Below are 144,179 nucleotides of genomic sequence, written 5' to 3'. Positions count from 1 at the left end.
ACAGATGAACGTGGTACCTTCAGGCGTTTGGAAATTGCTCCCAAGGATGAACCAGACTTGTGGAGGTCTACAATTTTTTTCTGTAGTCTTGGCTGATTTCTTTTGATTTTCCCATGATATCAAGCAAAGAGGCACTGAGTTTGAAGGTAGGCCTTGAAATACATCCAAAGGTACACCTCCAATTGACTCAAATTATGTCAATTAGCCTATCAGAAGCTTCTAAAGCCATGACATCATTTTCTGGAATTTTCCAAGCTGTTTAAAGGCACAGTCAACTTAGTGTATGCAAACTTCTGACCCACTGGAATTGTGATACAGTGAATTATAAGTGAAATAATCTGTCTGTAAACAATTGTTAGAAAAATGATTGTGCCATGCACAAAGTAGATGTCCTAACCGACTTGCCAAAACTATAGTTTGTTAACAAGAAATGTGTGAAGTGGTTGAAAAACGAGTTTTAATGACTCCAACCTAAGTGTATGTAAACTTCCGACTTCAACTGTATATCAATCTCCAAACATCTGTAGTATAACTACTCTCCAATAGAGGGCACTAAATGCTAAGGTTAGAAGAAGCTACAGGAGGGGCCTTTTTGAACCTGCCACTGCAAAGTTTCTGGAGGTGCCTGAAAGAGATCCTGGAGGGAAATCGGAGGAGCCTAAAGCATTGGGGAATCGGAGGAGCCTAAAGCATTGGGGAATTGGAGGAGCCTAAAGCATTGGGGAATTGGAGGAGCTTAAAGCATTGCCAAAACAAACAGTTAATAATAACCACAGTTAACCTCTCCACCCTGACCGTCTGCGAGTCAGCATGTAGTGAGGGCTTTCCCTGACAGTTGGTTGCCTAGCATACGTATAGACAACGTGTGTGAGTGTTTTAGGAAAGGTGGGACCACGGCTGTCCTCAGCAAGGGCTTCCCCTGGGCTGGCAGGAAGTATTTATGGACTACCGTGAGTGTGCGCGTGCTCTTTAGGAAACAGGCAGGGGATCACCGCAGTAGATACGTGTGTATGTAGACGTGAACGCAATGGAAAATATTTCAAAATAATTATCTTAAGTGTATGATTATTGCCTTTTAACCATGTCCTATGCCTGCCATAAATTATTGCCCATCAGAGATTAATTACGTTTATTGCATTAAATTGATGCTTGTTTGTAATTTGTTTCAAAATTACAGGATTTTTTATAATGCCAGGATGTCATACCCATTTAGGCTTTTCATCTAGAAGATTCCTTTGCACACTATTGAGGAAGAGAATCGTCTTTTCACTCGTTTGCTGTGTTCACTGTATTGTAGATTCCTCTCCATTATGTTGTTGTTGTATTAGCACAGTAAACGTTATATCAATTCAAGCTCCAAGATGCCAGCAAATTGAAAAACGGAAAAAGTAGATTAAGCAAATGTCCCGGGGCGCATTAAACCATGTCGCACGCCGTAGCCTTCATTAGGTCATGTCTTCTCTGTATGGAAGAGCCAAGTATGTTGATATTTGCTACTTAATGCATATATTTTAACTAAACAGTATGTTGTAAATAGAATATACTGGTAGTATGGTAAGTACATTGTATATACACTGATTGTTCAAAAGATTAGGAACACCTGCTCTTTCCATTACATAGACTGACCAGGTGAAAGCTATGATCCCTTATTGATGTCACTTGTTAAATCAACTTCAATCACTGTAGATGAAGGGGAGGAAACAGGTTAAATAAGTGTTTTTAAGGCTTGAGACAATTGAGACATGGATTGTGTATGTGTGCCATTCAGAGGGTGAATGGGCAAGACTAAATACAGTGAGGGAAAAAAGTATTTGATCCCCTGCTGATTTTGTATGTTTGCCCACTGACAAAGAAATGATCAGTCTATAATTTTAATGGTAGGTTTATTTGAACAGTGAGAGACAGAATAACAACAACAAAAAATCCAGAAAAATGCATGTCAAAAATGTTATAAATTGATTTGCATTTTAATGAGGGAAATAAGTATTTGACCCCTCTGCAAAACATGACTCAGTACTTCGTGGCAAAACCCTTGTTGGCAATCAGAGAGGTCAGACGTTTCTTGTAGTTGGCCACCAGGTTTGCACACATCTCAGGAGGGATTTTGTCCCACTCTTCTTTGCAGATCTTCTCCAAGTCATTAAGGTTTCAAGCCTGACGTTTGGCAACTCGAACCTTCAGCTCCCTCCACAGATTTTCTATGGGATTAAGGTCTGGAGACTGGCTAGGCCACTCCAGGACCTTAATGTGCTTATTCTTGAGCCACTCCTTTGTTGCCTTGGCCGTGTGTTTTGGGTCATTGTCATGCTGGAATACCCATCCACGACCCATTTTCAATGCCCTGGCTGAGGGAAGGAGGTTCTCACCCAAGATTAGACGGTACATGGCCCCGTCCATCGTCCCTTTGATGCGGTGAAGTTGTCCTGTCCCCTTAGCAGAAAAACACCCCCAAAGCATAATGTTTCCACCTCCATGTTTGACGGTGGGGATGGTGTTCTTGGGGTCATAGGCAGCATTCCTCCTCCTCCAAACACGGCGAGTTGAGTTGATGCCAAAGAGCTCGATTTTGGTCTCATCTGACCACAACACTTTCACCCAGTTCTCCTCTGAATCATTCAGATGTTCATTGGCAAACTTCAGACGGCCCTGTATATGTGCTTTCTTGAGCACGGGGACCTTGCGGGCGCTGCAGGATTTCAGTCCTTCACGGCGTAGTGTGTTACCAATTGTTTTCTTGGTGACTATGGTCCCAGCTGCCTTGAGATCACTGACAAGATCCTCCCGTGTAGTTCTGGGCTGATTCCTCACCGTTCTCATGATCATTACAACTCCACGAGGTGAGATCTTGCATGGAGCCCCAGGCCGAGGGAGATTGACAGTTATTTTGTGTTTCTTCCATTTGCGAATAATCGCACCAACTGTTGTCACCTTCTCACCAAGCTGCTTGGCGATGGTCTTGTAGCCCATTCCAGCCTTGTTTAGGTCTACAATTCTGTCCCTGACATCCTTGGAGAGCTCTTTGGTCTTGGCCATGGTGGAGAGTTTGGAATCTGATTGATTGATTGCTTCTGTGGACAGGTGTCTTTTATACAGGTAACAAGCTCAGCTCGTTACCTGTATAAAGACACCTGGGAGACAGAAATCTTTCTGATTGAGAGGGGGTCAAATACTTATTTCCCTCATTAAAATGGAAAATCTATTTATAACATTTTTGACATGCGTTTTTCTGGATTTTTTTGTTGTTGTTATTCTGTCTCTCACTGTTCAAATAAACCTACCATTAAAATTATAGACTGATCATTTCTTTGTCAGTGGGCAAACGTACAAAATCAGCAGGGGATCAAATACTTTTTTCCCTCACTGTATTTAAGTGCCTTTGAACGGGGTATGGTAGTAGGTGCCAGGCGCACCGGTTTGTGTAAAGAACTGCAACGCTGCTGGGGTTTTCATGCTCAAAAGTTTTCCATGTGTATCAAGAATTGTCCACCACCCAAAGGACATCCAGCCAACTTGACATAACTGTGGGAAGCATTGGAGTCAACATGGACCAGCATCCCTGTGGAATGCTTTCAGTGTACAGTCAACTTAAAAATGATTGGCACCCTTTATAAAGATTTGTCAAAGAAATACTACAAATATTGAGCAAAGTTATATTATTTATTGTAATTGTTAAGGAACCATTTAAACAACCTTACTGTTTCACTATACTCACATTGTCTAGGGCAGGTTTTCCCAACCCTGTTCCTGGAGAGCCTACCCTCCTGTAGGTTTTCACTCCAACCCCAGGTGTTACTAACCTGATTCATCTTATCAACCTGCTAATTATTAGAATTAGGTGCAAAAACCTACAGGACAGTACCTCTCCAGGAACAGGGTTGGGCAGTCCTGGTCTAGGGGACCTAGGCTTGCCTAATTGTTCTGTATCCTGAATTACAGGCTCTGGTGTGACTCCATGGTCGGGCCAGCTCAAGCGGGTCGTTCATGTTCAGTTGGTGACAAACAATAAAAGATAATATGAAAACTCGAAAAGGGCATGTCAAAAGAAAGATACAAAATAAAAGGCCCGCTGGTGGGAGATCGTTCAGCTGAGTAGTTCAGTAATCCCTCCCAGCTGTGCATACCACATCCTTCTAATGCAGACCAGAGCTTCCTGGCCCCGCCTCTACTGGCCCCTAGGGATGGGATGTGGATCATAGTAGTTTGCTGAATAACTGGCCCTGCCTCCACTGGCCCCTAGGGATGGGATGTGTATCATAGTAGTATGCTGAATGACTGTGGCCTACCACTCTTACCTACCCACCTCATGGGCCTTGCTATTTATATCAAATCTCTACCGTGATGTGTGTGTGTGTGTGTGTGTGTGTGTGTGTGTGTGTGTGTGTGTGTGTGTGTGTGTCTACATAACATAGTACAATTGTTCAGAGAAAGAGATTTTGTTTAACAAGTAATCTTTTTTTTTTACAAAAACATATATGGGGGATTGGAAATTATGCAGACAATTACATTGATGGAAGCTACAATCTATCTGCAATATTAAAGCTGATCTACCCCCTAATAAATAAATAAAATCAATACTCCGGCACTTAAAATGTACTTGGCAAGAGCCCCAGGACCAGTGGAAGCAAAACAACCCCATGACATCAAATATCCACCACCATATTTTACAGTAGGGATGAGGTTATTTTTTTGCATACACATCCTTTTTTCGACGCCAAACAGCATTTACATTTGTTGTTTGCTCTCTATAAAGGATTTGTTCTGGCAACCATTCCAAAGAACCTATTGGTATGGAAGTGGCATCTAATTGTAGATTTGCAGACTTGGTGACCCAAAGATGCGATCAAGTCATGTTACTCTCCAACTTTGGCGCTTGGATATTTATTTGCTTCCCGAACCATCTTCCTCACTGTGGATGGGGATACGATAAACTTGCCTGGTATTGGACACAAGTGCATCACCGTACCAGTGGTTTTAAACTTCTTAATTGTTAGCCTAATAGTGGTAACTTGTGTTTTCCTAGTTTCTCATTGCCTGATTTATGAAGGTCAACAACCATGTGTCTTTTCGTTTGTGAGTTCTTTGTCTTTTCTTACAGTGAAGGACAACAAATGGATTTTACGTTTGTGTTACCTCATTTTTAAACCCCAGTGAAACAGGAAGCCGTGGAAGCACACAACACAGTTCCTGAGTTTAACTTTAAAAAGGCAGAATGTTAATGCAGATTTTATTTTGTTTGATTGTATTTCTAAGAATCTTTAGGGGTGCCAATAATTTTGACACCCATCTTTTAGAGAAAAAAAGTATTACTTGTTAAACAAAATCTCTTTCTCTGAACAATTGTATTAGTATAACACACGACAGCCCACCTGAAGCTTCTTCTTTATTAATTATGAAATTATGAAAAATATTAATAACATTCCACCCCAGGAACTCCTCTACCTCACATATGACCACCCTCCTGAAGTGTCTTACCCAGTCGCACCACAGATCCCCATCTGCTACACAAGCAATAACAAGTCTCTACCCGTTTAGGAAAAAAGCATTTTAATGTATTCGGTTATGTTACACTTATCCAGATTTACTAGAGGGTTCAAATTGCAATGAGTTAGATGCTAGATAGCTTTGTCAGCATAGCGGAGGCTTCACACATAGCGGAGGCTTCACACTTTCATGAGAAGGCTATAAATATAATCTACAGTGGTGGGAGAGGTTGGAATGAAGGCCAAACACTCAGTCAAAACAGACTAGATACATGGTGTCAGAAGGCCGTTTTTGGAGCAGTGAGCAGTTACCCGCTCTATAAGCTTACTTTAAGGTGCAGGTTTTGTGACATATGTGGTTCTGAAACACAATGGCCACCCTCCATGCTGACTACATTGAAGACGCATGCCAGATCTCAGAACGCCTGGATTGATGTTTATTAACATATCAACTAACTACATCATATGATATAGTAATCTGATGTGGCACCCAAACATTGGTTGATTCAATGCAACCAATAAGAGACTCTGGAATCATGATCTGTATGACCTAAAGAGAAAGGTCCTGCCCCTGGGCCTTGCAGTGTGAGGGCAAGATGATCAGACTCATTGGTGCCACACTGATGTCATTTCAATGTTGTGATTTTGAACAGATTTAGTGTTCAACATGTAAATAGGAAGAAGGAAGTGGATTATGAATAGGTTCTGAAAGAGGAAGCATTAACTACTTGAGATTATTCTAACTATTATAAAGTGGTTGGTGTGATTCCTCAACTAGAACAAAAAAATACCATCGTTTTGGGAATTTTCACATCATTTAATCCGTAGAAAGTTCCGTTGGTGGAAGGATTGTTGACATATATTTGACAAAAAAAATAAAAATCACTAACACAAAAACAAAACGCCCACTATACAGAATATTATGTAAAATGGTCAACATACGATTGCCAAATTCATATCTTAAAGCAGAATTGATAAAATAATTAATTAAAGTCGGAACATTTCTGACATTTAACGGCCCTGTTAAAAATCAGGTATGTGGTTCTCTGAGATGATTGCGATATTAAAGTTGACAGTTATTATGACTATTTGACATAATATGACTTTTTGGTATATGACCAAATATCTGGGATAAATTGCAGGAGTATAAAGCAGAGGCTCCTATCATCAGGTCTTCAGTCATCCCAGATATAACAGCTGCCATAGAGGTCAAGGCTATTACCAAAGCAGCAGTTAAAGGTCGACTGCCCTTGAAAACCAACTTCTCCTTTTGAAAACGTCCTATGTGGCATGATATGAGTCAGAGACATTTACTTTAGTGGCAAAATGGACTACGAAGTGTAAATAGGATCATTTTGTTCATAAAGTCAGTCTCGTCCAAAACAGAGTTTGGTAAGTGACTGCGTAACAACGGGTTAATGAAGGTTGGGTTAGGATTACAATTACTGTATGTCAACAATTCATCCCACTTTTACATATTAACTAGGGGTGTGCTGATCTCGTATTAGTTATCGTATCATTTTTATCACGCTTGATAACCCGGAAGTGCGTTTAAAATGCCTGCGTGATGAGATAACTCGATCCGGTGGAATACGACGATACCAGCGCTTATTTCAGAGAGCGCTCGTAAGCCAAGCCCCAGCGGGCAGAGCTAGGTCTGTTGGACAGGAACACGTTTTAATACCATAAAAAGCCTCTCATTTTACAGTGGGTCCGCAATGGTTTTGTGTAGCCTAGATATGCTAATACATTTGAGACCAGTGTATTGCAGTTAATTTAGTCTTTGACATAATCAGTAAAATATATTTGAGTAGTTAACAGGGAAACAGCAACGAGTCAAAGATAGTTCACAATAGAACATACCAGAGGAGGGCATCGGTTACTAGGCTACCTACATTATTGGGATCATCTGCTTACCGCAAGTGTTTGGAATACATTGAGCTCGTTGACAAAACAGACCATGGAACGCCTTATCACACGAAGGTCCGCGGTGGGTCTGTGTGAATTATGCGATTATATTGGAGACAGGTTTACAGCAGTGAATGTCATCTATTAAAATACTCATATTATTTCTAAGTAGCAGCCATATCAGCCAGGGAAACTAATTGTTCTCACTTTATGAAAGAACATTCAGATGTGTCTGCCTGACTGTTGGGCTCTTTACCTGAATTATTCAGATTTTCTTGTGATCACAACAAAACCATTTATTTTTCTCAAATAGAGATGGAATTAAATTGTGTTTTCTTTGAAAAGATGGGCCTGGCTGAGAATAGAACATTCAGTTTTCTGCTTGTGTGGCGCTGTTTACCGCATCTTTCTGGATTATCTTGTGACTAGAACAAAACTACTTATTTTACTCAACTAGAGATTGAAATAAATGGTGTTTCAAAAAAAACCTGGACGTGCCTGGCCCAATCCTACCTGGCCCCACTCTACCTGCTGCTGCCTCCACTGTTTTGTTCTCCCACTCAAGCCGTCCCCCTCAAGTTTCCACCTCATATTCTCTCCAATCCCACCCTGACCTGGAAGGTTTGGTCAAACAAGAAATCAATAATTCGGTTGTACATTCTCCCACTGATATCCATTCTGTTCAATTTAATCAGTAAACCTTCCTGCCACATTGTATCATATGCTTTTTCAATGTCCAAATATACTACTGACATCACTTCCTTCATTGCCAAAGCTTTGGTCACCTCAGTACTAACTTTAACCAATGCATCATATACTGTCAACCATAACATCTTCCTCAGACTAACACAGGTATCAGGTATCTATCTATACTGTCAACCATAACATCTTCCTCAGACTAACACAGGTATCAGGTATCTATCTATACTGTCAGCCATAACATCTTCATCAGACTAACACAGGTATCAGGTATCTATCTATACTGTCAGCCATAACATCTTCATCAGACTAACACAGGTATCAGGTATCTATCTATACTGTCAGCCATAACATCTTCATCAGACTAACACAGGTATCAGGTATCTATCTATACTGTCAGCCATAACATCTTCCTCAGACTAACACAGGTATCAGGTATCTATCTATACTGTCAGCCATAACATCTTCCTCAGACTAACACAGGTATCAGGTATATATCTATACTGTCAGCCATAACATCTTCATCAGACTAACACAGGTATCAGGTATCTATCTATACTGTCAGCCATAACATCTTCATCAGACTAACACAGGTATCAGGTGTCTATCTATACTGTCAGCCATAACATCTTCCTCAGACTAACACAGGTATCAGGTATCTATCTATACTGTCAGCCATAACATCTTCCTCAGACTAACACAGGTATCAGGTATCTATCTATACTGTCAGCCATAACATCTTCATCAGACTAACACAGGTATCAGGTATCTATCTATACTGTCAGCCATAACATCTTCCTCAGACTAACACAGGTATCAGGTATCTATCTATACTGTCAGCCATAACATCTTCATCAGACTAACACAGGTATCAGGTATCTATCTATACTGTCAGCCATAACATCTTCCTCAGACTAACACAGGTATCAGGTATCTATCTATACTGTCAGCCATAACATCTTCATCAGACTAACACAGGTATCAGGTATCTATCTATACTGTCAGCCATAACATCTTCCTCAGACTAACACAGGTATCAGGTATCTATCTATACTGTCAGCCATAACATCTTCCTCAGACTAACACAGGTATCAGGTATCTATCTATACTGTCAGCCATAACATCTTCCTCAGACTAACACAGGTATCAGGTATCTATCTATACTGTCAGCCATAACATCTTCATCAGACTAACACAGGTATCAGGTATCTATCTATACTGTCAGCCGTAACATCTTCATCAGACTAACACAGGTATCAGGTATCTATCTATACTGTCAGCCGTAACATCTTCCTCAGACTAACACAGGTATCAGGTATCTATCTATACTGTCAGCCGTAACATCTTCATCAGACTAACACAGGTATCAGGTATCTATCTATACTGTCAGCCGTAACATCTTCATCAGACTAACACAGGTATCAGGTATCTATCTATACTGTCAGCCATAACATCTTCATCAGACTAACACAGGTATCAGGTATCTATCTATACTGTCAGCCATAACATCTTCCTCAGACTAACACAGGTATCAGGTATCTATCTATACTGTCAGCCATAACATCTTCCTCAGACTAACACAGGTATCAGGTATCTATCTATACTGTCAGCCATAACATCTTCCTCAGACTAACACAGGTATCAGGTCCCTGTACTGTCAGCCGTAACATCTTCCTCAGACTAACACAGGTATCAGGTATCTATCTATACTGTCAGCCGTAACATCTTCATCAGACTAACACAGGTATCAGGTATCTATCTATACTGTCAGCCGTAACATCTTCCTCAGACTAACACAGGTATCAGGTATCTATCTATACTGTCAGCCGTAACATCTTCCTCAGATTAACACAGGTATCAGGTATCTATCTATACTGTCAGCCGTAACATCTTCCTCAGATTAACACAGGTATCAGGTATCTATCTATACTGTCAGCCGTAACATCTTCATCAGACTAACACAGGTATCAGGTCCCTGTACTGTCTTTCCGTTCCCCGTCATCCTCTTTAACAGTTTCCACACATCCCCCAGTTGTGTTCCCCTTCTTAAAGAAGAACAGAATTCCCACCATGCACCTTTCTTTGCATTCTTAATCACTTTCCCAGCCAACACTCTCTTTCTCTGAAAGACTGTCATGCTATCAAATGTCAAATTATTCTTCAAAGTTTTAAAAGCATTATCACGATCGTTGATGGCCTTATTACATGCTACAGTCCACCAAGGAACTACCCCCCCCCCCCCCCTCTTATTGGAATAGCTAATAAGGCAGCATCCAATATGGCTCTTGCTGTCTTGCCATAACTGATTTGACAGAGTAATATCAGATAGATAGGATAGCATAGCCAGCTTCAGCTATCACCAAGCTATGCTAGCTAGCTGCTGTCAGCTTGGCCAAACACAAGGTCAGTGCAGGCTTTAGCCTACACATAGAACTGAATTAGCTGACCATGTTGAGATACCGTGTCAGTCAGGAGGGGACAAGTCCTCCACTTCAAAACTTAGTTCTCTCCATAGCAAAGCTGGCGTAGCTGTACTCTCGCTGTACTCGCCACTGCACTTGTTTGTTGTGATTGAATGGCAAAGACACACCCGAGAAACACCCACATCAAACCACATCCACAAAACAACTCCTTTGCCTTCAGTTATGGCGGCTAGCATTTCTTAATGAGCATTGATGAAAAACGAGGCCAAATCAGGAAGTGCAGTCGCCCTTTAAAACACTAGAACCGCTAAAGCAGTCATTTTGACTGCTCATTAATGAATGAATTTGTACGCCATTTTTAAAAGTCATGCCCCCCTCCGTCCTTGACGTTTCCTATATAAATCTATAGAACACTCTGCCGTTGTTAGAATCTTAACATCACAAACAGAACTGGAGTTACATCCAGTTTTAGAAGGGCAAAAAAGCCAAATAAGCCAGAACGGTAGGAAGGGACGGCAACGTTTGAATAGAACAAGCCAAAGGCAATGCTACTGGCCGATTATCAGCACAACATGTCATCACTGAGAGAGCTTTCACACTGAGAGAACTTTCACACTGAGAGAGCTTTCACACTGAGAGAGCTTTCACACTGAGAGAGCTTTCACACTGAGAGAGCTTTCACACTGAGAGAACTTTCACACTGAGAGAGCTTTCACACTGAGAGAGCTTTCACACTGAGAGAGCTTTCACACTGAGAGAACTTTCACCAACTTACATTGAAAGAGCGTGTATAAGGACAATTTCTGGTCAGTCATGTATGGGATACCTTTCTTAGGAGAAACCATGGCATGGGATTGCTTCAGAGAAATCATGCGTTACCTCCGTTTTGATGACAAAGAAACGACAACGCGATGCCTGGAAACAGACACATTCGCTATGGTATCCGACATATAAATAATTGACAATGTTTGACTGCTGTCATATCGACACTTATATTCATTACAATGCCATTATTGCTTTTGTGCTGATTTTCACTATTTATCAAGCTCACTTGGCGCTTATAATCATGTTTAGGCTACTGAAGCGTGTCTTGCTGACGGTGCGTCTTGGTGGTTGGGGTATTTATGTCATTTTGTAAATCGAAAAAGAAGCTTTTACCGTGTTCCAACACACATGCTGTCTGTTTCATAGTTGTAACATTCCACCATTAAAATAGATTGAACACAAGCATTTTTTTGTTTTGCTTGTTTTTACATAGAGCCTACAGTAGCCTAACATAAACTAATGAAAATCCTATTGTGTTTATTTTCGTATTCTAATGTTACCTTCATAGACACAACCAAATGATTATTTTTGTGATAGTATATCTGAAATTAATTATTTACACTGTTAGAACTGCTAATTAGCTTGCAGGGGGGCAACCTTCTATTCAACGCCTTCTATTCTACGCCTTCTATTCAACGCCTTCTATTCAACGCCTTCTATTCTACGTCTTCTATTCAACGCCTTCTATTCAACGCCTTCTATTCAACGCCTTCTATTCAACGTCTTCTATTCAACAGCTTCTATTCTACGCCTTCTATTCTACGCCTTCTATTCTACGCCTTCTATTCTAAGCCTTCTATTCTACGCCTTCTATTCAACGCCTTCTATTCAACGCCTTCTATTCTACGTCTTCTATTCTACGCCTTCTATTCTAAGCCTTCTATTCAACGCCTTCTATTCTAAGCCTTCTATTCTACGCCTTCTATTCTACGTCTTCTATTCTACGCCTTCTATTCTAAGCCTTCTATTCAACGCCTTCTATTCTAAGCCTTCTATTCTACGCCTTCTATTCTAAGCCTTCTATTCTACGCCTTCTATTCTACACCTTCTATTCTACGCCTTCTATTCAACGCCTTCTATTCTACGCCTTCTATTCTACGCCTTCTATTCAACGCCTTCTATTCAACACATTCACAGGCAGACAGGAACACTTCCCATTTTTCCCATGGTTTAAATCAGTCTTCCAATAGAGTGACTGGATGTGAAGTGTTTCACTTCTAAACATTGATAATTGGTGGGGCCATCTAGTGGATTGGGCAGTCACTTGTCCTTTCTCTTCCAAAAGGCTTGGCTAGGACGAGTATCCTGCTCCCCCAGAGACGCTTGTGTTCCAACAGCTGCAGCTGAAGGGAGGGTGTGAGATTCCCAGTTTTATTGATGTTCTCTGTTATGGACTTTACTTTTCTTGTCCTTGACTGTGTCTTCCTGCAATTTGTGTTGTGTTTACATTTGAAAGTCTAAAAATAAAGCTGTCCAAAAAGAAGCATGTATTTGACTGGTCCGTTTAATAATGGCCATATCAGGTATAAGTCTGTTTCATATATGGTCATATCCTCTGGTGCACGGCACAAATTGCAGCAAATCTGCCAATAACGCAATGCCAAATTACCTTAGATACATTGCTGTGGAAGCTGCATGTATTTCTGACACACAGTTTCTGAACATGGCCATATTGGGCTTGTAAATGATCTGTTGCTTTGGTTCGCTTCTTGTAACTCTGTCATCGACTGTATGGGATCAAATTTGAGTTTCACGAACAGCTGAGCAGATGTGGTCAGCTACCATCTTTTTGACGGAGGGTCATAAAGCAATCCCAAACGACTTCAGTCTGCACGTACAGTACCAGTCCGGATTTTTCTTTATTTGTACTATTTTCTACATTGTAGAATAATAGTGAAGACATCAAAACTATGAAATAACACATATGGAATCATGTAGTAACCAAAACAGTGTTAAACAAATCAACATATATTTTATATTTGAGATTCTTCAAAGTAGCCACCCTTTGCCTTGATGACAGCTTTGCACACGTTTGGCATTCTCTCAACCAGCTTCATGAGGAATACCTTTCCAACAGTCTTGAAGGAGTTCCCACATATGCTGAGCACTTGTTGGCTGCTTTTCCTTCACTCTGCGGTCCAACTCATCCCAAACCATCTCAATTGGGTTGAGGTCGGATGATTGTGGAGGCCAGGTCATCTGATGCAGCACTCCATCACTCTACTTGGTCAAATAGCCCTTACATAGCCTGGCTATGTAGACGCTCGCGAGCAGTTTGGATGAAATGATTGAATAACATGTATGTGTACATTTGGTTAAAAAACATTCCTACTACATTTTCATTAAAGTGAGATGAGAAAATGATGGTTAATATTGTTACGGTCCGGCACTGTTGGTCCTGTTCCTGCTGGTTTTCCTTTCCCTTTTTCCCTGTGTGTGTTGTTTGTGTCTGTCTCCCCCTGCTGTGCAGTCCAGTCAGAGGATCTAGGTCAGGGGCGTGGCCAGTCTCTCACAAGATCAGTACATCCAGCTGCAGCTCATTGTCAACAATCAACCAGCAGTTATCTACCCGGGCTGGACACCTCTCCAGCGCCAGTTCGTTCCTACACTACCTGTGGTAACTTGGCCCCGTACAGAAATCTCAGTTTAGTTGTACTCTCTCAGTATTATAGTTGTTTCTGCCACGTTTGTAACCTGTCTCTCCTTCGATTAGATCTCGTCTGTTCCTGCTGCCTGCCTGCCTGCCATTCCCACGCCGCAACCTGCTCTGTTGTCTGATATCCTCGTCATCCAGCTCTCAGGACTACTGGCTCTCCACCCTACTCAGCTCCTACCCCGGCCTGACGCTACTCCACCCTGTACTGCTTCTCTCTACCATAACACGCTGAATAAACTACATCATAATTCACCCTCTTTGTCCGTGTGTCCGTCTCTGCACCTGAGTCCCCCACCCAAGCCTAATAGAACGAACTGGCCAAACATGGACTCAGCAGAGATGCCACATGAAACAACGGGTGATGGCGTACAACGCGCCCTCCATTCACAGGGAATGCTATTGGGACAACACGACCAACTCATCCGGACTCTATTGGATAACAACCAGCAGTTGTTGGATCAAGTATCTCATCTCTCCTCTCAGGTAGCTAACCTGGTAACACTCACTACCCTTCCTCCCTCTGCTTCTCCTCCGCCTGTTCCTCCTACAGTGGCTCCAGGTTCGGCTTCCGCTCCTGCCCTTCGGGAACCCCCCTACAACCTCACCCGAACCTTTCACCGGGGACCTGAACAAATGCCGTGGTTTCCTGCTTCAGTGCCGCTTGGTGTTCCAACAGAAGCCCCTGTCTTTCTCCACGGAATCCTCAAAGGTACATTACGCACTGGGGTTAATGAGGGGCAAAGCTTTGATTTGGGCAGAAGCGGCTTGTTCTACTCAGCAGATTGCCAGCCTGTCGTTTGACGATTTTTCCTCTCAATTGAAAGTTGTGTTTGATCACCCGGACCATGCCGGGACCGCCACAAAGAGACTATTGAAGCTACGACAGGGCACGGGTAGCGTGGCTGAATACGCCATTGATTTTTGGACCTTGGCAGCCGATTCCAAGTGGAATGACGAAGCTCTTCAGGGAGCGTTTGTTAACGGTCTAAGTGACACGATTAAGAATGAACTAGCTGTTCGTGATGAGCCTGCTAACCTTCATGTTCTCGTTTCCCTTGCTACACGAATAGACAACAGGCTACGGGAGAGGAGACAGGAGAGGGGCGGTCGGGTCCACACCACAGGTGGGGCCCCCTCGCTTTCTGCAGCCCGAGCTACACCACCACTCGGACACCGCCCACACACCTCAGCGGATCCCTCCACGGAACTAGACGAGCCCATGCAGCTGGGCCGTGCTCGTCTGTCCCCTGCCGAAAAGGAACGGCGCATGCGGGCTGGTGAGTGCATGTACTGTGGGGACCGCACTCATTTCCTGGTTAACTGTCCGGTTCGCCCAAAAGACCAAGCTCGCAGGTAAAAGTGGGCGTACTTGCGAGTGCTACACCTGACTCAATGCCCACAGCACCCCGTCTAGTTATCCCAGCTACAGTCCAGTTCAGGAATCTATCTCTCCCACTAGCTGCTCTCATCGACTCTGGTGCTGAGGATAGTTTCCTTGACGTCAACCTGGTCACTCAGGCTGAGATCCCTGTTAAGCCCCTGCCTAAGCCTATAACAGTAACCGCTATTGACGGCCATCAGTTTGCCAACATCACCCACCAAACTGTCCCCGTTTCTCTCATGCTGTCCGGCAATCACAAAGAAACCATCCAGTTTAAAGTAGTCTCCTCCTCGGCCTCCCCCCTTATCCTCGGTTTCCCTTGGCTTAGCCTTCACAACCCCCCCATATTGACTGGCAAAACCACAAGATACACAGTTGGAGCACCCACTGCCATTCTGTTTGCCTTGGGTCGGCTATTCCGCCCTCGGTCGGCTCCCCTGCTTCCCCTGTCAAAACCCCAGACCTCTCTTCAGTCCCTGAGGAGTACCTGGACCTGGCCGAGGTATTCAGTAAGTCCAAGGCACTTTCATTACCACCTCATAGGCCATACGATTGCGCTATTGAGTTACTGCCTGGAGCCCCTTTGCCGTCCAGTCGGCTTTTCAATCTGTCCCGTCCTGAGAGAGAAGCTATGGAAACCTACATAGGCGACTCCCTAACCTCTGGCATCATTCGTCCCTCATCTTCCGCTGTTGGAGCTGGGTTCTTTTTGTAGAGAAGAAGGACAAAACATTACGCCCCTGCATTGACTACAGAGGACTAAATAACATCACAGTCAGAAATACATACCCCCTGCCTCTCATCAACTCAGCATTTGAACCCCTTCATGGTGCCACTGTGTTTACCAAACTCGACCTACGTAACGCTTACCACCTCGTTAGGATCAGGCGGGGAGATGAATGGAAAACTGGGTTCAATACCCCTCTCGGACACTTTGAATACCTAGTCATGCCATTCGGTCTCACTAACGCCCCAGCAGTGTTTCAGGCCATGGTTAACGATGTGTTGAGGGATTTTCTACACCGTTTTGTGTTTGTCTATTTGGATGACATTCTAATATTCTCTAAGTCACAGGATGAACACGTCTCCCACGTCCGTCTGGTTCTCCAACGCCTCATGGAAAACAAACTGTATGTGAAAGCAGAAAAATGTGAGTTCCACCGGCAGTCCGTCCCCTTTTTGGGCTTTATTATCGAGCGGGGACAAGTGTCACCAGACCCTGACAAGATCAGAGCGGTTGTGGAGTGGCCCACACCCACGTCTCGGAAGCAGCTACAACGCTTCCTGGGCTTCGCCAACTTCTACCGCCGCTTCATCAGGGGTTTCAGCCGAGTGGTTGCCCCCTGACCAAGCTCACCTCCCCTAAGGTGCCATTCCTGTGGACGCCTGAGGCCGAGTCAGCCGTGAGTACATTGAAGGAACTGTTCACCACCTCACCTGTTCTTATTCATCCAGACACTAGTTTGCAGTTTATTGTGGAAGTGGACGCCTCTGATTCGGGGGTGGGGGCTGTCCTGTCACAACGTTCCCCCACGGACCAGAAGCTCCATCCTGTGGCCTTTTTCTCCAGGAGATTGACCCCTGCTGAGAAGAACTACGACGTGGGTAACCGGGAGTTGCTTGCTGTCAAGTTGGCGTTGGAGGAGTGGAGGCACTGGCTAGACGGAGCAGAGCAACCCTTCATAGTCTGGACAGACCACAAGAACCTGGCTTACATCCAGTCGTCCAAGAGGCTGAACTCCCGTCAGGCCAGATGGGCTCTGTTCTTCAGCAGGTTCAAGTTTATTTTAACATATCGTCCTGGCACACGTAATGTTAAGCCTGATGCTCTCTCTCGCCAGTTTACAGACAATGAAGACTCCAGCAATCCTGAATCTGTTCTGCCCGCTTCCTGTTTGGTGGCGGCGGTTCACTGGGAAATCGAGTCCCTCGTCCGATTCGGCACAAGAGTTGGAACCTGGACCGGCCCGATGGCCCCCCCGACCTTCTCTATGTTCCCGCAGCCGTGCGGCCGCAAGTGCTCAACTGGATCCACACCTCACGCTTCTCCTGCCACCCTGGTATGAACCGTACACTGTCGCTACTGAAGAGGCACTTTTGGTGGCCATCCGCCGAGGCTGACGTCCGGGAGTACGTGGCGGCCTGTTCCATCTGTGCCCAAAATAAGGCTTCCCACAGGGCTCCTTCGGGCCTGCTGCGGCCTCTCCCAGTCCCGAGTCGTCCCTTGGTCTCACGTGGGCTTGGACTTCGTCACTGGACTTCCTATGTCTGAGGGTAATGACACCATACTCACCATCGTGGACAGATTCTCTAAATCTGCCCATTTTGTTGCATTACCAAAATTACCATCTGCCAGTGAGACAGCCGACCTCTTTGTCCTACATGTATTCCGTCCCCATGGAATACCTGTGGACATAGTGTCCGATAGAGGTCCACAGTTCATTTCTCGGGTATGGAAGGAGTTTTGTTCGGCTCTGGGTGCCACTGTCAGTCTCTCATCAGGTTTCCATCCCCAGTCCAATGGCCAGACTGAGAGGACCAATCAGGACCTGGAGGCTGCTCTACGCTGTGTGACATCCCAGAACCCCGTCCACCTGGGCCAAACATCTCCCGTGGGTCGAATATGCCCACAATTCCCTCACCTCATCTGCCACCGGCCTCTCACCATTTGAGGCGGCTTTGGGGTACCAACCGCCATTGTTCCCGTCTCAGGAAAGGGAGTTAGCCGTCCCGTCAGTTCAGGATAACCTTCGTCGCTGCCGCAAGGTGTGGGTGGACGCCCGTGAGGCTCTTCTACGGACAGCAGAGCGTAACAAGAGGGTGGCGGACAGGCACAGGGTAGTCGCTCCCCAGTTCCAGCCTGGTCAGCGAGTCTGGCTCTCCTCCAGCAACATCCCCCTGCGCACTGACTCCCGTAAGCTGTCGCCCCGGTATTTGGGTCCTTTCGAGATCGACTCCATCATCAACCCTTCGGCTGTTCGGTTGAAGCTTCCCCAGGCCATGAGAGTCCATCCTACATTTCACGTGTCCCAGCTGAAGCTGGTCTCCTCCAGCCCTTTGTGTCCGCCTGTGGATCCCCCTCCGCCACCGCGTATTGGCCGACCATCCAGCCTACACGGTGCGGAGACTGCTGGACGTCCGGAGGCGTGGTAGAGGGTTTCAGTACCTGGTGGACTGGGAGGGATACGGTCCCGAGGAGAGGTCCTGGATTCCCCGACGATTTATACTGGATCCGCAGCTGGTGGCTGACTTCCATAGGGACCACCCTGACAAGCCGGGTGGGTCGCCGGGTGGCGCCCGTTGAGGGGGGGGTACTGTTACGGTCCGGCACTGTTGGTCCTGTTCCTGCTGGTTTTCCTTTCCCTTTTTCCCTGTGTGTGTTGTTTGTGTCTGTCTCCCCCTGCTGTGCAGTCCAGTCAGAGGATCTAGGTCAGGGGGCGTGGCCAGTCTCTCACAAGATCAGTACATCCAGCTGCAGCTCATTGTCAACAATCAACCAGCAGTTATCTACCCGGGCTGGACACCTCTCCAGCGCCAGTTCGTTCCTACACTACCTGTGGTAACTTGGCCCCGTACAGAAATCTCAGTTTAGTTGTACTCTCTCAGTATTATAGTTGTTTCTGCCACGTTTGTAACCTGTCTCTCCTTCGATTAGATCTCGTCTGTTCCTGCTGCCTGCCTGCCTGCCATTCCCACGCCGCAACCTGCTCTGTTGTCTGATATCCTCGTCATCCAGCTCTCAGGACTACTGGCTCTCCACCCTACTCAGCTCCTACCCCGGCCTGACGCTACTCCACCCTGTACTGCTTCTCTCTACCATAACACGCTGAATAAACTACATCATAATTCACCCTCTTTGTCCGTGTGTCCGTCTCTGCACCTGAGTCCCCCACCCAAGCCTAATAAATATAGCTATTATGTGATCCATTCTTGTCCGATTTAATATTGTGAGGCAACATTTTGTGGTTGTGCAACATTGCGACGTTGACATATGCTCTGGCACCCCAATGGTGGAACAAGCTCCCTCACGACGCCAGGACAGCGGAGTCACTCACCACCTTCCGGAGACACTTGAAACCCCACCTCTTTAAGGAATACCTGGGATAGGATAAAGTAATCCTTTTAAAAAAACATATTCCAAACAACATGTAGTAACTACTCTTCAATAGAGGCCACTAAACACCCTGGGCCTTTTTATTCCTGCCACTGCAAAGGTTATTGGAGGTGCCTGAAAGAGATCCTTGAGGGGAATCGGAGGAGCCTAAAGCATTCCCAAAACCACAGTTAACCTCTCCACCCTGACCGTTGTTAAGTCGGCATGTAGTGAGGGCTTTTCCTGACAGTTGGTTGGCTAGCATATTTATAGACAACGTGTGCGAGAGTTTTAGGGAACAGGGGATCACGGCAGTACTCAGCAAGGGCTTCCCCTGGGCTGGCTGGCAGGAAGTATTTATGGACCACCGTGGTGTGTGTGCCCTTTAGGAAACAGGCAGGGGATCACCGCAGTAGAAACACAATGAAACATCTTTTTAAATGTTTACATCTTAATTAGCATGATAATTCATTAAATTATTTAGCGCTTTTCATAACATGAATACATCTCCAGGCGCTTTATAAGCAAGAAGGAGAGGAGACCAGAAAGCTCTCCACACACAAAGTTCATTGTGCTAGCCAGTCATCCTCACTGAACCCTCTGCCTCAGCACTGCATTCCTACTGTATCTCCTATTCCTCTCAAGCTTCAGGTGACTCCTCAAATGATCAGGAACCAGCTGCCAGGTGAAACAAGAAGCTGGTACTGTGTCCAGATGCATCATTCAAACAAAAACATAAGCCAGCTAGATAGCCAAGAGTTAACCTGCCAGACAATCTGCAAATCTGTAAGTCTGTGGTTTCAAAGCACCAGATATATGCAATAAAAACTCAATGTTATCAAAACAGATGATAAAAAACAACAATTAAAAATACTTAAAATAACTAAATGTGTACATATTTACAGAGCTCATACCAGCATGAAATTAAAATAGAAAATATATATTTTAAAGATATGCATTACTCAGTGTTTAAATTAATTAACCAATGTTAAATGTATTTGCATGATATTGATTCTTGACAACACCATTCACCCCAGATGAACAGGGGAAACCTTATCAGTATCTTTGCTAACACCCTGCAGTCACCAGTAGACTAGCTAGCTATCTAAACAACGCCTTCTAAGAACATGTATTGATGGTTACAAGGCGTGTGACGCAGGAGGAATATTTCACAGAGGGGTGGCTTGGTCGTTGCGTAGGGGGTGCTTGCGATAATTCAATAGGCCTACTATATTATGACACAAGTAATAACAAATACCCGTTTAGGAAAAAAGCATTTCATGTATTCGGTAATGTTACACTTGCGTGTAAATACAAAGAGGAAAGTGGCTTATGAATAGGTTCTGAAAGTGGCGCAGTGGTCTGTGCCACTAGAGATCCTGGTTCGAATCCAGGCTCTATCGTAGCCGGCCGCGACCGGGAGACCCATGGGGCGGCGCACGATTGGCCCATTGTCGTCCAGGGTAGGGGAGGGAATGGCCGGCAGGGATGTAGCTCAATTGATAGAGCATGGCGTTTGCAACGCCAGGGTTGTGGGTTCGATTCCCACGGGGGGCCAGTATGAAAAAATTATAATAATGTATGCACTCACTAACTGTAAGTCGCTCTGGATAAGAGCGTCTGCTAAATGACTAAAATGTAATGAAAGAGGAAGCATTAACTACTTGAGAAAGGAAGGTTAGCTAGAAAGTCACAGTCCATATGCCACATTATTGTAGCTATTAGAAAGCTGTTGGTGTGATTCCTCATCAAACTAGAACAAAAATATACCATTGTTTTGGTGATTATTAGAGGAGGGGAGTGTATCTACATCCAAGTTGATTTGCAAAGTTTCATCGAAATTGTTGTCATATAGGCTTAGATGTGATGGTATAAATATGTTTTATTTAATATAGTATTTACATTTAGCAGACGCTCTTATCCAGAGCGACTTACATGAGCAATTAGGGTTAAGTGCCTTGCTTAAGGGCACATCTACAGATTTTTCACCTAGTCGGCTCGGGAATTAGAACCAGCGACCTTTCGGTTATTGGCACAACGCTCTTACCCACTAAGCTACCTACCGCCCTGAGTATGAATTGAACATTGAGCATTGATCAGTGCCTATTTAAGAAGCCGGTGGCCACCAGCTTCTTAATGTTTTGCTACACTGTTCCTAATGAACACAACCCTGATTCCAATCCAACAGGTTGCGTACAACATTATTTAGATGATTGCGACATTAAAGTTGACTGTTATTATGACTGTTTGACAAATGACTTTTTTGGTACACGGCCCTGTCCATGGGATAAATTGCAGGACTATGAAGCAGAGGCTCCTATCATCAGGTCTTCAGTCATCCCAGATATAACAGCTGCCATAGAGGTCAAGGCTATTATCAAAGCAGCAGTTAAACTGGACAACCTTCTATTCAACTCATTCACTGGCTGACAGGAACACTCCATTTTTCCCATGATTTAAATCAGTCTTCCAATTTTGCTACTGAATGTGAAGTGTTTCACTTCCAAACATTGATCATTATGAAAAAAATTTATGCACTCACTAACTATAAGTCGCTCTGGATAAGAGCGTCTGCTAAATGACTAAAATTAAAAAAAATAAAAAAAATAATCATTGGTGGGGGCCATCTAGTGGAGTCTCTATGGTCATATCCTCTGGTGCAAATGGCATCAGATCTGCCAATAAAGCAAAGCCAAATTACCTTGCTGATATACAGTGCTTTCGGAAAGTATTCAGACCCCTTCCTTTTTTCCACATTTTGTTACGTTACAGCCTTATTCTAAAACGTATTAAATACAGTGCCTTGCAAAAGTATTGGACTTTTTCCTATTTTGTTGCATTACAACCTGTAATTTAAATTTATTTTTATTTGGATTTAATTTAATGGGCATACACAAAATAGTCCAAATTGGTGAAGTGAAAAATAATAACTGCATATGTACATTTTAGTCATTTAGCAGACGCTCTTATCCAGAGCGATTTACAGTTAGTGAGTGCATAAAAAAATTTCATACTGGCCCCCCGTGGGAATCGAACCCACAACCCTGCCGTTGCAAGCGCCATGCTCTACCAACTGAGCTACACGGGACCATATATTCACCCCCTTTGCTATGAAGCCCCTAAATAAGATCTGGTGCAACCAATTACCTTCAGAAGTCACATAATTAGTTAAATAAAGTCCACCTGTGTGCAATCTAAGTGTCACATGATCTGTCACATGATCTCAGTATATATACACGTGTTCTGAAAGGCCCCAGAGTCTGCAACACCACTAAGCAAGGGGCACCACCAAGCAAGCAGCACCATGAAGACCAATGAGCTCTCCAAACAGGTCAGGGACAAAGTTGTGGAGAAGTACAGATCAGGGTTGGGTTATAAAAAAATATCAGAAACTTTGAACATCCCACGGAGCACCATTAAATCCATTATTAAAAAATTGAAAGAATATGGCACCACAACAAACCTGCCAAGAGAGAGCCGCCCACCAAAACTCATGGACCAGGCAAGGATGGCATTAATCAGAGAGGCAACAAAGAGACCAAAGATAACCCTGAAGGAGCTGCAAAGCACCACAGCGGAGATTGGAGTATCTGTCCATAGGACCACTTTAAGCCATACACTCCACAGAGCGGGGCTTTACGGAAGAGTGGCTAGAAAAAAGCCATTGCTTTAAGAAAAAAATAAGCAAACACGTTTGGTGTTTGCCAAAAGGCATGTGGGAGACTCCCCAAACATATTGAAGAAGGTACTCTGGTTAGATGAGACTAAAATTGAGCTTTTTGGCCATCAAGGAAAAAGCTATGTCTGGCGCAAACCCAACACCTCTCATCACCCCGAAAACACCATCCCCAAAGTGAAGCATGGTGGTGGCAGCATCATGCTGTGGGGATGTTTTTCATCAGCAGGGACTGGGAAACTGGTCAGAATTGAAGGAATGATGGATGGCGCTAAATACAGGGAAATTCTTGAGGGAAACCTGTTTCAGTCTTCCAGAGATTTGAGACTGGGACGGAGGTTCACCTTCCAGCAGGACAATGACCCTAAGCATACTGCTAAAGCCACAGTCGAGTGGTTTAAAGTGAAACATTTAAATGTCTTGGAATGGCCTAGTCAGAGCCCAGACCTCAATCCAATTGAGATTCTGTGGTATGACATCAAGATTGCTGTACACCAGCGGAACCCATCCAATTTGAAGGAGCTGAAGCAGTTTTGCCTTGAAGAATGGGCAAAAATCCCAGTGGCATGATGTGCCAAGCTGATAGAGACATACCCCAAGAGACTTTCAGCTGTAATTGCTGCAAAAGGTGTGTCAGTGATGCTGTAGGTGGGTGTAGTGGTGGAATCAAGCGCAGGACACCGAAGTACAGTCCAAAAGACTTTAGTGAAATTCCACAAGGGAAAATGAACAAACTGGCCCGAAGGCGAAACTCCGCACGTAGGCGGACAAAACAAACGGGCGCACTACACAGGTGCGTAAAACGCTCCAACACAGTGGAGAGATAGCTCAACCGAGCGAATAATGTAAACACGTCCAGTAACGCACGACAGACAATAAAGCAATCACACACAACACTGGACAAACACAACGAGTAACTTATAGGACGCTAATTAACCTAAACGATAACAGGTGTCACAACAAACAGACAAAAGCAAACGAACATAGAAACATGCAACGATGGCAGCTAGAATTCCGGAGACAACGAACGCCGAAGCCTGCCCGAACAAGGAAGAGAGGCAGCCTCGGCCGAAACCGTGACAGTACCCCCCCCTTGACGCGCGGCTCCAGACGTGCGCCGACTCCGGCCTCGGGGACGACCAGGAGGACGCGGAGCAGGGTGCGTCGGGTGCCCACGATGGAATTCCGTCAGGAGAGACGGGTCCAAAATGTCTCTCCTCGGCACCCAGCACCGTTCCTCCGGACCGTACCCCTCCCACTCCACTAGATATTGGAGACCCCCCATCCGACGTCTCGAATCCAAGATGGACCTCACGGAGTACGCCGGTGCCCCCTCGAAGTCCAATGGGGGCGGAGGAGTCTCCCTGATCTCACTTTCTTGGAGTGGGCCAGCTACCACCGGCCTGAGAAGAGACACATGGAACGAGGGGTTAATACTTTTATATTCAACAGGTAGTTGTAACTTGTAACACACCTCGTTCAACCTTCTCAGGACTTTAAATGGCCCTACAAACCGCCGACCCAGTTTCCGACAGGGCAGGCGGAGGGGCAGGTTTCTGGTAGAGAGCCAGACTCGATCACCAGGTGCGTACACCGGTCCCTCACTGCGGTGGAGATCGGCGCTCGCCTTATGACGACGGAGGGCCCGCTGCAGGTGGACGTGTGCAGCGTTCCATGTCTCCTCCGAGCGCCGCGCCCACTCATCCACCGCAGGAGCCTCGATCTGGCTCTGCTGCCAAGGTGCCAGAACCGGCTGGTAACCTAACACACATTGAAAAGGGGTTAGGTTAGTGGAGGAGTGGCGTAGGGAATTCTGGGCCATCTCGGCCCAGGGAACGTACCTTGCCCACTCCTCCGGCCGGTCCTGGCAGTATGTTCTAAGAAACCTACCCACATCCTGGTTCACGCGTTCCACCTGCCCATTACTCTCCGGGTGGTAACCCGAGGTGAGGCTCACCGAGACCCCCAACCACTCCATAAATGCTCTCCAAACCCTGGAGGTAAATTGGGGACCTCGATCAGACACAATATCCTCGGGTACCCCGTAGTGCCGGAACACATGGGTGAATAGTGCTTCGGCAGTTTGCAGGGCAGTAGGAAGGCCCGGCATGGGGAGCAGACGACAGGCCTTAGAAAACCGGTCCACAACGACCAGTATAGTGGTATTTCCCTGTGAAGGACGAAGGTCAGTAAGGAAATCCACCGAGAGGTGAGACCATGGTCATTGTGGAACGGGCAGGGGTAGTAACTTACCCCTAGGCAGATGTCTAGGCGCCTTACACTGGGCGCACACCGAGCAGGAGGAAACATAAACCCTCACATCCCTTGCCAACGTGGGCCACCAGTACTTGGCACTAAGACAGTGCACTGTCCGGCCGATACCAAGGTGTCCAGAGGAGGGTGACGTGTGAGCCCAATAGATCAATCGATCCCGAACCTCGAGCGGAACGTACTTCCGACCCTCCGGGCATTGCGGTGGACTAGGGTCGGTGCGTAACGCCCGCTCGAGCTCAGCATCGACCTCCCACACTACCGGTGCCACCAGACACGACTCCGGCAGTATGGGAGTGGGCTCCACGGACCTCTCCTCCGTGTCATACCGCCGAGACAGCGCATCTGCCTTACCATTCTGTGACCCAGGGATGTACGTGATCTTAAATGTAAACCGGGTCAAAAACATATTCCATCTTGCCTGGCGAGGGTTCAGCCTCCTCGCTGCCCGGATGTACTCCAGGTTACGGTGGTCCGTCAAAATGAGGAAAGGGTGTTGAGCCCCCCTCAAGCCAGTGCCTCCACACCTTTAGGGCCTGTACCACGGCTAACAGCTCCCTGTCCCCTACGTCATAGTTTCGCTCCGCCGGACTGAGCTTCTTAGAATAAAAAGCACAGGGGCGGAGTTTAGGTGGCGCGCCTGACCGTTGTGAAAGCACGGCTCCTATACCGGCCTCAGACGCGTCCACCTCTACCTGAAATGGCAAAGAGGGATCCGGATGCGCCAGCACCGGGGCCGAGGTAAACAGGTCCTTCAGCCTCCCAAACGCCCTGTCCGCCTCGGCAGACCACTGCAGACGCACCGGACCCCCCTTCAAAAGAGACGTGATGGGAGCTGCCACCTGTCCAAAACCCCCGGATAAACCTCCGGTAGTAATTCGCAAACCCCAAAAACTGCTGCACCTCCTTCACAGTGGTTGGTGTTTGCCAATTACGCACGGCTGACACCCGGTCTACCTCCATCTTCACCCCTGACGCAGACAACTGATACCCCAAAAAGGAGACCGACTCCTGGAAAAACAGACACTTCTCTGCCTTAACATACAGGTCGTGCTCCACCAGCCTCCGCAACACTCTGCGCACCAGGGCCACATGCTCGACTCGGGTAGGCGAGTACACGAGAATGTCATCTATGTACACAACCACCCCCTGCCCCTGCATGTCCCTGAAGATCTCATCCACGAATGATTGGAAAACTGACGGAGCGTTCATCAACCCGTATGGCATGACAAGATACTCGTAATGGCCCGAGGTGGTACTAAAGGCTGTCTTCCATTCATCGCCCTCCCTGATGCGCACCAAGTTGTACGCGCTCCTGAGATCTAATTTAGTGAAGAAACGCGCCCCATGCAATGACTCCGTCATGGTCGCAATCAGCGGGAGTGGATAACTGTACTTCACCGTGATCTGATTGAGACCACGGTAATCGATGCACGGGCGTAACCCACCATCCTTTTTCTTCACAAAAAAGAAACTCGAGGACGCAGGGGAAGTGGAAGGCCGTATGTATCCTTGTCTCAGAGATTCGTCTATGTAAGTCTCCATAGCTTTCTTCTCCTCCTGAGACAGAGGATACACATGGCTCCGTGGGAGCGCAGCTCCTGCCTGGAGGTCTATCGCACAATCTCCCTGCCTATGGGGCGGCAACTGCGTCGCCCTCGACTTACTAAACGCAATAGCCAAATCCCCATACTCAGGGGGAACGTGCAATGCGGGCACCTGGTTTGGACTCTCCACCGAGGTAGCCCCCTACGGAAACGCCCAAACATCGACCCACACACTGGGCAGACCACTCCATCAGAGCCCTCTCCTGCCATGAAATAGATGGGTTATGGGTACTCAACCAGGGCATGCCCAGCACCACCGGATACGCAGGTGAGTCGATCAGAAATAGCTGAATCATCTCCTGATGACCCCCCTGCGCACACATCCTAAGTGGCGCACACATCCTAAGTGGCGCAGTGATCAAGCCCGCACCCAACGGACGGCTATCTAGGGCATGAACGGGGAAAGGGACATCAACAGGGACACGGGGGATCCCTAAGGCTAAACAAAACTTCTTATCAACAAAATTCCCAGCCGCGCCTGAATCTACCAGCGCCTTATGCTGGGAATGAGGTGCTACCTGTGGGAAACGCACAGGTATACAGAAATGTGCAACAGAGAGCTCTGGGTGAGTGGGGCGCCTACTCACCTGGAAGGACTCCCCAGTGCGGGACCTGTCGTCCTCTCCCCTAGGAGGCCATCCCCAGCACCTAGCCGCGGTGTGTCCTCCCCGACCACAGTTGGTGCAGGAGATGGACCCCCTCGTAAGCCGACCCCTCCTCTCTCTAGCGCCAACGCCCCCGAGCTCCATGGGGCACGGCTCGGAGGCGCTGGAGGATGAAATGGACGGACCCCCTCGGGAACGTCCGCGGGTAGCTAGCAGGTTATCCAGCCTGATGGACATGTCGACCAACTGGTCGAACGAGAGGCTGGTGTCCCTACAGGCCAGCTCCCTACGGACGTCCTCGCGTAGACTACATCTGTAGTGATCGCTGAGAGCCCGCTCATTCCACCCTGCATCCGCCGCTAGAGTACGGAATTCTAAGGCGAACTCCTGGGCACTCCTCCTCCCCTGCCGGAGGAAGACCAGACGCTCCCCCGCCGCTTTTCCCTCCGGGGGATGGTCGAACACCGCCCTGAAGCGGCGGGAGAACTCGTCGTAGGTGATGGTGTCCGCGTCGATCCTCCTCCACTCTGCGTTGGCCCATTCCAACGCCTTCCCGGAAAGGCAGGAGATCAGGGCGGACACGCTCTCATGTCCCGAAGGCGCCGGGTGCACGGTGGCCAGGTAAAGCTCCACCTGGAGAAGGAATCCCTGACACCCGGCCGCGGTCCCATCGTAGGCCCTCGGGAGCGAGAGTCGAACTCCTCTGGCTTCCGGAGCGGGAATGGGCTGACTTGCCGATGGTGCTGGCAGAGAGGATGGCGGTGGAGGAGTCCCCCAGCCTCAGATGGTGGTGATCACCTCCTGCAGTGCGGACCCCATCTGCAGGATCTGGTCACTCTGTTCTCGGACCCTGTCCTCCAGCGTCGCCTGGGCTGCTGCGGCTCCTGCTGATTCCATTCTTGAAGGTGTGTGATTTTGTCAGTGATGCTGTAGGTGGGTGTAGTGGTGGAATCAAGCGCAGGACACCGAAGTACAGTCCAAAAGACTTTAGTGAAATTCCACAAGGGAAAATGAACAAACTGGCCCGAAGGCGAAACTCCGCACGTAGGCGGACAAAACAAACGGGCGCACTACACAGGTGCGTAAAACGCTCCAACCCAGTGGAGAGATAGCTCAACCGAGCGAATAATGTAAACACGTCCAGTAACGCACGACAGACAATAAAGCAATCACACACAACACTGGACAAACACAACGAGTAACTTATAGGACGCTAATTAACCTAAACGATAACAGGTGTCACAACAAACAGACAAAAGCAAACGAACATAGAAACATGCAACGATGGCAGCTAGAATTCCGGAGACAACGAACGCCGAAGCCTGCCCGAACAAGGAAGAGAGGCAGCCTCGGCCGAAACCCGTGACAAGGTGGCTCTACAAAGTATTGACTTTGGGGGGGTGAATAGTTATGCACGCTCAAGTTTTCTGTTTTTTTGTCTTATTTCTTGTTTGTTTCACAATAACAAATATTTTGCATCTTCAAAGTGGTAGGCATGTTGTTTAAATCAAATTATACCAACCCCCCCAAAATCCATTTTAATTCCAGGTTGTAAGGCAACAAAATAGGAAAAATGCCAAGGGGGGGTGAATACTTTCGCAAGCCACTGTATGTATTTTTTCTCATCAATCTACACACAATACCCCATAATGACAAAGCGAAAACAGGTTTTTAGAATTTTTTGCACATTTATTAAAAATAAAAAACAGAAATACCTTATTTACATAAGTATTCAGACCGTTTGCTATGAGACTCAAAATTGAACTCAGGTGCATCCTGTTTGCATTGATCATGCTTGAGATGTTTCTACAACTTGATTGGCGTCCACCTGTGGTAAATTCAATTGATTAGACATGATTTGGAAAGGCACACACCTGTCAATATAAGGTCCCACAGTTGACAGTCAAAGCAAAAACCAAACCATGAGGTCGAAGGAATTGTCCGTAGAGCTCCGAGACAGGATTGAAGGGTACCAAAACGTTTCTGCAGCATTGAAGGTCCCCAAGAACACAGTGGCCTCCATCATTCTTAAATGGAAGAAGTTTGGAACCACCAAGACTCTTCCTAGAGCTGGCTGCCCAGCCAAACTGAGCAATCGGTGGAGAAGGGCCTTGGTCAGGGAGATGGGAGAACCTTCCAGAAGAACAACCATCTCTGCAACGCTCTACCAATAAGGCCTTTATGGTAGAGTGGCCAGGCTGAAGCCACTCCTCAGTAAAAGGGACTTGACAGCCCGCTTGGAGTTTGCCAAAAGGCACCTAAAGGACTCAGACCATGATAAACAAGATTCTCTGGTCTGATGAATACAAGATTGAACTCTTTGGCCTGAATGCCAAGCATGACATCTGGAGGAAACCTGGCACCATCCCTACGGTGAAGCATGGTGGTGGCAGCATCATGCTGTGGGGATGTTTTTCAGCGGCAGGGATTGGGAGACTAGTCAGGATCGAGGGAAAGATGAACGGAGCAAAGTACAGAGAGATCCTTGATGAAAACCTGCTGCAGAGCGCTCAGGACCTCAGACTGGGGCGAAGGTTCATCTTCCAACAGGACAACGACCCTAAGCACACAGCCAAGACAATGCAGGAGTGGCTTCGGGACAAGTCTGAATGTCTTTGAGTGGCCCAGCCAGAGCCCTGACTTGAACCCGATCGAACATCTCTGGAGAGACCTGAAAATAGCTGTGCAGCGACGCTCCCCATCCAACCTGACAGAGCTTGACAGGATCTGCAGAGAAGAACGGGAGAAACTCCCCAAATACAGGTGTGCCAAGCTTGTAGCATCATACCCAAGAAGACTGGAGGCTGTAATCGCTGCCAAAGGTATTTCAACAAAGTACTGAGTAAAGGGTCTGAATACTTACGTAAATGTGATATTTCTGTTTATTTTTATTTTTTATAAATTTTCAAAAATTACTAAAAACCTGTTTTTGCTTTGTCATTATGGGATATTGTGTGTAGATTCATGAGGAAAAAAACAATTTAATCAATTTTAGAATAAGTCTGTAACGTAAAAACTATTTTAATGTGGAAAAAGTCAAGGTGTCTGAATACTTTCCGAATGCACTATATTGCTGTGGAAGCTGCATGTATTTTTGACACACCCGTTTCTGAACATGGCCATATTGGGCTTGGAAATTATCTGCTTTAGTTTGCTTCCTGAAACTCTGCCATGGACTGTATGGGATCCAATTGGAGTTTCAAGAACAGCTCAGCAGATGTGGTTTGATACCACCATTATGACGCAGGGTCATGAAGACATCCCAAATGACTTTAGGCTGCATGTATTTCTGACAGCCAGTTCTGGATCCTGGCCATGTTTGGAGAAGGTCACTGGCAGGGGGTAATACTTTTAGACTTGTTTGTCTTAAGATCTGTAAAGCTGAAAAACACAATATCTCCCCATTTGATCCAAGTGTTTATCCTTGTATATGTATTAGATTAATATTACATATAGCTAGCCCTCAAAATGACACACTACATGCTGAAAAGTGAAGACCTCATACCTATACTGTAGAACACAGAGAGATCCGATACAGGCCAGCACATTATTTTGACCTTATTAGTCGCCATTAGGTCCTCACATTGCTGATACCATAATAGATTTACAGCGAGACATATGACCTGGAAAATAAGATCTGAATTAACCGAGCCAAGCTTGTTGGTTTTGTGGATCCTTGCCACAGCATGTGACATTTCACACCCAGATTTAGATTTTTGCTGTGTGTGACATTTTAATGGATTGAATCATGTAAAAAAAAATGCTGACGTGAGCCAAGGCACTGGGGTGTCTCAGGCCAACCCCTTTGCGGGTCGTTTTACAGAGCAAAATGTATTGGATCAACAGTTACTATCCAATCCCACCAAGGCCCTGCTAAAATACAAATGTACAATAACAGTTTTATAATGACAGTTTACTCAACTGCTTAATAACATTGGACAGTTAATAACAGTATATCAGGGGCCTGCAACCCCTGTTCTGGACAGCCCATCCACATGGTGTGCAGGCTTTTATTCCACCCCAGCTCTAACACAGCGGGTTCAGCTAAATCAAATTATCATAACCTTCATTTACTTGAAATCAGGTTGGGATTCCTATGAGTTGGGAGCCATCAGCCAATTAAGAAGAATAGAATTGACTACTCTAAAATGGAGATAGCTTCAATGGCACTGCCCATGGTGTCAAAGACACTATAATGGCACAGATACAAATATGAGTCTATCTGTTGTACACACGATTATCTGCCCTCTCATTGGCTAAAATGGTCCCACCTAATCTCGCCTCCTCCCGCCTGCCTTCCATCTTTGAGGACATGTATTTCCATTGTTAGAGCGGTCACTCGAATATCTTGTCAATATAATATACAATCTTTGGCAAAACAACTTGTTGTGAAGGGTCATGCCACTCCTACAGGATTCCCAATTGCTCCTAATTACCCTAGGCCACGCCCCTTCCCTCCACACCTGTTTCCTCTCCCTAATTACCTCTCCTCTGCCTTTTACACCCCTTTCATTTCCCATATAAGAAGCATGCTTTTAAAAAAGGATATGTATATATATGTATGTATATGTATTATATGTATGTATATATATATATATATATATATATATATATATATATATATATATATATATATATATTTTGCGAGAGAGAAAAACATATGGGGGATTGGAAGTGATGCAGACAATTACATTGATGGAAGTTACAATCTATCTGCAATATTAAAGCTGATCTACCCCCCAAAATGAAATTAAAAGAAAAAAAAAAGAAGAAATAAATAAGCATGCTTCTACCTGAGTAATAGTTCATGCTTGGTGATGCCCGATTCTGTCCGTCCGTTGTGTGACATGAGAAAGTAAGGCTGCATTTTCACAGATAGCCCAATTCAGATGTTTTTTTCACTAATTGGTTTTTTGACCAATCAGATCAAGTATTTTGCCAATAATTCGGCAAAAGATCAGAAGTGGGCTTCCTGTGTAAATGCAGCATAAGTTCCTTTATATTATTCTACATTGTAGCAGTAAATCCGATATATAATGCTGCCTCTAACTTGCCCTATGTTAATCCTTACATTCATGCCCTCAGTTTATGCTAAATGCTATTTCTCCTTTGTTATGTTTATGACATGATAGACAGTAGCCATACTACATCACCCCCTTGGTTTACACAGGAGCAAAGCAGAGCTCCAAAATGCTAAGACATGAGGTTCCCAACACTGGCCTTCCAAATGAATGATAGAAGTACACCCACATACAAAAAATAGCTTTTATTTGTTAATATCACGCTTTTGATGAGCAATGGTTAAGCGCTGATCTTTGATAGGGAAATATTTCATGTACAAAACCACAAATAGCTTGATTCCAATGAGTTGCTACAGGCAAATAGAGAGGTAGGCCAAGTCTTACTGATATGTAGAAGTGGTTCACTGCACTCAGTTAGGATAAATGTCCCACTTGATTTCGCAGCACATCTAATAATGTCCCAACACCAGTTGTACACACGTGATACGTTTCCTTGATAAGTCACACTGCAAAAGGGGAAACTATTGGCCTCACCCACTAAATGACAAGCTAATGTCTCATGGGAAGTGGTTTGTCTAACGTTTTAAAATACAACTTTATGTTTCTGCATTTCCACAACCTAACCTTCCTATCAACCTTTACGAGCCCCAACTCCAACTCCTAAACCTTCATCAACCTCCATTCCAAACCCTCCCCTCATGTGCTCTGTGTTCCTGTTCCACTGTGTGTAATAAATACTCCACCTGGATTCCGAATCTCAATCTCCTCATTGCATTCTGACCAATGAAAACATCCTACCGCAATCAATCCTTTGTTCTATATTGAATTCCTTTATTTTGGGGGATTTGCCTGTATTGAATTATTAGGTATTACTGCACTGTTGGAGCTAGGAACAGAAGCATTTTGCTGCACCTGTGATAACATCTGCAGAATATGTGTTACACGACCAATACAATTTAATTTACAACTAATCATAATCTTCAATTTATCCCTTAATTACCTGAAATCAGGTTCAGTATGTTAGTGCTGGAGTGGAAGAAATACAATTCAGTTCATTCAGGAAGTAAACTGAAATTCCAATTTTTCACAACACTTTTAATTTTATTTAAATTTCAGTTCACTTCCTGAATTGACTTGCAATTACCCCTGATCTGCATTGTGAGGAGACCCATGGATGTAAAGTCAGTTGAGGTCTTTGTGGCCAAATGCACAGTTGTATAGTTGGGTATGAAAGCTTTTACATATTCCTCTGCCACTGATCTAAGGTCAGTTTTATCCCGGAGGGTCACTTCTGCCAAGAGCAAGATTGGAGCTTAGAAAAACATGTCCCTCAAATACTAAAACACAGGTCATAGATCACACAAGATCTTTGCACATTAAAATAACTTTTATGTCATAAACATTTAGTCTGCATGGTGCGAATGTTCTCTCCACCCACAAACACGTCAAGTAAATATATTGTCTAATAACAGTGGCATCGGTGCCAGAATAAGGCTGTGTTGGCAGATATACCAAACAATAAACCTTGGCTGCAGTGAAGACGAGAGCACAGTCCAAGAAATGAAAAGGCCTTGATGGGGTCCTTCCAGATGGTCAGCCCCCTGCTCAACTACTGCATCCGTCAGCTCCCCCCTATGGGGCTTCTTGTACTGATGTGCTGGGTGGACACCGGGCATAAAGAATGAATCAATATCAATACATAATAGTAGATAAGGTTATCCAATCAATAACAATAACCCTCGAGAGGTAACAAATAAATAAATACAAATAAATGAAACGGAAGGCGTTTAAACAAAGAGAAGAGTCAGGTGTGAGAGATATAGGCCTACACAATCTATACATACATGCACTTTGCTGTATGTCTGGAGCTAAATATTTTACATCATCATAGGCTTTACCTAATAAAAAAAACGAAAATACACAATGGAGAAAAAAACATTTCAATTTCTCATGGCACAGCCACATAATGCCAGGGTATATCTGGTGGGCTTTCTCCTCACAGCTCAGCCACATAATGCCAGGGTATATCTGGTGGGCTTTCTCCTGACAGCTCAGCCACATAATTCCAGGGTGTATCTGGTGGGCATTCTCCTCACGGCTCAGCCACATAATTCCAGGGTGTATCTGGTGGGCATTCTCCTCACGGCTCAGCCACATAATTCCAGGGTTTATCTGGTGGGCATTCTCCTCACGGCTCAGCCACATAATTCCAGGGTGTATCTGGTGGGCTTTCTCCTCACGGCTCAGCCACATAATTCCAGGTTGTATCTGGTGGGCTTTCTCCTCACGGCTCAGCCACATAATTCCAGAGTGCTTTTAGGTAGGTTGTACATAATATACACTACATGACCAAAAGTATGTGGACACCTGCTTGTCGAACATCTCAGTCCAAAATCATGGGCATTAATATGAAGTTGGTCCCCCCTTTTTCTGCTATAACAGCCTCCACTCTTCTGGGAAGGCTTTCCACTAGATGTTGGAACATTGCTGTGGGGACTTGCTTCCATTCAGCCACAAGAGCATTAGTGAGGTCAGGCACTGATGTTGGGCGATTAGGCCTGGCTCGCAGTCGGCGTTCCAATTCATCTCAAAGGTGTTCGATGTGGTTGAGGTCAGGGCTCTGTGCAGGCCAGTCAAGTTCTTCCACACCGATCTCGACAAACCATTTCTGTATGGACCTCACTTTATGCATGGGGCATTGTCATGCTGAAACAGGAAAGGGCCTTCCCCAAAGTGTTCCCACAAAGTTGGAAGCACAGAATAGTCTAGAATGTCATTGTATGCTGTAGCATTAAGATTTCCCTTCACTGGAACTAAGGGGCCTAGCCCAAACTTCGAAAAACAGCCCTAGACCATTATTCCTCCACCACCAAACTTTACAGTTGGCACTATGCATTCGGGCAGGTAGCGTTCTCTTGGCATCCACCAAACCCAGATTTGTTAGTCGGACTGCCAGATGGTGAAGCGTGATTCATCACTCCAGAGAACATGTTTCCACTGCTCCAGAGTCCAATGGCTGCGAGCTTTAAAACAGTTTAAAGTGCATCAGAGAGCTTAAAGGAGCAGGTTTAAAAACGTGCAATATTTGGTCAACAGCCCTCCAATCTGGGATTTAAAATCATCAATCAGAATAAAATGATCCAGCTTTAAATCCTTTTGTAAAATGTTCCACAATGATGGGGCAGCAAAGCTAAATGCACTCCTACCAAACTCTGTTCTTGTGTTGGGAACATTATATAAAATCACTTCCTACCAAACTCTGTTCTTGTTTTGGGAACATTATATATTATCACTTCCCACCAAACTCTGTTCTTATGTTGGGAACATTATATAAAATCACTTCCTACCAAACTCTGTTCTTGTGTTGGGAACATTATCTAAAATCACTTCCCACCAAACTCTGTTCTTATGTTGGGAACATTATATAAAATCACTTCCTACCAAACTCTGTTCTTATGTTGGGAACATTATATAAAATCACTTCCTACCAAACTCTGTTTTTGTGTTGGGAACATTAAATTCTTCCTCAAAATACACCACATTTCTGTTACCTGAAAACAAACTTGCAAACCCCTTCTTCCACTCATTAAGTACCTGTGTGATGTCACAGTTCAACCCCCCTGCCCTTCATTAAGTACCTGTGTGATATCAGAGTTCAACTCCCCCTCCCCTTCATTAAGTACCTGTGTGATATCACAGTTCAACCCCCCTGCTCTTCATTAAGTACCTGTGTGATATCAGAGTTCAACCCCCCCTGCTCTTCATTAAGTACCTGTGTGATATCACAGTTCAACCCCCCTGCTCTTCATTAAGTACCTGTGTGATATCAGAGTTCAACCCCCCTGCCCTTCATTAAGTACCTGTGTGATATCAGAGTTCAACCCCCCCTGTCCTTCATTAAGTACCTGTGTGATATCAGAGTTCAACCCCTCCTGCTCTTCCCGGACGTCCAATGGAATTTTGTTCCTAACTTATTAGGTTCTAGAACTGTAGAGTATGTCTTATCTGTATCTGCTCAAGGTGTAATAACTACCCTGTCTGATATCTGTGTTAGAATAGGCAGTCTTTTATAAAACACATGCTGTTTCTTCTTAAATTCCTTTCTAAGATGGCCTCTTGTATTCCTATCTTTACACTGTATAAATAAGTGCTCCGCTCTGTGCATTACAGACCATAGATCCCTTAACTCATCATTCCAATAAGGCCTGTTCGGCTTGTAAACTTTCCTGACTTGGGGGTGTATTCTTTATTCCGATTTTTTTTCTCCCATTTCAAAATAAATGATATCACAAAATGTTTCATACCACACGTCTAAATCAAATTGTGTCTCTCGACATCCAAGCAGAGTTTCGATGAGTTCTAACAGTGTTCTGTGTGCCATTTCAGAGCATTGAAAATAATTTGGCACATTTATTTTCGTACATTTAGCCCTTTGCAGGGTATGTATATTTTGCCCTGAGTGATGCTCAGTAATGGTAAAGGTCATCGTTGAAGCTAGCTCAGCTGCTAAGCGGTTAACGTTAGAGTGTAATAAAAGTTTGAGGCAGTTATATCACTGTCAGCAATATGAGTGGATAAGATTATTGAAATACTGGTATGTTGCTATGTAAGTCATAAGAATCCTACTGGACCGTTTTAGCCAACTGAAATGTGAGACAAATAAAAGCACCTCCAGCATCTTCAATAGATCATGGGTCATTCCACGAAATGAGTCCCTTTTGGGTAGTGAAACTTGGTGAAAGAAAACATTTTATTTCACATAAGTTTAACATTCCGTCATAGAGAACAGATGTTCAACTTAATAAAACACATGTTTAACCATCTCAAGAGGTTAAATAAAAAAAAATACTATAGTAAGTGCATATTAAGTGCCAAATAACATAACAGGGTGGAATGTAACAGGGTTGATGTTTTAATAATAATAATAATAATAATAATAATAATAATATAATAATAATAATAATAATAATAATAATAATAATAATAATAATAATAATAATAATAATATGCCATTTAGCAGACGCTTTTATCCAAAGCGACTTACAGTCATGCGTGCATACATTTTTTGTGTATGGGTGGTCCCGGGGATCGAACCCACTACCTTGGCGTTACAAGCGCCGTGCTCTACCAGCTGAGCTACAGAGGACTTCATCTGAAGTCAGCCATCAATCCCCTCGTGACAGGGGGTATGGAAGCTTGTTGTGTGCAACAGGGAAGGGCAATTGAATGCAAGCATCACAAAAAAATTTAAATTGTTATAACATTTCTAGCCTGTCTATCTATGGGTAAAAGGGTTGACATGTTATTCTCGACATGCTCAGTTTTCCATCACAAAATACCAGAAAATGGCCAAAAAGAGTAGAACCAGCTCACCTGCTTTTACATCAAGATTTGACTATTAGATATTAAAGTCCAGGTGTGCATAATAATGGGGCGCAGGTGTTGCGTAATGAAGGGTTGCCAGCACTGGTGGACGGCGCACTGGAGGCTCACGTGGGCATCGGTCCAAACCTGTTCTGCGCGCCTGAACCACTCGTCCACCGCAGGAGCTTCGGCCTGGACATATGAGACTAGGGACGCTGAGGCATGGGAAGGGGAAGGAGTTTCCCTGCTGGAGCGTGCCGGGGAGATGAAGTTTGGGCACATACGGAACCGGAGTTGACGTAGTGACCGACGTCCTGCGCCAAGGTGGGCCAACAGTACTTTACAGAGATGGATTGAATAGTGCGGGTGATACCTGGATGTCCAGCGATAACAGTTGTGTGCGCCCAGGTCAACAGCCGATCCCTTATCCCAGTGGAAACCCATATGGGAAGGCTTTCCACTAGATGTTGGAACATTGCTGAGGGGACTTGCTTCCATTCAGCCACAAGAGCATTACTGAGGTCGGGCACTGATGTTGGGCGATTAGCCCTGGCTTGCAGTCGGAGTTCCAATTCATCAGGTGTTTGATGGGGTTGAGGTCAGGGTTCTGTGAAGGCCAGTCAAGTTCTTCCACACCAATCTCAATAAACCATTTCTGTATGAACCTTGCTTTGTGCACGGGGGCATTGTCATGCTGAAACAGGAAAGGGCCTTCCCCAAACTGTTACCAGAAAGTTGGAAGCACAGAATCATATAAAATGTCATTGTATGCTGTAGCGTTAAGATGTCCCTACACTGGAACTAAGGGGCCTAGCCGAACCATGAAAAAGAGCCCCAGACCATCATTCCTCCTACACCAAACTTTACAGTTGCCACTATGTATTCGGGCAGGTAGCGTTCCGCCAAACCCAGATTTGTCCGTCGGACTACCAGATGGTGAAGCGTGATTCATCACTCCAAAGAACGCGTTTCCAATGCTCCAGAGTCCAATCGTGGTGAGCTTTAGACCATTCCAGCCGACGCTTGGCATTAGGCATGGTGATCTTAGGCTTGTGTGTGACTGCTCTGCCATGGAAACCCATTTCATGAAGCTCCCGACAAACAGTTATTGTGCTGACGTTGCTTCCAGAGACAGTTTGGAACTCGGTAGTGAGTGTTGCAACCGAGGACAGACGATTTTTACGCGCTACGCGCTTCAGCACTCGGCGGTCACGTTCTGTGAGCTTGTGTGGCCTACCACTTTGCGGCTGAGCCGTTGTTGCTTCTAGACGTTTCCATTTCACAATAACAGCCCTTACAGTTGACCGGGGCAACTCTAGCAGGGCAGAAATTTGACGAACTGACTTGTTGGAAAGGTAGATTCCTATGAGGGTGCCACGGTGAAAGTCACTGAGCTCTTCAGTAAGGCCATTCTACTGCCAATGTGTGTCTATGGAGATTGCAATGCTGTGTGCTCGATTTTATACCCCTGTCAGCAACGGGTGTGGCTTAAATAGCTGAATCCACTAATTTGAAGGGGTGTCCACATACTTCTGTATATACAGTGCATTCGGAAGGTATTCAGACCCCTTCCCCTTTTCCACATTTTGTTACGTTTAAGCCTTATTCTAAAATTGATAACATTTTTTAAAATCCTCATCAATATACACGCAATACCCCATAATGACAAAAAGAAAACAGTTTTTTAGAAATGTTTGCAAATGTATTACAAATAGAAAACAGAAATGCCTTTTTACATAAGTATTCAGACCCTTTGCTATGAGACTCGAAATTGAGCTCCGGTGCACCCTGTTTCCATTGATCATCCTTCAGATGTTTCTACAACTTGAATGGAGTCCACCTGTGGTAAATTCAATTGATTAGACATGATTTGGAAATGCACACACCCGTCAATATAAGGTCCCTCAGTTGACAGTGCATGTCAGAGCAAAAACCAAGCCATCAGGTCAATGGAATTGTCCGTAGAGCTCCGAGACAAGATTGTGTCGAGATCTGGGGAAGGGTACCAAAAAATGTCTGCAGCATTGAAGGTCCCCAAAAACACAGCGGCCTCCATCATTCTTAAATGGAACAAGTTTGGAACCACCCAGCCAAACTGAGCAATCAGGGAGGTGACTAAGAACCCGATCGTCACTCTGACAGAGCTCCAGAGTTCCTCTGTGGAGATGGGAGAACCTTCCAGAAGGACAACCATCTCTGCAGCACTCCACCAATCAGGCCTTTATGGTAGAGTGGCCAGACGGAAGCCACTCCTCAGTAAAAAGGCACATGACAGCCCGCTTTCTTTGCCAAAAGGCAACTAAAGGACTCTCAGACCATGAGGAATAAGATTCTCTGGTCTTATGAAACCAAAATTGAACTCTTTAGCCTGAATGCCAAGCATGACGTCTGGAGGAAACCTGGCACCATCCCTACGGTGAAGCATGGTGGTGGCAGCATCATGCTGTGGGGATGTTTTTTAGCGGCAGGGACTGGGAGACTGATCCGGATTGAGGGAAAGATGAACAGAGCAAAGTACAGAGAGATCCTTGATGAAAACCTGCTCCAGAGCACTCAGGACCTCAGACTGGGGCCAAGGTTAACCTTCAAACAGGACAACGACCCTAAGCACACAGCCAAGACAACGCAGGAGAGGCTTCGGGACAGTGGCCCAGCCAGAGCCCGGACTTGAACCCGATCGAACATCTCTGGAGAGACCTGAAAATAGCTGTGCAGCGACGCTCCCCATCCAACATGACAGAGCTTGAGGGGAATGGGAGAAACTCCCCAAATACAGGTGTGCCAACCATGTAGTGTCATACCCAAGAAGTTTCAAGGCTGTAATCGCTGCCAAAGGTGCTTCAACAAAGTACTGATTCAAGGTTCTGATTACTTACAGTACCAGTCAAAAGTTTGGACACACCTACTCATTCAAGGGTTTTTCTTTATGTTTTACATTGTAGAATAATAGTGGAGACATCAAAACTATGAAATAACACATTTGGAATCATGTAGTTACTAAAAAACAGTTAAACAAATCAATACATATTTTATATTTGAGATTCTTCAAAGTAGCCACCCTTTGCCTTAATGACAGCTTTGCACACTCTTGGCATTCTCTCAACCAGCTTCACCTGGAATGCCTTTCCAACAGTCTTGAAGGAGTTCCCACATATGCTGAGCACTTGTTGGCTGCATTTCCTTCACTCTGCGGTCCAACTCATCCCAAACCATCTAAATTGGGTTGAAGTCGGGTGATTGTGGAGGCCAGGTCCTGATGCAGCACTCCATCACTCTGCTTCTTGGTCAAATAGCCCTTACACTTCCTGGAGGTGTGTTGGGTCATTGTCCTGTTGAAAAACAAATGATAGTCCCACTAAGTGCAAACCAGATGGGATGGCGTATCGCTGCAGAATGCTGTGGTAGCCATGCTGGTTAAGTGTGCCTTGAATTCTAAATAAATCACTGACAGTGTCACCAGCAAAGCACCCCCACACCATCACACCTCCTCCTCCATGCTTCACGGTGGGAACCACACATACGAAGGTCATCCGTTCACCTACTCTGCGTCTCACAAATGCACGATGGCTGGATCTAAAACTCTCAAATTTGGACTCATCAGACCAAAGGACAGATTTCAACTGGTCTAATGTCCATTGCTCGTGTTTCTTGGCCCAAGCAAGTCTCTTCTTCTTATTGGTGTCCTTTAGTAGTGGTGTCTTTGCAGCAATTCGACCATGAAGGCCTGATTCACGCAGTCTCCTCTGAAAAGTTGATGTTGAGATGTGTCTGTTACTTGAACTCCGTGAAACATTTATTGAGGCTGGTAACTCTAATAAACTTATCCTCTGCAGCATTGTTAACTCTGGGTCTTCCTTTCCTGTGGCGGTCCTCATGAGAGCCAGTTTCATCATAACGCTTGAGGGTTTTGCGACTGCACTTGAAGAAAATTTAAAAGTTCTTGAAATTTTCCAGATTGAACTACCTTCATGTCTTAAAGTAATGATGGACTGTCGTTTCTCTTTGCTTATTTGAGCTGTTCTTGCCTTAAAATGAACTTGGTATTTTACCAAATAGGGCTATCTTCTGTATACCTCCCCTACCTTGTCACAACACAACTGATTGGCTCAAACGCATTAAGAAGGAAATAAATTCCACAAATGAACTTGTAGCAAGGCACACCTGTTAATTGAAATGCATTCCAGGTGACTACCTCATGAAGCTGGTTGAGAGAATGCCAAGAATGTGCAAAGCTGTCATGAAGGCAAAGGGTGGCTACTTTGAAGAATCTAAAATCTAAAATATATTTTGATTTGTTTAACACTTTTTTTTTGTTAATAGATGATTCCATATGTGTTATTTCATAGTTTTGATGTCTTCACTATTATTCTACAATGTAGAAAATAGGAAAAATATAGAAAAACCCTTGAATGAGTAGGTGTGTCCAAACTTTTGACTGGTACTGTATATATGAAGATGTTGTTAAAGATGAATGCTACTAAAGTTGAACTAAATAAGGCTAGATTAAATTTCATGAAAACTATTTTAGTGGTAGTGGGGCAACATGGACTCACCCCATTACAGTATTTGAGGGTCAGTGGTAGTAACATTGGAATACATTTGATAAATCAAGCATTTTTGATATTGTCATAAATATTAGTAATGACATCTCTAATTTACGTAAATTCAGTGAAAATCAAGTCGGAGACAAATATGACATTAAAAAGTAATGTAATGGGAGTGTGTAGCTCCTGGAAGTGGGAGGTTCTAGTGAGAGACAGACACACAAGTCTGGGGGAGGTCTCTCATCCAATTCATGTCCTTCCCCAGAGTGGTCCATAATTAACTTCTGCTTGGTTAGCACTTCCAACCAGATATAAGGAGGCTGGGGCCCCAGCATCCATAAGTCAGATACCTTCTTCCTCTGTGGTAAGACCTCTCCACCTCCTTAGATTTTTACATTTGTCTCATCTTTGCACTCAGCATCTGAGGCAGTAGCTAACTGCACTGTTTGAATTGACTTCTGCATGTCTCTTGTAAGATTTTATTAAAAAAGATATAGTTGTTGTATTATGTGTTTTACTTTAAATGTGTTTTATTTCAAATCTGTAACTTTCATTTACAGTCAAAAGTGGTGCTCCTGCACTTGAAAGGGTGGTCTAGAACGTAACTGGGTTTTTAGGGGTATTTATTTGAATTCCTGACAGAATGTGTATTAAAGTGAGTTGCCACTAGGGAAATGAAAGTTATCAGTTGCACCTGTAGTTAAATTTGACATGGCTGTAATGATTTAGTTGAATGTTTTCTAGCCCTTCGGGGGCTAAATGATAAGGCTTTAGACTTGTGTGTTTTCACAACACCCTAATGTTTCACAGGGTCCTCCAAGAAGTACACATTCATCTGTAGAAGGTGAAAAAGAAGGTGAGACATGGTTTGAGTCTTCACATAAAAAGTGATGAGAATATTCTGAGAGATACCGCTCATCTAACTCTGTTGACTGGAGAGGAAGTACCACAGAGTCAATCATGTTTCTTGTTTCATCTCTTTCCTAGTGATCCGTCACCATGAGTACGGATGCTGAGATGCAAATCTACGGCAAGGCTGCCATATACCTCCGCAAGTCTGAGAAGGAGCGGATGGAGGCACAAGCCACGCCCTTTGATTCAAAGAACTCCTGCTATGTGGCAGACAAGGCGGAGCTGTACCTTAAGGGTCTGATCACTGCCAGGGCAGACGGGAAGTGTACTGTAACAGTCACCAAACCTGACGGCACTAAGGAGGTAAGCCTGATCTGAAAAGTATTCAAATTCAAGTTTGTGCAATTACTCTATTTCATTACACTAATTCTTGAAAAATGTACTAAATGCAACAATGAAAAAATACAAATGTTTGTTGTAAGTAGAACACAACCTTCAAGCACATCATTTTTATCTCTGTTATTTAAAAATGGCATTGATTTTTTGTTATTGACTAGTCAAAAATCACCAGTTATTTGTCAGTGGGTGATAAAGTAGTTGGATTAAATGTGGATATGCATTTTTTAAATGATTCAACTTGTATTTAATGAGCAAAAAGCATTCAGTCATGTCCACTTTGATCTGTGTGTAATCTAGATTTCTGACTGTTTCAGGAAGGAAAAGAGTTCAAAGATGCAGACATCTACGAGATGAACCCCCCTAAGTATGACAAGATTGAGGACATGGCCATGATGACCTACCTGAATGAAGCCTCTGTGTTGTATAACCTCAAAGAGCGTTATGCAGCATGGATGATCTATGTAAGAAACCTGCACATACATACACACACATACATGAACATAATAAATTCACACATACAGTACTACACATAAATTAATGATAGAACCCAAAACATATCGATACTGTAGACCCACATCAGTTCCCGATTGGTGCAGTGGTCTAAGGCACTGCATCGCAGTGCTAGCTGTGTCACTAGAGATCCTGGTTCGAATCCAGGCTCTGTCGCGACCGGGAGACCCATGGGGCGGTGCACAATTCGTCCAGGGTAGGGGAGGGAATGGCCGGCAGGGATGTAGAGCATGGCGTTTGCAACGCCAGGGTTGTGGGTTCCATTCCCACGGGGGGCCAGTATGAAAAAAATTAAAAAGATAATGTATGCACTCACTAACTGTAAGTCACTCTGGATAAGAGCGTCTGCTAAATGATTAAAATGTAAATATACCAAAGTACACTCACATTAATCCAGATAAAAGTCCATCTGACTTTATTAATCCCCTAATTTAATTTAATCACTTTCATCCAGACCTACTCTGGGCTCTTCTGTGCCACGGTGAACCCCTACAAGTGGCTCCCTGTGTACGATGAAGATGTTGTCAACGCCTACAGAGGGAAGAAGAGAATGGAGGCTCCACCCCATATCTTCTCCGTCTCTGACAACGCCTTTCAGTTCATGATGATTGGTACGAGCTCACATAGATGGATGGTTGGATCAGTCAATCTCATTTATTTATAAAGCCCTTTTTAAATCAGCAGATGTCACAAAATGCTTATACAAAAACCCAGCCTAAAACCCCAAACAGCAAGCAATGCAGATGTAGAAGCACGGTTGCTAGGAAAAACTCCCTAGAAAGGCAGGAACCAAGGAAGAATCCTAGAGAAAAACCAGGCTCTGACGGGTGGCCAGTCCTCTTCTGGCTGTGCAGGGTGGAGATTATAAGGCCAGATCGTTCTTCAAGATGTTCAAATGTTTGTAGATGACCAGCAGGGTCAAATAATAATCACAGTGGTTGTAGAGGAGGGTGCAACAGGTCGGCACCTCAGGAGTAAATGTCAGTTGGCTTTTCATAGCCGAGCATTCAGAGGTCGAGACAGCAGGTGCGGTAGACAGAGAGAGAGAGAGAGAGAGAGAGAGAGAGAGAGAGAGAGCGAGAGAGAGAGAGAGAGAGAGAGAGAGAGAGAGAGAGAGAGAATACTTCAGTCCACACAAGACACCAGATAAGACAGACTGGCCCTAGTTTTCAGTAAAGATTTAACGGTCAAGACCGAGTCAGTGTCTCTCACATGGCTAGACAGACCAATCCATAAAAGTTTACATAAGTGCTGATGGATGGATGAATGGATGGATGGATGGATGGATGGATGGATGGATGGATGGATGGATGGATGGATGGATGGAGGGATAGATAGATAGATAGATAATGTTCTAAAATGAAATTCATGATGATGCTATTAATTAAATAATGTCCCCATAATGTTGCTTGAGTATGATAACCAATATGTTTTTTGGTTCCAGATAAGGAGAACCAGTCTGTCCTGATTACGTAAGTTGTTTACTAAAATGTCACTTGAGAAAGTGTTTGTATTGTAATATGTTGGGTCTCTTCGTGTGATGAAATATATGACATTATGAATGGATTAGAGCATTAGGCTATGTGTAATAATGAGTTGATGAGTGGGAATATTTGTTAATTATTTTCTTATGTTAGAAAACAGGTCAACAGTGTATTTTCAATGGTATTTCTTAATGAAACCAATTTGTCACTCAAACATGTAACTAAAACCCCTGTCATATAAACCAGTGGAGAATCCGGTGCAGGAAAGACTGTCAACACCAAGCGTGTCATCCAGTACTTTGCCACCATTGCAGTGTCTGGTGCCAAGAAGGAAGTAGACCCCAACAAAATGCAGGTAGGTTGTGCTCATGATTGGCTTTTTAACACATTTTAGTTTGGTTTTATGTGGAACAATAAATTCCAGTGGTGAATCATGTTTCAAGAAAAGTGTTCAAGCAATCGAGAAAAACTAATTTTATCACCTTACCAGCTTCTGAGCAATTTGTGTTTGTCTCAATCAGGGGTCTCTTGAGGATCAGATCATTGCAGCTAACCCTCTGCTGGAGGCTTACGGTAATGCCAAGACAGTGAGGAACGACAACTCGTCTCGCTTTGTAAGTATGAAGGGCATACTGTGGAAGTGACCTTATATTGGACAAATGTAATTCAGTAGTTCCCTACTGTTATGCAGATGTAGGATCTTATTTTGATCACTCTGTTAGATGTTAGATGTATTTGTTGACCTATTTCTAACCCCCATGCACTTCTATAGGGTAAATTCATCAGGATTCACTTCCAAGGTGGTAAACTGGCTAAAGCTGACATTGAGACCTGTGAGTTGGTTTTGATTGTTTCTCAATGCTTTCCTAAATTCACACAGATTCTTTGTTGGAGATCATATCATAAAATGGTATCTAATATTTCAATCTCTCTCTCTTTCTCTCTCTCTCTCTCTCTCTCTCTCTCTCTCTCTCTCTCTCTCTCTCTCTCTCTCTCTCTCTCTCTCTCTCTCTCTCTCTCTCTCACTATGTCTCTCACTTTGTCTCTCACTCTTTCTCTCATTCACTCACTCACTCACTCACTCACTCACTCACTCACTCACTCACTCACTCACTCACTCACTCACTCACTCACTCACTCTTTCTCCCTCAGACCTGCTGGAGAAGTCCAGAGTGTCCTTCCAGCTGCCCGATGAGAGAGGCTACCACATCTTCTTCCAGATGATGACAGGCCACAAACCTGAGATAGTTGGTACGAAAAGAAGAGGTTCATGGGAAATTCTTCCCACCCCCATCCATGGAACTTATTAAAACTATTCATAGTCTACACTAATAATACTATTACAATGAGTACATCCAAGGTAACAAGGCATCTAGACATGGGTCAGGTCTTTGAGAAATATATATCAAGTAATGCACTATGATGCACTAGTCCACAAGTCTCAGTCCCCACTTTTGATGCTATTTATTAAATACTACATGTATCCTTGAGTCCATCTATTGAGTAAAGGAGGGAGAGATACTGTAAAGGTAGGATGGCAGAATTCTAAGAGATTTAACTGACAAGCTGTTCTCTGTTGTCCACAGAAATGGCGCTCATCACCACCAACCCCTACGACTTCCCCATGTGCAGCCAGGGTCAGATCGCTGTGGCCAGCATCAACGACAAGGAAGAGCTGGATGCCACAGATGTGAGTCCAACAAAGGGTTAACCAAACTCTAGATATGGAATTTATAGGACCACCATACACGCTGACTGCACTTGGAAAATCCAACATGTATTTGTTGGTTTGATTCTAAATGCCTTGTGTTAGTTAGGCATGTGGCTCAAGGCAATCTTCATGACTTCACACTTAGCCTTGAGGCACAAACATGTACGACATCCACAAGAGAGAGCGCCACTAAGTACCCTGTGGAACTTTGTAAAACTCCTTTTGTGCTGCCATCTACTAGTGTGATGGTCAAGAGTCAAATCTATCCATCCCATTCATTCTGGAAGGAGCAGCACAGAACTGCAGTGTAACTGAGCAAACTACAGTTCAGTTCATTACTGTTGTACTTCCTCTTTAATGCCAGGATGCCATTACAATCCTGGGCTTCACTAATGATGAGAAGCTTGGCATCTATAAGCTGACAGGAGCTGTAGTGCACCATGGCAACATGAAATTCAAGCAGAAGCAGCGTGAGGAGCAGGCCGAGCCAGACGGCACAGAGGGTGAGTCCCACTCATAGATATACAATATGTAAAGCATTAGTCCCATTCCCAGTCCCAAACATAGAAATAGAACATGTAAGACAGACAGTGACACATGAAAGTCAGGCAGGAGATCATTTCTAGAGAACAAATTCCAAGCTCCAGAAATTATGGATGTGGGTGAATCAAAACCTAACTCACAAAGAAGTTAGCCAAACTATTTTGTCAGTGTGACATCAGAAACAAGTGATCTTGTGTGCCTGAGTCTGTTGTTGTTGGTTCTCTCTCCAGTGGCTGATAAAATTGCCTACCTGCTGGGCCTGAACTCAGCTGAGATGTTGAAGGCGCTGTGCTACCCCAGAGTGAAGGTCGGCAACGAGTATGTGACCAAGGGACAGACTGTGGCTCAGGTAAGGCGGCCAAACACAGCATCTACCATTTTCTGAGCACTGGAATGTTCGTGGGGGACGAGTGCTTTGCTTTTTTTGAATAGTGATGTTGTTCTTCCCAAGCTCTTATCACCTTATCACTAGACATGGTCAATATCTCATGTATTAATTTGAGGTATTATTATTACAGGTTAATAACTCAGTCAGTGCTCTGGCCAAGTCTATCTATGAGAGGATGTTCTTGTGGATGGTCATCCGTATCAACGAGATGCTGGACACCAAGAATCCAAGGCAGTTCTATATCGGTGTGCTCGATATTGCCGGGTTTGAGATCTTTGATGTGAGTATGAGACCAGAACAAAACAATTAGTTGTGATTGAGATGGATTACAGAATTGTATGATGAAATTATCCCTTTGAAAACTCCATCAACAGTACAACAGCATGGAGCAGCTGTGCATCAACTTCACCAATGAGAAACTGCAACAGTTTTTCAACCACACCATGTTCGTCCTGGAGCAAGAGGAGTACAAGAAGGAGGGAATCGTCTGGGCCTTCATAGACTTCGGCATGGATTTGGCTGCCTGCATTGAGCTTATTGAGAAGGTAAACTGTCTGTGAGGATTATATTGGACCACAACAGCAAAGCTCATAGGGATCGATGTATGACATATTATCTCAGTGGTACAACGTATCTGACTGTTGAGAACTCAATATGTTTCCTATTATGTGCCTCTAAATGAATATAATCCTATAATAGCATTTTTTACTAAACTAATAAATGTGATCCTAAATGTAAATATCACTAACTTGATATACATCTCTTTTCATAAAGCCATTGGGCATCTTCTCCATCCTTGAAGAGGAGTGCATGTTCCCCAAGTCTTCAGACACTACCTTCAAGGACAAGCTGTACTCCCAGCATCTTGGGAAAACACAGGCGTTTGAGAAGCCCAAGCCTGCCAAAGGCAAGGCAGAGGCCCACTTCTCCCTGGTGCACTACGCCGGTACTGTGGACTACAACATCACTGGCTGGCTGGAGAAGAACAAGGACCCCCTGAACGACTCAGTTTGTCAGTTATATGGGAAGTCTGGAGTCAAAATTCTGGCTGCCCTGTATCCCGCTGCCCCACCAGAGGGTAAGGCAACACGTCAAAATATTTAATTAAGCACTAGCTACAACTCAGACCCACATTTTCTTTAAAGTCTTTGAATGTATCACAATTTCTCAGGGTGTTTTCACCGGGTTAATTTATTCATACACTCGGTTAATTCAATCATACAATAAGTGCTATTTTACATAATCTCATTGGCAGCATTTGCCTCTAGATAAGTGTGAAGTTAACCAGAGATTCTCTGGTTTATAATTGGTATGCTTGCTGAAGACAAGACCACTCTAGATTTTCTTACATACTCTTATTATTATTCTATTTATTCCACCTGCTCTAGGAAATGTACTTTTCTAGTTATCTTTCACTTTTCCCCATTTTAACAGATAAAGCCAAGAAAGGAGGCAAGAAGAAGGGTGGTTCCATGCAGACTGTGTCCTCCCAGTTCAGGGTGAGCTTTTGAAACGTGTATATTCAGTCCTTCAAAAGGTGCCTTGATTATCATAAATGATGTCTGAGAAAATGGTTTGTAACCCTCTTACAGGAGAACTTACATAAGCTGATGACCAACTTGAGGAGCACTCATCCTCACTTTGTGCGCTGCCTGATCCCCAACGAGTCAAAGACTCCAGGTACCATAAATATTGAGTTAAATATGTCATCTTATCAGTAAAGTATCAGTCACTTTAACAAGCCCATTCTTTAATCTGTTTATGTGTATTAAAAGAGACTTGGTTTGTTTTACCAGGTCTGATGGAGAACTTCCTGGTTATCCACCAGCTTAGGTGTAATGGTGTACTGGAGGGTATCAGGATCTGCAGAAAGGGCTTCCCCAGCAGAATCATCTATGCTGACTTCAAGCAGAGGTACACACACACACACACACACACACACACACACACACACACACACACACACACACACACACACACAGAGAGAAAGATCTGCTCCAAGGGATTCCCCAGCATCAGAATAGGCTTACCTTTTACGTAATATAACCAACCTGTTACAACTTGACATACTTTAAAATGACTCCTCATTCAGGTACAAAGTACTGAATGCCAGTGTCATCCCCGAGGGCCAGTTCATGGACAACAAGAAGGCTTCTGAGAAGCTGCTTGGTTCCATTGATGTGAATCACGAGGATTACAAGTTTGGACACACCAAGGTCAGTCAAATACCCCCAGCAAAAGCTGACAACAAAATACATTTACATTTACATTTTAGTAATTTAGCAGACGCTCTTATCCAGAGCGACTTACAGTTAGTGAGTGCATACATTTTCATACTGGCCCCCCGTGGGAAACAAACCCCACAACCCTGGCGTTGTAAGCGCCATGCTTGTTATTTCTTCTTCATTTAACTAATGGAAAAGGTGGAAAAACATTGTAGTGTTTTTGTCTTCAAAGTCATACAAGTATAGAAGAGAAACTAAACTCATTATCATGTGTATTGTGTTAGAGTGGTATGGCTGCAGGTATCTGTATCCATTATTATTTATCTACAGTGCCATCAGAAAGTATTCACACCCCTTGACTTTTTCCACATTTTGTTGTGTGAAAAGTTGAGATTTATATGGATGTAATTGTGATTTATTGTCAATGATCTACACAAACTATTATAATGTCAAATTGGAAGAAAAATTCTAACATTTATAAAAACAATTATGAAAAATAAAACACTAATATATCTTGATTACATAAATATTCAGCCCCCTGAGCCAATACATGTTAGAATGACTTTTGGCAGCGATTACAGCTGTGAGCCTTTCTGGGTAAGTCTCTAAGAGCTTTCCACACCTGGATTGTACAATATTTGAAAAATGTTCTTAAAAAAATTCTTCAAGCTCTGTCAAGCTGGTTGTTCATTATTGTTAGACAGCCATTTTCAAGTCAAAACTGTAACTTGGCCACTCAGGAACATTCAATGTCGTCTTGGTAACAACTCCAGTGTAGATTTGGCCTTGTGCTTTGGGTCATTGTCCTGCTGAAAGGTGCATTTGTCTCCCAGTGTCTGTTGGAAAGCAGACTGAACCAGGTTTTCCTCTAGGATATTTGCCTGCGCTTAGCTCTACTCCGTTTCTTTTTATCGTAAAAAAACTCCCCAGTTTTTGCCAATGAAAAGCATACCCATAACATGATGCAGCCACCAACATCCAACATCCTTGTGTTGGATTAGCCCCAAACATAACGCGTTCTATTCAGAACATAAAGTTAATTTCTTTGCCACATTTTTTTGCAGTTTTACTTTATTGCCTTATTGCAAACAGGATGCATGTTGTGGAATATACATCTATATAGGCTTTCATTTTTTTCACTCTGTCATTTACGTTAGTGTTGTGGAATAACTACAATTTTGTTGATCCATCCTCAGTTTTCTGCTATCACAGCCATTAAATTCTGTAACTGTTTTAAAGTCACCATTGACCTCATGGTGAAATCCCTGAGCGGTTTCCTTCCTCTCCGGCAACTGAGTTAGGAAGGACGCCTGTATCTTTGTAGTGACTGGGTGTATTGATACACCATCCAAAGTGTAATCAAGAACTTTACCCTACTCAAAGGGATAGTCAATGTCTGATTTATTTATTTTACCCATCTACCTATAGGTGCCTTTCTTAGCGAGGCATTGAAAAACCTCCCTGTGGTTGAATCTGTTTGAAATTCACTGCTCGAATAAGGGACCTTACAGATAATTGTATGTGTGGGGTACAGAGATGAGCTAGGCATTCAAAAATCATGTTAAACACTATTATTGCACACAGAGTGAGTCCATGCAACTTATTATATGACTTGTTAAGCACATTTTTACTCCTGAACTTATTTAGGCTTGCCATAACAAAGGGGTTGAATACTTATTGACTGAAGACATTTCAGCTTTTCATTTCACATTCATTAATTAGTAAAAATGTGTCTAAAAACATAATTCCACTTTGACATTATGGGGTATTGTGTGTAGGCCAGTGACACAAAATCTCAATGTAATTTTAAATTCAGGTTGGAAAAAGTTGAGGGCTGTGAATACTTTCTGAAGGCACTGTACAACTGTACAATAACATACAACTTATAAAACAACCTATCACATGGTTTGTTTGTAAGCATTGCAAAGTGTATGTTGTTCAAATCAATATAATGGTGTTGTTCCCCTCTTTTGATTCAACTCTGTGTATCTGTCACCATCTGTGGTTCCATCGATCATGTTAAAAATTTGTTTCAGGTGTTCTTCAAAGCCGGTCTTCTGGGTGTCCTGGAGGAGATGAGAGATGAGAAGCTGGCCTCTCTGGTCGGCATGGTCCAGGCTCTCAGCCGTGGATTCCTCATGAGGAGAGAGTTTAGCAAGATGATGGAGAGGAGGTGAGGAATAATGGACATCTTGGCAAAGCTTTCTGTCAACCACCTGTATCTAATGCATTATGATAACATGCTGTATATGCTGTGAGTTGTTCAGAATGAGAAAGTACATCTTATAATGCTCTATTAAAGCTTTTGGGTTAATTCATTTATAAAGTCAAAAGATTGATGTAGCAACTAAAGATTTTTATAGCTTCAGTTTGGGGTTTGGCTGTTCAATTGTCATTTACATTTGTGGTATTTAACCATTCATTCTTGAAGAATATAAAATGAATCATGAGCTTAGCATGACCGTCAGTCGTTGCATCTAGACCGCTGTCTGTGAATTTAAGAGGGGTTACACTTCCCTAGCCCCATTCCTCAGCTGTAAACAAACAGTGGCGGGGGTGTTCTGTTTTGTTGTTCTTTGAATCCCAGAATGTAGCTTTAAGCATGTCACTCACCATGCCACCCTATCCTTTCTGTCGACCAGAGAATCCATTTACGCCATCCAGTACAACGTCCGTTCATTCATGAATGTGAAAACCTGGCCATGGATGAAGTTGTACTTCAAGATCAAGCCCCTGCTGCAGAGCGCTGAGACTGAGAAGGAGCTGGCCAACATGAAGGAGAACTATGAGAAGATGAAGACAGACCTGGCCAAGGCTCTGGCGACGAAGAAGCAAATGGAGGAGAAGTTGGTGTCCCTGACGCAGGAGAAGAATGACCTGGCACTCCAAGCCGCATCTGTGAGTGAAAAACAACCCTCATATGGGCACATTTACACACACATGAATACATATGTATGAACACACTGTGAAGTATGTGGCTAACTCACACATTTTTATTGCCCATGTTATATATTTAATGAATTTCTACTGATTTGCTCTGATCTCCTTGACTAAAGTGTATATTTTGATACACAAAGTCAGGCCTATGATTTTTTTATCCTGCTCTGAAACTAGGAAGGAGAGAGTCTGAACGATGCTGAGGAAAGGTGCGAGGGGCTCATCAAGAGCAAGATCCAGCTGGAGGCCAAACTCAAAGAGACGACCGAGAGGCTGGAGGATGAGGAGGAGATCAATGCTGAGTTGACTGCCAAGAAGAGGAAGCTGGAGGATGAGTGCTCTGAGCTGAAGAAGGACATTGATGACCTGGAGCTCACCCTGGCCAAAGTGGAGAAGGAGAAGCATGCCACTGAAAACAAGGTCTAGTGTCTTACCATAGACAGTCTAACCAAACAATAATCCAAACAATAATCAACTCAAAACATAGCTTAACAGAAAGGGAATTCAAGTTGTATTTTTGGTGCTGGAAAAAATAAGACACAAAATAGTTAAATTTCAGTTGCGGGGTACTCCCCACATTCATTGCATGTTCTGTTCCCCCTCATTTATGACTTCCATTCAGTACACTGGCATGGTGTACACTGCCATCTAGTGTTGAATCTATAGTACAGTACTTGTTGACACATGTCTAATTGAAATGAATGCAATATATAACAAACTAAATCTCCCCTTTATGGTGAAGTATAATTATGTTAATAATTATGACAATTTTCAGGTTAAAAACCTGACAGAGGAGATGGCATCTATGGATGAGAGTGTTGCCAAGCTGACCAAGGAGAAGAAAGCCCTCCAAGAGGCCCACCAGCAGACACTGGACGACCTGCAGGCAGAGGAGGACAAAGTCAACACTCTGACCAAGGCCAAGACCAAGCTGGAACAGCAAGTGGATGACGTGAGTGGAGTTCGACATTTTAACCATGATAGAATGTAAGATGATATTATCTTCTGTTGTTTAGATTTGAACAATATATGTGTTTTTATCTTATAGCTTGAGGGTTCTCTGGAGCAAGAGAAGAAGCTCCGTATGGACCTAGAGAGATCCAAGAGAAAGCTGGAGGGAGATCTGAAACTGGCCCAGGAGTCCATAATGGACCTGGAGAATGACAAGCAGCAGGCTGATGAGAAAATCAAGAAGTAAACACAAACAAATGACTACAGTATCAGCTGCTATAATGGTTGTTCTTGATTAATTATGAATTAGCATTTGCATGTCATTCTTAAAAGCAATGTGAATGGTATTATACTCCCTTTACACTAACAAACCTAAACCAACTCTGCAATCAACGTGTTTGTGTTTTTTAGGAAGGAGTTTGAGACCACTCAGCTCCTCAGCAAGGTTGAGGATGAGCAGTCTCTGGGAGCTCAGCTGCAGAAGAAGATCAAGGAACTCCAGGTACAGTACAGGATATACGCGCCAGTACAGAAAAGCACACATCTGAATCATTTCCGGTAAAAATTGTTCTGTTAGCATACATGTTTCCCGGTGGCTTCTGATGGCTGAGTAGGCTGGAAGATGGTGTTTCTTGCTGGTGCTTCTTACCATTGTGGGTTTGCTTCCTGCATGGGACACTGTCAACTCAATATATTAGTGTAACTGTCCTTGTATTAAGACATTTATGCAAAATATACATACTATTATTATTTTGTGAGATTCAACTGTTTCAACTGTATTGTAGTGTTCATCCTCCCTGCTCCTGCCCCCTGTTCTAGGCCCGTATTGAGGAGCTGGAGGAGGAAATTGAGGCTGAGCGTGCTGCCAGGGCTAAGGTTGAGAAGCAGAGGGCCGATCTCTCCAGGGAACTTGAGGAGATCAGCGAGAGGCTGGAGGAGGCCGGAGGCGCCACTGCTGCTCAGATTGAGATGAACAAGAAGCGTGAGGCTGAGTTCCAGAAGCTGCGTCGTGATCTTGAAGAGTCCACCCTGCAGCATGAGGCCACAGCTGCCGCTCTGCGCAAGAAGCAGGCTGACAGTGTGGCTGAGCTCGGGGAGCAGATCGACAACCTGCAGCGCGTCAAGCAGAAGCTGGAGAAGGAGAAGAGCGAATACAAGATGGAGATTGATGACCTCTCTAGCAACATGGAGGCCGTCGCCAAGGCTAAGGTGAGTAGTGATGTTTTGGTCAAGCAGTGTTGAGGAGGGTCAACTACATTACCATTCAACTGAACTGAAGTTGACAGGAGTCCCAAATATAAATAAATTATGGTAAATGTTTCACTAACAGGGCAATCTGGAGAAGATGTGCCGTACTCTTGAGGACCAGCTGAGCGAGCTGAAGACTAAGAATGATGAGAATGTTCGCCAGGTCAACGACATCAGCGGACAGAGGGCCAGACTCCTGACAGAAAATGGTACCATCAACAATGAACAACAATTCAATGCTTTCCTTCAGTAGAACACAATAACATATGTTGGGGGCTGTATCCACATAATTTCTACTGTACTATTCTCCACCTAACAATGCCCTATGATAGCTCCAAATACATTTTCAATCTTAGAGAACAGAGACCCTATTAACTAGATATCCCTCTATCCCTGCAGGTGAGTTTGGCCGCCAGCTGGAGGAGAAGGAAGCCCTGGTGTCTCAGCTGACCAGAGGAAAACAGGCCTTCACCCAGCAGGTGGAGGAGCTGAAGAGGGCTATTGAGGAGGAGGTCAAGGTAAGGGACCCAAAATGGAGAGTTTAGAGCCATATCTTCACATAGACGGTGACTACGCCACCCTCAGAGACTTACCGTATTTTGTTTAACTATCTCTCTAATCTCTCTTTGTCTCTTTCTCTCTCACAGGCTAAAAACGCACTGGCCCACGGTGTCCAGTCTGCCCGCCATGACTGTGACCTCCTGAGGGAGCAGTTTGAGGAGGAGCAGGAGGCCAAGGCAGAGCTGCAACGCGGTATGTCCAAGGCCAACAGTGAGGTGGCTCAGTGGAGGACTAAGTATGAAACTGATGCCATCCAGCGCACAGAGGAACTGGAGGAGGCCAAGTGAGTCGCACGCAACAGCAACTCAGATATAGGGTGTGGATGGTGCGGAGGGTAGGGGGCTCTGAGAAAATGTTATGTCAATATATATTGTAACATATGTTTCAAACTGAAAAACCACCCTCTGTTGTCCAACAGGAAGAAGCTGGCCCAACGTCTGCAGGAGGCTGAGGAGACCATCGAGGCGACCAACTCCAAGTGCGCCTCCCTGGAGAAGACCAAGCAGAGGCTGCAGGGAGAGGTGGAGGACCTCATGATTGATGTTGAGAGAGCCAACGCATTGGCCGCCAACCTCGATAAGAAGCAGAGGAACTTTGACAAGGTGAAAAAGAATAAACCTATATTTTTGATCATTTGTACAATTGTAGCATATTTCTAATTTAAAAACTCTTCATCAATGACTTCTAATGAAAATCCCATGTATTTCCCTAGGTTCTGGCAGAGTGGAAGCAGAAGTATGAGGAGGGTCAGGCTGAGCTGGAAGGAGCTCAGAAGGAGGCTCGCTCTATGAGCACTGAACTCTTCAAGATGAAGAACTCCTACGAGGAGGCTCTGGATCATCTGGAGACTCTAAAGAGAGAGAACAAGAACCTGCAACGTGAGCGTTTGACAGCAATTCTATGTGGCTAATGTTTGACTAGTGTTTTGAAAATGGAGGGAACTGTAATCATCAACATTAATATTACATCATTTCAGAATTTTCATGTACAGTATATACAGTCGTATGAAAAAGTTTTGGCACCCCTGACAATTTCCATGATTTCCATTTATAAATAATTGGGTGTTTGGATCAGCAATTTCAATTTGATCTATCAAATAACTGATGGACACAGTAATATTTCAGTAGTGAAATTAGGTTTATTGGATTAACAGAAAATGTGCAATATGCATCAAAACGAAATTAGACAGGTGTATACATTTGGGCACTCCAACAGAAAAATCACATCAATATTTAGTAGAGCCTCCTTTTACTAAAATAACAGCCTCTAGACACTTCCTATAGCCTCTAATGAGTGTCTGGATTCTGGATGAAGGTATGTTGGACCATTCCTCCTTACAAAACATCTCCACTTCAGTTAGGTTTGATGGTAGCCGAGCATGGACAGCCCGCTTCAAATCATCCCACAGATTCTCACTGATAGAGAATCTGTGGGATGATTTGAAGCGGGCTGTCCATGCTCGGCTACCATCAAACCTAACTGAAGTGGAGATGTTTTGTAAGGAGGAATGGTCCAACATACCTTCATCCAGAATCCAGACACTCATTAGAGGCTATAGGAAGTGTCTAGAGGCTGTTATTTTAGTAAAAGGAGGCTCTACTAAATAGGTCTGGGGACTGGGATGGCCATTCCAGAACATTGTACTTGTTCCTCTGCATAAATGCCCGGGTAGATTTTGAGCAGTGTTTTGGGTCATTGTCTTGTTGAAATATCCAGCCCCGGCGTAACTTCAACTTTGTGACTGATTCTTCAATATTATTCCCAAGAATCTTCTGATATTGAGTGGAATCCATGCAACCCTCAACTTTAACAATATTCCCAGTACCGGCACTGGCCACACAGCCCCACAGCATGGTGGAACCCCCACCAAATTGTACTGTGGGTAGCAAGTGTTTTTCTTGGAACGCTGTGTTCTTTTGCCGCCATGCATAACGCCCCTTGTTATGATCAAATAACTCAATCTTTGTTTCATCAGTCCACAACATCTTATTCCAAAATTAAGCTGGCTTGTCCAAATGTGCGTTTGCATACCTCAAGCGACTCTGTTTGTGGCGTGTGTGCAGAAAAGGCTTCTTCCACATCACTCTCCCGTACAGCTTCTCCTTATGCAAAGTGCGCTATTTTGTTGAACGATGCACAGTGACACCATTTGCAGCAAGATGATGTTGTACGTCTTTGGAGGTGGTCTGTGGGCTGTTTTTGACCATTCTCACCATCCTTCGCCTTTGCCTCTCCGATAGTTTACTTGGCCTGCCACTTCTGGCGTTAACAAGAACTGTGCCTGTGGTCTTCCATTTCCTTACTATGTTCCTCACAGTGGACACAGACAGCTTACATCTCTGCGATAGCTTTTTGTAGCCTTCCCCTAAACCATAATGTTGAACAAACTTTGTTTTTAGGTCATTTGAGAGTTGTTTTGAGGCCCCCATGTTGTCACTCTTCAGATGAGAGTCAAATAGAACAACAACTTGCAATTGGCCACCTTAAATACCTTTTCTCATGATTGGATGCACTTGTCTATGAAGTTCAAGGCTTAAATGAGCTCAACAAACCAATTGTGTGTTCCAATTAATCAGTGCTAAATAGTTACAGGTATATTTATTATGTATTTTTTTTACTTACATTTACATTTACATTTTTAGTCATTTAGCAGCCGCTCTTATCCAGAGCGACTTCCAGTTAGTGAGTGCATACTTTTTAAAATTATTTTTCATACTTGTAGTCGGTATTCCTTTGAATATCCCAAAGAAGTGGAAGGCGATTAGATTTGAAAGACCGTGTGAAGTGCTGTTAATTAATTAACTGTTAATATGATTTAATGTCAAATTCAGTGCATTGGCGATACTCATTGAAAATCTCCCAAGTCTAAACTGCTCCTGTTTGTGTGTGTGTGTGTGTGCAGAGGAGATCTCTGACCTGACTGAGCAGATCGGAGAGACTGGCAAGAGCATCCATGAGCTGGAGAAGGCCAAGAAGACCGTGGAGACAGAGAAGTCTGAGATCCAGACCGCTCTGGAGGAGGCTGAGGTACAAACTACAGCTGTTTGATGGGAAAAGCAGTGTTACACTAGCAATGCCAGCTACAGTGAAATGCTCCCTGTATTGGTGTTTATTGTAGTCATATATATTTAATTCCTACATCCAAATGTACTGAACACAATTGGCCTGACTGCTTCTGTTTGTCCAGGGCACACTGGAGCACGAGGAATCCAAGATTCTGCGTGTGCAGCTGGAGCTCAACCAGATCAAGGGTGAGGTGGACAGGAAGATTGCTGAGAAGGATGAGGAGATGGAGCAGATCAAGAGGAACAGCCAGAGGGTGGTTGACTCCATGCAGAGCACCCTGGACTCTGAGGTCAGGAGCAGGAATGACGCCCTGAGGGTGAAGAAGAAGATGGAGGGAGACCTGAACGAGATGGAGATCCAGCTGAGCCACTCCAACAGGCAGGCTGCTGAGGCCCAGAAACAGCTGAGGAACGTCCAGGGACAGCTCAAGGTAAAGGGATTGGGACATCAAGCTTAAAAATCTGAACATGGAGAGGGATTTGTTTGTAAATCTGTAGAAAATAATAGAACAGAGGAATTGAATAGAGTGGACTATGTACTGTAGAAAGGTAGGGATATTGGGGAAATTCTTACCAATGAACAATTCCATCACCCATCTTATCACCCCTACTTCCACAAGTCCTAACGAACATATGTCATTGTGGACCCCAGGATGCCCAATTACACCTTGATGATGCCGTCCGCGCCGCAGAGGACATGAAGGAGCAGGCAGCCATGGTGGAGCGCAGAAACGGTCTGATGGTGGCTGAAATCGAGGAGCTGAGAGTTGCTCTGGAGCAGACAGAGAGAGGCCGCAAAGTGGCTGAGACTGAGCTGGTAGACGCCAGCGAGCGTGTTGGCCTGCTGCACTCCCAGGTATGGGTCAAAAGCCATTTCTAATGAAACTCAACAAAACATACCGTTTAAACACACCTGGAATTCGACAATGCTTGCTTTTAGATTTTCAGAATTTCATCCTTGTAAGTTCTCTTGAGAGCCAAACAAATCATATTTTTATCTCCTTCAGAACACCAGCCTTCTGAACACCAAGAAGAAGCTAGAGACTGATCTGGTGCAGGTGCAGGGAGAGGTGGACGACATCGTCCAGGAGGCCAGGAATGCAGAGGAGAAGGCCAAGAAGGCCATCACTGATGTGAGTCCTTGAATTACATCAACTTGATTTGTCCCTAAGGGCCAATGGTAGCTGGGCTGGTTAAGAACAACAAAGATCTCACAGGGATGTTATGATTGGTGCAAATTGAACCATAAATTAAACAAACTACTTGCCAGGCGGCCATGATGGCTGAGGAGCTGAAGAAGGAGCAGGACACCAGCTCTCACCTGGAGAGGATGAAGAAGAACCTGGAGGTCACAGTCAAGGACCTGCAGCACCGCCTGGATGAGGCTGAGAATCTGGCCATGAAGGGAGGCAAGAAGCAGCTCCAGAAACTGGAGTCCAGGGTGAGTTAACAGCAGGGTGGATTAGGGTGGATTGAAAGACAGATTGACAGAAAGGTATTTGATCATAAAAATACACAGGAGCATTGTTTAATTACTTTTTCTCTCAATAACCCACATAGATCAGGGGTTCCCAAACTTCTTTGCATCGGGGACCCCTTTTGTGATAGCGAATTCATCAGGGACCCCCTCATAATATCAGAACACAACTCTTACTTTAGAGTGCGATAAAAATACATCCATGCAGTTTTACTAATCAAGTCTTGGCCCCTGGGAAATAACATTTGAAAGTCCCCTCTCTTGGCATCAGAGGGAATATTTTGCAGTTTTAAAGCTAATTTCCTGCAATTCTACACATTTTGCCATTTTAAAGCTTAAATTACAGTGCAATTATGTTGAAAACAAAAACATTGGGAATATGTTACACTTATGTAGTGGAGTTAAGGAGAATTGGAGCTTTCAAATAAAGTCAAGATATAAGAATGGGTTTATCTAGTTGTTTGTTTAGGCTTGTACAGTTCTTCTAAACTGCCATTTCAGTCATAGATTCAGTAATATTAATAATGATAATAATAATAATAATAATAATAATACTAATAATAATAATAATACAAATTCATGATACATAAACACACATTCATCCAATTCATCTCATAGTAATTTTTATTTACATCTAGTTACATTTATTTAATTTCTTTCTCTCTCTAGATCACTAGCTACATGTCTCATTCACTCTGCTGCAAAAGGGCCGTTACTAGGGAAGCTAGAGTTGCTTTGCGGGGCTACCAGCTAGCAGGCTAACGGCTAAATTAGCTTGTAGGCTAGAGGATTTTCATAACTTCATAAAAACATGAAAACACAACATAACATCTTAACAAACATATGTACATACTCCGGAAACGTTACCGTCTCGAATATGATGCTTCTCCTCTCGCTTACCTTCAAAATTAATATATAAAAATGTAATTAATGTTGGTGCTTTTGTCTTGCTGTTGACTCACTTGGCAAACTTCTCTCAACCTAGCGAGCCCATAATTGAAGTAATCTCACAGCCAGGGTTGCCAGGTCTCGCCAGATCATTTTCCATCAATGGATGTTATGCTTGTTTGACTGCTATGATTGTCAATAAATCCCTTATGTGCATAACTATAGATAAATCCAACAGTAGAGTTTTAGGGATGAAAGTTGGACAGAGGATCTAGAAATCTCTGTGCAAGAAACACTTGGACGAACTTAAAAAAAACTAATGTTAGGCTATTATCTGGCAATTGTCCAGTTATTATGTGCCAGATGTTGTGACTACAATGCGTTATAAATGGCCTATTTGGGAGATTGACTTGTCATTTCAATAGGTATAGGCTAGGTCTACTGATTAAACTCTGGGTTTATGATTGTAATTCAACTTTGCCATGGTTTGGTTAGCTAGATGCAGGTAGCCTATAGCCCCTGATAGGCTACTGTAGCCTAGGCAACGATTTAGCAGCTTGCTTAGTTCAAATTAACAGACTAATTTATTTAACATGAATAGCGAGGCGATTTCGAGGTAAGAAGTGCTTCTGTTGCCCAAAAGCCTGCTGGAACGGGCTACTGAGGATGGGGTCGTAATTTAAATCACTGAATCATATATTAATAATATGGATATGAACTGAATAGGCCTATGCTTGTCAACAACAGCCAGTGATTTTTTTGTTTTGTTTTTACCTGTAGCCTAATCTGACTGATTGTTACCTTCAATCTAATGCATTCTAACACCAGCTATAGAACTGTGACCATGATCACAATTTATAACTTACCATTTCAGTAACTAAACATTGTCATTAATAATTTCATTCGAACACAAGGCTACAACAACAATAAGCAGAAATTAAAGGCTATTTATTACATCTGTTTGCAAGCAGCAGGTAGGCTACACAAGTGGCACAAATTGATTTGCAATGACTCCAGTGTTATCGTAATTTCAACATATTTATTGTATCAAATGGTAGGCTACAGTAGCCTACATAGGCATATAAATTAATAGGCTACTTAATGGCCACCTTTAATGTCAATTTCATTGTGGATTTTTCCCCATAACAGAAGCACGCGAGGGACTTTCATAACTTCTATTTAAAATGTCCACTCGCGCAACCCTCGAGACCCAAGAACTGCACATGCGTAAAAGCTTTTGCTTGATATAAGCAAAGTCGACATTAGAATGATGTTTAAACCACCTCCGAGCTCATTTATCTAATGCGCTCTAGAGCGTCTAAAGTCGTTTTACTGTGCTTTGAAATTAGGTGATGACATCATTTAGTGACTTCTAGTGACTTTTAGGACAGCCAATAGCTAATTTCCTTACTGAGGAGTTAGCAACACTGCTCACGTGACTCGTCAGTCAACACACACACACACACACACACACACACACACGCACACACACACACTCCTCTGGCCCTCCACCTCCCCACCACTCAATTAAATTAAATTCAAAGGGCTTTATTGGCATGGGAAACATATGTTTACATCTATATTTTTTTTCAAAAAAAATCCCATGGCGGCCGTGGTGTAATTTAGAAGTAACCCAAAAAAAAAACGACATCGTTTTCAAAGTAGCCCAATTTTGTGGGAGAACTGCAAAATGGCAAACCCTGCTCACAACATGAATACAGGCGAGTGGTGGCCTCTAGTGGTCATACTGGCACAGTATCATACGCCGCTAAATACATGCCACAATTGATTAAAAAAAGTCATATATATTATAAAATACAAGAAGAATTTAGTTGAAACAATTGATCGTTGTCGGAATACTGCGCATACCAATATCCCTGTGAGGCGCCCGCACCCATGGATAGAGTACTGTGCATACCAATATCCCTGTGAGGCGCCCACACCCATGGATAGAGTACTGTGCATACCAATATCCCTGTGAGGCGCCCCACCCATGGATAGAGTACTGTGCATACCAATATCCCTGTGAGGCGCCCCACCCATGGATAGAGTACTGTGCATACCAATATCCCTGTGAGGCGCCCACACCCATGGATAGAGTACTGTGCATACCAATATCCCTGTGAGGCGCCCGCACCCATGGATAGAGTACTGTGCATACCAATATCCCTGTGAGGCGCCCACACCCATGGATAGAGTACTGTGCATACCAATATCCCTGTGAGGCGCCCACACCCATGGATAGAGTACTGTGCATACCAATATCCCTGTGAGGCGCCCGCACCCATGGATAGAGTACTGTGCATACCAATATCCCTGTGAGGCGCCCACACCCATGGATAGGGTACTGTGCATACCAATATCCCTGTGAGGCGCCCGCACCCATGTTGTGCATCTAAGGGTTAAGAACATAAATAGTGGATGAATACTATTCCACTGTATTGTTTTGGACCCTTTAAACTTGTTCCACAGATCCCTGGTAGTTTAATCTGTTGTTGCTAGCAATATTCATGAACAAATTGAAATTGGAAATTGCACTTTGGGAACCACTTGTAAAAGTACATAGGGACAGACAACAATTGTGCCTCCTTGACTGGGTAGAAGACTATACCTCTGTTTTATAAAGATGTGTTATGTCTGATTTCACCACCTCAAACAAATGCCTACATTTATTTATTTCACAAAGGTGCGTGAGCTCGAGACTGAGGTGGAGGCCGAGCAGAGAAGAGGTGTAGACGCAGTCAAGGGAGTCCGCAAGTATGAGCGCAGAGTCAAGGAGCTCACTTACCAGGTAAGAGAAAGTGCCTTCTTCACTCACTTGACACTAACACAGACAGGTTTGTGTATAGAACTATACTGACATTGATTCTTTGATCTTCTCCCACAGACTGAGGAGGATAAGAAGAACGTTAGCAGACTTCAGGACCTGGTAGATAAGCTGCAGTTGAAAGTGAAGGCCTACAAGAGGCAGGCTGAGGAAGCGGTGAGTCACAGACTTAGTCAAATACTCTGAAAGCATAAATTCGAAAAAAATAAATCCCCCTAAAAAACTTAATGTCCATACAGTTTAATTGAAGTAAGTGTTGCTACTTCACATTGCTGTACTGGGGGCTGGTCTAGTGATAGTGCTGGAGGCAGCGGTTTGATCCCCTGTTCCGCCACTCACTTTCTCTGCTGTATCATCCATCTCCCTATATACATTGCTATCCTGTATCTGTCAATATGTTTGTTATGTTGAAAATACCTTTAAAAACATTTATTTGCTACCTGAAGCATTAAACTTTAAATGCTGATGTTCCGCTCTCCATCTCTTTTCTTCACCCAGGAGGAAGCAGCCAATAGCCATATGTCTAAGTTCAGGAAGGTTCAGCATGAGCTGGAGGAGGCTGAGGAGCGTGCTGACATCGCTGAGACTCAGGTCAACAAGCTCAGAGCCAAGACCCGTGACACTGGAAAGGTACAGAACTGCTGCAAAACCTTCACCTGGTCAATACTGACCTTTTACACTCATTCAACTGTATTTAAGACCTCTAAGAAGCACATTTCAGGTAGGGCAAAATAATCTAATAACATTAATTCAGTTGGTACTTCAACATTGAAAATCCAAGCTGAGCAATAAATGCTTGATCCATTATATTCTATCCAAGTCTATCCATCTATTTATCATGTTCATTATTATTACTGATCCATTATATTCTGTCCAAGTCTTTCCATATATTTATCATGTTCATTATTATTACTGATCCATTATATTCTATCCAAGTCTATCCATATATTTATCATGTTCATTATTATTACTGATCCATTATATTCTTTCTTTCTTCTTACAGGGCAAAGAAGTTGCTGAATAAACAAGACCAAGTCTTATCATTTTCCTGTGTTGCATAAAATATGATTTTCATGGTGAAATGTTGAGCATTGATTAAAAACATGTAGACCTACATACACTTCCTTTGTGACTGTGGACTTATTACTCAGCAAACAGCTTTTTCATACCATAAAAATATTGTACTTTAAATAATGGAGCAATCTGGGATTCCAACAACTTCAAAGTGGTCACCCCGACAAAGCGTTCACATCAGCTGAGGGATGAGGCTGGAGAAATATAACCACTCAAATTCATACTGAGCTATGGATGTAAGGACTGACCAGCTAAACGTCTAAATTATAGTTTTAACCCTATACACTCAGGGGAATTGGCTTATATGGACAGGCCCAAATGTAAATATTTCTGAATGAAAAATATACGAGAAGCATACGCATAAGCATGGTAGCAATTGAAAGGGAACGCTTTGGAGATGGACCGGATTTCTGTATTTGAATTTTGTCACAGATTATGCACACATGAATCTATTGTGGACACACTACGTAAATATAACTGGTGATCGAGCATCTGACCAAATTACGTGAGATTTTAGTTCTGGGTTTAACCAATATGATGTAAACCAGAGGAGGCTAGTGGGAGGAGCCATAGGAGGACGGGCTCATTGTAATGTCTGGAATGGGATAAATGGAACCGCATCAAACATGTTGTTTCCATAGGTTTGATACCGTTCCATTTATTCCATTCTAGCCATTACAATGAGCCTGTCCTCCTATAGCTCCTCATTCCTGGAAAATGTCTCTTTCATAGGCTATAGAATAGTCTGATTATGCTGCGTTCAAAACAACTGGGAACTCGGAAATCTCCAACTTCAGTGCATTCAAGACCACTGGGAACTATGGGGGAAAAAACGAGCTCCGATTTGAACGGTCATCCAACTCGAATTCCAAGTCGGAAACTCTGGCATCTTTCTACAGCTCCCACTTTCCGACCTGAAGATCACTGACGTCATGATTTGACCAAGTTTTTTTCTCAAGTTCCCAGTTGAAAGCACCATAAATCCTCACGAAATCATGAAAATAAAATAATTAGATATCTCATCAATCTTAATTTATTTGATTTAAGAACACTGTAGTCTTAAAGTCACTTGATGATAACTGAACTATACATGGACAACATTTTCACAAAATAAACTTCAGAACCTCTCTTCTCTGTACATTATAATTCATCTGTAACTGTCAAGTAAAACAAAGCTTTAAACAACGTTTAAGTGATCCTGAATCCAGAAAATGAATGGTGAAGTCACTTCCAGACACAGTAGACTCCTCCTCCTCACCACTCTATAATCATGGACAACATTTTCACAAAATAAACTTCATAATCTCTCTTCTCTGTATATTATTATTTTTATACATTATCTTTGCGTTCTGTAATTCAGGGATGACTGATATTAAAGCAAAGTCATCATCTGTGTATATTCCACACATAATACTTTTTTTGGAATCCTTCGCCACCCTTTTCTCACGAAACGACAGATAGCTTGAACTAGTCATGACTATTCAACAAAACAATAAATACTTTTCTAGTTTATTTCCAGCAAATGTCTTAAGTTACATGATTGTATAGCTAGCAAAGGAGTTTTGATGTTGGGGGTCCAGTATTTATGAAGTTTGGCTTTGAGGACAAAAACTAGCATAGTTCAGCTAGGCAGCTAGTTTAGCGTGGGAAAACCGTGGAAAACAAGCTCGGGACAGGATATAGCTGGGCGCACATGCGCACTAGGCTAATTCAGGACACAGATTGTAGTTTCTATGCCCTGTTATCAGAAGCTGGTGGCGAAACGAATACATCAGATGCCAAATATTAAAGGAGATCGAATCGACATACAATCCCGAAATCATCTCTAACTGTCAAGTGAAACAAAGCTTAAAATGATGCTTAAGTGAATCTGAATCCAGAGAATTAAAGGTGAAGTCGCTTCCAGACACGGTAGACTCCTCCTCCTCACCACTCTATAATCTCTGCATTCTGTCATTCAGGGATGACTGATACTACAGCAGTCATGTGTGTGCTCCACACATTTACCTGTTGCTTTTGTGGAACACTTCCTGTAGTGATGAAATGTGTCTCAGCATTAGATCCAATATATGGATTGAACACCGGCTGTATATATTGGACCTCAGCAGCTCTGAGGAGAAAAGTAAACAGTGTTTAAAATGGATGACACGACGAGACCACTCTTTAGCTGTGTAGCGAAGTCGGACTGTATCCGGGGAGGGGTAGTTTCTGCAGCAGTTGAACCCTTAAGACAAAGTGGACATTTTTTATTTTATTTTTTTGTCATTTAGCAGACACTCGTATCCAGAGCGACTTACAGTTAGTGAGTGCATACATTATTATAATTATTTTTCATACTGGCCCCCCGTGGGAATCAAACCCACAACCCTGGCGTTGCAAGCGCCATGCTCTACCAACTGAGCTACGAGGGGCCCAAAAGATGTTGATTTCAATACATTTACATTTTAGTCATTTAGCAGACGCTCTTATCCAGAGCGACTTACAGTTAGTGAGTGCATACATTTTCATACTGGCCCCCCGTGGGAAACGAACCTACAACCCTGGCGTTGCAAGCGCCCTGCTCTACCAACTGAGCTACAAATGCCCGTGTTCTTCTACATCGACCCCATAACCCCACCAGAAACTACCCCTCCCCAGATACAGTCTTACTTCACTAGACAGCTAAAGATTGGCCTCATCGTGTCAATGAAAATGATACAGGAAGTGTTCCACAAAAGCAAAAGGTTTATGTGTGGAATACACACAGGAGCTAGATAATTGTTTTATTTTTTTGTGATTTCGTGAGGACTTCTGTGGCCTTCAACTGGGGAAAAATAAACTAAGTCAAATCATGACGTCAGTGATCTTCAGGTCGGAAAGTCAGCGCTGTAGAAATATGCCAGAGTTTCCTACTTGGATTTCCGAGTTAATTGTTTTGTAATTGTTTTGTATTCATGAGGACTAATCAGACAATTCTATACCCTTTGAAAGTGACACATCATTTTTCAGGAAGTAGCCTTGTAGTTTATGAACTTTTTTCAGGAAGTAGCCTTGTAGTTTATTAACATTTTCCAGGAAGTAGCCTTGTAGTTTATGAACATTTTCCAGGAAGTAGCCTTGTAGTTTATGAACATTTTCCAGGAAGTAGCCTGGTAGTTTATGAACTTTTTTCAGGAAGTAGCCTTGTAGTTTATGAACATTTTTCAGGAAGTATGGTAATATTGTATGTATCATTAAGGCAAATGTTGGGAAGTGCTAAAAGGTAAAATATAGTAAACATGATTGACATTTTGTAATCCAGATGCAGCTCAAATAAGGAATATAGCCAATGTGGTGAGTAGCCATGCCTTAATGTATGTACGTGTATGTATGTAAAGGGTCTGCCACCAATATAATGAGATAAGGGAGAGAGGCATCATATGGAAAAGTACCCATGGCCTTTTGGAGTAAACCACATGTGACATCTGGACGTTGAAAGATAAGGGTAGAGTGGTACTAAAATAAGTTAATCATTTGCCCTAAGGGGAGGGACTGTATATGCTATGTAACATGATTATGCATTTGTGTGTATAAAAGGGAGCTCTAAGCCAAAGAGAGAGAGTCATTCCATGGAGTGGCTCGGCTTTGTTATGCAAATAATAAAGTCTAATTTCTGGATTCACAAGCTCCAGTCTCTTGAGAGATATTTTTGAGTTGACTACTTTTGAGTCAAATATTTCTACGACAGAAGTAGCCTTGTAGTTTATTAACTTTTTTCAGGAAGTAGCCTTGTAGTTTATGAACTTTTTTCAGGAAGTAGCCTTGTAGTTTATGAACGTTTTTCAGGAAGTAGCCTTGTAGTTTATGAACATTTTTCAGGAAGTAGCCTTGTAGTTTATGAAAATTTTCCAGGAAGTAGCATTGTAGTTTATGAACATTTTCCAGGAAGTAGCCTTGTAGTTTATGAACTTTTTCAGGAAGTAGCCTTGTAGTTTATGAACTTTTTTCAGGAAGTAGCCTTGTAGTTTATGAACATTTTCCAGGAAGTAGCCTTGTAGTTTATGAACATTTTCCAGGAAGTAGCCTTGTAGTTTATGAACATTTTCCAAGAAGTAGCCTTGTAGTTTATGATCTTTTTCCAGGAAGTAGCCTTGTAGTTTATGAACTTTTTCCAGGAAGTAGCCTTGTAGTTTATGAACATTTTCCAGGAAGTAGCCTTGTAGTTTATGAACATTTTTAGGCTTTTTGAATAGACAAAAACGTAGCGCAATGGTCTTCAGTGCAAAAACTAAATAAAAGGCATCTACCAGAAGTAAATTCATCCACAAACACTATTATAATTATAATTATACACTGCTCAAAAAAAATAAAGGGAACACTTAAACAACACAATGTAACTCCAAGTCAATCACACTTCTGTGAAATCAAACTGTCCACTTAGGAAGCAACACTGATTGACAATAAATGTCACATGCTGTTGTGCAAATGGAATAGACAACAGGTGGAAATTATAGGCAATTAGCAAGACACCCCCAATAAAGGACTGGTTTTGCAGGTGGTGACCACAGACCACTTCTCAGTTCCTATGCTTCCTGGCTGATGTTTTGGTCACTTTTGAATGCTGGCGGTGCTTTCACTCTAGTGGAGTCTACAACCCACACAAGTGGCTCAGGTAGTGCAGCTCATCCAGGATGGCACATCAATGCGAGCTGTGGCAAGAAGGTTTGCTGTGTCTGTCAGCGTAGTGTCCAGAGCATGGAGGCGCTACCAGGAGACAGGCCAGTACATCAGGAGACGTGGAGGAGGCTGTAGGAGGGCAACAACACAGCAGCAGGACTGCTACCTCCACCTTTGTGCAAGGAGGAGCAGGAGGAGCACTGCCAGAGCCCTGCAAAATGACCTCCAGCAGGCCACAAATGTGCATGTGTCTGCTCAAACGGTCAGAAACAGACTCCATGAGGGTGGTATGAGGGCCCGACGTCCACAGGTGGGGGTTGTGCTTACAGCCCAACACCGTGCAGGACGTTTGGCATTTGCCAGAGAACACCTAGATTGGCAAATTCGCCACTGGCGCCCTGTGCTCTTCACAGATGAAAGCAGGTTCACACTGAGCATGTGACAGACGTGACAGAGTCTGGAGACGCCGTGGAGAACGTTCTGCTGCCTGCAACATCCTCCAGCATGACCGGTTTGGCGGTGGGTCAGTCATGGTGTGGGGTGGCATTTCTTTGTGGGGCCGCACAGCCCTCCATCTGCTCACCAGAGGTAGCCTGAGTGCCATTAGGTACCGAGATGAGATCCTCAGACCCCTTGTGAGACCATATGCTGGTGCGGTTGGCCCTGGGTTCCTCCTAATGCAAGACAATACTAGACCTCATGTGGCTGGAGTGTGTCAGCAGTTCCTGCAAGAGGAAGGCATTGATGCTATGGACTGGCCCGCCCGTTCCCCAGACCTGAATCCAATTGAGCACATCTGGGACATCATGTCTCGCTCCATCCACCAATGCCACGTTGCACCACAGAATGTCCAGGAGTTGGCGGATGCTTTACTCCAGGTCTGGGAGGAGATCCCTCAGGAGACCATCCGCCACCTCATCAGGAGCATGCCCAGGCGTTGTAGGGAGGTCATACAGGCACGTGGAGGCCACACACACTACTGAGACTCATTTTGACTTGTTTTAACCCTCCCGTTGTCCTAGGGTCAAAATGACCCGCCACTGTGTTGAACCAACTTTATTTAATTTTTATATTTTGGGGATCATTTGTGAGAAGGAGGCAGTGAGACTTTAAAGAAAGTATCACTGCCTCCTTCTCACAAATGATCCAAAAAATATAAAAATTAAATAAAGTTGGTTCAACACAGTGGCGGGTCATTTTGACCCTAGGACAACGGGAGGGTTAAGTTTACATCCCTGTTAGTGAACATTTCTCCTTTGCCAAGATAATCCTTCCACCTTACAGGTGTGGCATATCAAGAAGCTGATTAAACAGCATGATCATTACACAGGTGCACCTTGTGCTGGCGACAATAAAAGGCCACTCAAAAATGTGCAGTTTGTCGTGCCATTCATCTGCTGCCATCACCTCATGTTTCAGCATGATAATGCATGGCTCCATTTGGCAAGGATCTGTACACAATTCCTGGAAGCTGATAATGTCCCAGTTCTTCCATGGCCTGCATACTCACTAGACATGTCACCAGTTGAGCATGTTTGGGATGCTCTGGATCGATGTGTATGACAGCGTGTTCTAGTTCCCGCCAATATCCAGCAACTTCGCACAGACATTGCAGAGGAGTGGGACAACATTCCACAGGCCACAATATACAGCCTGATCAACTCTATGCGAAAGAGTTGTGTCGCGCTGCATGAGGAAAATGCTGGAAAATGGTGGTCACACCAGATACTGACTGGTTTTCTGATCCACGCCACAACCTTTGTTTTAAAGGTATCTGTGACCAACAGATGCAAATCTGTATTAACAGTCATGTGAAATCCATAGATTAGAGCCTAATGAATGTATTTCAATTGACTGATTTCCTTATATGAACTGTAACTCAGTAAAATCTTTGAAATTGTTTCATGTTGCGTTTATAATTTTGTTCAGAATATATCTTAAATGACTGCGTTTTAACAAATATGATGATATAATTGTCAAGCCCATTCAAAATATTAGGGGAAATGACCCTGAAGTATGATGTAGGACGACGTCACTTTAACAGAGTATTTTCCTCATGAAAGGTACATTTATCCATCGGAACCTTGCAAAAGACTATTGCATGTTTATGTGTATTACTGTGCTTATAATGTGTATTACCGTGTTTATAATGTCTATTACCGTATTTATAATGTGTATTACCGTGTTTATAATGTGTATTACCGTATTTATAATGTGTATTACCGTGTTTATAATGTGTATTACCGTGTTTATAATGTGTATTACTGTGTTTATAATGTGTATTACGTATTTATAATGTGTATTACCGTGTTTATAATGTTTATCACCGTGTTTATAATGTGTATTACCGTGTATTACCGTGTTTATAATGTATATTACCATGTTTATAATGTGTATTACTATGGTTATAATGTGTATTATTGTGTTTATAATGTGTAAAACCGTTTTTATAAAGTTCATTATTGTGTTTATAATGTGTATTACCATAATTTTCATAAGAAATTATATAGACATTGTATTACCATAAGAACTCTAATCATTACAGAAGTGTATATCTGCCGAAAATCTATTAGAAATGCTAATTGGTTAATGATAAATCATTATTTGTCATTTCTTTTCCCATTTATATGCACGTTAGTCCCCTGTAGATCAGTTGGTAGAGCAGGGCGCTTGCAACGTCAGGGTTGTGGGTTCGTTCCCCACGGGGGGCCAGTATGAAAAATGTATGCACTCACTAACTGTAAGTCGCTCTGGATAAGAGCATCTGCTAACTGACTAAAATGTAAATGTAAAAAAATAATATCAGTAAAACCCAGAACCAAAATATTGAGTAATTTGGTCAGATGCTCAATAACCATTTATGTTTACGTAGTCTGTCCACTAAATACTTATTTATGCATAATCTGTGACAAAATTCAAATGCAAAAAATCTGGTTTGTTGTTTTCTGAGAACTTTGTGCTGAGAATATCCCCACAATTCCACCGAGTGTAAAGAATTAAAACTATCATTTTGATGTTATGGATGGTCAGTCCTTACATCCATAGCTCAGTCTGAGAATTTGAGAGTGGTTACATTTCTCCAGCCTAATCCCTCAGATGTTTACCAAAGAAAGTTACCGCTTTGTTGGGGTGTCTGCTTTGTTGATGTTGGAATCCCAGATTGCTCCTTTAATTAAAGTACAATATTTGTATGGTATGAAAAAGCTGTTTGCTGAATAATAAGTCCACAGTCACAAAGGAAGTGTATGTAGGTCAACATGTTTTTAATCAATGCTCAACATTTCACCATGAAAATCATATTTTATGCAACACAGGAAAATGATAAGACTTGGTCCTGTTTATTCAGCAACTTCTTTGCCCTGTAAGAAGAAAGAAAGAATATAATGGATCAGTAATAATAATGAACATGATAAATATATGGATAGAATATAATGGATCAGTAATAATAATGAACATGATAAATATATGGATAGACTTGGATAGAATATAATGGATCAGTAATAATAATGAACATGATGAATATATGGATAGACTTGGATAGAATATAATGGATCAGTAATAATAATGAACATGATAAATATATGGATAGACTTGGATAGAATATAATGGATCAGTAATAATAATGAACATGATAAATATATGGATAGACTTGGATAGAATATAACGGATCAAGCATTTAAGGCACAGTGCTCAGCTTGGATTTTCACATTTGAAGTACCAACTGAATTCATTTTATTAGATTATTTTGCCCTACCTGAAATATGCTTCTTAATGGTCTTAAATACAGTTGAGTGAGTGTAAAAGGTCAGTATTGCCCTCTGTGAAGACTGAATCATAGGTGGTGTTGATGTGGTCATATTTGAACATGAGTCAGGTATAGGTTTAGCAGCAGTTCTGTACCTTTCCAGTGTCACGGGTCTTGGCTCTGAGCTTGTTGACCTGAGTCTCAGCGATGTCAGCACGCTCCTCAGCCTCCTCCAGCTCATGCTGAACCTTCCTGAACTTAGACATGTGCTGGTTTGCTGCTTCCTCCTGGGTGAGGAAAAGAGATGGAGAGCGAAACATCAGCATTTAAAGTTTGATGCTTCAGGTAGCAAATTAAAATATACATTTTTAAAGGTATTTTCAATCAAACAAATATTGGCAGATTTAGGACAGCAATGTATATAGGGAGATGGATGATACAGCAGAGAAAGTGAGTGGAGGAACAGGGGATCAAATCGCTGCCTCCAGCAATACCACTATACCAGCAAATTAATATTAAACCCCGTCTCCTTTTGCATAATTTGCATAATTCATTGTTGACTGTAGCAACACTTACTTCAACTTAACTATACGGATATTACGTTTTGTAACGTCTACTAGGGATTTTTTTTTATTTTTTTTATTTTTTTTATGTATGCTTTCAGAGTATTTGACTAAGTGTGTGACTCACCGCTTCCTCAGCCTGCCTCTTGTAGGCCTTCACTTTCAACTGCAGCTTATCTACCAGGTCCTGAAGTCTGCTAACGTTCTTCTTATCCTCCTCAGTCTGTGGGAGAAGATCAAAGAATCAAATTCAGTATAGTTCTATAAACAAACCTGTCTGTGTTACTGTCAAGTGTGTGAAGAATGCACTTTCTCTTACCTGGTAAGTGAGCTCCTTGACTCTGCGCTCATACTTGCGGACTCCCTTGACTGCGTCTACACCTCTTCTCTGCTCGGCGTCCACCTCAGTCTCAAGCTCACGCACCTTTGTGGAAAAAATAAACGTAGGCATTTGTTTGTGGTGAAATCCGATGTAACAAATCTTTGTAAAACAGAGGTATAGTCTTCTACCTAGTCAAGGAGGCACAATTGTTGTATGTTCCTATGTACTTTTCACAATTTTTATTGAAGGGGTCTGTAATAATAACAACCTTTCATTATCTAGGTCAATGGTTCCCAAAGTGGAATTGACATTAAATTTTTTATGAATATTGATAGCAACAACAGATTAAACTAACAGGGATCTGTGGAAAATGGGTGCAATACAATACAAATCAAATCAAAATGTGTTGTTTTTGCGGGTGTAACGAAATGCTTGTGTTTCTAGCTCCGACAATATAATTAACCCTTAGATGCACAAGAGGGAGGCTCACAGTGATATTGGTATCCACAGTACTCCATCAATTATATATGTTTTCAACCCAATTCTTCTGGTATTTGTAATATACTGTATATTACCATTGATCAATTTTGGCATGTATTTATTTCAGTAGCAGTATGGCCACTAGAGGACGCCACTCGCATGTTTTAATGTTATGAGATTTCTTCTATTATGAGGCTCGCGCTATGACAGTTGAGAGAAGTTTGCCAAGTGAGCCAACAGCAAGAAAGAAGCACCGACATAAATACATTGGTATATCTTTATTTTGAAGGTAAGCGACTGGGAAAGCACTATATTAATGTTTCTGGAGTATGTGTATATGTTTTTAAGATTAATATGTTTTTTTAAGATTTAAGTTATGTTGTATTTTCACGTTTTTATGAACTTATGAAATAAGTGTAACATATTCCTCAAAATGTTGATTTTGAACATAAATGCTTCCTGATTTAAGCTTTTAAAACCGCTACATTTTCTCTCCGCTCCATGGCAAAATGTGTAGAACAGCAAGACAGAAGCACCGACATAAATACATTGTTATATCTTTATTTTGAAGGTAAGCGACTGGAAAAGCACTATATTCGAGACGGTAATGTTTCTGGAGTATGTATATATGTTTTTTAAGATTTATATGTTTTTTAAAGATTTAAGTTATGTTGTATTTTCACGTTTTTATGAACTTATGAAATAAGTGTAACATATTCCTCAAAATGTTGATTATGATTATCTCTCCGCCCCATGGCAAAATGTGTAGAATTGCAAGAAATTAGCTGTAAAATTACAAAATGTTCTCTCTTTCCAAAGGCAAAAAAATTGTAGAACTGCAGAAAATTCGTTTTAAAACTGCAAAATGTTGTTTCTGATGCCAAGAGGTGACTTTAAAAATGTTATTTCCCAGGGGCCGAGACTTGATTTGTCCGGCTTGATTAGTCCGCCATGCACTGCAGAAGTCATAGTAAAACCAAAGATGAAGACTTGTGGACAATGCCATGGCGACCATCACTAGCTAATCTCATGCGCAGAAACACATCATCGGGTCTAACGGTTGTGCTGAACTGCACATGTGCAGTCAAATCAAAAGCTTCTCCTTCGGTAGAAAGTTGTTTTTGATGAAAATGGAAACGTGTCCGTTTGTTACTTTCACTAGGTTGTAGTAAGGTCTTGCCTTTAGATTTCAAGAAAATTAACATCCAAGGATGAATTTTCCACTTCTCCCATAAACATCTCAAACCCCACACCCCAGTCTGGTCTGCCAAGTCTGCCAAGTCCGCTTCGTAAGGGTTCCCAGAAGTCTTGCAATGTTGCACCTCTGGGTTTAGAAACTCCATGGTGAAATTACTTGGATGCTATTTTTATCGCACTCTAAAGTAGGAATTGTCTTCTGATATGATGAGGGGGTCCCTGATGAATTCGCTATCACAAAAGGGGGTCCCGAGGCTAAAAGTTTGTGAACCCTTGATATAGGTGGTTTAGGGTGGCAGGTATCCTAGCAGTTCAACGTTGCTGGTTCAAATGCCGGAGCCTTTAACATTAACAATGTGTTGATGTGCAAGGCACTTAACCCTAATTTGGACTTTTATTGAGAGAAAGTGTCTCCTGTGTATTTTTATATATGATCAAATACATTTCCAGCAATCGGTCTTTCAATCCACCCTAATACACTCTGCTGTTAACTCACCCTGGACTCCAGTTTCTGGAGCTGCTTCTTGCCTCCCTTCATGGCCAGATTCTCAGCCTCATCCAGGCGGTGCTGCAGGTCCTTGACTGTGACCTCCAGGTTCTTCTTCATCCTCTCCAGGTGAGAGCTGGTGTCCTGCTCCTTCTTCAGCTCCTCAGCCATCATGGCCGCCTGGAAAAGTAGTTTGTTTAATTCATGCACCAATTGGCACCAATCATAACGTCTCTTTGACATCTTTATTGTGGTTAACCAGCCCAGCTACCATTGGCCCTTGGGGACAAATCAAGTCGATGTAATTCAAGGACTCACATCAGTGATGGCCTTCTTGGCCTTCTCCTCTGCATTCCTGGCCTCCTGGACGATGTCGTCCACCTCTCCCTGCACCTGCACCAGGTCAGTCTCCAGCTTCTTCTTGGTGTTCAGAAGGCTGGTGTTCTATAGGAGGAAACAATATGATTTGTTTGGCTCTCAAGAGAACTGGCTCTCTACGATTCACAAGGCTGAAATTCTGGAATTCTAAAAGCTGTCAAATTCCAGATGTGTTTAAACGGTATGCTTGGTTGAGTTCCATTGGAAATGGCTTTTGACCCATACCTGGGAGTGCAGCAGTCCAACACGCTCGCTGGCGTCTACCAGCTCAGTCTCAGCCACTTTGCGGCCTCTCTCTGTCTGCTCCAGAGCAACTCTCAGCTCCTCGATTTCAGCCACCATCAGACCGTTTCTGCGCTCCACCATGGCTGCCTGCTCCTTCATGTCCTCTGCAGCGCGGACGGCATCATCAAGATGCAATTGGGCATCCTGGGGTTTACAATGACATAGGTTCATTAGGACTTGTGGAAGTAGGGGCGATAGGATCGATCAGTGACAGAAATGTAAATTGGTACGAATTTCTCCAGTATCGTTACATTTAGAACATAAACCACTTTCTACAGATTTACAAACAAATCCCTAGCCATGTTTAGGTTTTGAACCTGATGTCCCAGTCCCTTTACCTTGAGCTGTCCCTGGACGTTCCTCAGCTGTTTCTGGGCCTCAGCGGCCTGCCTGTTGGAGTGGCTCAGCTGGATCTCCATCTCGTTCAGGTCTCCCTCCATCTTCTTCTTCACCCTCAGGGCATCATTCCTGCTCCTGACCTCAGAGTCCAGGGTGCTCTGCATGGAGTCAACCACCCTCTGGCTGTTCCTCTTGATCTGCTCCATCTCCTCATCCTTCTCAGCAATCTTCCTGTCCACCTCACCCTTGATCTGGTTCAGCTCCAGTTGCACACGCAGAATCTTGGATTCCTCGTGCTCCAGTGTGCCCTGGACAAACAGAAGCAGTCAGGCGAATTGTGTTCAATACATTTGGATATAGGAATTGAATATACCCTGAGTGTACCAAACATTAAGAACACCTTCCTAATATTGAATTGCTATTTTTCCCTCAGAACAGCCTCAATTCGTTCGGGTATGGACTTTACAAGGTGTTGAAAGCATTCCACAGGGATGCTGGCCCATGTTGACTACAATGCCTCCCACAGTTGAGTCAAGTTGGCTGGATGTCCTTTGGGTGGTGGACCATTCTTGATACAAATGGGAACTGTTGAGCGTGAAAAACCCAGCAGCTTTGCAGTTCTTGACACATTTAAACATGTACGCCTGGCACCTACTACCATACCCCGTTTAAAGGCAATTAAATATTTTGTCTCATTCACCCTCTGAATGGCACACATACACAATCCATGTTTCAATTGTTTCAAGGCTTAAAATTCCTTATCTACACTGATTGAAGTGGATTTAACAAGTAACATCAATGCAGGATTATAGCTTTCACCTGGATTCACCTGGTCAGTCTATGTCATGGAAAGAGCAGGTGTCCTGAATGTTTTGTACACATATGACTACAATAAACTCCAATACAGGGAGCATTAGACTGTAGTTGGCATTGCTAGTGTAACACTGCTTTTCCCATCAAACAGCTGTAGTTTGTACCTCAGCCTCCTCCAGAGCGGTCTGGATCTCAGACTTCTCTGTCTCCACGGTCTTCTTGGCCTTCTCCAGCTCATGGATGCTCTTGCCAGTCTCTCCGATCTGCTCAGTCAGGTCAGAGATCTCCTCTGCACACACACACACACAGGAGCAGTTTAGACTTGGGAGATTTTCAGTGGATATCACCAATGTACTGAAGTTGACATTGAATCATAATAACAGTTAATTAATTAACAGCACTTCATGCGGTCTTGCAAATCTAATTGCCCTCCACATCCTTGGGTTGATCAAAGGAATAGCGATCACAAGTTTAAAAATATATATATATTTTGAACTGAACATGAAAACTCTGAAATGGTGTAATAGTAATTTGGATGATTACAGTTCCCTCCATTTTCAAAACACTAGTCAAACATGAGCCAAATAGAACTGCTGTCAAATGCTCACGTTGCAGGTTCTTGTTCTCTCTCTTCAGGGTCTCCAGATGATCCAGAGCCTCCTCGTAGGAGTTCTTCATCTTGAAGAGTTCAGTGCTCATAGAGCGAGCCTCCTTCTGAGCTCCTTCCAGCTCAGCCTGACCCTCCTCATACTTCTGCTTCCACTCTGCCAGAACCTAGGGAAATACATGGGATTTTCATTAAAAGTCATAGATGAAGAGTTTTGATTCATAAATATGCTACAATTATACTACAATTGATCATATTGCAGACAGTAAATATCACCCAAGTGTGAGGTTTCTTTCTTTTGACCTTGTCAAAGTTCCTCTGCTTCTTGTCGAGGTTGGCGGCCAATGCATTGGCTCTCTCAACGTCAATCATGAGGTCCTCCACCTCTCCCTGCAGCCTCTGCTTGGTCTTCTCCAGGGAGGCACACTTGGAGTTGGTCGCCTCAATGGTCTCCTCAGCCTCCTGCAGACGCTGGGCCAGCTTCTTCCTGTTGGACAACAGAGGGAGGTTTTAGGGGCTGAAACAAATGTTACAATTCATGTTGATGTAGCATTTTCTCAAAGCCCCCTACCACCCTCACCATCCACACCATATATTTGAGTTTTTTCTGTTGCGTGTGACTCACTTGGCCTCCTCCAGCTCCTCTGTGCGCTGGATGGCATCAGTTTCATACTTAGTCCTCCACTGAGCCACCTCACTGTTGGCCTTTGACATGCCGCGTTGCAGCTCTGCCTTGGCCTCCTGCTCCTCCCTCAAACTGCTCCCTCAGGAGGTCACAGTCATGGCGGGCAGACTGGACACCGTGGGCCAGTGCGTTTTTAGCCTGTGAGAGAGAAAGACAAAGAGAGATTTGAGAGATAGTCAAACAAATTATAGTAGAAGTCTCTGAGGGTGGCGTAGTCACCATCTATATGAAGATATGGCTCTAAAACAGGGTTGTCCAACTGGCGGGCCACAATAATATTTGGCCCCTCAAGTTTTCGGGGGGTGGGGGACTATAAAAGACAGTAAAAACATTTTTGGGGAAATCTGTTCCAAAGTATTCTTCAGGACAGGGGCCTACCCCCTCAGGACCGCACCCCCAGCCATCCTCACGTACTTTGTGCCCCCTTCGATTTTTATTTTGGGGTGCATGACGCCCATGTATGTGATCGTATAGAAATGTAAGCAAGGTTTGAAATAATAATGTTTTAGTCAAATATTATATCTGTTTGTGCTTCTTGCGTTCAATTTGCAGTCTACAAATTATTTGTAATTATGTTCCGGCCCCCTGACCATCCGCTCAAGAAAAAAATCAGCACACGGCTGAATCTAGTTGATGATCCCTGCTCTAAACTCTGTGGTCGGTGGAGTCCATTTTGGGTTCCTTACCTTGACCTCTTCCTCAATCTGCCTCTTCAGCTCCTCCACCTGCTGAGTGAAGGCCTGTTTTCCTCTGGTCAGCTGAGACACCAGGGCTTCCTTCTCCTCCAGCTGGCGGCCAAACTCACCTGCAGGGATAGAGGGACATCTTGTTAATGAGGTCTATGTTCTCCAAGATTGAAAATGGAGTTTGAGGTATTGTAGGGCAATGTTAGGTGGTGAATAGTATACCAGGACCAGTGGAGGCTCCTCAGAAGAGGAAGGAGAGGACCATCCTCCTCAGTGAAATTCATTAAAAATAAAAATAGTGAAACATTTAAAAAGTTATCTTTTTTAGATTAAACTACGCTAAATATATTCACGTCACCAAATAATTGATTAAAACACATTGTTGCGAAATGAAGGTCTACAGTAGCCTTCACAGCACTCTGTAGGGTAGCACCATTGTTTAGCCGGAGGACAGCTAGTTTCCGTCCTCCTCTTGGTACATTGACTTGGTTCTCACCCCCTTCCATAGACTTACACAGTAATAATGACAATGTACTGCAACCTATCATAGCTCTTGCAGCATGAACGGACATGTTTTTTTTCTCACTTTCACTTAGCTAGCGAATGCAGCTTGCTAGTTTAGCTTACTCAAACACCCGGCTCAAATGCTATGTTAGTTAGCTGGCTATGGCTATTCAACACTGGAACTCTTCCAAGTCAAGGCAAGCTTTTGGTTTTATTAATTTATTGCCGGTGTAACTGCTAAACTGCTTGCTGACTGTACTGCATGATTGTAGCGGGTTTACTAACGTGTTAGTTCTAGTAGCTATGTTGACTAGCTATGGTGACAAAACTGTAGGCTGTGTGTAGCAGTTAGTGGTTATGATATGAAGGTTTGGATTGGAAAGTTTTTTTTCGCCTGATCACAGACAGCTGATGTGTTTTGCACTGAAGTCCAGATGTCAAGGGAAAAGGTGAGAGGAGGAGAGCGCGTAGATGCGAGAAGGAATTATACAACGAGCAAAATGATCATGCTTTTTGTATGTGGCTTCTATGAAAGTGAACTGTGTTTGCGTGTGATCAGGGATGTATTCATTCCGCCGATTCTGTTGGAAAATGTTTCTTAAACGGAAGCAAATGGAACAAAATGAGGATAAACATACCTGAATTTGTCCAATAGAAACTCTCGTTTGCAACTGTTGGACTAATGATTACAACCTAGATCAGCTAGATTCAGGTAAGAGTGTGCAAGGCGGTATTGAATGTGTCACTGTCTCTCACCTCGATTACTCTAATTTTTCTCTCAACCTGTGCACCTACATTGTAAACTTTCATTCATAGGCTAGGTTGTAGAAACCTCATGATGGGTATAGGGAAAATGTTAGTATCATGTAGTAGCCTAAACCTATCGATGTTACATTGAGCTGGGTGAATCAAATATGAATGAGTCATCCAATATGCTGTAATAGAAATAAGGCCATGCTCCTAAAAAAATGCATCATCCTCCTTCATCTTAAACATCACCGGCCGCCACTGATGTGGACTATGGACATAAATCCACAACACAGTTTATTGTGTTCTACTGAAGTAAAGCATTAGTTTGTTGTTCATTGTTGATGGTACCATTTTCTGTCAGGAGTCTGGCCCTCTGTCCACTGATGTCGTTGACCTGGCGAACATTCTCATCATTCTTAGTCTTGAGCTCGCTCAGCTGGTCCTCAAGAGTACGGCATATCTTCTCCAGATTGCCCTGTTAGTGAAACATGTTCCATAATTACTTTAGATATGGGACTCCTGTCAACCTCAGTTCAGTTGAATGGTAATGTAGTTGGCCCTCCTCAACACTGCTTGACCAAAACATCACTACTCACCTTAGCCTTGGCGACGGCCTCCATGTTGCTGGAGAGGTCATCAATCTCCATCTTGTACTCGCTCTTCTCCTTCTCCAGCTTCTGCTTGACGCGCTGCAGGTTGTCGATCTGCTCCCCGAGCTCAGCCACACTGTCAGCCTGCTTCTTGCGCAGAGCGGCGGCTGTGGCCTCGTGCTGCAGGGTGGACTCTTCAAGATCACGACGCAGCTTCTGGAACTCAGCCTCACGCTTCTTGTTCATCTCAATCTGAGCAGCAGTGGCGCCTCCGGCCTCCTCTAGCCTCTCGCTGATCTCCTCAAGTTCCCTGGAGAGATCGGCCCTCTGCTTCTCAACCTTAGCCCTGGCAGCACGCTCAGCCTCAATTTCCTCTTCCAGCTCCTCAATACGGGCCTAGAACAGGGGGCAGAAGCAGGGGGGATGAACACTACAATATAGTTGAAACAATTGAACCTAAAAAAATAATAATAGTAGGTATATTTTGCATAAATGTGTTAATGCAAAGACAGTTAATATATTCAGTAGACAGTGTCCAATGCGGGAACCAAAACATTTACATTTACATTTTAGTCATTTAGCAGACGCTCTTATCCAGAGCGACTTACAGTTAGTGAGTGGATACATATTTATTTATTTTTCATACTGGAATCGAACCCACAACCCTGGCGTTGCAAATGCCATGCTCTACCAACTGAGCTACATCCCTGCCGGCCATTCCCTCCCCTACCCTGGACGACTTGTGCGCCGCCCCATGGGCTACGACAGAGCCTGGATTCGAAACAGGATCTCTAGTGGCACAGCTAGCACTGCGATGCAGTGCCTTAGACCACTGCGCCACAAAACCACAATTAAGAAGCATCATCTTTACAACAGTAAGAAGCACTAGCAAGAAACACCATCTTCCAACAAACTGAGCCATCAGAAGAAACCGGGAAAAATGTGTGCTACCAGAATAATGTTTTTCAAGAAATGATTCAAGTCTGTGCTTTCCTGTACTGGAGCTTAGATCCTGTACTAATATACACTAATATATTCAGTAGACAGTGTCCCATGCAGGAACCAAAACCACAATGGTAAGAAGCACCAACCAGAAACACCATCTTCCAACCTACTGAGCCATTAGAAGCCACCAGGAACACTGTCTGCTACCAGAAAGTGTTTTTCAGGAAATGATTCAGTTGTGGGCTTTTATCCTGTACTGTACCTGGAGTTCCTTGATCTTCTTCTGCAGCTGAGCTCCCAGAGACTGCTCATCCTCAATCTTGCTGAGGAGCTGAGTGGTCTCAAACTCCTTCCTAAGAAACACAAATACGCCAATTGCAGAGTTGGTTTCGGTTCGATAGTGTAAAGGGAGAGTATCATACCATTCACTTTGCTTTTAAAGGGATACTTCAGCATTTTGGAATCTACTTCCACAGAGTCAGATGAACTTGTGGATACCATTTTTATGTCTCTGCATCTAGTATGAAGGAAGTTAGAAGTAGTTTTGCGAGCCAATGCTTACTAGCATTAGCACAATGACTGGAAGTATATGGTATCTACTAGCATGCTAGCAGTTACTATAGACTTCCAGTTATTCCGCTAACACTAGTTAGCAACTTCAAACTGCATGCAGAGACATAAAAATGGTATCCACGAGTTCATCTCAGTCTGGGGAAGTAGATAAAGGGCTTCCTGAAGTATCCCTTTAAGAATCACATGTATATGCTGATTCATAATTACAAGAATTAGCCAAAAACAGGTAGCAGGTAATACTGTTGTGATTTGTTTGTGTTTACTTCTTGATTTTCTCATCAGCCTGCTGCTTGTCATTCTCCAGGTCCATTATGGACTCCTGGGCGAGTTTCAGATCTCCCTCCAGCTTTCTCTTGGATCTCTCTAGGTCCATACGGAGCTTCTTCTCTTGCTCCAGAGAACCCTCAAGCTATAAGATAAAAACAAATATATTATTAAAATCTAAACAACTGAAGATAATATCATCTTACATTCTATCATGGTTAAAATGTCGAACTCCACTCACGTCGTCCACTTGCTGTTCCAGCTTGGTCTTGGCCTTGGTCAGAGTGTTGACTTTGTCCTCCTCTGCCTGCAGGTCGTCCAGTGTCTGCTGGTGGGCCTCTTGGAGGGCTTTCTTCTCCTTGGTCAGCTTGGCAACACTCTCATCCATAGATGCCATCTCCTCTGTCAGGTTTTTAACCTGAAAATGGTCACAACATAATTATACTTCACCATAAAGGGGAGATTTAGTTTGTTATATTTTACATTCATTTAAATTAGAAATGTGTCAACAAGTACTGTACTATAGATTCAACACTAGATGGTAGTGTACACCATGCCAGTGTACTGAGTGGAAGTCATAAATGAGTGGGGAACAGAACATGCAATGAATGTGGGGAGTACGCCGCAACTGAAATTCACCCACAATACAACTTGAATTCCATTTCTGTTAAGCTATGTTTTGAGTTGATTATTGTTTGGATTATTGTTTGGTTAGACTGTCTATGGTAAAACACAAGACCTTGTTTTCGGTGGCATGCTTCTCCTTCTCCACTTTGGCCAGGGTGAGCTCCAGGTCATCGATGTCCTTCTTCAGCTCAGAGCACTCATCCTCCAGCTTCCTCTTCTTGGCAGTCAACTCGGCATTGATCTCCTCCTCATCCTCCAGCCTCTCGGTCGTCTCTTTGAGTTTGGCCTCCAGCTGGATCTTGCTCTTGATGAGCCCCTCGCACCTTTCCTCGGCATCGTTCAGACTCTCTCCTTCCTGGTTTCAGAACACGAGGACAAATCAGAGGCCTTACTTTGTGTATCAAAATATACACTTTAGTCAAAGAGGTCAGATTAAATCAATAGAAATTCATGAAATAAATACAGCATATTTTAATAAATACAGCCACATACTTTACAGAGAATTCATATGTGTGTGTGTTCATCTGTGTATTCATGTGTGTGTAAATGTGCCCTTATGATGGTCGTCTTTCACTCACAGATGCAACTTGAAGTGCCAGGTCATTCTTCTCCTGCGTCAGGGCCACCAACTTCTCCTCCATTTGCTTCTTCGTGGCCAGAGCCTTGGCCAGGTCTGCCGTCATCTTCTCATAGTTCTCCTTCATGTTGGCCAGCTCCTTCTCAGTCTCAGCGCTCTGCAGCAGGGGCTTGATCTTGAAGTACAACTTCATCCATGGCCAGGTTTTCACATTCATGAATGAGCGGACGTTGTACTGGATGGTGAAAATGGAATCTCTGGTCGACAGAAAGGACAGAGTTACATGGTGAGTGATATCCCACTGGGCGCAAATGTCAGTTCAACATCTAGTTTTGATTTACATTTGGTTGAGTTGTCAACTAACGTGAATTCAACGTGAGAAATCAACCAAAAATGTCACCATGTTATTGTTTTTAGGTTAAAAGTTGGGTGAAAAAATAGAAATTTCAAATCCACGTTGATTCAACGTCATCACACTGAATGTTTTGGTTGAAATGATGTGGATATAACGATGATTCAACCAGTTTTTGCCTATTGGGATGCTTAATAAAGCTACATTCTGGGAGTCGAAGAACAACAAAACCAGCGCCACCTTTTGTATACAGCTGAGGAATAGGGCTAGGGAAATGTAACCCCTCTGAAACTCATAGACAGCTCTCTAGATGCAAGGACTGACAGGTGATGCTGAGCTCATGAGGCATTTTATATTTTTCAAAAATGAACGGGTTAATATCACAAATGTATATGCCAATTGAACAGCTTGCCACATCCCAAACTGCAACTTTAATAGAGCATTATAAGACGTACTTTCTCATTCTGAACAACTCACAGCATATACAGCATGTCATCATAATGCATTAGATACAGGTGGTTGACAGTATGCTTTGCCAAGATGTCCACTATTCCTCACCTCCTCTCCATCATCTTGGTGAACTCTCTCCTCATGAGGAATCCACGGCTGAGAGCCTGGACCATGCCGACCAGAGAGGCCAGCTTCTCATCTCTCATCTCCTCCAGGACACCCAGAAGACCGGCTTTGAAGAACACCTGAAACACAGGTTAACATGGTCAATGGAACCACAGATGGTGACAGATAGAAAGGGTTGAATCAAAAGAGGGGAACATCTCCACTAGATTGATTCCAACTACAAACTTTGCAATACTTACAAACAAACCATGGGATAGGTTGTTTATAAGTTGTAAGTTATTGTACAGTTTTACAGTGCCTTCAAAAAGTATTCACACCCCTAAACTTTCTCCAGCCTGAATTTAAAATGGATTACATTGAGATTTTGTGTCACTGGCCTACACACAATACCCCATAATGTCAAAGTGGAATTATGTTTTCAGACACATTTTTACAAATTAATAAAAAAAGGAAAATGCTTACAAACAAACCATGGGATAGGATGTTTCTAAGTTGTTAGTTATTGTACAGTTGTAGATTAATAATGTCCACAGATACAGATAACTGCAGCCATACCACTCTGACACAATGCACATGATAATGAGTTGAGTTTCTCCTCTATACTTCTATGACATTGAAGTAAAAAACACTACAATGTTTTTCCACCTTTTCCTTTAGTTAAATGAAGAAGAAGGAACAAAAGGATGGATAGATCAACTGGATAGTTTTTATATGGTAAGGGTTTAAATTATCATTGAAGTTGTGTTTTGTTGTCAGCTTTTGCTGGGGGTATTTGACTGACTTTGGTGTGTCCAAACTTGTAATCTTCGTGATTCACATCAATGGACCCAAGCAGCTTCTCAGAAGCCTTCTTGTTGTCCATGAACTGGCCCTCGGGGATGACACTGGCATTCAGTACTTTGTACCTGAATGAGGAGTCATTTTTAACATATGTGAAGTTGTAATATGTTGGTTATATTTCGTAAAAGGTAAGCCTATTCTGATGCTGGGAAATCCCTTGAAGCAGATCTTTCTGTGTGTGTGTGTCCGTGTGTACCTCTGCTTGAAGTCAGCATAGATGATTCTGCTGGGGAAGCCCTTTCTGCAGATCCTGATACCCTCCAGTACACCATTACACCTGAGCTGGTGGATAACCAGGAAGTTCTCCATCAGACCTGGTAAAACAAACCAGGACTCTATTCATAAACTGTTTAAAGATTGGGCTTGTTAAAGTCACTGATACTGTACTGATAAGATGTAATATTTAACTCAATATTTCTTGTACCTGGAGTCTTTGACTCGTTGGGGATCAGGCAGCGCACAAAGTGAGGATGAGTGCTCCTCAAGTTGGTCATCAGCTTATGTAAGTTCTCCTGTAAGAGGGTTACAAACCATTTTCTCAGACATCATTTATGATTATCAAGGCACCTCTTGAAGGACTGAATATGCAACTTTCAAAAGCTCACCCTGAACTGGGAGGACACAGTCTGCATGGAACCACCCTTCTTCTTGCCTCCTTTCTTGCTTGTATCTGTTAAAATGGGGAAAAGTTCAAGATAACTAGAAAAGTACATAGAAATCTAGAGTGGTCTTGTCTCCAGAAAGCACATTCATTATAAACCAGAGAGTCTCGGGTTAACTTCACACTTATCTAGAGGCAAATGCTGCCAAGGAGATTATGTAAAATAACACCTATTATATGAGTAAATTAACCCAGTGATAAACCCTGAGAAATTGTGATATATTCAAAGACTTATAAGAAATGTGGGTCTGAGTTGTAGCTAGTGCTTAATTAAATATTTTGACGTGTTGCTAGCCTTACCCTCTGGTGGGGCAGCGGGATACAGGGCAGCCAGAATTTTGACTCCTGACTTCCCATATAACTGACAAACTGAGTCGTTCAGGGGGTCCTTGTTCTTCTCCAGCCAGCCAGTGATGTTGTAGTCCACAGTACCGGCATAGTGCACCAGGGAGAAGTGGGCCTCTGCCTTGCCTTTGGCAGGCTTGGGCTTCTCAAACGCCTTTGTTTTCCCAAGATGTTGGGAGTACAGCTTGTCCTTGAAGGTAGTGTCTGAAGACTTGGGGAACATGCACTCCTCTTCAAGGATGGAGAAGATGCCCAATGGCTTTACGAAAAGAGATGTATATCAAATTAGTGATATTTACATTTAGGATTACATTCATTCCTTTAGTAAACATGCTATTATATGATTATATTCATTTAGAGGCACATAATAGGAAACATATTGAGTTCTCAACAGTCAGATACGTTGTAAAACTGTGATAATGTCTCACACAGCGCTCCCTATGAGCTTTGCTGTTGTGGTCCGTTATAATCCTCACAGACAGTTTACCTTCTCAATAAGCTCAATGCAGGCAGCCAAGTCCATGCCGAAGTCAATGAAGGCCCAGACAATTCCCTCCTTCTTGTACTCCTCTTGCTCCAGGACGAACATGGTGTGGTTGAAAAACTGTTGCAGTTTCTCATTGGTGAAGTTGATGCACAGCTGTTCCATGCTGTTGTACTGTTGATGGAGTTTTAAAAGGGATAATTTCATCATACAAGGCTGTAATCCATCTCAATCAAAATGAATTATCTTGTTCTGGTCTCATACTCACATCAAAGATCTCAAACCCGGCAATATCGAGCACACCGATATAGAACTGCCTTGGCTGCTTGGTGTCCAACATTTCGTTGATACGGATGACCATCCACAAGAACATCCTCTCATAGATAGACTTGGCCAGAGCCATGACTGAGTTATTAACCTGCAATGATAATACCTCAAATTAATACATGAGATATTGACCATGTCCAGTGATAAGGTGATAATAATTTTGGGAAAACAACAACACTATCCAAAAAAAGCAATGCACTCTTTCCCAAAATAATTCCGGTCCACAGAGAAAATGGTAGATGCTGTGTTTGGCCGCCTTACCTGAGGCACAGTCTGTCCCTTGGTCACATACTCGTTGCCGACCTTCACTCTGGGGTAGCACAGAGCCTTCAACATCTCAGCTGAGTTCAGGCCAAGCAGGTAGCCGATTTTATCAGCCACTGGAGAGAGAACCAACAACAACAGAATCAGGAACACAAGATGGCTTGTTTCTGATGTCAAACTGGCAAAATAGTTTGGTCAACTTCTTTGTGAGTTAGGTTTTGATTCACCCACATCCATAATTTAAAATAATTTCTGGAGGTTGGAATTTGTTCTCTAGAAATGATCTCCTGCCTGACTTTCATGTGTCACTGTCTGTCTTACATGTTCTATTTCTATGTTTGGGACTGGGAATGGGACTAATGCTTTACATATTGTATATCTATGAGTGGGACTGGGAATGGGACTAATGCTTTACATATTGTATATCTATGAGTGGGACTCACCCTCTGTGCCGTCTGGCTCGGCCTGCTCCTCACGCTGCTTCTGCTTGAATTTCAAGTTGCCGTGGTGCACTACAGCTCCTGTGAGCTTGTAGATGCCAACCTTCTCATCATTAGTGAAGCCCAGGATTGTAATGGCATCCTGGCATTAAAGAGGAAGTACAACAGTGATGAACTGAACGGTAGTTTGCTCAGTTACACTACAGTTCTGCGCTGCTCACTGCAGAACAATGGGATGGATAGATTTGACTGGCTTCTCTGTTCCACATGATAACGCTTGGCCAACACACTAGTAGATGGCAGCACAAAAGGAGTTTTACACAGTTCCACAGGGTTCTTAGTGGCACTCTCTTGTGGATGTCGTACCCATTCCCTATCTAGAGTTTGGTTAACCCTTTGTTTGACTCACGTCTGTGGCATCCAGCTCTTCATTGTCATTGATGCTGGCCACAGTGATCTGACCCTGGCTGCACATGGGGAAGTCGTAGGGGTTGGTGGTGATGAGCGCCATTTCTGTGGATGACAGAGAACAGCTTGTCAGTTAAATCTCTTAGAATTCTGCCATCCTACCTTTACAGTATCTCTCCCTCCTTTACTCAATAGATGGACTCAAGGATACATGTAGTATATAATAAATAGCATCAAAAGAGGGGACTGAGACTTGTGGACTAGTGTGATCACAATGCATTACTAGATAGATTTTTCCCAAAGACATGACCCATGTCTAGATGCCTTGTTACCTTGGATGTAATCATTGTAATAGTATTATTAGTGTAGACTATGAACATTTTTAATAAGTTCCACAGATGGGGGTGTGAATAATTTCCCATGAACCTCTACTTTGCCATACCAACTATCTCAGGTTTGTGGCCTGTCATCATCTGGAAGAAGATGTGGTAGCCTCTCTCATCGGGCAGCTGGAAGGACACTCTGGACTTCTCCAGCAGGTCTGAGGGAGAAAGATTGAGTGAGTGAGTGAGTGAGTGAGTGATTGAGTGAGTGAGTGAGTGAGTGAGTGAGTGAGTGAGTGAGTGAATGAGTGAGTGAGTGAGTGAGTGAGTGAGTGAGTGAGTGAGTGAGTGATGAGTGAGTGAGTGAGAGAGAGAGAGATTGTAATATTAGATAACATTTGATGATATCATCTCCAACAAAGAATCTGTGTGAATTTAGGAAAGCATTGAGAAACAATTAAAACCAACTCACAGGTTTCAATGTCAGCTTTAGCCAGTTTACCACCTTGGAAGTGAATCCTGATGAATTTACCCTATAGTAGTGCATGGGGTTAGAAATAGGTCAACAAATAAATCTAACATTTGTTATTGGATAGACCCCTTTAAATGTTACAGTTTGTTGGACATTTATTGATATAACAATTGGGAACTACTGAAATACTTTTTTTGCAATATAAGGTAACTTCTACAGAATACCCTTCATACTTACAAAGCGAGACGAGTTGTCGTTCCTCACTGTCTTGGCATTACCGTAAGCCTCCAGCAGAGGGTTAGCTGCAATGATCTGATCCTCAAGAGACCCCTGATTGAGACAAACACAAGTTGCTCAGAAACTGGTAAAGTAATTTTTTCTTGGAATGTGTTAAAAAGGCAAACATGAGCCCAACCTACCTGCATTTTGCTGGGGTCTGCTTCCTTCTTCTTCTCGCCACTAGACACTGCAATGGTGGCGAAGTACTGGATGACACGCTTGGTGTTGACAGTCTTTCCTGCACCGGATTCTCCACTGGTTTATATGACAGAGAAAGAGGGGTTTTAGTTACATGTTTGAGTGACAGATTGGTTTCATCTGTAAGAAAGATTTAAAAAAATACACTGTTGACCTGTTTTACTAATATTCCCATTTATCAACTCATTATTACACATAGCCTAATGCTCTAATCCATTCATAATGTCATGTATTTCATCACACCAAGAGACCCAACTTATTACAATAGAAACACTTTCTCAAGTGACATTTTAGTAAACAACTTACGTAATCAGGACGGACTGGTTCTCCTTATCTGGAACCAAAAAACATATTGCTTATCATACTCAAGCAACATTATGGGTACATTATTGCATTCAAAGCATGAATTTCATTTTGGAACATTTCCCATTCAAAATCAGAAATCGGATATTCCCAGCAAACTGTTCTACCTAGACTAGAAAACAGTAGATACCTCTCCAAAGCATATTTTAACTTCCATTCATCCATCCATAAACACTTATGGACTTATGGACATCCATCCAACCATCCAACCATCCATCCATCCATCCATCCATCCATCCATCATCCATCCATCCATCCATCCATCCATCCATCCATCCATCCATCCATCCATCCATCCATCCATCCATCCATCCATCCATCCATCCATCCATGAAAGCTCGTACCAATCAGCATGAACTGAAAGGCGTTGTCAGAGACGGAGAAGATATGGGGTGGAGCCTCCATCCTCTTCTTCCCTCTGTAGGCGTTGACAACCTCTGCATCGTACACTGGGAGCCACTTGTAGGGGTTCACCGTGGCACAGAAGAGCCCAGAGTAGGTCTGGATGAAAGTGATTAAATTAAATTAGGGGATTAGTAAAGTCAGATGGACTTTTACCTGGATTTATGTGAGGATGTGGGTGTACTTTGGTATAATGATGTGGGTCTACTGTATGGATATGTTTTGGTTTCTACCATTCATTTATGTATAGTACTGTATGTGTGTATTTCTTATGTTCATGTATGTGTGTGTTTGTATATGCAGGTTTCTTACATAGATCATCCATGCTGCATAACGCTCTTTGAGGTTATACAACACAGAGGCTTCATTCAGGTAGGTCATCATGGCCATGTCCTCAATCTTGTCGTACTTAGGGGGTTCATCTCGTAGATGTCTGCATCTTTGAACTCTTTTCCTTCCTGAAACAGTCAGAAATCTAGATTACATACAGATCAAAGTGGACATGACTGAATGTTTTTTGCTCATTAAATACAAGTTTAATCATTTAAAAAATGCATATCCACATTCAATCCAACTACTTTGTCATCACCCACTGACACATGACTGGTGATTCTTAACTAGTCAATAAAATAAATTAAATGTCATTTTTAAATAGCTGCGTTAAAGATGATGTATTTGAAGGTTATATTCTGCTTACAAAAAAAAGAAATGCTTCTTAATATATATTTTGTTAAAGATTTTATATTTTATATTGAAATATTTTTGATCATTTTGAAGATTTTTCAAGAAATTGAGTAATTGCACAAACTTGAATACTTTTCAGATCAGGCTTACCTCCTTAGTGCCGTCAGGTTTGGTGACTGTTACAGTACACTTCCCATCGGCCCTGGCAGTGATCAGACCCTTAAGGTACAGCTCCGCCTTGTCTGCCACATAGCAGGAGTTTTTTGAATCAAAGGGTGCGGCTTGTGCCTCCATCCTCTCCTTCTCAGATTTACGGAGGTATATGGCAGCCTTGCCGTAGATTTGCATCTCAGCGTCCGTACTCATGGTGACGGATCACTAGGAAAGAGGAAAGAGATGAAACAAGAAACATGATTGACTCTGTGGTGCTTCCTGCCCAGTCAACAGAGTTAGATGAGCGGAATCTCTCAGAATATTCTCATCACTTTTTATGTGAAGACTCAAACCATGTCTCACCTTCTTTTTTCCCCTCCTACAGATGAATGTGTACTTCTTGGAGGACCCTGTGAAACATGTGAGTGTTGTGAAAACGCACAAGTCTAATGCAGTGGAGGCTGCTGTGCCATAATAATGGCTGGGGCGTAGCAAATGGAATGGCATACAGACACATGGAAACCATGTCTTTCATGTATTTGATACCATTCCACCTATTCCGCTCCAGTCACTACCACGAGCCCGTCCTCCCCAATTAAGGTGCCACCAACCTCCTGTGGTGTAAAGCCTTATCATTTAGCCCCGAAGGGCTAGAAAACATTTAACTAAATAATTACGGCCATGTCCAATTCAACTACAGGTGTAACTGATAACTTTCATTTCCCTAGTGTCAACTCACTTTAATACATTATTTTATTTTTTGTTATTAAAATGAATACCCCTGATAACCCAGTTACATTCTAGACCACCCCCTCAATTTACAAACAAGTGCAGGAGCACCGCTTTTGACGGTAAAGGATATATATATTTGTTTTACACTGTAAACCAATGCCACTTGATATCATATTGTCAAATCTTACAAGAGACATGCAGAACTCAATTCAAACAGGGCAGATAGTTACTGCCTCAGATGCTGAGTGCAAAGATGAGACAAATGTAGAAATCTAAGGAGGTGGAGAGGTCTTACCACAGAGGAAGAAGGTATCTGACTTATAGATGCTGGGGCCTCAGCCTCCTTATATCTGGTTGGAAGTGCTAACCAAGCAGAAGTTAATTATGGACCACTCTGGGGAAGGACATGGACTGTAGGAGAGACCTCCCCCCCAGACCTGTGTGTCTGTCCCTAACTAGCACCTCCCACTTCCAGGACCACCACACTCCCATTACATGACTTTTTAATGTCATATTTGTCCCTTAATTGAATTTTACTGAATTTACATAAGAGATATTTCATTACTAATAGTTATAACAATATCAGAAGTTTGATTTATCAAATGTATTCCAATGTTACTTCTACTGAACCTTATATACTGTAATGGAGTGAGTCCATGTTGCCCCACTACTCTAAAATAGGTTTCATGAAATCTAATCTGACCTTATTTAGTTCCATTTTAGTGGCATTAATCCTCATCAACAAATTTATATATGTTCACCTATTATTTCTATTATTTAGCTTGTAAACACATCTGAACTGTCTCCTCACCTCATACTTGTTACGGAGTTGGCCGTTACCTCGTGCCTTGCTTAGTTTGATTTATCACCCTGGTAGAACCATATTAAATAAAACAAGAACAGATTTAAATTAATATTTAAAAGCTAGAACAGAAACATTTATAATTTCAATTACAGCTTATAAAACTTTTAAATGTTATGTGTAGTTTTTATCTACAGTATGATCTATTGAAGATGCTGAAGGAGCTTCTATTTGTCTCACATTTCAGTTGGCTAAAACGGTCCAGTAGGATTCTTATGACTTACATAACACCATACCAGTATTTCAATCATCTTATCCACTCATATTGCTGACAGCGATATAACTGCCTCAGACTTTTATTACACTCTGAAGTAAACCGCTTAGCAGCTGAACTGGCTTCAATAAAAGTGATGTAACATGAATAGGGAATAGTTACAATAAAGTAACAGATTCCTTTACATTTACATTATATTTGAATTAATCCTTTACGTTACAATTTTGATAACTTTTATAAAAGACAGCTGTAGGAACTTGCAGAAACACATTATTTTTAATACATGTAATTAAGCAAGTTCTTCTTTCAAGTCAGGCATTTCACATTCTTCAATGTCAAACACATCACTTCTGTTTTCAAACATCTGCATTCAAATAGACGTTTAAATGTTATTTGTGTCAAATATGGTGCAGCTAAATTAATGTTCAATAGGGTGAAACATTCAGACAAAAATATATTGTGAAGAACAGATATGACTGTCAGGTAGAATAGGGTATCATGTCAGCTCTATTCAATACCTTTCTATCAGCAATGTTCAGAACATTTCAACTCCCTGAATACTCCCTGTTCGTTCAGGTTCAGTGTCCACCCAGCACATCAGTACAAGACCCTCAATAGGGTGGAGCTACTGGATGCAGTAGTTGAGCAGGGGGCTGACCATCTGGAAGGACCCCATCAAGGCCTTTTCATTTCTTGGACTGTGCTCTCGTCTTCACTACAGCCAAGGTTTATTGTTTGGTATATCTGCCAACACAGCCTAATTCTGGCACCGATGCCACTGTTATTAGACAAGATATTTACTTGCCGTGTTTGTGGGTGGAGAGAACATTAACACCATGCAGACTAAATGTTTATGACATTAAGTTATTTTAATGTGCAAAAAATGGAATATGTACTCCTGCAGGGCCGGCTCCAAGCATAAGTGACATAAGCAGTCGCTACGGGCCCCCAGCGGTCGCTATGGGGATTCAGTCGGGATTCTCAACTTACTGTTAAGAGTTAGAACGGTGGAATAAGGTGCAAGTTCGAAATTTAGTTGTGCATCAGCAGTTTTTCTCTTGTTTTTTACAGTCACTGACAGTCACTCAATTAGCCATGTCATCTAACAATGTTTAGATTGGTAAGGTAGTCTAGCCAGCTATCTAAACTTGTAGTAATCATGGCCGAATACCGACCGGGCATGTAGGGCACATGCCGAGGACCCCTGACCACCAGGGGGCCCCCATTGATTTTGTTATTCACTCTCACTCAGATATCATTAACATGGCATAAGTCAAGGCAACGTGTAGAATTGCAAGAAATTAGCTTTAAAAACTGCCAACATTTCTCTCCACTCCAAGGCAAAATGGGTAGAATTGAAGGAAATAGGCTTAAAAGTGCAACAACAAAAAAAACGATCTCTGCCCCAAAATGTGTAGAATTGCCTAAACCTGCTTTAAAACATTTTCTCTACGTGTCGTTCAGTACAAACCCTTCCACAACGTAGCAAACATTCAAGTGAACTGAATGCACCTCAGGTGTTTAAATGTGTGTTGAATAGTGCCAGTTGGGAGTTAGAGGTGAGCAAGAGAAAGACATGTTTGTTGAATAGTGCCAGTTGGGAGTTAGAGGTGAGCAAGAGAAAGACATGTTTGTTTTTATTGTTTATTGCAGCCAAGTTTCATCTTAGCGAACGATGTGATGCGAACGGGCAAAAGCGGCGAAGGAGGGGCGCTCTTCTCAAATCTAACGGTAATCTGCGCCACTCGGTCCTGTTGTCAACAAGGCAACGTGATTCATCATTCAGAAAACATACAACATCTCTTTTCCATCAAATATATGTTTGAATTTTCAAACTAGTTTTCACTGGGAAGGCAGATAAAGCCATTTTATCAAAAGTAATCACTTTTGTATGTGAAAACACAGAATCGTCCTCATCACTCCACGTGCTTAATTAATTCACTTTTGTTTTGAGACGAGCTCACACCCGGGAGGAAGCCTGGTTCCAAAACTAATGCAATCAAAACTAAGCCGCTTCACCTGGGGCATGCACTGGACATTAATAGAACTCCCTCACTGGTATTTTGACCAATCACATCAGATATTTTCACATCAGATCTTTTTAAAAGCTTATCTGATTGGTCAAAAGACCAATTATTGAAAAAGAGATCAGAATTGGGCTGCCTGTCTAAACGCAGCCTAACATACTGAACCTGATTTTAAGTAATTAAGGGCTACATTGTAGATTATGATTACTTGATTTAGCTGAACCCACTGTGTTAGTGCTGGGGTGGAATAAAAGCCTGCAAACCATGTAGATGGGCTGTCAAGAACAGGAGTTGCAGGCCCCTGATATTCTGTTATTAACTGACAGAAGTCATTATGCAGTAGAGTAAACTGTCATTATAAAACTGTTATTGTACATATTTTGGCTTTGCCTTGGGAGGATAGCACCTCTTCATCCAATACATTTGAAGGGTGCTTTAAATGACTCAGTCTGTGCTCGCAAAGTAGTTTTATCACCACAGACAGGAGTTTGCCTGAGACACCCCCAGCGCTTTGGCTCACGTCAGCATTTTCTTTACATGATTCAATCCATTCAAATGTCACAGCCAGTAAAAATCTAAATCTGGATGTGAAATGTCACATGCTCTGGCATGGATCCACATAACAACCTAGCTTGGCTAATTCAGATTTTATTTTCCAGGTTTCATATCTCGCTGTAAATCTATTTTGGTGTCAGTAATGTGAGGACCTCATGGTCAACGAATAAGGTCAAAATAATGTGCTGGCCTGTATTATATCTCTCTGTATTCCACAGCATAGGTTACAGTGGTGTGTATTCATGGATGCCAAGGGAAGCCAGGCTTCCCAAAAAAATGGACCAATTAAAAATAAACATATAACATAACTTATATTTCGTCTCTCTGTTTCATAATTCCCCCAGCAAGAGGCTGATAAGATAAGACATCTGTAGAATTTGATCCGATGATAGGTCAGATGCCCATTTTACACACACACAAACCTAGTGAAAGGAATTAATTAAGTTCTTGCCTAGCAACGGCGCTGTACCAATCTAAAAAATCCACATCAATGACACCCTCTGCTCTATTAACCCTGGTAACCTCAACCTGCCTTTCTCGCTCCAGACATTTCTGATCCCCAGCCCTATGGGCACCAGTGGCGTGTATTCATGGAAGCCAAGGGAAGCCAGGCTTCCCCCCCAAAAAAATGTCCAATAAAAAATGTACATTATTTATCTTTCGTCTATCTGTGTTTCATAATTGTCCTTCAAGTCGCAAGAGGCTGAATGTATCTCACCGGAGAAAGCATCCGAGCGAGCGAAACAGCGCCCCCTCTGTCTCTGTATGTGTAGGCCATCTATCTGATGCTGTCTGGTCAAAAAGAGTATGACATGTTGCCGACCGTAGGAATGAATGCAAGGGTAGCCAGCGAACATTTGGCCTCCCTTGATATATTTTTTTTATACAATAGTAGCCAATCAGTGTTGAGCTAAACTGAGTGAGCTCAACTGTGAATTGTCCTGGCGCACCAAACAAAAGTGTCAATCTCTGTGGTTCTAAATCAACAGTTGTTTAGTAGTCCGAAAATGTCGTAAACATTAACGTGCTTGACCGTGCTGTAGGTCAATTATCACAACACATTTCCCAGTGATTTTACCCACACACCGCTGCTGATAGGTTATGAGGTCTTCACTTTTCAGCATGCAGTGTGAAGTCATTGGAGGGCTAAATGTAATATGAATCTAATGCATTTACAAGGATGAACACTTGGATCAAATGGGGAGCTGTTGTGTTTTTCACCAACTTTTCTTTGGACAAACATACTAAATTGCATAAATGTCAGTTGCAAGACGTAGACAACCGTTTTACCCTCTGTCAGTGACCTTCGCCATGGCCAACGTGTGTAACTAGGTGTCAGAAATACATGCAGCCTGAAGTCATTAGGGATTTGCTTTATGACCCTCCGTCATAGAGATGGTATCAAACCACATCTGCTGAGCTGTTTCTTGAAACTCCAAGTTGATCCCATACAGTCGACGTCAGAGTTACAAGAAGCGAACCAAAGCAACAGATCATTTACAAGCCCAATATGGCCATGTTTAGAAACAGGTGTGTCAGAAATACAAAAATAAAGTGCCATAGGGGGGAGAGAATTGAGAACCACTGACTTAGTCAACCGTTCTCTATTGATACAAGGCCATGCGTGAGTCTTTCACAAGACACCGTCACTGGCTATAATCGTATATCAAATGTAGTGGCATAACACAAGAGATTAGATGTGGTCTCGTGTAGCTCAGTTGGTACAGCGTGGCGCTTGCAACGCCAGGGTTGTGGGTTCGATTTCCACGGGGGGCCAGTATGAAAAATGTATGCACTCACTAACTGTAAGTCGCTCTGGATAAGATATCTGCTAAATGACTCAAATGTAATGTAAATGTAATGAACAGGAATGACACTCACTGACGGATGCACAAAAACAATTGTGTGCAAACCCCACCCCAAAATATTTGAATGAGTCACATCAATCTTTTAGAAAGCTGATCTGATTGGTCAAAAGACCATTTATTGAAAAAAGATCAGAATTGGGCTGCCTGTCTAAACGCAGCCTAACATACTGAACCTGATTTCAAGTAATTAAGGGCTAAATTGAAGATTATGATTACTTGATTTCGCTGAACCTGCTGTGTTAGTGCTGGGGTGGAATAAAAGCCTGCACACCATGTAGATGGGCTGTCCAGAACAGGAGTTGCAGGCCCCTGATATACTGTTATTAACTGCCAGATGTCATTAAGCAGTTGAGTAAACTATCATTATAAAACTCATTGTACATATTTGATGTATTTTAGCAGGGCCTTGGGAGGATCGGATAGTAACTCTTGATCCAATACATTTCAAGGGTGCTTTAAACGACAGTCTGTGCTCGCAAAGTAGTTTTATCACCACAGACAGGAGTTTGGCTGAGACACCCCAGCGCCTTGGCTCACGTCAGCATTTTTCTACATGATTCAAACCATTAACATGTCACAGCCAGTCAAAATCTAAATCTGGATGTGAAATGTCACATGCTATGGAGAGACGGGGGCATGCTTTGGCAAGGATCCACATAACAACCAAGCTTGGCTAATTCAGATTTTATTTTCCAGGTCAAATATCTCGCTATAAATCTATTACGGTGTCAGCAATGTGAGGACCTCATGGTCGACTTATAAGGTCAAAATAATGTGCTGGCCTGTATCGAATCTCTCTGTGGTCCACAGTATACGGTCAAATCATTCACTAAACCCTAAACCTCAACTACATCTCGTAATGAATAATGTGGAAATTGAGCAAGTTGAGGTGACTAAACTGCTTGGAGTAACCCTGGATTATAGACTGTCATGGTCAAAGCATACTGATACAACAGTAGCTAAGATGGGGAGAACTATGTCCATAATTAAGCGCTGCTCTGCCTTCTTAACAACACTATCAACAAGGCAGGTCCTACAGGCCCCTAGTTTTGTCGCACCAAGACTACTGTTCAGTAGTGTGGTCAGGTGCCACAAAGAGGGACTTGGGGAAAATGCAGTTGGCTCAGAACAGGGCAGCACAGCTGGCCCTTAAAAGTACATGGAGAGCTGACATTGATGACGTGCATGTCAGTCTCTCCTGGCTCAGAGTGGAATGAGATTGACTTCATCACTGCCTGTTTTTGTGAGAGGTGTCGACGAGCTGAATGTACGGACACCCATGCATACCCCACAAGACATGCCACCAGAGGTCTCTTCACAGTCCCCAAGTCCAGAACGGACTATTGGAGGCGCACAATACTACATAGAGCCATGACTTCATGGAACTCTATTCCACATCAGGTAACTGATGCAAGCAGTAGAATCAGATTTAAAAAACAGGTAAAAATACACCTTGTGGAACAGCAGGGACTGTGAAGAGACACACACACAGGCACATACACACATACATATAAACACTCACTCTACACACACGTACACATGGATGTTGTATTGTAAATATGTGATAGTGGAGTAGTGGCCTGAGGGAACACACTAAATGTATTGGGTAAAGTGTTATGAAATATAATGTCATGTATTTTAAATTGTATATAACTGCCTTAATGTTGCAGGACCCCAGGAAGAGTAGCTGAACCCGCTGTGTTAGTGCTGGGCTGGAATAAAAGCCTGCACACCATGTGGATGGGCTGTCCAGAACAGGAGTTGAAGGCCCCTGATATACTGTTAATAACGGCCTGATGTTATTAAGCAGTTAAACTGTCATTATAAAACTATTATTGTAAATATTTGACGTATTTTAGCAGGGCCTTGGGAGGATCGGATAGTAACTCTTGATCCAGTACATTTTAAGGGTGCTTTAAATGACCCAGTCTGTGATCACAAATTAGTTTATCACCACAGACAGGAGTTTTCCTGAGACACTTTTCACGCATCATGTTCAAATCATCTATAAGTGACTTTGTTGAGCTTCACAATACATTTTTGATACTTTCGAATTATTTGGACATGATGCCCGAAAAATGCTAATATCGGTCCCATGACTTGAACGGGAATTGTGACACAAATGCTAAAACGGTAGCATTTGGAAACAGTGCCAGGGAAACTAAACCCAAGCATGGATTGCTGTCATACCTTGTCCATAGACTGCTTACAGGTAAGGAAACCAACATGTCATTTGGGTGAACTATCCTAAACATCAATCCAGGCGTTCTGAGATCTGGCATGCGTCTGCAATGTAGTCAGCATGGAGGGTGGCCATTTGCTTAAGAACCACAGATGTCACAAAACCTGCAACTTAATGTAATCTTGCAGACTGGGTAACTGCTCACCGTTCCAACACCATGTATCTGACACCATGTATCTGACACCATGTATCGGACACCATATATCTAACACCATGTATCTAACACCATGTATCTGACACCATGTATCTGACACCATGTATCTGACACCATGTATCTGACACCATGTATCTGACACCATGCATCTGACACCCCTTTATCTGACACCATGTATGTGACACCATGTATCTGACACCATGTATCTGACACCATGCATCTGACACCATGCATCTGACACCGTGGATCTGACACCATGTATCTGACACCACGTATCTAGTCTGTTTTGACTAACTGATTGGCCTTTATTCCAACCTAAAGGCCAAACAGTCTGTGGATTCTATTTATAGCCGTCTCATAAAAGTGTGAAGCCTCTGCTATGCTGACGAAGCTTTCTAGGGGGTCACAGTGGCGTGAGAGCTATCTAGGGGGTCACAGTGGCGTGAGAGCTATCTAGGGGGTCACAGTGGCGTGAGAGCTATCTAGGGGGTCACAGTGGCGTGAGAGCTATCTAGGGGGTCACAGTGGCGTGAGAGCTATCTAGGGGGTCACAGTGGCGTGAGAGCTATCTAGGAGGTCACAGTGGCGTGAGAGCAATCTAGGGGGGTCAAAGTGGCGTGAGAGCTAACTAGGGGGTCACAGTGGCGTGAGAGCAATCTAGGGGGTCACAGTGGCGTGAGAGCTATCTAGGGGGTCACAGTGGCGTGAGAGCTATCTAGGGGGTCACAGTGGCGTGAGAGCTACCTAGGGGGTCACAGTGGTGTGAGAGAGTTCTAGGGGGTCACAGTGGCGTGAGAGCTATCTAGGGGGTCACAGTGGCGTGAGAGCTATCTAGGGGGTCACAGTGGCGTGAGAGCTATCTAGGGGGTCACAGTGGCGTGAGAGCTGTCTAGGAGGTCACAGTGACGTGAGAGCTACCTAGGGGGTCACAGTGGTGTGAGAGAAATCTAGGGGGTCAAAGTGGCGTGAGAGCAATCTAGGGGGTCACAGTGGCGTGAGAGCTATCTAGGGGGTCACAGTGGCGTGAGAGCTATCTAGGGGGTCACAGTGGCGTGAGAGCAATCTAGGGGGTCACAGTGGCGTGAGAGCTATCTAGGGGGTCACAGTGGCGTGAGAGCTATCTAGGAGGTCACAGTGGCGTGAGAGCTATCTAGGGGGTCACAGTGGCGTGAGAGCTACCTAGGAGGTCACAGTGGCGTGAGAGCTATCTAGGGGGGTCACAGTGGCGTGAGAGCTATCTAGGGGGTCACAGTGGCGTGAGAGCTACCTAGGAGGTCACAGTGGCGTGAGAGCAATCTAGGGGGTCACAGTGGCGTGAGAGCAAACTAGGGGGTCACAGTGGCGTGAGAGCTATCTAGGGGGTCACAGTGGCGTGAGAGCTACCTAGGGGGTCACAGTGACGTGAGAGCTATCTAGGGGGTCACAGTGGCGTGAGAGCTATCTAGGGGGTCACAGTGGCGTGAGAGCAACCTAGGGGGTCACAGTGGCGTGAGAGCTATCTAGGGGGTCACAGTGGCGTGAGAGCTATCTAGGGGGTCACAGTGGCGTGAGAGCTATCTAGGAGGTCACAGTGCGTGTAGAGCTATCTAGGGGGTCACAGTGGTGTGAGAGCTATCTAGGGGGTCACAGTGGTGTGAGTTTGGGGGGGTGTAGCAGATGAGGATCTTTTAGTTTCTCCACTTATGCTAGCTTTTGGGTGGCATGACTGGGTAATATGTTTCAGGAGGGCAGTCGGTACTCGCTAAGCAAGCAGACATCCTTTACACGTGGTTCAAGTGAACATTGACAGCACAATTAATAAAAAGCTTATGTGTCTGAAACTTGTCTTGCCTACTGCTTAGAAATGCAGTCACCTCCAAAATGATTGGCAACCTTGATGAAGATGACCAAAAAAGACTGTATCAAATAAATAATACATTTACATTTACGTCATTTAGCAGACGCTCTTATCCAGAGCGACTTACAGTTAGTGCATACATTATTATTTTTCATACCCCCTGTGGGAATCGAACCCACAACCCTGGCGTTGCAAACGCCATGCTCTATCAACTGAGCTACATCCCTGCCGGCCATTCCCTCCCCTACCCTGGACGACGCTGGGCCAATTGCACGCCGCCCCATGGGTCTCCCGGTCGCGGCCGGCTACGACAGAGCCTGGATAATACAAATACTGAGCTGTGTTGTATGCTAAAACAATTGGGAAATTATATTATTTTATACTAATTCAAATGCTCAGAGATTTTGTTTAAAAAGTAATATTCTTTTATTCGGTGTGGCTGCAGATCAGACTATTCTCTGACCTGTTTTTTCTTCTTGTGGCTGCAGATCAGACTATTCTCTGACCTGTTTTTTCTTCTTGTGGCTGCAGATCAGACTATTCTCCGACCTGTTTTTTCTTCTTGTGGCTGCAGATCAGACTATTCTCCACCTGTTTTTCTTCTTGTGGCTGCAGATCAGACTATTCTCCAACCTGTTTCTACACATGTGCAGGATTCTCTACGTAGATTTTTGTATGTAGTTGCTGCTCACTCTGCTTCCCCATCCTTCCTCCCAGCAGCGGTGATCGGACACCTTTTTGTCTAGTTTAGCTTAGTCTACATACTTTGACGTGTTGTACAATAGATATGATCAACTTCTTTGTCTGTTGTAGCAGTAGGCTATTGCTAACATAAGCAAGACACAAACAGGCAGTATATTTAGGCAAGCTATTTATAGGTAGCATATCAAACACAAGCAAGACACAGACAGGCGGTCTAAATAGCAATAAGGCACACACCTGTCTATATAAGGTCCCACAGTTGACAGCGCATGTCAGAGCAAAAACCAAGCCATGAGGTCGAAGGGAATTGTCCGTAGATCTGGGAAGGTACCAAAAATGTCTGCAGCATTGAAGGTCCCCAAAAACACTGTGGCCTCCATCATTCTTAAATGGAAGTAGATTGGAACCACCAAGACCCTTCCGAGAGCTGGCCGCCTGGCCAGACTGAGCAATCGGGGGAGAAGGGCCTTGGTCAGGGAGGTGACCAAGAACCCGATGGTCACTCTGACAGAGCTCCAGAGTTCCTCAGTGAGATGGGGAGAACCTTCCAGAAGGACAACCATCTCTGCAGCACTCCACCAATCAGACCTTTATGGTAGAGTGGCCAGACGGAAGCCATTCCTCAGTAAAAGGCACATGACAGCCTGCATGGAGTTTGCCAAAAGGCACCTAAAAGACTCTTAGACCATGAGAAACAAGATTTTCTGGTCTGATGAAACCAAGATTGAACTCTTTGGCCTGAATGCCTCTGGTCTGATGAAACCAAGATTGAAATCTTTGGCCTGAATGCCAAGCATCACGTCTGGAGGAAACCTGGCACCATCCCTACAGTGAAGCATGGTGGTGGCAGCATCATGCTGTGGGTATGTTTTTCAGTGGCAGGGACTGGAAGACTAGTCAGGATCGAAGGAAAGATTAACGGAGGAAAGTACATAGAGATCCTTGATGAAAACCTGCTCCAGAGCACTCAGGACCTCAGACTGGGGTGCTGAGTGGCTTCGGATCATGTCACTGAATGTCCTTGAGTGGCCCAGCCACAGCCCGGACTTGAACCCGATCTAACATCTCTGGAGAGACCTGAAAATAGCTGTGCAGCAACACTCCCCATCCAACCTTACAGAGCTTGAGACGATCTGCAGAGAAGAATGGGAGAAACTCCCCAAATTAAGGTGTGCCAATCTTGTAGCATCCTACTCAAGAAGACTTGAGGCTGTAATCACTGCCAAAGGTGCATCAACAAAGTACTGAGTAAAGGGTCTGAATACTTATGTAAATGTGATATTTCCGTGAAGGGAGGGGGAGGTTGAGCAGCAGATATGTAAAAACATTTCAGGCAATTTGTGTAATAGTCTTGGTTAGTGTTGGGTGTTTTAAGAGGGATTGCCCTTACCTGTCTTCCCTGACTATTTAAGGCGCCTCACTTGAACCTAGTCTCAGTACCCCAGTCTCAGTACCCCAGTCTTAGTACCCCAGTCTTAGTACCTCAGTCTTAGTACCCCAGTCTGTGTCCCAGTCTCAGTACCCCTTTCTTAGAGCCCAGTCTCAGTGCCCCAGTCTCAGTGCCCCAGTCTCAGTACCCCAGTCTTAGTACCCCAGTCTTAGTACCCCAGTCTTAGTACCCCAGTCTTAGTACCCCAGTCTGTGTCCCAGTCTCAGTACCCCTTTCTTAGTGCCCAAGTCTCAGTACCCCAGTCTTAGTACCCCAGTCTCAGTGTCCCAGTCTCAGTAACCCAGTCTTAGTACCCCAGTCTCAGTGTCCCAGTCTCAGTGTCCCAGTCTCAGTACCCCAGTCTCAGTGTCCCAGTCTTAGTACCCCAGTCTCAGTGTCCCAGTCTCAGTGTCCCAGTCTCAGTGTCCCAGTCTCAGTACCCCAGTCTCAGTACCCCAGTCTTAGAGCCCCAGTCTCAGTGTCCCAGTCTCAGTGTCCCAGTCTCAGTACCCCAGTCTCAGTGTCCCAGTCTCAGTACCCCAGTCTCAGTGTCCCAGTCTCAGTGTCCCAGTCTCAGTACCCCAGTCTCAGTACCCCAGTCTCAGTACCCCAGTCTCAGTGTCCCAGTCTCAGTACCCCAGTCTCAGTACCCCAGTCTTAGTGCCTCATCTAAGAAGGACATCAGCTCCTACAAGAGTAGCAAGTGTCTTTTTTGATACAATAAGTTGTTGCTAGGGCAACTGAATTCAAGTGCTGTCTCTCTACCTAGTAGCTTACTTAATCATTGTTGTTTGAACTGTCTGATTGGTCAGTACTTGTGACTATTGCTGCGGACTCAGATTAGTTTTCAGGCCTGTTTGTGTAATTGTCTTTCTAATCGTAGTCCTGTTGTCATGTAGGGGGTGATTTTCATCACCTCTGCTAGGCAATCAGCAATTAGTACTTCAGTCTCCCCTATTTTTTCAGCAGCAGCTGTAAGCGGCGGTCTTGTCAAGCGCCAGTGTTGTCGCCAAAACGAAGACTGTCGCGAAACAAAGATGGTTCTCTACCAAGTTTTTCTACAGAGTTATTGGAGGAAGGAAAGAGAGGAAGGCTCCTCACCACTCTCTCATTTAAGTATCTTCGTTATTTTTAGATTATATCATTTTTGATATTTTGTAGCTTTGTCAACTATGTGTGTGTTTTCTATTCCCCTTTCGCTCCTCTGCTTGTAGGTTTTACAGACGCCCATTGCGCCCCACTGTCCGTGGCTGCAACCCTTCTAACTAATGTTACCCTGCGCGCACAGCCCATGTGGAATTCCTGGTCTCCGGCAGTGTTTGGAACTGCCGATCTGCGGTCATCTGCAGTCATCTTAGCCTATGCTGCCCTTCAGTCCCTAGACTTTTTGGCCATGACAGAGACATGGATTACTTAAATGGAGATTATCTTTTCCCTCTCTCACCTGTCCATCTCCTCATTTGAATTCCATGCTGTCACTGTAACTTGCTAACTAGCAAGATAAAAAAAAATGTAAACATGAAAGGAGGGTGCAGCAGCTACGTAGAAAATATACGTAGAGAATCCCGCACAGAAGCTTTGGTGTGGCGTGGGATTTGGACGGAGTCAGGCACAGGAGGGTAAATCACAGAATAAAGGTTTATTCCATATATATGTCGATACAAAGTACACGGAGCTCCACCGAGCTCATATAACCTCCACAATAAACAATCACTGGAATGGCTGTGGCTGTGTGTGTGCTCTGCAAGCGTATGTCTACCACTACAGTATGTGTAGGTGTTAGCGATACTAATGATAACCGCCTTCTGGTAGATGGAAAGGTAGCCTATGCCGCAGAAAGATACCTGGCAGAAAGATATCATGATTATTTGCATCAATCCATTTGGCATTTGATGTGCAAAACTACGCACACATGTGGGCTACAGAAACACAGCTAACCAATCAACAGTCTATTGCTAATAGGTGAATGGTTTGTACTTTAATTACAGGCTAGAAATGTTTTAACAATTTCAACAACAAAAACATGTGTAGCTTGCATTCAATTGCCACTCCCTGTTGCACACAACAAGCTTCACAAGGGGATTCATGGCTGATTTGAGATGAAATTGTCAACCCTGTTACAGTCAACTCTTCTACAGTCAACTCTGCTACAGTCAACTCTGTTACAGTCAACCCTGGAACAGTCAACCCTGTTAGTCAACTATGTTACAGTCAACCCAGTTACAGTCAACCCTGTTACAGTCAACTCTGTTACAGTCAACTCTGTTACAGTCAACCCTGTTACTTTATTTGGCACATAGTAGGCACATACTATAGTACTTTTTATTTATTTAATGTCTTGAGATTGGAAAACTTGTTTTTTATGAAGTTGAACATGTGCTTTCTATGACATAAGTCTTAAATCATCACTGTGTTTATGTAATGAAAATAACTCCAAAATATATTTTTCATAATTTATTTTCCTGATCCTCTTTTTGCTGTTGAAATGCTCAGGGCCCGGTTTCCTGATAGCGATGGAATTTAGGATTAGGAGTGTTTCGTACAACAGCCGAAGATGTAAAAAATGCGTTTCACAAAACACCACGAAGAGAGAACCGTCGCTAAATGCGTCCTTGGAACATGGGTGGATACTGATATAAGATCGAAAGAAAGAAAGAAAGAAAGAAAGGGAGCACTGCTCTCGGATCAGCTTTCTCCATTCAAATCTTACTTTAACGTTACAATTATTTCACTATACTGACGACGGATCAGCTATTTCCACCTACTGCTGCACATTCTTGAGGCGGTTTATTGTATTGCTCACCCAATAAAGATGCACTAAATCACCGATTTGGCGCATCATTGCGCACCTGTTAGGCTACCCATCATGAAATAAATTTGGACAAATTACAGACAGTAGCCTACAAGTAGCAAAATAGAACTCAATTGAATGAACAAGAAATATATTTCAATATTATTGAAATAGGCATATTTCCCCCCACTATTTATATTTGAATGCAGTCGTCTCGGTTTTCATTCGACACATCATTTTATACGTTGCTTGTTTGTACCAATTGAAAAGACATTGGCAACTTTGTATTTGTAGTCAACTTTGTTCTGTAGTTATCATCGGTCACTGAGAAACGGATGTGATTCTATGTTTTGCAAGATCTGTGTATAAAGTGATGCAGAAGGGTAAAAAATAACGATGCAATTAGCTGTTCTACCAGTAGTCTGAGGCAGGCGTTAGATTACAAGCGTTTTCAAGCGCAACGTTAATAACGATGGTTTTGGGAAACAACTCGTAGATTTAACGATGTTCCTACGAAGGTTAGAACGATTCATTTAGCCTTAAAATGCTTTTGGAAAACCTGGCCCAGAACTATATGCTGTGACCGCGTGGATACAGCTGTGTTCTCAAGGCTGTCATGTCTGCGCAAGATGCGATGCGATCATTGCGGAACTTCACTAAATCGTTTTTCGTGAATAGGATAATATTATATTTTTACCCAGTTGTTTGGACGTTATGGTGATTTTCACCTCAAATCATATGTGAAACGGCTTTTTAACAGGTCGTCATGGCTCCACAGTTGGAAGAATGCAACTTCTTGCACATGCTGTTTTATTAGGTCGATGGTTCTCTGTTGTGGTTGAACAGAGCTACTGCAATCATTGCATTCATTACAACTTAAATTACTGTAACAAACTTGGATTAGATCTTTTTTGGGGGGGGTAACTCAGTCAGGGTCATAATAGCCACTATTATCACTCATTGCATTCATCACAACTTCAATTAAGTCTCTTCATTTAGGTTAGGTGGTGATAATACAAACTAATATCCTGAATGTCGCTCTGGATAAGAGCGTCTGCTAAATGACGTAAATGTAAAACGATGCCCAAACCTAGCACTAAGAAGCATGACAACAGTATGGTAATGGAATGCCCAAACCTAGCACTAAGAAGCATGACAACAGTATGGTAATGGAATGCCCAAACCTAGCACTAAGAAGCATGACAACAGTATGGTAATGGAATGCCCAAACCTAGCACTAAGAAGCATGACAACAGTATGGTAATGGAATGCCCAAACCTAGCACTAAGAAGCATGACAACAGTATGGTAATAAATGCCCAAACCTAGCACTAAGAAGCATGACAACAGTATGGTAATGGAATGCCCAAACCTCTAGCACTAAGAAGCATGACAACAGTATGGTAATGGAATGCCCAAACCTAGCACTAAGAAGCATGACAACAGTATGGTAATGGAATGCCCAAACCTAGCACTAAGAAGCATGACAACAGTATGGTAATGGAATGCCCAAACCTAGCACTAAGAAGCATGACAACAGTATGGTAATGGTACCGCATATAGGTTCAGAGAGGGAGCTGACTGCTGGATAAGATTACATTAATATACAATATCTGTTTCTGTTTGGCTCAGTTGATAGATCATACGTCATATATAATAATAATGTTTTGTTTGTTTTTTTACAGAACACGCAAGGCTCCATAGGCCATACAGTATACTATACATACTCTCTCCTCCACCTCCTCTTTGACTACTCTCATAATGCCTGACCAAGATGACCAATTTTAAGGGGCAGTTTCCAATACACAGATTAAGGCTAATCCTGGACTAAACAGAAGGGGTTTGTTGAATAGGACAATTACAAGTGTTCCACCTTCCCAGCTCCTTCAGATCTACAAACACCAAAATCACAATGGGGTCTAGTTGAAGTTATCTTCTGGACTGGGCTATAGTTGTATTCCAGCTGGCAGTTATGGGGAGAATGTGTTTGAGTATGTCTGTTGGTCATGGGAAGAACACTCCTGCGGTCCTGGGAGCTCCATGTCTGGGGGCGGAGGGGGTCTCGGAGAGGGATCTGGGGCTGGAGAGAACACAGGGTCTGGGTGGGGGCGGTGGGTAAGGCTTCATACACCCCCCCCCGGTACCAGGTCAGCCCACAGCTCCCCCACCTGGAGAGAGAGGGAACTACAACAACACTCAGTCCATAGCACAGTCAATACAGTCATATTCTATTCCAGTCGTGTGTGTATGCGTGCCTGTGTATATAGTAAAAATCACGTATAGACTGTAATGGCAGGTTGTCATTATAGGTGATATGTGTGTGTTTATCCTGAACTTTATTGCTGTTTTTAATATTGTTTTATATAATGTGAGAGCTCTAAGGGGTCTACCACAAAGCAGGATCAATAACTTTAAATGTTTTAGAAAGATAAGCTTGAAATTGGGATGGTCTAATTGACTCAACAACCAAAAAAAACATATTGAAGTTTAGCTTTCTTAATTAACCTGAAAATCAGTAGTTCTTTAGGGTTTGGCAAGGCCTGGCTAACTCATTGATTCTGCTTTGTGGTAGACCCCTCAGAGCTCTCACATGATATAAAAACAATATTAAAAACAGCAACTTTGTAGTAGAACCCTCAGAGCTCTTATATAGACCCTCTGCTGAGTGAGATTTCTAATGTATTTACTTCTTTGACGTCGGTGTCCTCCTTTTCTTCTTCGACAGGTCTCTCTTCTTCCCCTTCTTTGACTGCTCTCTCCTCCACCTCCTCTTTGACTGCTCTCCTCCACCTCCTCTTTGACTGCTCTCTCCTCCACCTCCTCTTTGACTGCTCTCTCCTCCACCTCCACTTTGACAGCTCTCTCCTCCACCTCCTCTTTGACAGCTCTATCCTCCACCTCCTCTTTGACAGCTCTCTCCTCCACCTCCTCTTTGACTGCTCTCTCCAACACCTCCTCTTTGACTGCTCTCTCCTCCACCTCCTCTTTGACTGCTCTCTCCTCCACCTCCTCTTTGAGTCCTCTCTCCTCCACCTTTGTAACTCCTCTCTCCTCCATCTCGTCTTTGACTGCTCTCCTCCACCGCCACAGCTCTCTCCTCCACCTCCTCTTTGACAGCTCTCTCCTCATTTTACATTTTAGTCATTTAGCAGACGCTCTTATCCAGAGTGACTTACAGTTAGTTAGTGAGTGCATACATTTTCATACTGGCCCCCCGTGGGAAACGAACCCACAACCCTGGCGTTGCAAGCGCCATGCTCTACCAACTGAGCTACAGGGGACACCTCCTCTTTGACTGCTCTCTCCTCCACCTCCTCTTTGACTGCTCTCTCCTCCACCGCCTCTGTGACTGCTCGCTCTTCCACCTTTGTAACTCCTCTCTCCTCCACCTCCTCTTTGACTTCTCTCTCCTCCACCTCCTCTTTGACTGCTCTCTCCTCCACCTCCTCTTTGACTTCTCTCTCCTCCACCTTTGTAACTGCTCTCTCCTCCACCTCCTCTTTGACTCCTCTCTCCTCCACCTTTGTAACTGCTCTCACCTCCACCTCCTCTTTGAGTCCTCTCTCCTCCACCCCCTCTTTGACTACTCTCTCCTCCACCTCCTCTTTGACTCCTCTCTCCTCCACCTCCTCTTTGACTCTTCTCTCCTCCACCGCCACTGTGACTGCTCTCTCTTCCAACTTCTCTGTGACTGCTCTCTCTTCCAACTTCTCTGTGACTGCTCTCTCTTCCAACTTCTCTGTGACTGCTCTCTCTTCCAACTTCTCTGTGACTGCTCTCTCTTCCAACTTCTCTGTGACTGCTCTCTCTTCCAACTTCTCTGTGACTGCTCTCTCTTCCAACTTCTCTGTGACTGCTCTCTCTTCCAACTTCTCTGTGACTGCTCTCTCTTCCAACTTCTCTGTGACTGCTCTCTCCTCCAACTTCTCTGTGACTGCTCTCTCTTCCAACTTCTCTGTGACTGCTCTCTCTTCCATCTTCTCTGTGACTGCTCTCTCCTCCTTTTAGTCTGCTTTCTTCTCCACCTCCCTTTCTTTTTCTTTACCTTCTATCTCCTCCTCCTCTTCATACGTGGTGCTCTGAGGTGGATCTGGGTGAATTCCATATAGCTAGTTAACACAAACTACTTTACAGAGTGGTTTTCTAAAGTTGTTCGCTACCTAGCTAGTACAAGCTATATTACATCAGGGGTTGGAACTGGTTCAGTGAACAGAACCGAAAACTGGAAAATAAATAAATGTTTTGAGGAACAGAAAACAGAACCGGGAACGAAGTGATCTATAACGTTCTTCAATAGAACTGTTATTTTAAAAGCATGGGAACCCGTTAATAACGTTATTTTACTTTCCAGGCATTTTTTTTTACAGTCCCACAGAAAACACAACAAAGTAGGCCTCCCGAGTGGCGCAGCGGTCTAAGGCACTGCATCGCAGTGCTTGAGGCTTCACTATAGCCCTGGGTTCGATCCCAGGCTGTGGCCACAGCCGGCTGTGACCGGGAGACTCGTGAGGCAGTACACAATTGGCCCAGTCTGGTTAGGGTTTGGCAGGCCTGATTTCCTTGTCCCATCGCGCTCTAGCAACTCCTTGTGGTGGGCCGGGCGCCTGCTCTGTCGCCAGTTGGGCGGTGTTTCCTCCGACACATTGGTGCGGCTAGCTTCCGGGTTAAGCGAGCAGTGTGTCAAGAAGCAGTAAAGCTTGGCAGGGTCGTGTTTTTGGAGGACGTATGACTCTCGACCTTCACCTCTCCTGAGTCCGTAGAGTCGCAGCGATGGGACAAGACTGTAACTACCACTTGGATATCACGAAATAGGGGTAAAAGTAACAAATCTTTTTTATTTATTTTAAACACAACAAAGCGCCCATGACACTCAGAAATGTATAAAATGTAAAAAACGGTTGATTTCAGGTAAAAAAGGGAACAGAAAGGAAGGATATAAACCAGTTCTTTATTTGGGTTGGAACCAGTTCAGAACTTTATTTTGCTGGTCGGAACAGTGGAACAGAATGAAATAATGGTGGTCCAGTATAGCGGTAGGGGAGATTGGGGTAAGGGGTAGGTTGAGCCAAAGGGGTACGTTGAGTTACCGTTGTTTCCTAGAACCCATACACACAATTCATAATTTGACCAAATAATTAGGAAGAGCTCATCATTTCATGGAGTCTGTGAAGGTAGAAACCACATGGAAAAAGTGGTAAGCAAGTTAGGTCCAAAAAACAGATTTTAAAAATGTTAGGTTTCGTGGTGGTTGTATCTAAACCAAAGTAGATCATTTTAAGATTGTTCTATAGATCAGTTGGGGTCTCTATAAGCTTCTCTATGAGGTCTTAAACCTGGCATGAAAGTGCCTCCTTGTAGCTGTGTGGGTCTAATATAGTCAAAATGTTTGCCTTGGGGTAAGTTGAGCCAATGGCCATGTCACACCCTGATCTGTTTCACCTGTCTTTGTGATTGTCTCCACCCCCCTCCAGGTCTCGCCCATCTCCACATTATCTCCAGTGTATTTATACCTGTGTTCTCTGTTTATCTGTTGCCAGTTGGTTTTGTTTCAACAAGCCTACCAGCAGTTTCCCCCTTGCACCTGTCTTTGTCAAGTTCCTGTTTTGACCATTCTGCCTGCCCTGACCCTGAGACTGCCTGCCGCTCTGTACCTTTTGGACTCTGATCTGGATTACTGACCTCTGCCTGCCCTTGACTTGTCATTGGCCTGCCCCTTGTTTTTGTAATACACTTTTGTTACTTCAACACTGTCTGGACCTGGGTCTTCTCCTGAAACGTGACCGTAATAATATCTGTAATAATGTGAATTTCACCACTAGTAGGCAGGAGAGGAACTCTAATCATTATGGGGGTGTATAGCTGCCAAAAATCTATTGGAAATGCAAATTGGCTAATGATAAATCAATACCACTTTTGTCATTTCTTTTCCCATTTATTTGCACATATCGGTTCAACCGAGAACTAAAATGTGTTATTTTGTCAGATGATCGATAACCATTTATTTTTATGAAGTCTGTCCACGAGAGGTTAATGTCCACATAATCTGTGACAAAATTCAAATTCAAATATCCTGTTGTTTCCTGATAACTTTTCTCTGAGAAGCGTTCCCTATTAAACTGTTACCATGGTTATGCATATGCTTCTCATTTTTTTAAATTTTAGAAACGTTTAAATTTGGGCCTGTCCATATTGGCCAATTCCTCCAAGTGTAAAGAATTAAAACTATATTTTTGATGTTCTGGATGGTCAGTCCTTACATCCATAGCTCAGTCTATGAATTTGAGAGAGGTTACATTTCTCCCTCAGCTGATGTGACCACATTGTTGTTGTTGGAATCCCAGATTGCTCCTTTAATTAAAATACAATATTTGTATGGTATGAAAAAGCTGTTTGCTGAGTAATAAGTCCACAGTCACAAAGGAAGTGTATGTAGGTCTACATGTTTTTAATCAATGCTCAACATTTCACCATGAAAATCATATTTTATGCAACACAGGAAAATGATAAGACTTGGTCCTGTTTATTCAGCAACTTATTTGCCCTGTAAGAAGATGTCACGCTCTGGCTCCGGGACTCTTATTAGTGAGCCAGGGTTGTTATTTTCAGTTGGGTATATTTCTGTGTTGGATCTAGTTGTTCATTTCTATGTTTGGTTTGTGGTTGATTGTTCATATGACTCCCAATCGGAGGTAACGAGTGTCAGCTGTCGGCTCGTTATCTCTGATTGGGAGCCATATTTATACTGTGTGGGTTCACCTGGGTTTTGTGGGTTTTTGTTCCGTTTTCAGTCTGTGTACTGTTGGACTTCACGTTTCGTCAGTGTTTATTGTTTTGGTTCGTGCACTTTATCAAAATAAAGTCATGTTCGTTCAACGCGCTGCGCTTTGGTCTCCTTCACTCCTCGACGATCGTGACAGAAGAAAGAAAGAATATAATGGATCAGTAATAATAATGAACATGATAAATATATGAACACTTGGAAAGAATATAATGGATCAAGCATTTTCAAGCTCAGTGCTCAGCTTGGATTTCAATTTTGAGGTACCAACTTGAAATAATGTTTTTTTTGTTGTTGCCCTACCTTAAAATGTTCTTCTCAGAGATCTTAAATACAGTTGAGTGAGTGTAAAAGGTCTGTATTGACCTCTGTGAAGACTGAATCATAGGTGGTGTTGATGTGGTCATATTTGAACATGAGTCAGGTATAGGTTTAGCAGCAGTTCTGTACCTTTCCAGTGTCACGGGTCTTGGCTCTGAGCTTGTTGACCTGAGTCTCAGCGATGTCAGCACGCTCCTCAGCCTCCTCCAGCTCATGCTGAACCTTCCTGAACTTAGACATATGGCTATTGGCTGCTTCCTCCTGGGTGAAGAAAAGAGATGGAGAGCAGAACATCAGTATTTACACTTTAAAATTAGGTATTTTCAACAAAGCAAATATTGGCTGATTTAGGATAGCAATGTATATGGGAGATGGATGATACAGCAGAGAAAGTGAATGGAGGTACAGGGGATCAAACCGCTGCCTCCAACCCTACCACTAGACCAGCCCCCAGTACAGCAATGTGAAGTAGCAACACTTACTTAAACTAAACTGCATGGACATTAAGTTTTGTAGGGGGATTTAATTTTCTCAATTAATGCTTTCAGAATATTTCACTCACCGCTTCCTCAGCCTGCCTCTTGTAGGCCTTCACTTTCAACTGCAGCTTATCTACCAGGTCCTGAAGTCTGCTAACGTTCTTCTTATCCTCCTCAGTCTGTGGGAGAAGATCAAAGAATCAATGTCAGTATAGTTTTATACACAAACCTGTCTGTGTTAGTTTCAAGTGTGTGAAGAAGGCACTTCCTCTTACCTGGTAAGTGAGCTCCTTGACTCTCCGCTCATACTTGCGGACTCCCTTGACTGCGTCTACACCTCTTCTCTGCTCGGCCTCCACCTCAGTCTCGAGCTCACGCACCTTTGTGGAAGAAATAAACGTAGGCATTTGTTTGTGGTGAAATCCGATGTAACAAATCTTTGTAAAACAGAGGTGTAGTGTTCTACCCAGTCAAGGAGGCACAATTGTTGCCTGTTCCTATGCACTTTTACAATTTTAATTGAAGGGGTCTGTAATAATAACAACAACTTTTTCATTATCTAGGTCAGTGGTTCCCAAAGTGGAATTTACATTTACATTTTTTTATGAATATTTCTAGCAAGAACAGATTAAACTACCAGTGATCTGTGGACAAAGTTTAGAGAGTGCAATACAGTACAATGTAATATTAGTAATCCACAATTTACGTTCTTCACCCTTAGACGCACAACGTGGTTCTGGGAGGCTCACAGTGATATTGGTATCCACAGTACTCTATCCATGATCCATTTCTTCCAACTCAATTCTTCTTGTATTTCTATGTCCATTCTGGAATGCTTTTCTAAGTGTATGGTGCAGTACCAGAATGGCCACTAGAGGCCCCTACTTGCCTGAACTCATTCTTTACTTATATAGATTTGTGTGTATTGTTGTGAATTGTTAGATACTACTGCACTGTTGGAGCTAGGAACACAAGCATTTCACTACACCCGCAATAACATCTGCTAAATATGTGTATGTGACCAATAACATTTGAATAGATTTGCAGTTTAGAAGTCTTCCCACGACAACTGTACAAGCCTGAATGAAGCAACTGGATAAATACTTTTTTATATCGAAGGTCTTGGCTCCAATTCTTCTCAACACCACTACTTAAGTATAACATATTCCCCAAATGTTTTTTTAAAAATATAAATGCACCGTAATTTAAGCTTTATAAATGTTCTCTCCGCCCCATGGCAAAATGTGTAGAATTGCAAGAAATTAGCTCTAAAACTACAACATTCCCACCGGGCACACAATGGTTGAATCAATGTTGTTTCCACGTAATTTTCAATGAATTACATTGAACCAACGTGGAATAGATGTTGAAATGACGTTTGTGCCCAGTCGGTTTCTCTCTGCCCAAAGGCAAAATGTGTAGAATTACAGAAATTAGCTTTAAAACTGCAGAATGTTGTTTCTGGTGCCAAAAAGTGACTTTAAAATGTTATTTCCCAGGGGCCGAGACTTGATTAGTCCAGCCACGCACTGCAGAAGTCATAGTAAAACTAAAGTAGGAGTTGTAGGAGGGGTCCCTGATGAATTCTCTATCACAAAAAGGGGGTCCGTGAAGCAAATCTGTTTGGGAACTCCTGATCTAACTGGGTTATTAAGAGAAAAAAGTTATTAAACAATGATCCTGTGTATTTTTATATGATCAAATACATTTCCAGCAATCTGTCTTTCAATCCACTCTAATCCACCCTGCTGTTAACTCACCCTGGACTCCAGTTTCTGGAGCTGCTTCTTGCCTCCCTTCATGGCCAGATTCTCAGCCTCATCCAGGCGGTGCTGCAGGTCCTTGACTGTGACCTCCAGGTTCTTCTTCATCCCTCTCCAGGTGAGAGCTGGTGTCCTGCTCCTTCTTCAGCTCCTCAGCCATCATGGCCGCCTGGCAAAGTAGTTTGTTTAATTAATGCACCAATTGGCACCAATCATAACGCCCCTCTAAGATCTTTGTTGTTCTTAACCAGCCCAGCTACCATTGGCACTTGGGGACAAATCAAGTCGATGTAATTAAAGAACTCACGTCAGTGATGGCCTTCTTGGCCTTCTCCTCTGCATTCCTGGCCTCCTGGACGATGTCGTCCACCTCTCCCTGCACCTGCACCAGGTCAGTCTCCAGCTTCTTCTTAGTGTTCAGAAGGCTGGTGTTCTGAAGGAGGAAACATGACAATTTGTTTGACTCACAAGTCACAAGGCTTAAATTATGAAAATCTAAAAGCATTCCAGGTGTGTAAACAGTATGCTTGGTTGAGTTTTATTGGAAATAGCTTTTGACCCATACCTGGGAGTGCAGCAGTCCAACACGCTCGCTGGCGTCTACCAGCTCAGTCTCAGCCACTTTGCGGCCTCTCTCTGTCTGCTCCAGAGCAACTCTCAGCTCCTCGATTTCAGCCACCATCAGACCGTTTCTGCGCTCCACCATGGCTGCCTGTTCCTTCATGTCCTCTGCGGCGGACGGCGTCATCAAGGTGCACTTGGGCATCCTGGATTTCACAATTACATAGGTTCATTAGGACTTGTGGAAGTAGTTTAAAGTTTTAAAGTTTTAGTGGAAGTAGGGGCGAAAGGATTGGTGATAGAAATGTTAATTGGAAAGAGTTTACCCAATATCTCTACCTTTAGTACATAGTCCACTCTATTCAAGTCCTCTGTTCTATTATTTTTTACAGATTCACAAACAAATCCCTCTCCATGTTCAGATTTTTGAACATTCCCTTTACCTTGAGCTGACCCTGGACATTCCTCAGCTGTTTCTGGGCCTCAGTGGCCTGCCTGTTGGAGTGGCTCAGCTGGATCTCCATCTCGTTCAGGTCTCCTTCCATCTTCTTCTTCACCCTCAGGGCATCATTCCTGCTCCTGACCTCAGAGTCCAGGGTGCTCTGCATGGACTCAACCATCCTCTGGCTGTTCCTCTTGATCTGCTCCATCTCCTCGTCCTTCTCAGCAATCTTCCTGTCCACCTCACCCTTGATCTGGTTCAGCTCCAGCTGCACACGCAGAATCTTGGATTCCTCGTGCTCCAGTGTGCCCTGGACAAAGAGAAGCAGTCAGGTGAATTGTTCAATATATTTGGATGTGTACATGGAATTAAATATATATATATATATGAACACCAAAGCAGGGAGCATTAGCCTGTAGCTGGCATTGGCTAGTGTAACACTGCTTTTCCCATCAAACAGCTGTAGTTTGTACCTCAGCCTCCTCCAGAGCGGTCTGGATCTCAGACTTCTCTGTCTCCACGGTCTTCTTGGCCTTCTCCAGCTCATGGATGCTCTTGCCAGTCTCTCCGATCTGCTCAGTCAGGTCAGAGATCTCCTCTGCACACACACACACACACACACAGGAGCAGTTTAGACTTGGGAGATTTTCAGTGGATATCGCCAATGCACTGAAGTTGACATTGAATCATGATAACAGTTAATTAATTAACAGCACTTCATACGGTCTTACAAATTTAATTGCCCTCAACTTCCTTGGGTTGTTAAAAGCAATAGCAATTACATGTTCCATTTACTGTATATATTTGTATACTGTACATGTAAACTCTGTAATAGTAGTTTTGATGATTACAGTTCCCTCCATTTTCAAAACATTAGTCAAACATGAGCCAAATAGAATTGCTGTCAAATGCTCACGTTGCAGGTTCTTGTTCTCTCTCTTTAGAGTCTCCAGATGATCCAGAGCCTCCTCGTAGGAGTTCTTCATCTTGAAGAGTTCAGTGCTCATAGAGCGAGCCTCCTTCTGAGCTCCTTCCAGCTCAGCCTGACCCTCCTCATACTTCTGCTTCCACTCTGCCAGAACCTAGGGAAATACATGGGATTTTCATTAGAAGTCATAGATGAAGAGTTTTGAATCAGAAACATGCTACAATTATACTTCAATTGATTATATAGCAGAAAATGTAGTTTTAATTTTGACTTTATCAAAGTTCCTCTGCTTCTTGTCGAGGTTGGCGGCCAATGCGTTGGCTCTCTCAACGTCAATCATGAGGTCCTCCACCTCTCCCTGAAGCCGCTGCTTGGTCTTCTCCAGGGAGGCGCACTTGGAGTTGGTCGCCTCAATAGTCTCCTCAGCCTCCTGCAGACGCTGGGCCAGCTTCTTCCTGTTGGACAACAGAGGGTGGTTTTTCGGTTTGAAACATATGTTACAATATATATTGACGTAACATTTTCTCAGAGCCCCCTACCCTCCTCACCATCCACACCCCTATATTTGAGTTGTTGCTGTTGCGTGCGACTCACTTGGCTTCCTCCAGTTCCTCTGTGCACTGGATGGCATCAGTTTCATACTTAGTCCTCCACTGAGCCACCTCACTGTTGGCCTTTGACATGCCGCGTTGCAGCTCTGCCTTGGCCTCCTGCTCCTCCTCAAACTGCTCCCTCAGGAGGTCACAGTCATGGCGGGCAGACTGGACACCATGGGCCAGTGCATTTTTAGCCTGTGAAAGAGAAAGAGAGATTAGAGAGATAGTCAAACAAATTACATGAGTAGAAGACTCTAAGGGTGGCATAGTCACCATCTATATGAAGATATGGCTCTAAACTCTGTGGTCAGTGGAGTCCATTTTGGGTCCCTTACCTTGACCTCCTCCTCAAATCGCCCTCTTCAGCTCCTCCAGCTGCTGGGTGAAGGCCTGTTTTCCTCTGGTCAGCTGAGACACCAGGGCTTCCTTCTCCTCCAGCTGGCGGCCAAACTCTCCTGCAGGGATAGAGGGATATCTAGTTAATAGGGTCTCTGTTCTCTAAGATTGAAAATGTATTGTGAGGTATTGTACGGCAATGGTAGGTGGTGAATAGTACAGTAGAAATTATGTGGATACAGCCCCCAACACATGTTATTGTGTTCAACTGAAGGAAAGCATTGGGTTGTAGTTCATTGTTGATGGTACCATTTTCTGTCAGGAGTCTGGCCCTCTGTCCGCTGATGTCGTTGACCTGGCGAACATTCTCATCATTCTTAGTCTTGAGCTCGCTCAGCTGGTCCTCTAGAGTACGGCACATCTTCTCCAGATTGCCCTGTTAGTGAAACATGTACCATCATTACTTTATATATGGGACTGCTGTTAACTTCAGTTCACTTCAATGGTAATGTAGTTGACCCTCCTCAACAATGCTTGACCAAAACATCACTACTCACCTTAGCCTTGGCGACAGCCTCCATGTTGCTGGAGAGGTCATCAATCTCCATCTTGTACTCGCTCTTCTCCTTCTCCAGCTTCTGCTTGACGCGCTGCAGGTTGTCGATCTGCTCCCCGAGCTCAGCCACACTGTCGGCCTGCTTCTTGCGCAGAGCGGCGGCTGTGGCCTCACGCTGCAGGGTGGACTCTTCAAGATCACGACGCAGCTTCTGGAACTCAGCCTCACGCTTCTTGTTCATCTCAATCCGAGCAGCAGTGGCGCCTCCGGCCTCCTCCAGCCTCTCGCTGATCTCCTCAAGTTCCCTGGAGAGATCGGCCCTCTGCTTCTCAACCTTAGCCCTGGCAGCACGCTCAGCCTCAATTTCCTCCTCCAGATCCTCAATACGGGCCTAGAACAGGGGACAGGAGCAGGGGGATTAACACTACAATACAGTTGAAACAATTGAACCTAACAAAATAATAATAGTATGTAATAATAATAAGCCATTTAGCAGACGCTTTTATCCAAAGCGACTTACAGTCATGCGTGCATACATTTTTGTGTATGGGTGGTCCCGGGGATCGAACCCATTACCTTGAGCGTTACAAGCGCTGTGCTCTACCATCTGAGCTACAGAGGACCACAAGCACCATCTTTACAATGGTAGGAAATGTCAGCAGGAAACACCTACCGAGCCATCAGAAGTCACATGGACAAATGTGTCCGTTTATTTCAGGAAATTATTCAGTGTGTCTGGAGCTTAGATCCTTTGATCCTGTACAGTGCATTCAGAAAATATTCAGACACCTTTACTTTTTCCACATTTTAATACGTTACAGCTTTATTCTAAAATTGATTAATTTAATTTTTTTCCTCATCATTCTACACACAACACCCCATAAAGACAAAAAAAACAGATTCTTAGAAATGTTTGCAAATGTATAAAAAACTAAAAAAAACTGAAATAGCACATTTACATAAGTATTCATTCAGAACCTTTACACATTACTTTGTTGAAGCACCTTTGGCAGCGATTACAGCCTCAAGTGTTCTTGGGTTGTTCGATCGGGTTAAAAAATGACTACTTAGAAAACGGAGATGCCTTTTCTGTCACAAACGCCATAATGGCACAGACACAAAGATGAGTCCTCTATCTAACTCTATGGAAGCACCATCTTTACAATGGTAGGAAATGTCAGCAGGAAACACCTACCGAGCCATCAGAAGTCACATGGACAAATGTGTCCGTTTATTTCAGGAAATTATTCAGTGTGTCTGGAGCTTAGATCCTTTGATCTTGTACTGTACCTGGAGTTCCTTGATCTTCTTCTGCAGCTGAGCTCCCAGAGACTGCTCATCCTCAATCTTGCTGAGGAGCTGGGTGGTCTCAAACTCCTTCCTAAAAAACACAAATACGTTGATTGCAGAGTTGGTTTAGGTTTGATAGTGTAAAGGGAGTATAAAACATTCACGTTGCTTTTAAGAATCACTTGCAAATGCTAATTCATAATTAATCAAGAACAACCATTATAGCAGCTGATACTGTAGTCATTTGTTTGTGTTTACTTCTTGATTTTCTCATCAGCCTGCTGCTTGTCATTCTCCAGGTCCATTATGGACTCCTGGGTCAGTTTCAGATCTCCCTCCAGCTTTCTCTTGGATCTCTCTAGGTCCATACGGAGCTTCTTCTCTTGCTCCAGAGAACCCTCAAGCTATAAGATAAAAACAAATATATTGTTAAAATCTAAACAACTGAAGATAATATCATCTTACATTCTATCATGGTTAAAATGTCGAACTCCACTCACGTCATCCACTTGCTGTTCCAGCTTGGTCTTGGCCTTGGTCAGAGTGTTGACTTTGTCCTCCTCTGCCTGCAGGTCATCCAGTGTCTGCTGGTGGGCCTCTTGGAGGGCTTTCTTCTCCTTGGTCAGCTTGGCAACACTCTCATCCATGGATGCCATCTCCTCTGTCAGGTTTTTAACCTGAAAATGGTCACAACATAATTATACTTCACCATAAAGGGGAGATTTAGTTTGTTATATATTGCATTCATTTAAATTAGAAATGTGTCAACATGTACTGTACTATAGATGTAACACTAGATGGCAGTGTACACTATGCCAGTGTACTGAATGGAAGTCATAAATGAGGGGAACAGAACATGCAATGAATGTGGGGAGTACCCGCAACTGAAATTCAACTGTTGTGTCTTAATTTTTCCTGCACCCACAATACAACTTGAATTCCATTATTGTTAAGCTATGTTTTGAGTTGATTATTGTTTGGATTATTGTTTGGTTAGACTGTCTATGGTAAGACACCAAGCCTTGTTTTCAGTGGCGTGCTTCTCCTTCTCCACTTTGGCCAGGGTGAGCTCCAGGTCATCAATGTCCTTCTTCAGCTCAGAGCACTCATCCTCCAGCTTCCTCTTCTTGGCAGTCAACTCAGCATTGATCTCCTCCTCATCCTCCAGCCTCTCGGTCGTCTCTTTGAGTTTGGCCTCCAGCTGGATCTTGCTCTTGATGAGCCCTCGCACCTTTCCTCAGCATCGTTCAGACTCTCTCCTTCCTGGTTTCAGAGCAGGAGAAAAGATCTGCGGCCTCACTTTGTGTATCAAAATATACACTTTAGTCAAAGAGGTCAGAGCAAATCAATAGAAATTCATGAAATAAATACAGCATATTACATTGGCAATAGAAATGGTATGAGTTTGCCACATACTTTACAGTGTGTGTGTGTGTGTGTTCATGTGTGTATTCATTTGTGTGTAAATGTACCCATATGAGGGTTGTTGTTCACTCACAGATGCAACTTGGAGCGCCAGGTCATTCTTCTCCTGCACCAGGGACACCAACTTCTCCTCAAACTCCTTCTTCTTGGCCAGAGCCTTGGCCAGGTCTGTCTGCATCTTCTCATAGTTCTCCTTCATGTTGGCCAGCTCCTTCTCAGTCTCAGCGCTCTTCAGCAGGGGCTTGATCTTGTAATAGACTTTCATCCATGGCCAGTGTTTCACATTCATGAATGAGCGGACATTGTACTGGATGGTGAAGATGGAATCTCTGGTCGACAGAAACGATTTAGTGGCATGGTGAGTTATTATTTGACCATGCTTGTCACTTATGAACATTTTTGAACATCTTGCTGGTTCTGATTCTCACCGGCACAGCAGAACCTCATCTGGTTCCTCGGTTTCTTCCTAGGTTTTGGCCTTTCTAGGAGTTTTTTAGCCAGTGCTTCTACACGCATTACTTTTTGGGTTTTAGGCTGGTTTAGCACTTCGAGATATTAGCTAGTACGAAGGGCTATATAAATAAAATTGATTGATTGATTGATGCTTAAAGCAACATTCAGGGTTTAGAAGAACAACAAAATGGAACGCCCCGAACTCTAGATGCAAGGATTGACAGGTCATGCATGCTAAGCTCATGAGGCATTTTATGTTCTTCAAGAATGAATGGGTAAATACCACACATTTAAAAGACAATTGAACAGCTTGCTAAATGCCAAACTGAAGCTACAAAGATATAATCCTTAACTGCTACATCCATTTTTGGATTTATAAATGGACTTATAAATTAATTAACCCCAAATATAAGCTTGTTTTACTACAATGTTTGCAAACAATGTAAATGGAAACAAACACTGTATGGACTCAAAACAAGCTTAAAACTATCACCATATCTCTGTCTACCAATTAGAGAATAGTTGCAATGATCCAGGCCCATCCCACAGCTGTATACCAAAACAGAGGCGGGGTTTCCTCTTTGTTAATGTTTCAATTAAGGATTTTAGCTTTAATAGAGCATTATAAGATGAACTTTCTTATTCTGAACAACTCACAGCATATACAGCATGTTATCATAATGCAGTAGATACAGGTGGTTGACAGTATGCTTTGCCAAGATGTCCACAATTCCTCACCATCATCTTGCTAAACTCTCTCCTCATGAGGAATCCACGGCTGAGATCCTGGACCATGCCGACCAGAGAGGCCAGCTTCTCATCTCTCATCTCCTCCAGAACACCCAGCAGACCGTCTTTGAAGAACACCTGAAACACAGGTTAACATGGTCAATGGAACCACAGATGGTGACAGATAGAAAGGGTTGAATCAAAAGAGGGGAACATATCCACTAGATTGATTTGAACAACATTAACTTTGCAATGCTAACAAACAAACCATGGGATAGGATGTTTCTAAATTGTTAGTTATTGTACAGTTGTAGATTAATAATGTACACATGTGACGAATGACTTTGAAGACAAAAACACTACAATGTTTTTCCACCTTTTCCTTTAGTTAAATGAAGAAGAAAGAACAAAAGGATGGATAGATCAACTGCAGAGATTTTATATGGTAAGGGTTTAAATTATCATTGAAGATGTGTTTTGTTGTCAGCTTTTGCTGGGGGTATTTGACTGACCTTGGTGTGTCCAAACTTGTAATCTTCGTGATTCACATCAATGGAACCAAGCAGCTTCTCTGAAGCCTTCTTGTTGTCCATGAACTGGCCCTCGGGGATGACACTGGCATTCAGTACTTTGTACCTGAATGAGGAGACAGTTTTAAAGTATGCCAAGCTGTAATAGGTTGGTTATACATTGAGGTCATAATTATAATTATTACAGTGAGGTCACCCTTGATGAAGATGAGCAAAAAACACTAAACAAATCAAACAAAATTATATTATTTTAACTCTCTTTCTCTGAACAATTGTAATAGTATAAAATAATATAACTGTCACAAATGTTTGACCATACAATATAGTTCAGTATCTTTATTATACATTTGATACCAGTCTTTCCTGCTCATCTTAGCAAGAGTGCCAGTCATTTTGGACCTGACTGTATTACTTATAAGGTCAGACTATTCTGATGCTGGGAAATCCCTTGAAGCAGATCTTTCTGTGTGTGTGTGTGTGTGTGTGTGTGTGTGTGTGTGTGTACCTCTGCTTGAAGTCAGCATAGATGATTCTGCTGGGGAAGCCCTTTCTGCAGATCCTGATACCCTCCAGTACACCATTACACCTGAGCTGGTGGATAACCAGGAAGTTCTCCATCAGACCTGGTAAAACAAACCAAGTCTCTTTTAATACACATAAACAAGTTAAAGATTGAGATTGTTAAAGTCACTGATACTGTACTGATAAGATGTAATATTTCACTCAATATTTCTTGTACCTGGAGTCTTTGACTCGTTGGGGATCAGGCAGCGCACAAAGTGAGGATGAGTGCTCCTCAAGTTGGTCATCAGCTTATGTAAGTTCTCCTGTAAGAGGGTTACAAACCATTTTCTCAGACATCATTTATGATTATCAATGCACCTCTTGAAGGACTGAATATTCAACTTTCAAAAGCTCACCCTGAACTGGGAGGACACAGTCTGCATGGAACCACCCTTCTTCTTGCCTCCTTTCTTGCTTGTATCTGTTAAAATGGGGAAAGTTCAAGATAACTAGAAAAGTACATTTCCTAGAGCGGGTGGAATAAATAGAATAATAATAAGAGTATGTAAGAAACTAGAGTGGTCTTGTCTTCAGCAAGCACACTAATTATAAACCAGAGAATCTCTGGTTAACTTCACACTTATCTAGATGCAAATGTGACCAATGAGATTTGTGTAAAATAACACCTATTGTATAATTAAATTAAAGTTGCACAATGCAGAAATCTCTCCGCCATTTCCTGGTTGCTAAAACCTATGTGAAAAAAATTAGCTAGCATAGTGTAGAGAATCATTATACCAGCTTAATGGCTGTGAAATATATGTTCTATAACCAAAAATATTGTTGTTTCAGCTGTTTGAAGCTGATGTACAAAACCGAAAGTAAAAGATGCAAAAACAAAACTTAATCTACCGCTTCTTAGACTTGCTTTCAAGTAGAATGAGAGATCTACAACTCACATTTCTATGTGAATTTGGTGGGGCTGCCCAAAAAGTTACATGTTGCCACTTTAACCGAGAGTACGAGTAAATTGACCCAGTGATAAACCCTGAGAAAATTGTGATACAATTGTGATACATTCAAAGCTATTTTAAAGAAAATGTGGGTCTGAGTTGTAGCTAGTGCCTAATTAAATATTTTGACTTGATACTTACCCTCAGGTGGGCAGCGGGATACAGGGCAGACAGAATTTTGACTCCTGACTTCCCATATAACTGACAAACTAAGTCGTTCAGGGGATCCTTGTTCTTCTCCAGCCAGCCAGTGATGTTGTAGTCCACAGTACCAGCGTAGTGCACCAGGGAGAAGTGGGCCTCTGCCTTGCCTTTGGCAGGCTTGGGCTTCTCAAACGCATTTGTTTTCCCAAGATGCTGGGCGTACAGCTTGTCCTTGAAGGTAGTGTCTGAAGACTTGGGGAACATGCACTCCTCTTCAAGGATGGAGAAGATGCCCAATGGCTTTACGAAAAGAGATGTATATCAAATTAGTGATATTTCCATTTAGGATCACATATATTCCTTTAGCAAACATGCTATTATAGGATTATATTAATTTAGGGGGCACATAATAGGAAACATATTGAGTTCTCAACAGTCAGATACGTTGTACCACTGTGATAATGTATGATATATGACTTGTGTTTTTTTATTTGAGGGACATGTTTGTCTAAGCTCCAAACTTACTCTGGGCAGAAGTTACCCTTTGGGATAAAACAGACCTTAGATCCGTGACAGAGGAATATGTACAGCTGTCATACCCAACGAGACAACTGTGATTTTTGCCTCAAAGACCTCAACTGACTTTACAGCCATGGGTCTCCTCACAATGCAGTGAACACTGTATCGAGATCAGGGCTGGGGTCATTTCAGGTCAATTCAGGAAGTGAACTAAAATTATTTGTCATTTAAAAGTAGATGATGTTTAGGATTATGAGTTTCTAGAACAAACTGTATTAGGACGTTTTCTATATGACTGACTGGTTTAGGATTGTTGCTGCCAACATGGCGAATCGGCAAGAATAATGCATTGAGGAGATGGAGAGGAGGAATCCAGATTTAGGGTGTTTATTAAACACATTTGAACACTAACCCAGAGCACATGGGGAGAGGGTTTGGAATGGATTTTCATCAAGGTTTGGGGTTTAAGAGTTGGAGCTTGTAAAGCTGGTAGGAAGGTTAGGTTGTGGAAGGATGTGGTGGTCTGGAAGGGAAACAAGAGGGAAACATATTAGGAACACATCAACATAAAGGTGAATGAATGACCAGGTAGTGCCAGGTGACCAGGTAAAGGGAATGGACGTAACATATAGCTACAAATTTAGGAGACTACCAGGATAAACATAAGAAAGGAGCAATAGCATTTAGCATAAACTGAGGGCATGAATGTAAGAATTAACATATATACATACATCTATCTGTGTCATTATAGCATCTGTGACAGCATGCACAGCGCCATTGAGGCTAAATCTATTTTAAAGTATCAGTTGTATTATTCTTCATTGGCTGATGGCTCCCAACTCATAGGAATCCCCACCCAGTTGACTACTTTAAAATGGTGGAAGCTCTCAATGGCAATGTCCATGCTAAAACAAGTTACATCCATGATGAGTCCTCTATCTATCTCTATGACAACAGGCACAACTGAAATGCCACATGCGTCCACTTATATCAGGGCGTTCTCAACAACCTAACCATTACCAAACTTTTATTAGATCAAATAAGCCTTATGTAGCAAATGATCAATTCCATTTTTTGTTGACCAAATTCAACACTCTCTCATTGACCTCCATACAAAAATTATTCACATTGTGGGCTTATGTTCATGGACATATTTTGAGAGGAGTAAAACCTCTCACTTCGCCACTTCCTCTCTGATTTAGCTGAACCCACTGTGTTAGAGCTGGGGTGGAACAAGAGCCTGCACGCCATGTGGATGGGCTGTCCAGAACAGGAGTTGCAGGCCCCTGATATACTGTTATTAACTGACAGATGTCATTAAGCAGTTGAGTAAACTATCATTATAAAACTCATTGTACATATTTGATGTATTTTAGCAGGGCCTTGGGAGGATGGGATAGTAACTCTTGATCCAATACATTTTAAGGGTGCTTTAAATGATCCAAAGTAGTTTTATCACCACAGACAGGAGTTTGCCTGAGACACCCCAGAGCCTTAGCTCACATCAGCATGTTTTTTCTCCATGATTCAATCCATTAAAATGTCACAGCCAGTAGAAATCTAAATCTGGAAATGAAATGTCACATGCTGTGGCATGGATCCACAAAACAACCCAGCTTGGCTCAGTTAATACAGATCTTATTTCCCAGATCACATATCTCGCTTTAAATATATTACGGTGTCAGCAATGTGAGGACCTCATGGTCGACTAATAAGGTCAGAATAATGTGCTGTTCTGTATCGGATCTCTCTGTGGTCCACAGTATAGGTATGAGGTCTTCACCTTTCAGCATGCAGTGTGAAGTTAATGGTGGGCTAAATGTAATATTAATCTAATACATTTACAAGGATAAACACTTGGATCAAATGTGGAGCTGTTGTGTTTTTCAGCAAGCTTTACAGATCTTAAGACAAACAACTCCAAAATGATTACCCCCTGCCAGTGACCTTTTCCAAACATGGCCATGTTCCAAACTGGGTGTCAGAAATACATGCAGCCTTAAATTGTTTTGGATTGCTTCATGACCCTCCGTCATAGAGATGGTATCAAACCACATCTGCTGAACTGTTCATGAAACTCCAATTTGATCCCATACAGTAAATAGCAGAGTTACAAGAAGCGTGCCAAAGCAACAGATAATTTACAAGTCCAATATGGCCATGTGTGTGTCCGAAATACATCCAGCTTCCACAGCAATATATCTAAAGTAATTTGGCTTTGATTTATTGGTAGACATGCTGCCATTTGAGCCGTACGCCAGAGGATATGACCATATACGAAACAGACTAATCCCTGATTTAAACAGACCAGTCAAATACTGGAAATCACACAACCTCCCTTCAGCTGCAGCTGTTGTAACAGAAGCGTCTCTGGGGGAGCAGGGGACTCGTCCTCGCCAAGCCTTTTGGAAGAGGCAGGACAAGTGACAGCCCAATCCACTAGATGGCCCCCGCCAATGATCAATGTTGAGAACAGGGTCATTAAAAGTCACAAATGTTCCAACTTTAATTAATTATTTCTCAATTATGCTTAAAGATACAAATGTCAAATATATATCAACAATCCTTCCTCCAAAGGACCCTTCTATGGATTAAATGTTGTGAAAATAGCTACAATAATGAGCCATACAGACTGTGACATTCCAGCTAACATTCCTTTCTCAAGAAGTTAATACTTCCTCTTTCAGAACCTGTTCATAATCCACTTCCTTCTTCCTATTTACACGTTGAACTCTAAATCTGTTCAAAATCACAACGTTGAAATGACATCAGTGTGGGACCAATGTGTCTGATCAACTTGACCTCAGACTCCATGTCCCTGGGGGCAGGACCTTTCTCTATAGGTCATATAGGATCATGGTTCCAGAGACTCTTATTGGTGGTGTTGCATCAACCAATGGTTGCGTGCCATTGAACATCAATCCAGGAGTTCTGAGATCTGGAATGCGTCTGCAATGATTCCCAATCAAATCAAATCAAATGTTATTGGTCACATACACATGTTTAGCAGATGTTATTGCGGGTGCTTGTGTTTCTTGCTCCAACAGTGCAGTAATATCTAACAATTCACAACAATACACTCAATACACACAAATATAAAAGTATAAGAATGGAATTAAGAAATATATAAATATTAGGACGAGCAATGTCAGAGTGGCATAGACTAAAATACAGTAGAATAGAATACAGGATATACATATGAGATGAGTAAAGCAAAAATATGTAAACATTATTAGAGCAACTAGTGTAAGAGACTCTTATGGGCGTTTTATCAACCAATGGTTGCGTGCCACATCCGATTATTATACCATATGATGTGGTTAGTTGATATGTTAATAAACATCAGTCCAGGCGTTCTGAGATCTGGCATTTATCTGCAATGTAGTCAGCATGGTGGGTGACCATTGTGTTTCAGAACCACAGATGTCACAAAACCTGCAACTAAATATAAGTTTACAGAGTAGGTAACTGCTCACTGCTCCAGAAACTGCCTTCTGACTCCATGTATCTAGTCTGTGTTGACTGAGTGTTTGGCCTTCATTCCAACCTCTCCCACCACTGTAGATTATATTTATAGCCTTCTCATAAAAGTGTGAAGCCTTTGTTATGTGTTTTGTAGGCCTATGCTGACAAAGCTACCTAGCCTCCAACTCATTTCAATTTGATTCGTCTGGTAAAAGTGGATAAATGTAGCATTACGAAATAAATGAAATGCTTTTTTTTCGAAACGGGTATGGACTTGTTATTGCTTGTCTAATAATATATTATTGAATTCAAATCAAATAAAACTTGATTTGTCACATGCGCCGAATACAACAGGTGTAGACCTTACAGTGAAATGCTTACTTACAAGCCCTTAACCAACAATGCAGTTCAAGAAAGAGTTAAGAAAATATTTACTAAATAAACGAAAGTAAAAAATAACACAATAAAATAACAATAACGAGGCTATATACAGGGGGTACCGTGTCAATGTACAGGGGTACAGGTTAGTCGAGGTAATTTGTACATGTAGGTAGAGGTAAAGTGACTATACATAGATAATAGACAGCGGGTAGCAGCAGTGTAAAAACAAATGGGGGGGCATTTGTCTGGGTGGCCATTTGATATATTGTTCAGCAGTCTTATGGCTTGGGGGTAGAAGCTGTTAGAAGCCTTTTGGTCCTAGACTTGGCGCTTTGGTACCGCTTGCCGTGCGGTAGCAGAGAGAACAGTCTATGACTTGGGTGACTGGAGTCTTTGACAATTTTTTGGGCCTTCCTCTGACACCGCCTAGTATATAGGTCCTGGATGGCAGGAAGCTTGGCCCCAGCATGTACTGGGCCGTACGCACTACCCTCTGTAGCACCTTACGGTCGTATGCCGAGCAGTTGACATACCAGGCGGTGATGCAACCGGTTCAGGATGCGCTCGATGGTGCAGCTGGATAACTTTTTGAGGATCTGGGGACCCATGCCAAATATTTTCAGTCTCCTGAGGGGGAAAAGGTGTTGTTGTGCCCTCTTCACGACTGTCTTGGTGTGTTTGGACCATGATATTTCTTTGGTGATGTGGACACCAAGGAACTTTAAACTCTCGACCCACTCCATTACAGCCCCGTCGATGTTCATGGGGGCCTGTTCGGTCTGCCTTTTCATGTAGTCCATTATCAGCTCCTTTGTCTTGCTCACATTGAGGGAGAGGTTGTTGTCCTGGCACCAGACTGCCAGGTCTCTGACCTCCTCCCTATAGGCTGTCTCATCGTTGTCGGTGATCAGGCCTACCACTGTTGTGTCGTCAGCAAACTTAATGATGGTGTTGGAGTCGTGTTTGGCCAAGCCGTCGTAGGTGAACAGGAAGTACAGGAGAGGATTAAGCACTCACCCCTGAGGGGCCCCAGTGTTGAGGATCAGCGTGGCAGATGTGTTGTTGCCTACCCTTACCACCTGGGGACGGCCCATCAGGAAGTCCAGGATTCAGTTTCAGAGGGAGGTGTTTAGTCCCAGGGTCCTTAGCTTAGTGAAGAGCTTCTAGGGTGCTATGGTGTTGAACGCTGAGCTGTAGTCAATGAACAGCATTCTCACATAGGTGTTCCTTTTGTCCAGGTGGTAAAGGGCAGTGTGGAGTGCGATTGAGATCTGTGGATCTGTTGGGGCGGTATGCGAATTGGCTTGGGTCTAGGGTATCCGGTATGATGCTGTTGATGTGAGCCATGACCAGCCTTTCAAAGCACTTCATGGCTACCCACGTGAGTGCTACGGGCGTTAATCATTTAGGCAGGTTACCTTCGCTTCCTTGGGCACAGGGACTATGGTGGTCTACTTGAACCATGTAGGTATTACAGACTCGGTCAGGGAGAGGTTGAAAATGTCAGTGAAGACACTTGCCAGTTGGTCCGCTCATGCTTTGAGTACACAAGCATAAAAGGCATTTAGCTTGTCTGGTAGGCTCGCGTCACTGGGCAGCTTGAGGCTGGGTTTCCCTTTGTAGTCTGTAATAGTTTTCAAGCCCTGCCACATCCGACGAGTGTCAGAGCCGGTGTAGTAGGATTCAATCTTAATCCTGTATTGACGCTTTGCCTGTTTGATGGTTCGTCTGGGGCGTAGCAGGATTTCTTATAAGCGTCCGGATTAGTGTCCCGCTCCTTGAAAGCGGCAGCTCTAGCTTTTAGCTCGATGCGGATGTTGCCTGTAATCCATGGCTTCTGGTTGGGATATGTACGTATGGTCGCTGTGGGGATGACGTCATCGATGCACTTATTGATGAAGCCGATGACTGAGGTGGTATACTCCTCAATGCCATTGGAACATATTCCAGTCTGTGTTAGCAAAACAGTCCTGTAGCGTAGCATCCGCGTCATCTGACCGCTTCCATATTGAGCGAGTCACGGGTACTTCCTGCTTTAGTTTTTGCTTGTAAGAAGGAATAAGGAGGATAGAATTATGGTCAGATTTGCCAAATGGAGGGCGAGAGAGAGCTTTGTATGCGTCTCTGTGTGTGGAGTAAAGGTGGTCTAGAGTTTTTTTCCCCTTTGGTTGCAAATGTGACATGCTGGTAGAAATGAGGTAAAACGGATTTAAGTTTGCCTGCATTAAATCCCCGGCCACTAGGAGCGCCGCTTCTGGATGAGCATTTACTTGTTTACTTACAGTGAGGGAAAAAAGTATTTGATACCCTGCTGATTTTGTACGTTTGCCCACTGACAAAGAAATGATCAGTCTATAATTTTAATGGTAGGTTTATTTGAACAGTGAGAGACAGAATAACAACAAAAAAATCCAGAAAAAACGCATGTAAACATTTTTATAAATTGATTTGCATTTTAATGAGGGAAATAAGTATTTGACCCCTCTCAATCAGAAAGATATCTGGCTCCCAGGTGTCTTTTATACAGGTAACGAGCTGAGATTAGGAGCACACACTTAAAGGGAGTGCTCCTATTCTCAGCTTGTTACCTGTATAAAAGACACCTGTCCACAGAAGCAATCAATCAGATTCCAAACTCGCCACCATGGCCAAGACCAAAGAGCTCTCCAAGGATGTCATTGACAATATTGTAGACCTACACAAGGCTGGAATGGGCTACAAGACCATCGCCAAGCAGCTTGGTGAGAAGGTGACAACAGTTGGTGCGATTATTCGCAAATGTAAGAAACACAAAAGAACTGTCAATCTCCCTCAGCCTGGGGTTTCATGCAAGATCTCACCTCGTGGAGTTGCAATGATCATGAGAACGGTGAGGAATCAGCCCAGAACTACATCCTGAAATCCTGCAGCGCCCACAAGGTCCCCCTGCTCAAGAAAACACATATACAGGCCTGTCTGAAGTTTGCCAATGAACATCTGAATGATACAGAGGAGAACTGGGTGAAAATGTTGTGGTCAGATGAGACCAAAATCGAGCTCTTTGGCATCAACTCAACTCGCCGTGTTTGGAGGAGGAGGAATGCTACCCTATGACCCCAAGAACACCATCCGCACCATCAAACATGGAGGTGGAAACATTATGCTTTGGGGGTGTTTTTCTGCTAAGGGGACAGGACAACTTCACCGCATCAAAGGGACGATGGACGGTGCCATGTACCGTCAAATCTTGGGTGAGAACCTCCTTCCCTCAGCCAGGGCATTGAAAATGGGTCGTGGATGGGTATTCCAACATGACAATGACCCAAAACACACGGCCAAGTCAACAAAGGAGTGGATCAAGAAGAAGCACATTAAGGTCCTGGAGTGGCCTAGCCAGTCTCCAGACCTTAATCCCATAAAAAATCTGTGGAGGGAGCTGAAGGTTCAAGTTGTCAAACGTCAGCCTCGAAAACGTAATGACTTGCGCTCCAGCTGTTATTGACAAATAGACACACATCCCCACCCCTCGTCTTACCAGACGTAGCTTCTCTGTCATGCCGATGCATGAAAAATCCCGCCAGCTCTATATTATCCGTGTCGTCGTTCAGCCACGACTCGGTTAAACACAAGATATTATAGTTTTTAATGTCCTGTTGGTAGGATATTCTTGATCGTAGATCATCCATTTTGTTTTCCAATGATTGCACGTTGGCCAATAGAATGGATAGTACTGGAGGTTTACTCACTCGCCTACGAATTCTCAGAAGGCAGCCCGACCTCTGCCCCCTTTTTCTCTGTCTTTTCTTCATGCAAATGACTGGGATTTGGGCCCGTTTCCGAGAAAGCTGTATATCCTTTCCGTCGGACTCGTTAAAGAAAAATTTTTCGTCCAGTTCGAGGTGACTAATTGCTGTTCTGATGTCCAGAAGTTATTTTCGATCATAAGAGACAGTAGCAGCAACATTATGTACACAATAAGTAAAAAAATAATTTACAAAAAATTCGAAAAAACTAACAATATAGCACAGTTGGTTAGGAGCCTGCAAAATGGCAGCCATCCCCTCCGGCGACATGTTGTTTTTGAATTATTGCAAGCACCCCTATGCAACGACCAAGCCACACTTCAGGGAAACATTCCTGGTGCCGTCACTGCGTCACACGCTCTCTGCTCCTTTTAATACACCAATTGTAACATATACAAAATATTATCTTACCAAATGTAAATATGCACAGCCTTGTAATCGATTCAAGACCAAGACCGGAGCAAATAGAGTCCGAGTCAAGACCAAGAACGGAGGGGGGGCGAGACCGAGTCAAGACCGAGACCGGTAGGGGAACAAGGGGTCCGAGACCAGAAAAATGCGAGTCCAATTCAAGACCAAGATTGTAATTTTGTCAAATCACCACCATGATAAGAGTTCAAAATATCCAGTATTTCTGTGTTCATATATTATTTCAGAACAACATATGTATTCTTTAGACATTCAAAATAGTGAAAAAATGCATGCTGAGGGGAAAATAGAGCCACTCTACAAATGATTACTAACCCAAACACAGTCAGCAACAATGATTTTATCTTTTCAGTTTTTGTTGGAAAGGAAAGGGTTAACACTGAAGATAAAAAAATATCCAATCTGGATTTTTCTTTGCTGGTCTCTGGGGTGAGAAATCTAGCTAGCTAAATCAGCCATTGCCTAGGCCATCAGAAGCTAGATAAAGGCATCTGCAATTCAACTGTATTAGGGCACAATTTTGGAGTGACAGTGGAATCAACCAATCACATTTTTACTTAATGAGTGGGACCGTTTTTACAAAAATGTATGGAAACTTCTGCCTTCTTGAATGCCAACAGGTCACTGCGCAATAGCGAGCAGTAGTTTTCCCACGGTCAAGCTAGCTAGCTTTTGTTGTCGGCTAGTTTGCAGCAGCTGCAGCAGCTGTCATCAAAGAGGATGTTGTTGCTAATTTGATAGCTTCTCCTTTTCCAAGAATAACTTTCAACAAGAAGTTAAGTTTCAAATGATCATCATCTGGTGAGTGGAACTGTGTTTTTTATTGCAGCACGCTTGCTGTTGTTAGCCATCTCTTTGAAAATAACTTATGTGTGTGAAACATTGTTGCATTTAAAGTAGAACTGACAGCCTTTTAGCAACATGAAATCTTATTATAATCTGTTCATATACACCCCCAGGAAGAATATGACTATTTTACAAACATTTTCTGACAAGCGACCACTTATCGTCATTTTCACGTTTTCATAAATTCTTAGAATGTTTGGGAATTATGTATACTAAGGCATTTTTGAAAACTCTATATGCAATATAGAGTGGGAAAGCAGCCATGCGTTTAGACAATTAATAGACACTGCAGTAAATAAAACCGAATAAAAACATCTGTCTTGTCCAGGACCGGAGTCCACAGAGACCGGTGCTCTATCCAGTAGGCCTTTATACAACAAGCCATTTGCTACACAGGCCTGGCATCACTCACTTTGAACTGGACTGTGTATTTACAGGCAGTTGCAACAGCACAACTTTAGATCATTAGAACACATTCGCCAAAAGCCACAAAATACACCTGAATGGATTTCTGCAAATATGTAAATACAACGGGAGTCCTCTTACATTTGGGAACTTTACAGTCCTATTGATTAAACAACCATTAAAAGGTAGGCTCTCTCTCCCTCAGTTATGCACATCAACAACAACAAGATCGACAACTAATGTTAGCCAGAGCAAGATGAGCTAAAATCTAATTAAGGAACAGTAACTTTTTCAGCTAGTTGGCCGTCAAAATTGCACTGATAAACGTTGGGGAATTGTAGCCTCCTCGTCCTTCTGCAGCTTGCCTGCCAATGCATGCTTGACCCAAGCAAGCACCCAAGCTAACTGGCTAAAGTTGGCTAGCTTGCTAGTTAGCTACTTCCACACAAATGAGAGAACACCTCACTCTGACCATTTTACTCACCATAGCAGAGCTTTACTTGTTATCTAGAGCGTTCTTGACTAATTATTACTTTTTTTGCCTACGTTTACTGACATCGGTTTCATCCGTTTCTCTGTGCGCTGGCACACTCAGACAAGAGTGCTCTGAAATCGGAATAGATAGCCAGAGTGAATTTGCGAATGCAAGATTTATGCTAACTGGATAACAGTCGTTCAAGTTCTTGCTAGCTAACCAAATGACACCTGCATCTCTAGCTGAGTATAGCCATTGAAAAACGATATGAGGGGAAAAAGTCAGTCACTCACCCACTCCTCCAATGGCATTACATGACATCCTCCTAGCAGCTAGCTAGCTGTCTAGTTAACGTTTGGCTCCGTGTTTTTAGCTTGCTACATAAATAGATATGCTAGCCTATTAGCCACGTTATGACTGACTTGTGATCATTGCCCTTGCTAGTGTCGTGTATTAGGATTATGCCTTTGTTAAATGTTTTAAGTGGAACCAGAGAGGACGTTAATTTTAGTATCAAGAGGGAATGTTTTAGTGTAACGCCACATACAACAGACAGGAAGTGTGTTGTAGACAGGGGAGACTGGTGATTGGCCAGAAGAGGGAGCATCTTTTTGCATTGTTTATAAGTAGGGGCTAAACGAAGAAGAAGGCAGAGCGGCCATTCTGAGGCGTCGCTCTCCGGATGTCATGACATCTGTCACTTATGCTGTAACCTCGTGATATTAATAAAAGCCTCTAAAACACGGTGCAGCCTAAGCGGACTCCTTGTTGACAGCAATAGCCACCAACAACAGACACTACAAATGGGGGCTCATCCGGGATTTCTGATTGCATCGTTCTGGGTGCCTTTCTGAGTCGCGAGTTAACTACTGCCCAAGCCGGCTTTAAAGGTGAGATTACTCACAAAATTTGGGCATTGGTTATTCCGCTGATTCATGAGAGGGCATTGAAGGTGTACAGTTAAAAGTACTTGGGTCGTTGTTGATGTGCGCTGTTGTGGTCGACTAGGAGTCTGTTATAATATATTCCATTGGTAAACGGCAGGTAATTGGAATTTTAGAGCATAAAACGGTAGGAATTAAGTATTGAAGGTGTACAATTAAGGCAGATATGCGCATACATTAGAGCACTGTACCGCTTAAAGACTCCCAGGGGGCCATTTTAGATAATGGGCCGACAAATCCGTTTGTACGATAGAATGTGCAATTCGGTGTGTTTTTTAAAGAAAAACTTCGGATTAATGAAATGTATCTGATTGTGATTATTGCTCGACTTTTCGTCCGACGGGGGGTTTGCATGGGTGTGATTTCTCTGTGAATTGTCATTAAGTCCACGGTAGCACAAAATGGTAGGGAAATATGTAAAAGGAATAAGGGCAGTGCAGGATGCTTATTTGTGTGTGGTAGGCCGCAGTTAGCTAAAGGCTAAGGCTAATGTTAATGCTAAATGCTGGAGTGTGGGTCATGCCACATTATACATAGCGGCTAATGCTAAGGCTAAATGCTAATTGTGTTGCGTGCTACATGCTAACGTGTCCTTAGAGGGCGATGGATTAAAGCCTCTTAAACTTGTTTGTATGTGGGTGGAATTCAGAGTTCTACGCAAATGTGAGCTCTGTTACGTGTAATTGTTCGAGTATAAGGTATAAAATAGTGAAGCTGTAGCGTAATGCTATCGTTCTATTGTCTGGGAATCGTATCATTGAATGCATTTGCGCATGCGTTTAATTTTGCGACACTACACTACAGAAAGGGGGAGTTTATGGCACGAGATTAGGACACGTTTTGTTTTACGGCACTAAACTACAACACGAGGGTATAGTAAAACTACAAAACGTCATTGTGGGTAACGTGTCATATTCTGTGGGGTTACACTGCAGGGGGAGACAGAGAGACACAGACGAGGGAACAAAGAGGAGAGATTTTAACACGAATCTTATAGTTTTAAAGCGGCTGCTGTTTGAACATGAAACTATTTGTTGAGATGTAGTGAATTTATACATTAAATATATGTTGACGGAGTATAATGAATTAAATTAAATGACGGATTAAAATAAAATAAAAATGTTTTTGAGCGATCTATTTAGTTCTGAGTTTAGTCTTAGAGTGAATAATGGGTGAACGAAGGAATGTTGAATATGGTTGAGATAACTCAGTGATTGCAGTAACTACTAAAATCTTTTTCTGTGTCTCTGTTTTTGTCATATGAGAGGCGATAGGAGGGAGAGAGAGAAGGAGAGGGGGTGCGTGACGTAGCGTCACGTGACGCGACAGAGGATCAAGTCAAAAAGGGTTTGAGACTGGTCTGGTTACAAAATCTTCTTTGATGTTATGACAATTTCACATAGGCTTGGCAAACTGATTCATTAAAAATTGCATTTTGGAGGCTATGTGCATCACTGGGGTTTGATTGGAGTTGTGTTGGGAATCAAGGACTGACATTATTCTGTAAATTTAAGATAATTAGGTGATTATAGAGATAAGAGTTTATGGGAATTGTAGTGTTGAAGGGTTAGAGGCTTTGTTTTTGGGATTGCTTTGAAGTTGACTAACTTACATTTACTTGCATTTGATGGGTTGTGGTAAGATAGCCACCACTAATTGATAAATGGGTAAGTTAGGATATAGAAATAAAAAATTGGTTTTAAATTATTCATAATTTTTAATTGATTTTTTAATTGATTTTTTATTTTAATTAGAAATGGTTTTTGAATAAAACATTTAATTGAATTTTTTAATATTCATATTTTAGTTGATTTGATTTTGGGTTGTTTGGGTTATATTAATAATTGAAGGGGTGAAGCCATAGGCTATATAGTCTAAAATAAAATAATTCACGATAAAGGAATATAAAAGGGTTGTTACAATGGGGAGAAAGGACAGCAAGGCTATAAAAAGTCAGTACACCGATTGATATAGTACAAAATAGTAACCCTTTAACTAGAGTATTGCTAGGTTATCCGGCAAATGAAACGAAAGTTGCCATTCATTCTCAAACAAAAACTGATAAAGATTCCAGCGATAAGATAAACAAAGGTATAGAGAAGGTGACAGGAAAACTAATGGCAGAAGTTAGTACACCTTTCTCACATACAGATTCAGCAAAAAGACACCCACCTTATGAGAAGGAAGTAGAGCTTAGGGATGTTTATCCTCAGCTTCCGGTGATCATCCAGGAGGGTGATTGTTGCATCAGAGATGAAGATGAATAATAGATAGAGGACAAGCAGAAACGACGATAATGATGAATCCAAAACTCCAGAAGGAAGAAAATGAGATGTCTGGAAGAGATGAGTGAGGTTAAAGAAGACGAGGATGATGAAGATGAGAGTGATTGAGAAGAGGTCATGGGTGGATATGACTCTGTGATCAGAAGGAAGTTGGCAAGAGAGGAAAGAAAGAAGGATACTAGAGATTTGATCTCTGATGGAAGTTGAAGGAAGAAGGATACAAGAGAGTCGAGTTCAGATGAAGACAGCGATAAAGAGGAGACTAAAGGTGCTGTGTATTCAAAAGGAGTTTGTCCTACAAGGACTGGCACAGAAGAAATAGAAGGAGATATAGACCGATGCTTATCAGGCCTGGAGGAAGCGAGGACTTTGGGAGAGGTAAGAGAGCTAGAGGAACAGCTCGAGACGCTGAAGAGACAAGGAGAAAACCTGCTGAGAAAATAATCCCAAGAATTGGAGGAGAAGAATAATACACTGAGGTCAAGGAAAGGCCAATAGTAAGAAGATGATGGAAGATGATATTTTGAGGACAGAACTTAGACTATAAGCTTTTGAAGAATCCTGATATGTCAACAGCAAGAAAGAACAGGATCAAGAAACTCTCAGAAAACTCAATCATACAACTGGTGGAGAAGAGAAGCTTTGGTTATGAAGAATCAGAGTGAACCAAATCAACAATCACTGTTACAGCTTCAACTGAACAATATCAAATGCAATTGTACCAGCCACCAAGGGGGGTACCAGATGTTCCATATCCACAGCCAGTTTCTGGACAGACACAGAATTGGAGAGGAAGAGGACGAGAAGGCTTAGAATGAGGAGGAAGATTTCAGCTACACTTCCAGCAACTTTCAGAAGACTGTTATAATTATGGACAGGTTGGTTACTTTACCTGTGAGTGCAATGGGCCAGGAGGAAACAACAGAGAACATTTTTAAGGAAGATACAGGGGCCAGTCAAGATCACCTGTTCTCCAGGTGAACCCTAAAGATTCTAGAGTGCCTAGAAGATATGAAGGGGGGTGTCAGCTGATAGCACCGATTAGAGAAGAAGAGAAAATATCCAACAATTGAAGTAAAACCAGAGGACTATGAGAAATAATGGTGAATAGTGGGAAAACTTATCTGTGTTCAGCCTAAAGAGGTTAAACATCTCACTGTAAAATTAACTAATTAGGATAGGGATTTGAGGTAGTAAAACAGTTAATTACTCTTAGGGAACCAATTGAGCTATGCTATAAAAAATCAAGGAGAAATTAAAATAGACATACTAATATTATAACATATACCTATTGCAGTGTTGGGAAGAGATGCATGGTGTAAATTGAACTGTACAATAAGATGTACACTAAACGGCTGTCTGGTAGAAGATTTTAAAAAGTAGGGTTTTGGGAATCATATTTGCTTAAAAGATAATATCATAGGAAGGATGATAATCTATTGGACTGCCTATTAGACAATCTGTCTGGAAAATAAAGTTAAAAGGGGTGACTGTTATTCTGGGTTACATTCTTACACCAAGGGATTTCTTCTAGGCTAAAAGGTGTTTAGTCGTTTGCCAAGTCTGTGTGTAAAGAAGTCAGAAGCAGGTGGGGACTTTCCCTATCACATATTCTAAAATTTGGTGGTAAAGGGATTTTGTGAATAAATCAGTGGGAAAAGGTTTTTAAAGGTTAGGAGAAAAGATTAGATTAAAAAGTTAGGAGAACTAGGTTGAAGGAACTCTAAGACAGTAAGCTAAGTTTCAAAGTTAGTAGTAAGAGAGAGAGAACAGTGGTGAAGGACATTTTAGAGTTTAGTGGGAAGATAGATATGGTAGAGTTTAGATCTGTTAGGAGCAGATGCATTGAGAAAGTATGCGTTGCTGAATGATAAGAGAAGATTGAGGGTGATTGAGTATCTATAGTTACAGTTCCCAGCAGGGAGATCAAGGTAATTATAGATGTATTTTTTTATAATCAAAAGTTTGAAAGTCAGGGTTTAGAGTAGGAAGAGAGAGTGAATGTAAGTTACATTTACGTCATTTGACACTAGTGGTGATAGATGGAAGTACAAGCAAAGAGAGGAAAATGGATGAAGTAACTAGGGACATTAACACTTCAGTCTATTAAAACAACAGTGAGAAGCAATTTAACTCTTTCAACATTGATAGTTATTAAAGCCATAAATATATCGCATTTGATTATAAGGGAAGCAATAGCTCCAGCACCAATTTTAGACGAAAATACTTATTAGGGTTAGGATGGGGACGTTCCTCCCACATGGAGAGATAATTATGGAGAATAAGTATTGTTATCAGGACCAGGAGTAGAAGCTGTTGCACCTAATCAAAGGAGGTCAGGAAGAATATGTTACAGTAGTCACTCCAACAGTAAATAATGCACATAGGATATTGGTAACTTTGCCACTAGAAATAATTAAGGTTAATACATCAACTAAGTCAACTACTTTAATGGTAACTTTGGAAAGGGATTAATGATACGATGGCAATGCAAATGTAGGAAGTACGACACCGACAACAACTTTTCTGAAATTAAAGGAGGCAGCAAGAGAGACTCAGGGGTTTATGTTACGGATGGAGAGTGCTGTCAATGATAGTACGAATAGGGTTAAAATAGGAGAACAGATAGTAGTAGAGAGAATAAGGATGCTATCATGGAAGTACAGGATGAGGTCTTTGATTTTAATGACAGACAAGGAGAGGTATCTGATCAGTACCGCTCGTTAGGGAAGAGAGAAACTAAATGGAGTGGTTTGATTCTTCTGTTGTGAAAATTAGAGATAGATGGGCAGGTTCCAGCAGCTCATTCTGTAAGATCAGTGAGGAATCTTGAGGGTCCATGTCTGTTGAGAATTCCAGACAAACATGTTAGAGACGGTCGCTCGACCTCTATCAAGTATGTGTCAATCTTATGCTTTGTCATGGCTGTTGTATCAGCAACAACAATCAGTAACAGATAAAATAATGTCGTTGTCAAAACATTTGTTTAAGCCTAGGGTTAGGTGGTATTGGGTTAAGTGAATTAACTTGTGTGCATTTGTTAGATGGGAAGGAAACTCAGGTAACAGCAAA

The 144,179-nt window shown here is 43.0% G+C and overlaps 1 protein-coding gene and 2 pseudogenes across 1 annotated transcript; 1 reads left to right on the top strand and 2 right to left on the bottom strand.

Moving 5' to 3' along the window:
- Positions 1-43,540: 43,540 nt before the first annotated feature.
- On the top strand, positions 43,541-65,739 carry LOC121560201 (myosin heavy chain, fast skeletal muscle-like). Its single transcript, XM_045217548.1, has 39 exons — positions 43,541-43,768; positions 44,119-44,265; positions 44,769-44,925; positions 45,759-45,786; positions 46,045-46,153; positions 46,320-46,412; positions 46,571-46,631; positions 46,951-47,049; positions 47,385-47,488; positions 47,874-48,012; positions 48,283-48,401; positions 48,571-48,720; positions 48,815-48,985; positions 49,215-49,518; positions 49,875-49,939; positions 50,033-50,120; positions 50,237-50,354; positions 50,533-50,656; positions 52,702-52,838; positions 53,308-53,563; positions 53,780-54,022; positions 54,378-54,554; positions 54,651-54,796; positions 54,965-55,055; positions 55,373-55,762; positions 55,884-56,010; positions 56,201-56,319; positions 56,449-56,645; positions 56,781-56,964; positions 57,075-57,240; positions 59,265-59,389; positions 59,550-59,858; positions 60,080-60,283; positions 60,435-60,560; positions 60,698-60,868; positions 64,479-64,583; positions 64,680-64,775; positions 65,118-65,249; positions 65,623-65,739. Exons 1-39 carry the CDS (start codon positions 43,553-43,555, stop codon positions 65,641-65,643), a joined length of 5,814 nt encoding a protein of 1,937 aa, XP_045073483.1. The 5' UTR covers positions 43,541-43,552; the 3' UTR covers positions 65,644-65,739.
- A 7,831-nt stretch (positions 65,740-73,570) lies between these two features.
- LOC121563784 lies at positions 73,571-93,541 on the bottom strand (annotated as a pseudogene).
- Positions 93,542-115,923: 22,382 nt separating this feature from the next.
- LOC123486297 lies at positions 115,924-135,476 on the bottom strand (annotated as a pseudogene).
- Between the last annotated feature and the right edge of the window lie 8,703 nt (positions 135,477-144,179).

This window comes from Coregonus clupeaformis, unplaced genomic scaffold (assembly GCF_020615455.1).
Source record: "Coregonus clupeaformis isolate EN_2021a unplaced genomic scaffold, ASM2061545v1 scaf1108, whole genome shotgun sequence".
In the NCBI taxonomy this organism is placed as follows: domain Eukaryota; kingdom Metazoa; phylum Chordata; class Actinopteri; order Salmoniformes; family Salmonidae; genus Coregonus; species Coregonus clupeaformis.
The sequence above is the reverse complement of the archived record's forward strand: the minus strand, read 5'-3'. Positions and strand labels throughout refer to the sequence as shown.

Coding starts and splice junctions, on each gene's coding strand:
- LOC121560201 (XM_045217548.1), top strand. CDS start 43,553: ATGAGTACGGATGCTGAGATGCAAATCTACGGCAAGGCTGCCATATAC. Junction 52,839..53,307: donor AGCAAGATGATGGAGAGGAG/GTGAGGAATAAT, acceptor TCTGTCGACCAG/AGAATCCATTTACGCCATCC. Junction 56,011..56,200: donor CAGACTCCTGACAGAAAATG/GTACCATCAACA, acceptor CTATCCCTGCAG/GTGAGTTTGGCCGCCAGCTG.